The sequence below is a fragment of the Puma concolor genome, chromosome B4 (assembly GCF_028749965.1).
Source record: "Puma concolor isolate L17-30 chromosome B4, mPumCon1.1.hap2, whole genome shotgun sequence".
Classification (NCBI taxonomy): domain Eukaryota; kingdom Metazoa; phylum Chordata; class Mammalia; order Carnivora; family Felidae; genus Puma; species Puma concolor.
Window position 1 is genome coordinate 20,351,634 of NC_141673.1, and position 144,179 is coordinate 20,495,812.

At 39.1% G+C, this 144,179-nt stretch overlaps 2 protein-coding genes and 2 pseudogenes across 3 annotated transcripts in view; 2 read left to right on the forward strand and 2 right to left on the reverse strand.

The window, feature by feature from the left end:
* Positions 1-625, forward strand: part of ARL1 (ARF like GTPase 1) — a 12,474-nt gene extending 11,849 nt beyond the window's left edge. The window contains exon 6 of the mRNA XM_025926961.2: positions 1-625. This exon is cut by the window's left edge and continues 396 nt beyond it. The gene's annotated coding sequence lies outside the window, so the exon portion shown is untranslated.
* Positions 626-3,825: 3,200 nt separating this feature from the next.
* UTP20 (UTP20 small subunit processome component) lies at positions 3,826-114,389 on the reverse strand. 2 transcript variants are annotated; one of them, XM_025926960.2, is made up of 62 exons: positions 114,178-114,389; positions 113,146-113,226; positions 110,013-110,079; positions 109,744-109,876; positions 108,874-109,062; positions 105,281-105,362; positions 104,470-104,607; positions 103,843-103,998; positions 103,099-103,245; positions 102,881-103,015; positions 101,614-101,691; positions 99,616-99,794; positions 94,655-94,810; positions 94,424-94,512; positions 92,590-92,695; positions 88,108-88,258; positions 87,384-87,446; positions 86,424-86,582; positions 85,284-85,360; positions 75,300-75,379; positions 74,817-75,057; positions 70,281-70,466; positions 66,193-66,283; positions 65,495-65,580; positions 64,564-64,689; positions 60,617-60,783; positions 58,334-58,542; positions 51,827-51,970; positions 50,763-50,842; positions 46,075-46,292; positions 45,424-45,568; positions 44,116-44,203; positions 42,867-43,010; positions 42,617-42,667; positions 42,352-42,504; positions 39,868-40,023; positions 39,386-39,526; positions 38,596-38,733; positions 33,862-34,001; positions 33,529-33,611; positions 31,113-31,402; positions 29,426-29,565; positions 28,827-28,983; positions 23,663-23,761; positions 22,654-22,821; positions 21,129-21,295; positions 19,946-20,087; positions 18,741-18,857; positions 17,101-17,271; positions 16,736-16,867; positions 16,162-16,272; positions 14,519-14,598; positions 14,023-14,092; positions 13,713-13,895; positions 12,113-12,244; positions 11,531-11,663; positions 9,782-9,969; positions 8,984-9,055; positions 6,257-6,556; positions 5,918-6,044; positions 4,487-4,632; positions 3,826-4,207 (listed from the first exon to the last, which is right to left on the reverse strand). In XM_025926960.2, exons 1-62 carry the CDS (start codon positions 114,220-114,222, stop codon positions 4,052-4,054), a joined length of 8,379 nt encoding a protein of 2,792 aa, XP_025782745.1. In that variant the 5' UTR covers positions 114,223-114,389; the 3' UTR covers positions 3,826-4,051. The 2 variants fall into 2 exon arrangements, with proteins under 2 accessions (XP_025782745.1, XP_086568673.1); XM_086712547.1 differs by having other exon boundaries at positions 31,113-31,429.
* Positions 100,831-101,041, forward strand: LOC112863987 (U2 spliceosomal RNA; annotated as a pseudogene).
* A 2,250-nt stretch (positions 114,390-116,639) lies between the features above and the next one.
* LOC112863860 (anamorsin pseudogene) lies at positions 116,640-117,735 on the reverse strand (annotated as a pseudogene).
* Between the last annotated feature and the right edge of the window lie 26,444 nt (positions 117,736-144,179).

The window sequence follows — 144,179 nt, forward strand, 5'->3', positions numbered from 1 at the left end:
CTTATATATTTCCCTCTAAAATGAATTAAGTTTTTTCCAGAGATTAGATTCAATAGGCTAGGAACATAGTTTGAGTTAATATGTCTTCATTTGCTTAATGACTACTTTATTTAAGCTGTTTTGTTTAAAAGCTTTTGGTTATAGGCATGAAGCTGAAGTAATTATTTTGGCAGTTAAAACCTCACTCACCTCTGTAATTGTCATGTTATAGTACCATATAGTTGTTGGAAAATTTTTACATATAGGAACCCTGTCATATAGGTAGCACCAGTTGTAATGTCTTCATTTTATGGATGTGGACCCAAGATTTTGATGAGTTGGCTTGCTCAGGATCACCTGCTAGTGAGGTGGGAACAGGACTCAAAGTGAGATTTCAGGGTCAGAAGCTTGTCCCATAAACTGTACCATTAATTCCTGAAAATGTCAACACTGGCAACACAGACAACTGTAACTGCTTAAACAAAATTATGCTAATTGAAGTAGACACAATACATTTAAAATAATTTCTGTAAATTTGTCTATACTAGTAGAGGTAGTAAAAACACTCCTACATGGTTATATTTGATGGAATCCACAACATATTAAAGGAAATTGAAAAAAATCTATTTTAAGAAGCATTGTAAAAGATGTCTTGACTGTCTTTCATTTCTTTTATCTATAATTGGACATGTAAATTTGGTGAAAAGTAAAAAATTAGTGGTTGTACAGGGAGAAATTAAGCATTCTTGGTTTTAAAAAAATTACTACTAGGCTATCAAAAAGTTATGTTCAAAGGAACTTTTCAGACTATCCAGTCTACTACAGGATTGGCTACAGTTGTGACAGAAGTAAACATAGTCCCTTGTATTTACTAAAACTAGGGGGAATTTTAAGTTGGACAACTAGCATTTAAAAAACCTGATGCCCCTTACTAGTGTTCTTGGGAACACCAGTGGCCCATTACCTGTCCCTGCCACAGTCTTTCTAGGTGTTGGCCTCTAGCCTCTTTCCTTCATACTTACGGTTATTCAGATCAAATGAATGTGGCTTTTTCTTTTCACCTGTGAGACTTTCACTTTTTTTTTTTTTTTACTTGTTCCCCAGTACCCACTCTTAATTTGGTCTCTGAAGTATTTTCTGGAGGTCTTTCAGGCCCAGGTGTTCTGAGTGCTACACCTAATATTAACTGAGCATGTAATTAACATTGTTTCGTCGTTTCCAAATCACTCGGGACGTACAGACTGCCCTTTTCATATTTATATACTTAGAATCCAGTGTGGTGCCTGGCACATTACTGCACCTCAGATGTGTGCATGGTTTAAATAGTAGGTATATGTCAACTAGGGAAATAGTGTCTCTCCCACCTATACTTGGGTTCCCTTCTGGTCAGTGGCACATGTGTGGTGCTGGGTTTATATCTAAGTGGCTAAGTACGCCCCCAGCCAGCAGTCTAGGAACACTGTGAGAATGTACGTGTGGGGCAAGAGAGGCCCTGGCAGGCAGATGTTTGTTGCCCAGCACATTGCTCTTGCCATCTTGAATACTGAACGCACATGAAGTAGTAGCAAAAGCAAGCACTTGGATGATCTGGATCTGTTTTATCACAAAGAATAGAATATCACAAAGAGCATACATGTACTTTAATGTGGTATAAATTATGAGGTCCTTGTGTAGCAGGAAACAACTGTACAGGTAAGTTACAGGAGTTCGAGTGCTATTTATAAAAATCTACTGAATATTGTTTTGGAGAAGCTTGAAAATGGGAAAAGCACCAAACTTAGAACACATGAATTCTAGGCACAAATGGTCATTCCTTCAGTTTTTTTCTTATAAGAGACTTGGACAGATCCTATCAAAGGTTTTAGTTCTAATATTCTATTTTATAACTCTGGTAGTTGTGCTATGTCAGGTGTTCACATTAAAAAAAAAATTGAGAGTGGTGGAATTTTGTTATTAGAATACGAGATACACTTTAACTTGTGGAAATGTAACCTCCTTGAAGGTAGGGACTGGATCTTTTTTTTTTTTTTTAATATTTCAATATTTATTTTTGAGAGAGAATGAGCAGGGGAGAGGTAGAGAGAGAGTGAGACAGAGGATCCAAAGAGGGCTCTGCAGTGACAGCAGAGTCTGATACAAGGCTTGAACTCATGAACTGTGAAATCATGACCTGAGCTGAAATCAGGAGCCACCCAGGCACTCCAAGACACGTATCTTACTGTTAGTATCTCTTGCATGTAGTGTGGTGCACTTGGCACATAGTGGGCACTCAGTAATTATTTACTAAATTGTGCTCAGTATCCCTGAGGATGTTTACTTTTCTTCTTCTTCTGAAATTTCCCTAAGTGTTAACTTTTGATTTTTTATTTTAAAAATTTTTATAAAAGCAGTACATATATTTTAAATCACTTAGAATTAATTGAAATCAACTTTCTGTGATGCACCATGTTTATGCTCTTGGCACATTACAAACTCCTTGGAAGTGTGAGAACTCCTGTTTGAGACAAACTACATCAAAACATAGATGCTGAAGTTCAAGAATGTTGAACATTTGATTTCTATGCCTTATGTTACATTCTGACTCCATATTTAGAAATTATAAAGAACATACGCTTTTAATCCTGGGTATGAATCCTGCAACCTGTATTACCCTTAGGTAAATTATTTAACCTGACTCTGTTTCTTCATCTGTAAAATAGGAACCAATTTTTAGGAAACTTTGAGTAACACTATGAAGACTAAAATGTTAACAAAGTGCCTGGCACATAGGATGGATCTTCTTCCTCCGTCTATTGAGCACTAAAGAATATTGCTTCCACATCAACTGTAGAGTGAGACCAAGATACCATTAATACCATATGGGTGAACAAGATAATGCCAGACTGTTTTCCAAAGTGGTTTATAAGAGTTCCCTTTGCTCCACCAAGATTGCCAATATTTGATACTGTCAACTTTATCAAAAGGGTTCAATGGAATTTCATTCTGATGTTAATTTGCATTTCCTAATTATTAACTTGCATATTCCTAATAATTTCCTAATTATAAAAGACTGATTCAAAATATTTAACAACCAGACATAGCTGATATAGGAGGACCCTCTACCAGTCTAGGTATTAATCTTGTAATTTTTGGTGTGGGGAAATAGGGAATCTAGGGACTTGGGTAGCCAGGGTAGCTTGAGTGTCTCAAGGCAGTGAAACATAAGTATATTTATGTACATAAAGTACATAAGTACTTTAAGAACTGTACAGCCACATCAGCTAAGTATTAATGTTTACTTCTTTTCTGTGCAATGACTATTTCTCTCCTGACACTTTTTCTATTGGGTTATCTTTGTTGATTCATAGTTACTCATTATATCCTGGATTCTACCAAATTCATTATCAGTATATGCTACATACCATATCCCAGTTGTGTCTTACAAGCAGAAAATTCTTAATTTTCACGTAGAATTTATCACATGTTCACTACAGGCAGCACTTTTTTGTGATTTAACATTTGATATCTGACAGGGAAAAGTCCTCACCGTATTACCCTTTTTAAGAACATCATGGCTATTCTCGGCTTATCTTCTATATAAATTTTAGAATCCTCTTTTTAGGATAATCTGAAGAAATCTTGGGATTTTACACAGATATGCCTTTAGCCAATGGGGTCTAACTTGGGAAGAACTAGCATGATATTAAATCTTCCTATCCACGAACATGGTTATTCCTCCATTTGTGCATATCCTTCTTTTAGTGCCCTTTGATAAAATTTTGTAATTTTCTCCCTAAAAGTATTGTAAATCATTTGATTTATTCCTTCTATATTCTGTCTTGTTATTTTAAAGTGTGCTTAAAAAAATAATTTGTAAGCTTTTTATTGCTTTTTTAGACAGTGAAGATACAGTAATATTATGAAATGTTTTAATTTAAAAAAATATGAGCAGGATTATATTAAACTGTATAACATATAATCTATGCCATTGTAACTTAAATAATAAAATCTGCTGTGATTTCAGACCAGCAGATATACCAGGAAGTTCAGGCTTTGGGGTAAATGGAGATACTTTATCAGCAGAGGGAGCACATTACTCCAATATTGCTAAATCTTTCAGGCTGTGGCTCTTTTGTCTCTTGGCCTTATAGGCTGGACGCAGGAACTCTATCTTTCTCTTCTTGGCTTCACTTTTATTTTTGTGTTTCTTCAGCTTTTTCTTGGCAGCAATATCAGGATTAGTTACGAACTTGAAAAAAGAATAGAAATTTTATATTACTTTAAAAGTAAATATTAAACCAATAAAAACCAAATGCAGAAATGGGCCATTTTGTTCACCTTTAAATATCACAAATGCAGCACATTCCCATTAAAGAAAATCTGGAGCCCCACCTATAAAGTCCCCACTTCTCAAACACAGCCAATTCCTCTTTCCTCTCTGTGTTAAGTGTGACACATACACATGCACACACCTGTGGTTAAAAATATCTATTAAGGAACACGCTATATTTTCAAACAGCAAACATACCTCTAAAGCCTTCCTCTTTTTCCGGAGTGCCCTTTTCTCATTAGCCTGTTTCTGTACAGAGGCAAAAGCTAAGGAGAAGCTCTCAAGCCCAACCAGCTTTTTGAGTAATTCTATGATTTCCTGCGATAGATTCTTCAGCAGAGGATCTGATCACACACAGAGTAATAATTAGTCACATAGGAAAAGACACATTTAACATCTATAAAATCAAGAACATGCAAAATTTAACCCCTGTGGAATCATCACTTTTATTACCTGAACATTAAACACTGATCTAAAACCAGCCTCTATGTTTCTGAGATGTGAAAAAAGGAAGTGTTGGGTAGGACACTTCCTAGCCACCACCACTCATCTGGGAGGCACTAAGAGTATCACAGACTCCATGAAGCCCACTTACCAGTGGAATCCTGGCTCAGAAGACACTAATTTGAGAAGCTGACAGAAACATTTTGGGTTACTTTATTAACCTGCTCAACTCTGCAGATGGGAAAGGTAAATATTTCTCTATGCCCCTTCTAATTCATGGGTCACAGATGCTTAGTTCTGGCCACAGCTTTTTTTTTTTTTTTTTTTTTTTCTCCGTTGTGGGGGGAGGTTAAGACTTCTGAGAAACTGACAAAAATCTTTGCTTTCCCACCCTTCCCTACCTTCTGTCTCCCAAATACACATAACCCACATATTTCTGTATTCAATTTCAGGGCAGCTGTTCTAGATTACAAAGTTTTCTTTGAATATTTCTTGAAGATAAGGACTAGGTCTTTTCTCCAATGTTGAACCCCCAGTACCTGGCAAATATTACATGCTCAATAAATGCTGAATAATAAGAACCAAAGTGGACCTGGCCTTGACCACTGCTTTTTCCTCTCTGAGAGGAAGGAAATGTATAGTTCCTGCTTTGATACTCACTTGTTTTACTTTAAAACTTAATACCTACTTTACCTCCTCTTTCTAACCCCCATTCCCTCTTTTCCTATCATCAAAAGAGAATTTAGGATCAGTGAGGGAAATGTACAAATAAATGCCCAGGCAAGGAAAATGACATATAGGAACAGTAAACAACATATTTTTAAAGTATTTCATACTTTTGCCTTACAGTTCACAATAAAGAATACCATGACATTTTATTGTTCATTATTGTCCATAGCACTATGGGGTTTAGAACCACCTCAACTTATAGTTTTCTTTGAATATTTCATCTATGCTTAGGAGTAAAACATCTTTTAGGAGAGAAACATCACTCTTAGACATGAGGAAGCACACAGAAGGCAGTCGTAGATAAAACAAAGATGCCTTACTTGTTTGCTATTGTTTTGATACCTAGCAAGTTTTCTTAAAACTCTGGCAGGGAAGGAAGATAGAAAAGAAGGAAGCATTTAGGAGAGAAGTGAGGATATCTAATGTACAAGTATTCAGAAAACAGGCTGCAGTTACCCTGGTCTGAATAGGTGCTGTTCAGTTCTCGGAACAAAGGAGCTATGATCACTGGGAGATACGGCTTCACCTTGTCTATTCCAAGATCCATTGCCACAGCTCCAAGAAACTTAAAGATGCATGTTCTCTGAAAGTACAGATCATTCATTGTTATCTGAAGTGTTTCTTTTATTGCAGCCATATAAACAATTAATTCAGAAAAGGTCTCTTTGGGGGCAGATACTATTGCTGCAGTTTTTGGTTGAAGAGTTTCTAGAGATGTGGGAGCATTACTAATACCACTGAAATACTTTAAAAAAAAAAATGACTACTTTCAGGCATTCTGAACATTCACTGCACCTTTAAGGGGTTTCTAGGTGAGTAGGCAGCTTCCAGTTTTGCAATCCAGGACAACTTCTGGATCAACCACAGCAGTGTGGCTGGCTTGCTGTGCTCTTCCTTTGCCTCCTTGTTTTCTTCTTTGTCAGAGTCCATCTCCTCATCTGCACAGGACTTGCGTTTTCTTATTTTCTCTCTGGCTACACCATCTCCCAAAGCTGCTTGTTCTTCCATGTCTTCTTTTATCTCACCTTGCTCATCCTCAGAATCAGATTCCAATAAATATAAGACTTTGGCTACAAATAACAAATTCTTAACAACCTTTAAAAAAGGAAGGGAGAGAAAGGGAGGAATTGGACTTTGATTTTCAAACAGATATGGCTCAGTAAAAAATAGGTATTCTACAATTAGGAAAAAACTCCCCCAAAACAGGTATTGCACTATTAAACTGATGATCATTCCATTTTTTTGATAATTCAGTTCTACCTTATAATATACCCAAACCCATTTCCATGTAACTTATCTACTTGACCTAGTTCTACCTTTTAAGGTCACAAAGAATAAGTAAATAATTTCATTCTAGACTATCCATTTACATTTTTGAGAGAACTTTCATCCCTCCTCTATTAAATTTCTTCATAGAAATAACAGTTTCCACTTATTGAGCACGGATTCTATATACAGCATTCTAATTCAACTTTAAAATATCACTATTAGGTACTATTATCAGGAGAGAAAATCAAGGCTCAGAGTTACTAAGTGACTCACCCAAAGGCAAAGCAAGTCGTCAGCCAAGACTGAATGGTCTTTAGAATTCAAGCCTAAGTTCTTAAACACTGAGCTCTTCCTCAAATCATGTGATCCAGTTAAATAGCCCAGGGACCAATTTTATTTTTTTTTAAAAATTTTTTTTTTCAACGTTTTTTATTTATTTTCGGGACAGAGAGAGACAGAGCATGAACGGGGGAGGGGCAGAGAGAGAGGGAGACACAGAATCGGAAACAGGCTCCAGGCTCTGAGCCATCAGCCCAGAGCCCGACGCGGGGCTCGAACTCACGGACCGCGAGATCGTGACCTGGCTGAAGTCGGACGCTTAACCGACTGCGCCACCCAGGCGCCCCAAGGGACCAATTTTAGTCTTATAATAATGGACCCATATAGTGAGTCCCTAACTCTGACATCCATGAAATCTCTGACATAGATATTTCACATTGATTATATGATGGAGGAAGTCAAGTTGCTTTTGAGTTCCTTTACCATCCTGGCTGCTCTGTTGGGAGTGCTGTGTGCCAAAAGTTTCCTCCAAATGTAGTGCTCAGAATCCCACATACTGTCCAAGGTTAGCTTGGCCATCAAGAATTCATGCCAAGATTGTAATTTCCTTCTGGAAGCTTGGTCTCCCTAAAGACAGTCCCAGTTTTGGAGGCCTTTTCCCCTTGTGGCAGCCACTTCACAGTTAACTCACCGTAAGATCACAGTGAACTAAATTCCATTAATTTCTTTCATCCCAGGTTAGTACTAGCAAATCCCTTCCTGTCCCTAGTTTCCGTGGTTGTATCTGTCAGCCTCGATTAACATTGGTATTTTGTGAGACACCACCTGCTATCTACCCTGTTAGGATTTCTTTGGCTTCACTTTGCTATCCACTGAATAGCTATCCATTCTTTCTCTGGCCCTGCCATATAATGAAGCATACTATATTTTCATATAAAAAGTGATGGAAATATCAGGGCTTATGGCATCCTACTTGAGATCACTCTTTGGATACAGTGTTCACCTAGCTTCTTGTGTCCCATCATTTAATCTGTATTGCTGCTCCATTGTGTCCATAATGATAAGAGTCATGAATAAGTGTCTTGCTCATACCAAGATACCACATCTGTGTATCTCATCTACCAGCCCGATGGCTTTATCAAAGGAGGAAAAAATAAAGGGAATAGACCTTACTCAAAAGTAATTTACATTTACTGCATATTTATACATGCTTCTCTATATTCACAATTTACTTACAGTTACATTTTATAGTATGAAAACATAAAGTTTTTAGTGATTTATCTGCCTTCAGTTAAGGATAGACAATTCTCACACTACACTGTAACATAACTATTACTTCTTTCTCTTCAACTTCCAGGGGTAAGGGAAAGAAATTCAGTACTGTAGTTCATTATAGGGACAATGAAAATCAACCAACCAACCAAAGCCCTTCAAAGCTGGTCACAACGTTGAGTAGATGGTTAAAACTGAACATGAAAAGATTAACAGTCAGGCTCTCACTGCACCATCTTTATTGGGCATTTTATTTTTTTTTTTTTTCAACGTTTATTTATTTTTGGGACAGAGAGAGACAGAGCATGAACGGGGGAGGGGCAGAGAGAGAGGGAGACACAGAATCGGAAACAGGCTCCAGGCTCTGAGCCATCAGCCCAGAGCCTGACACGGGGCTCGAACTCACGGACCGCGAGATCGTGACCTGGCTGAAGTCGGACGCCTAACCGACTGCGCCACCCAGGCGCCCCTTTATTGGGCATTTTAAATGAAGCCAAGAATAACCCCAACATAGACTCCAGAGTTGATTAGATTTATAACTGAACACGTATTTCAGTGTATGCCTATATTTCATTTAATTCCCCAAGCATTAAAATAGGAAAACAAACCAACAAAACCCCCCACAAATACCAAATGTAAGCCTATTCCTATACTTGGTAGAACAGATCCCTTCTATTAAACCAGCAGGGTGACAATACTGACCTGTTCTCCTAGAGATTGATCTAAGAACTTGGAATGCAACTGATGGCAAGAGGCTAGGGAGATACTTTTCATCTGTGAAAAGAAAATGGACATTGGCAGACACTATGCAGGGTATTTCTGATTGTTTTTAAAAAGTCCAAGTAACCAACCATAATAATATAACTGAAGTGCTAGATTTTGTTCTGAATGACTTGTATAGGTCTGGAGAGGGAAGGTCTCTACTTTCTACCTGCCCCAAACATTTTAGCTCAAATAAAGGGGATATTTTCAAGCTTTGGGGATATTAATAATCCCTCAGATTATTAGCAGGAAACTTTACAACAGTCCAGTATTTTTTTCCTTTTTTTCCCCCTCCATCTTCCAATCATTCACTATTTATGGAGTCTCCACTGAGTCAGGCATTGTGTTGGGCCCTAGGAAATCAGAGATGGATGTAATATGGTCTCTACCTAAAATTTTCATGAACATGATCTCAGTCATCAACAGGTTATGAAGGAGGCGGGATAGACAGTATTGCTCTCATTTTAATAAATCCTATTTTCCAGTGTTGATAAAGAACTTGAACCAATAATAGAAGATGAACAACAGAAGTGGACTAGACTGATAGTCTAAAAATTATCTTTGAAAAACCTTGGCCTTGAGGTTGACCCTTTCTAGTTCCCAGCACACCTACAGAAACCTGCAACAAGTCAGCTGTCAGAGTTTTTCCCAAGGGCCAACTCCCAAATAGTTACATGAACCAGAAGGAACATCTCACATAGATCACAAAGGAAAGAAAAGGTTTTAGAGAAACCTTACCTTTTGTTCAAGGTCATTTGTTAGAAATCTTACTGCTACAGGTTCTGAGAACTTCTTTTTAGTTGTTTTAGACTTCCATTTTCTAGTAAGTTCCTCTGGTTGGCAAGAGGCAAAGAGCAATCCAAAAATCTGGGCTGCAGTGAGCCACACCCAGCTGTGTGGATGTCTCAGGTGACAATGAACATAACCTAAGGGAACCAAAATGCATTTTCAGATGTCTCACAGCTTTCCCAACTCTTTGGTGGTAAATATGATTAGATTAGGCATTCGCTATCTATTACGTGCTTGGATTTAGGAACCAAAGATGAACAACATCTTTTGGCTGTAACATTTACAATTTCTAAATTAGGTAATATAAATTTGTATACAGGCACATGTTTGTTCCTAATAGTTATTGAAATTGGTGGAGAGTTATCATTTATTGAGGCTTTCTGTGTGCCAGGCACAGGGCTCAGTGTGTTACATATGTTTCATTTAGACCTCACAACAGTTCTGTGACCTTACAACTGTCAGTTGCATTTTACAGATGAGGAAATGTTTCAGAGGGGCCAGATGAGGCACCACGCTGTAACAGGCAAAACCAGGCTTGGGCCCCAGCTTGATCTGGCCCCAAACCTTACACTCTTATGTTACATGGCCACTCTCCATATATTACACTTGGAAAATACAGTAGAAAAGCCTTGTGGGTTGTAGGGAACAAGATTAAAATTCTGGATGAACCATATCATATCTGAGTCTTAGTCTATGCTGTTATACATTTCATAAACATGGTTTTACTTTTGTTCTATATGTATTGTATTTTCTAATAATCTGGCCATGTCTCTGTGGAATCATACCAGAGTAGGCCATATAGTAATTTAGTAATTTCCATAGGATCATGAATTCTTTTAAAACAGGTGGGTACTTAAAGCATTCATTCCAATGTCTGTTTCCTATTGGCTAATCAAGTTTAAGTATGTTAAATTAAAAATTCTAGGATCTTATTTGTTATTTAAAGAGCGATATACAGGGGCACCTGGGTAGCTCAATTAAGTGTCCAACTTTGGCTCAGGTCAAGATCTCATGGTTCTTGATTTTGAGCCCCGTGTTGGGCTCTGTGCTGACAGCTCCTGGAGCCTGCTTTGGATTCCATGTCCCCCTCTCTCTCTGCCCCTCCCCTGCTCGTGTGCTCTCTCTCAAAAATAAATATATATATTAAAAAAAAGAGTGATAGACAAAAACTTAAATGTCTCCCAAGGGTTAAATGGTTTACTAAATCATGGCATATTTGCATGGTGGACTATTTACAGCTATTTTAAAAAGCTTTCTACTGAGTGTGTTATAGTATAATAATATTCTTATTTAGGTACAAACAAGATATAAGTTTATATGGAATTATGCAATCTCTAAAAAAAACCTGTGTCTATATATAACAAAAAGACAGACTGGATGGAAATATATACCAAATTAACACCAAGCAGCAAGGAAGACTTTGAAAAACTTTCCTTTCTTTTACTTTCCCATAATTAATATTCCTTCTTTTACAAATGAAATGTATTACTTGTGAAATCATAAACATATTATTTTTCCTAGAAACATTTTCACTATAATCAATTTGAAAGGGTCTTTTAAATCTTTTTCTCATGAACTTTTCCCCTGACATTATAGACTTTCTAAGTATTCATACTCTAATTCCCCAAATTGGTTTTTAGTAATTCTGTCACAACTAATGTGTTTGTTTTTAGATGTAAATAAAAAGGAAATACTTACTCCAGATTTTATTCAGCGTCTCAGAGGGCTTGGTAAACTGAATAATATTACATTCCTTGATGAGTTTACTAATCAGTGTAAGAAAACTAAACAGAAGGCGATCTGCAGCTTTTTCTTCAGTCTCTTCCATGATCTAAAAACAGGATGGATATAAATCCATTGAGACAACTTCAGGGTTTCTATCAGTACTACTGTCACTTTGGGTCAGTTTTTTGTTGTGGGTGCTGCCCTCTGCACTACAGGCTGATCTGCAGCATTCATGGTCTCTGCCCGCTAGATGCTAGTAGCACCCTCCACGCTCCAGTTGTGACAACCAAACATGTCTCCAGGTGTTGCTAAGTGTCTAGAGGGGTTGGCAGTGGGGTGGTGAAATCCCCCTGCTGGAGAAACTTCGATCTTCACATACTATGGAAGATAACTTACTTTAAATCTCATTTTAAAAAAGAAGATCCAGCTACACTGAATTCTTGCTTTCATTAAGAAACATTTTTGAACACACATAATATTTAAGCTGTTAGCTAAACCACCTTAAGTAAAACTACAAAAATTAGCACAAGTTTTATTCTCTGGCAAATTACTTACATCTTTAAAGTTTTCAGGATCAATTTCCTTTTCAATCACAGGAAGAATAGTTCCAAGTCTTCTCTCAAAAGAGACTCCTTCACTTTCCACAAACAAGCCACAGATGAGGGCAGCTAGTTGCCTATTTAAGCTCTACCAAAAATAAACCACAGAAAGACAATGTTTTTTTTTTTTTAATTTTTTTTTTTTCAACGTTTTATTTATTTTTGCGACAGAGAGAGACAGAGCATGAATGGGGGAGGGGCAGAGAGAGAGGGAGACACAGAATCGGAAACAGGCTCCAGGCTCTGAGCCATCAGCCCAGAGCCTGACGCGGGGCTCGAACTCACGGACCGCGAGATCGTGACCTGGCTGAAGTCGGACGCTTAACCAACTGCGCCACCCAGGCGCCCCAGAAAGACAATGTTAATAACACAACTTGGTACGCCATTTCCAAATTCATAAAATAAAATGGGCATGACTCTGTCCTCAATATTTCTTTTTTAAATTTTTTTCTTAATGTTTATTCATTTTTGACAGAGAGAGAGAGAGAGAGACAGAGCATGAGCAGGGGAGGGGCAGAGAGAGAGGGAGACAAAGAATGCGAAGCAGGCTCCAGGCTCCGAGCTGTCAGCACAGAGCCAGACACAGGGCTTGAACTCACGAACTGCGAGACTGTGACCTGAGCCGATGTCAGACACTCAACCGACTGAGCCACCCAGGCACCCCTCAATATTTCTTTATAATGCCAGAAATCAATACAATATGGATCTTTGGTGGCTTAAAATGAAAAATATAGAGAATCTTCACACCCAAGAATAACATTAAAAAAGAAATGGAACTCATCATTACCCACATTCTCCCATTTTAAATTAAAAAAAAAAAAAATCAAGATGAGCACTGAATAATATACAGAATTGTCGAGTATCAATGTCGTACACCTGAAGCTAGTAACACTGTGTCAATTATATTCCAATAAAAAAAATTTAATTAAAAAACTGGAAGTTGCATACAATACCCCCCCATTCTAACTTTAATACGTATTACAGTCAATATTAAGATACAACACGTTTATATTCCACAAACATGGGCCACTGTTGATGGTGGCAAGTCAGCAAGTGGATATAATCACTGACAAACATTACATTTCATTAACTGAATATGCGAAACTGAAAACAAAGATATTCATCATTGGGGACTGGTTAGATACATTCGATACATTCATATAGCAGTGTCATTGGCTGACAATCATGTCGTGGGACTACAGGTGATTTTCATGTTACTCTCTATAACTTACATTTCCTGAAGTTTTACTATAAGAATATATATATATTTTTAAAATTTTATTTCCAATATAGTTAACATACAATTAGTTTCAGGTGTACAATATAGTGATTCAACAATTCTATACATTATTCAGTGCTCATCATAAGGATACTCTTTAATCCCTATCACCTACTTAACCCATCCCCCCCACCCAGCAAGAGTACATTATTAACATAATCTACTAAAAAAAATAAAATTTGGGAAAAATTCAACAATGTTTAAGACGTATTCTTATTTAAAGTGAATACCAAAAGCTAAGACTTTTCATTGAAATTTAACTAAAAGCAACCTTAACCTTTTTTGCTCCAAACCAGGTGGTAACCATATCAAAGAGCCAATCTTTTTTCTCAAGGTTGATTTTACTGAGTAAAGATTTGATTGTCATGGATGCCATCTTCTTGCACATGGCAGAATCATCGTTCACCATCATTAGACAAAGAGGAATAAAGAACATTCCACAGTTCTCATGGAGTAGTCCCTAGAAGAAAACAGGCAGTTAAGAGCACACTCAGACTGGAATTCTTATGGATGCCCAAACAAGGGAGGCTCCCTGTGGGCCCCCAGGGCTCAAGGGGAACATAGCTACAATCTGTGATTCAAGGTACCTGAGGGAATGTGTCAAAGAGATAGGAGATCATTTCCAAGGCAGACTCTCTCCCGGTCTCATGTTCATAACTAAGGCAAGAACATTAGATAGACTTGTTAGTATCTTTTCAATTACCAATAATTGTTTTAAAAATTTTTAAACATTGTTTTAAGGTATCAGTCTGTTTCTTAAAAAGTAGAAAAAAATATCCATGTTCCCAATTTTAATACTTATGTAAATCTATCATGCTACTATTCAGCTTTAAATGTGATTCTGTTAGATTTTTACCATTCTCCTTAAATAGACTCTTAATGAAAATCAGTGGTCAGACCGAATTGGAAAAGCAACTTACACAACTGTCACATGAAGCCATGCACACTGTTTGATAATCAAGTCAATGATTCAAATGATAACACCCTCAGATGTTTAGATTTTGTCATTTTCCAGACAGGTGCCACAATAAAATGAGAGGAAACTACTCTTCTGCCCCTATGTAGTTTATGGCTTAAACTTACTTGAGTTGAGCAAGCATGAATTCCAAGTTTGGTCTCAATTTGTCACCCAGGGGATAGTCAAGAATATATTTCAGAAAAACCTAGGAACAGAAGTCACATAGATGATTATTTGGGTCCTATCTCTCCAGGATTTCTGCTTCCTAACCTGCTGATACACTGTTCAGTTACAAAGACCTTTCAGAAGACTGATCAATCCTCCTGAGTCAACTGCACGCTTTCCTTTCTTCTCCTACTTCACTTACTCAGGTCCTGCCCCAAGTGCCTGATTAAAAGTCCTAGCCTACCACTGGCATGGTTGTTTTGGGCTCCAGATCTAAGCTCACGTGTTGGAAGCTCCTCTCTTCCATAGGTAGTGGGGTATGGTGGACTGGACTGTGGTTCACCCCTGTATTTCCCCTTGAATGACAGTGATGATTGATATTAATACAGATAATACTAATTCATTTATTAATTATATGTCAATTCTATATGCCAAGCCCTGTGCTATGTGTTCCTCAGTTAACTGTCATCACTTTCTTGGAAAGTAGGGGATATTATCCCCATTTTACAGATGAAGAGAATGAAGTTGGCACAGAGAGGTGAGTAACATGCTCAGGTGACAGTGCCAGAATTCCATGCCTGGTCTATCTGCTTTCAAACCATTGTACTAGTTTATTAATAAAAGTAATTAATAAAATAAGTATTTATATATAAGCTATTATATATCAATAGCTTTCTGCTACTGGAATAAAGCCCTAAATAAATCTTTAACAAGTACACGAGGTCTTGCCTGACCTGGCTCCCTTCCCCACCTCACTTAACCTTCATTTATCTCCTCTAATAAATGAGGCCCTTACCTACCTCAAGGCTTACCTTCCTTAGGCATTGGCTGCTCCCTTCACCTGGAAAGCTAAGCCTTTTTCTTCCTTCGCATTTCTGCTCTCAGGAGAGCCCTTCCTGATTCTAACACCAGGGTGGTCCTCAACCTGATCATATGTTCTTATCATCTACTCTTCCATATTTTGTCAATTCTAAGAAGCACAGTTTTTCACATTTTAACAGATCTGAAATTGGGATGTATCTTAAAATTGATAGCATCTTACCACTGTGTCATAGTGTTTTCTTTCTTTGAAGTATATAAATAAAGGTATGTTTTATAAATAATGAAATATGACAGTGCTTTCTCCCTCCTGGCACTTAGGATGCCTGTAATTAAATACCTGTGGAATTTTTGCTTTGTGCCTGTGTACTTTAAAATTTCACTATCTGACAGGGACTATAAAAATTTTGTTGACTGCTTTTCCAGCAGCACCTGGCACATAGTAATATGCATAAGTAGTTGATGACTGGACCAATGGATGGAAATATTTGGTGCAGGCTATCATGCTACAGAAGGAAAATATACATCTTTATCCATTTGAAACATTCCACATATGATGGGTTATTCTCAAAATGCTCTTTGTTAACTGAAATGCCCTTAAGGCAGAGCAGACATGCTTCTCACACTTGGTAAGTAAATGGGTTCCTGAGTCTCAGAATAAAGCAACAATGTGACACAAAATTATCTTCAGAATTCAGTCAATGTTGACATGTCTATCTAAATATGGAACAGAGAAGACAGGACCCAACACTTGCTATGGGAATAAGGCTTCTTCTCTACAAACCTGTCTGCATTGGACTCTGACAGGTTCACTTTGTGCAGAAATTGCCAACTTGGATACTTTCCGCATGACATCATCGATTTCTGGGACTAACAACTTCCTTGATAAAATGGCCTAAAATAAAAAAAGGAAGACATCTCATTTCATGTTCTACTGCAGATGGTTGTAAGCTGATGCACTGTTAAAGCAGTCACACGCAATTTTCAAAAATAATGAAAGTAACCTTCAAGAGAAAAAAAACATACACTTAAAAATGGTTAAAATAGTGACTTTTGTTTTATGTATTTTATAATTAAAAAAAGAAAAAAGCTCCACAAAGTCCAATACAGTAAATACAAGCATTTTTTAAACTTTCCTCTACTTTTATAGAAGGCTCTGGAAGTGTTAATTGAATTCATGTTCAAACATTTTAATAAGTAGGTATGTTAGATTACCATTAATCCATCAAAATCATCACAGTGTTTATAAATTAATTTTGGAAATCCACAGCTAGTCAAAATACTTTGTTCCACATTATTCTAAGTATCTAATCTGAGGCACATAAACTGTAAAATCCAACATTCTGGTGATACCATACCTTCAGAAGACCAAATGCAGTGGCCTGTCTTGAAGTATCATAAATGTCTTCTTCAGCATATGCTAGTAGAACTTGAAGCTGCTTTTCGGTTATCTGGTAAGACTTCACTTTCTTCACAACTATGGTTACACACTGTAAATTAAACTAGTGAGGTTAATAGCCAGGACATCCCACGAATGAAGAATCAGTGAAATGGTAAGGCCTTAATACAACATCAATGCTTTTTCACACAGGATACCAACCCTCTGGCCTTAGCAAATTAATCTGGAAAGAATTCTGAACAGGACCAAAGGACAATGAGGAAACCTAAGTTTGATGTTAAACCTGGTCCTGGCTCTTTCGAAGTATAACTAAAAACACCTCACCTTGAAACAATTTACCACCAGGTGGAAGTTCTGGCCCCTGGCAGCTCCAAGTTTTGCATAGTCCTTCAGCAACAGGAAGAGGTGTTTTGTCAGCTGTTCTGCTTTTGTTTCTATGGAAGGCAGAGGGAACCTCAAGACCCAGATCAGGCACTGTAAAGCACCTGTGATCACCTGAAAAACAAAACCAACCAATTTATGTAGTGATCAAACCCAACAGTCAAGCACCTGAGGCTGTGTAGACTCTATAAGCAATCAAGTTGAAAAAATGAAATACTCTGCTCAGCCCACTCTAGAAGAACCATATACCAAAAGCATAAGAAGAGAAGGAGATTTCCTATTCCCTGTGGTAGAACTTACTGCTTCTCTAAGGCACATAAAGGTGATGCAAGTAAATAAGAAAGAGTGCACCATATTCTTAACCTATATGAGTCAATGACTGGAAGAACTGGCCAATTTATTTATTTTCAATGTTTTTATTTTTTATTTTTGAGAGAGAGAGCAGGGGAGAGGCAGAAAGAGAGGGAGAGAGAGGATCCCAAGCAGGCTCTGCACTGTCAGCACAGAGCCCAATGTGGGGCTCAAACTCATGAACTGTAATATCATGACCTGAGCTGAAATCAAGAGTCAGATGCTTAACCAACTGAGTCAGCCAGGCATCCTGAATTGACCAATTTCAGCAACTTTTTTTTGTGTCTGGAAAGATACATTATAAATGACTTTTCTATTTTCTAGAATGGTACTTTAATCCATTCTAAGCAACCGTATACAAGGCACTCTAAAAATCAGAATTACAAAGATAAAGAGAACACCACCCCTCTATTTAAAGAGCAGACAGCTGGCTAAGAAATTAAGCATGAGAACAATACACTACAATTTAATATAGTTAAGTGCTTTGCAAAGATATGAAAAAAGTGTGCTGGGACCAAGCGATGACATGAGAATCCTTGACCTCCGGCTCAAACCTTAGAGACTATTGAGATCAGTTACTTCACCTAGTTCAGCTGTGCCTAATAGACCCACACTGCTCTGGTTGCTGTAAGGTCTTCTTGGGCTGGATTAGATGAAGCCATAGAGGAAAGGTCTTTGGAGTCACAAAGGCCAGGGCTTAAATCCCAGCTCTGCAGTTTATTACCTATTCAACTACAGAGATGTTACTTAACCTCCTGGCACCTTGACTATAAGACAGGCAGTCAGGAAATGGGAGATGTGTCGGCTCTGGAGTCTGACGGACTGATATCCTAGATCTGTGATCTAGGCCAAGTCAGCTGATAGCCTACTTTTCTCACTGATAAAACAGAAGCATTAATAATATGTGCTTCATAGGTTGTTATGAGGATTCACACCAGTGAGGGCAATAGTGACAAGGATGATGGAGATGATCAGTGCTGACATGGTGACACCATTACTCAGCCTCATGATGTTGCAAGGACCCAATGAAATAAGTATAATGTATCTACCAGAGCCTGTAAAACTGTTGAAGGCTATCCAAATATATGGCTGGAAAGCAACGTAATGTAGGGAACAGAAGTCGTTCACAATATCATAAAGCCACTTAAAAACTCCATCATCTTGTGAAGCACAAGCCTAAAAGTTCTGGGTATTTTGTGCAACATAGTTCTCATGAAGGAACAGAAGCTCACCTTCACATCCATGGAAACCAGGCAGTCTATGAGGAGAGAGACAAAAGGATCCAACATTTCCAGAACAGGTTCACTTGAAGACTTGATCTTGGAAGTCTTTAGACTCAGATGCAGCAGCTAAAAGATTCAAAAAGATATTTCATACCAGTTGCCCATAAGACCAAATGAGTTAGGTAAAGGTAAAATGATTTTAAGAGAGATACATGAAACATTAAGATGCTTCCATTTGAAGCGACAAAATTCTGAAGGAATGGTAAAGGGCCTGGGAGACTCTCAGTAAGTGAAGAAGGTGGGAGTTCACTGTGCAGCTGAGATGCTGAGTTCATTTACCAAATGATTACTCAGGATTTACTTTGATTCGAGGCACTGGGTTGGCACACAGGGCACAGCAATGATCAAGATGAACATGGTTCCTGCCTGATGGATCTTAACCAGGAAGAGAGACTCTAGCAAATAATTAACTGTAAATTCAGTGTGCTTTGGGAGTTCTGTGGGGACCCTGGCAAAGGGAGGAGCCCGTGGTGAAGTCCTGGAGTGACAGAGTGTAGAGACTATGAAACTGAAGGGAAGCCAGTGTGGCTGAGCTGTGTGTTGGGAATGGTACAATACAAAGTTTGGCCCCTGTAGCCCAGATGAAAGACCAGGCTCTCAAGAAAAATGGGAGCCAATGAAGGTAATAAAAAGGAAATAAAACGATCAGATTTGTGTTTTTAGATGCTTACATCTTTAAAAAAAATTCAAAATAATTTAGAGATGCCCATGGGCAAATCAAAGTGAACCCATAATAAATGTTAGGTCAGAATCATTAACCCTGAGACCATTATATCATCAAAGTAAGTACTAGAAGAGAGAAATGGTAAATGGACCAATGCACCTTTAAAAAAATGGCCCAGGGGCACCTGGGCGGCTCAACTGATTACGTGTCCAACTCTCGATCTCGGCTCAGGTCATGTACTCATGGTTCATGGGATTGAGCCCCACATCAGGTTCTACGCTGACAGTGTGGAGCCTGCTTGGGATTCTCTCTCTCCCCCTCTCTCCGCCCCTCCCCTGCTCACGCTGTCTCTCCCTAACTAAATAAACAAACAAACAAACAAATAGCCTGTAATTTATTTCTGATAAGGCATTTACAGTGGGAATGAGCAGAGGACTGAAAGGCACACTCACTGTGGGCAGCAAATCACACTTTAAGGGTTAATTCTTACCCGGAGTCCAGACTCAATAAATATGTGCATGTTGGTTTTCCTGCTCACAACAGCTTTCTGCCCACCTCGAACTGGAGTTGGGGGGAGCAGAAGACAGCTCTGGGGTGGCAGACGTGGATCCAGTGCAGGGGCTGCTGGGTTTCTGTCAATCACAAAGGAAAAAAACAGGGGCAAGAACACTGTATGCTGCACTCTAAGTCACGTGACCCTGTCTGGTGACTGGAGTCCAGCACTAAGTAGTATGCTATTCACTGTGGGCTTTTTTTCTCCTTCAACCATGAGAAAAAGATTATTAGGTTGTTGATCAAAGCTGTAGAACAACCCCAGAAACAGAAATCAGATTGATGAACACACGTTTAAATTAAGATGAACAGTAAAAGGACACTCCCTTGATGTTTGAAAACAAATGCCAAGGAGTTTCTTTTAGAACCCAAAAGCAAAATCCAAAGGAGGTATTTTAAAACCTTTTCAGGTTTGGATATCTATTTAATCAGAAGAAAAGCTACGTATTTAAAATCTATCCTAACTTTGATTCAATAAATAACATAACTGGCTGCTGTCACAGCTAACTTACTCATTTATCAGACAATCATCTCATGCTGAGATTTATCATCTGGAAGGGCTTTAGCCCAAACACCACAAAGGAGAACCATTCATAACTCAAATATGTATAGCATATATTATACAAGTATGTAATTGTATATGTATTAATTATGTATATAATTATATGTACACATAAATAATTGTACATGTATTATAAATTATGTAATTGTATAATATATGTAAACATGCATATGCAGTAAAACCTTGGTTTGTAAGCATAATTCATTCCGGAAAACATGCTTGTAACCCGAAGCACTTGTATATCAAAGTAAATTTCAAGAACCGTTGGCTCAGTTGTGATCATGTGATATATGGCATCAGGTACTACTTATATTGCAAGACGTCACTCTTTTATCAAGTTAAAATTTATTAGAAATGTTTGCTTGTCTTGCAGAACAAGTTACTCGCAATCCAAGGTTTTACTCTATGTGTGTGTGTGTGTGTGTGTGTGTGTGTGTGTGTGTTTTAACTAAGGTAAATTATTAAATTAACTCACTTAAGAGTAAATGAAAACTGAATGGTTTATCAGAAGCAAGCACCCAAGGATAGTTGTTTTTTTTTTTTTTTCTTTCAAACTTACTTTTCTTTCTCTGTTAACAGGGGAAGATTTTCACTGACCAACCCATAACTGAGCAATAGTATGGATTCTGCCGTCATTTCTTGATTTACAATTAACCCTGCTATGATTCGGCGCAAGGTTTCATGAACTTTCCGGGCCAGTTTTAAACTCGTGGTATTTTGTAAGATCTAAAGGCAAACATAAATGTCATGTTGAGATAACACAGAACTGCCTTTTTGTTTGTTGTGATTAAAAAATACATTTCCTTTTTAATATAGGTTTTTTTTTCTAATTAAAAAGAAACATCCTTAATAAAATTTCAAACAGAGCATACAAAGTAACATTTACACATACTGTCAATCCCAGAGACAACCACTATCAGCATCATGTATGTCTCTGGATTTCTCTGTGCTCTCTGTTGGTGAGACCTCAGGGCACAGGACTGGAGACATGATGTGATACATGGAAGACATCAACCCTGTAAGTGCATCATAGGCAAGCACATGCACATATACAACATTACCAAAATGCAGTCAGTACTCATCTGAAACCATGCTAACAGTGCTGTGATGGCCAAGCCTCAGGGTTTGATATTAGTCATTAGGCCGAATCATAGGAACTTAATGGGAATCTAGGACCATCAACATCAACAAAACCCTCAGCACTTTATAAATATTCCTTTGCACAGGACACGGTAATAATAACTTTAACTATCTTGGAGGGACTTAATAATATACATGGAAAATACATGTGCTGTGTTAATTCTTTTTCATCCTCAAAACATACCTAACATTCTCAGGTTTAGATAAGATTAATGCATTGTAGAAAAAATTATGGAGTTATTCTGACACCAAAACATTTGGAATTAAGGTTAATTCATGTCATTAAATAGTGTTTTGCTCTAGTTTTTGTGCATAAAATAAAATGAGTTAATAACATTTGTTGAGTGTTCACCCCTACATTAGGCACAGAGAACATTATGAAGGTAAGTAAACTATAGTCCCTGCCCGACAGGAGCAGAATGAAAACAGTGCAAAGAATGTAAGCTTTGGATCAGAAAAATCTACAAGTAATGTTTTACTTTCCTCCTTAATCATGACCCTTCTACCTTTTGTTGAGCCTACATTTTCTTATCTGTAAGATGAAAGTACCATTGATCTCAGAGTGGTTGTGCAGATTAGAAGAGATCATGAAACACGATGCTGAGAACATAATATATGTTCAACAGATGTCACTTTTCTCCCTCTTGGCAATCTGGGAGCAGCAATCTGTCTTCAAAAGCTATGTTCTTAGCTGCTGACTTGAGCCAACTATAAAACTCACTTGAATTTCAATTTTTTGTTTCTGCATCACATGGTTTACATCCAGGAATCTGGTTCTTAGTTTAGAATGCCACCTAGGGCTGCCAGCTAGTGGCCATGTGGTATCCATGCCCTTCATACCAAATGAAACCCTGGTGGTCAAGTGCAGCATTACTGCATGGGTCGTTTTAAGAACTCATGATGCTGTAATGTGGGGATCTCCTGTACTGCATTCAAGTCCTTACCTCTTTTAATGGAAGGATAAGTTTTGTAACCTGATCTTTCCCTACAAACTTGCCCAGGATTTCATAAGAATCATAACTCTTGCTTCTTCGTGCCTCCATGACTTTGGAGAGGATCTGCTTCACTTCCTTCTCTTCAGCAATGGCACCAAACAACTCATGGTTAAAAATCTTTGAAAGAAAAAAGCCAAATGGCAATTATGTGTAATCAGCAAGATATGTCAACATAAGCAGTCTCTGATACATCCAGATCGGAGGAAAACAAGTTGGACAGGACTGAAATTAGATGGCAGGAATTTCTATTAGATTTCACTTTTTCAAGGCAGTTCAGGGACCAATTACTGAAAGACAAGCAAATACCGCAACACCTGAAGGTTTTTACTAAGGGGAAATAAAAGAGGGCTATGTAGATTTACATATATGATTGTATAATATAAGAGACAGGTACTTCCTCTTGGATATTACCGAAGAGTAGCCTCATTTCCCTTTAAAAAACTGATGATATTTGTAACTTATCAAAACTGATGTGTTTAATTCAAAATGTTTCAATACGTACATTTTTTAACGAATGAACAAAGGCAGTATGGCAAATTTAGTCTCTTCCTAATCTCACCCCCCAAATTATCACATGATCAATTTTAAAAGTTGATGGTTATTAAATTTTTCACTACTGTACGTAAAGCTCTGGTGCACATATTTTTATATAAACCCCAGACTAAATACATCTCAGATTCTTAAAAGTGGTCGATATTTTTGCTTATTTTAAAGCTCCTGATACACAACATCAACTTTCTTCCCAGAAAGGTTATACCAAAACTCATGACCTACTAGCAATGGTAGAGAGTCCACCTCACTTCACCTGAGTCAGCTTTTTAAACTTCTGCTAATCTAAGAGATGAGATAGTACATCATTTTCATTTTTACAGGTTATAAATATTTCGTATTTTGTGAGCCGATTTTCTGTGTCCAATGCCCAGTTAAGAAAATGACACTCCTTTTTTCTAAATCTTACCTCAATCATTATATCTAAACAGGAGTCCAAATCCCCAACTTGTAGCTTGTTGGTGAGGCCTTGCAGCAACATATAAACAGTGTAAGTCAGCACATGGACCTAAAATGAAATGCTCAGTAAGAATACGAATGCTTAAGAATACCATAGTAGAAAAAAAATAAGATCTAAGAAGTACTGCATAGAGCGCTCAGAGTTTCCATAATTACTGTAGGGAGAAGTTTTGACAAATGACACACACTTCTATCACCATCTAAAAGAGTTTAACCTGGCACAAAAACAGACACATAGACCAATGGAATAGAATAGAAACCCCAGAACTAGACCCACAAACGTATGGCCAACTAATCTTTGACAAAGCAGGAAAGAACATCTACTGGAAAAAAGAGTCTCTTTAACAAATGGTGCTAGGAGAACTGGACAGCAACATGCAGAAGATTGAAACTAGACCACTTTCTCACACCATTCACAAAAATAAACTCAAAATGGATAAAGGACCTGAATGTGAGACAGGAAACCATCAAAACCCTAGAGGGGAAAGCAGGAAAAGACCTCTCTGACCTCAGCCGTAGCAATTTCTTACTTGACACATCCCCAAAGGCAAGGGAATTAAAAGCAAAAATGAACTACTAGGACCTTATGAAGATAAAAAGCTTCTGCACAGCAAAGGAAACAACCAACAAAACGGGAAAAGATATTTGCAAATCACATATTGGACAAAGGGCTAGTATCCAAAATCTATAAAGAGCTCACCAAACTCCACACCCAAAAAACAAATAACCCAGTGAAGAAATGGGCAGAAAACATGAATAGACACTTCTCTAAAGAAGACATCCAGATGGCCAACAGGCACATGAAAAGATGCTCAACGTTGCTCCTCATCAGGGAAATACAAATCAAAACCACACTCAGATATCACCTCACGCCAGTCAGAGTGGCCAAAATGAACAAATCAGGAGACTATAGATGCTGGCGAGGATGTGAAGAAACGGGAACCCTCTTGCACTGTTGGTGGGAATGCAAATTGGTGCAGCCGCTCTGGAAAGCAGTGTGGAGGTTCCTCAGAAAATTAAAAATAGACCTACCCTATGACCCAGCAATAGCACTGCTAGGAATTTACCCAAGGGCTACAGGAGTACTGATGCATAGGGGCACTTGTATCCCAATGTTTATAGCAGCACTCTCAACAATAGCCAAATTATGGAAAGAGCCTAAATGTCCATCAACTGATGAATGGATAAAGAAATTGTGGTTTATATACACAATGGAGCACTACATGGCAGTGAGAAAGAACGAAATATGGCCCTTTGTAGCAACGTGGATGGAACTGGAGAGTGTGATGCTAAGTGAAATAAGCCATACAGAGAAAGACAGATACCATATGTTTTCACTCTTATGTGGATCCTGAGAAACTTAACAGAAACCCATGGGGGAGGGGAAGGAAAAAAAAAAGAGGTTAGAGTGGGAAACAGCCAAAAGCATAAGAGACTCTTACAAACTGAGAACAAACTGAGGGTTGATGGGGGGTGGGAGGGAGGGGAGGGTGGGTGATGGGTATTGAGGAGGACACCTTTTGGGATGAGCACTGGGTGTTGTATGGAAACCAATTTGACAATAAACTTCATATATTGAAAAAATAAATAAATAAATAAAATAAAAGACTTTAACCAAATGATCACTTTGTACAAAAGATGCTCAAAAACATATCACCAAGCTTGGCGTGTACTACTGTGACTAAACCAGGCCACTGATTTATTTTATTTTATTTTATTTTTATTTTATTTTATGTTTATTTATTTATTTTGGGGGGGGGAAGGGAGGGAGGGAACAAGCTGGGGGGGGGGGCGGGCAGAGAGAGAGCGAGAAAGAGAAAACCCCAAACAGACTCCACACTGTCAGTACAGAGCTCAATGCAGGGCTCAAACTCATGAAATCATAACCTCAGCTGAATGAAGTTGGCCACTTAATCGACTGAGCCACGTAGGCACCTCCAGACCATTGATTTATAAAGAAAAGGCACAAGAGTCTTGAACTTTAAAAACCAACCTGTGAATTAAAGAGCTTGCCAATGTTGGGTGCAATCAAAGCTGTTATGAAGGAAATAGACAAGTTTTTGCTCTTCACAGTAACCATAGCTAATAACATTCCTAAGAGCTTACTATGGGCTAGTAAAATTATTGTATTAATACCTCACATGTATTAAATCATTTAATCCTTGCTCACTGTATCCATGGTATAAGGTGCTGTATTTATCAGCACTTTTCAGGTGAGAAAGCTGAGGCACAGAGAGATCAAGTAACTTGCCCCAAGTTGCATGGGTAGGCAGTGGTAGAGTTACGATTTGAAACCAGAGCTGGTGCCACAGCCCCAGCTCTGCATCACTACACTATGTTGCCTCTCAAGCTTTCTGCGTTCTTTATACTGCTTCTAGTGTTACAAATTATCACAGGGAACACCGGATAATGATCATAGGCTAAGGAAACAAATTGGTTGTCAATACACAGATTGGATTTTATTTTTTTTAAGTAATCTCTACAGTGAATGTGGGGCTCAAATTCACAACTCCAAGATCAAAAGTCACACACTCTAATGACTGAGCTAGCCTGGCACCCCAGTTGGTTGACCATCCGACTTCAGCTCAGGCCATGATCTTGCAGTTCCTGAGTTCGAGCCCGTGTCGGGCTCTGTGCTGACACCTCAGAGCCTGGAGCCTGCTTCGAATTCTGTGACTCCCTCTCTCTCTGCCCCTCCCTTGCCTGCATTCTGTCTCTCTCTCAAAAATGAATAAATGTTAAAAAAAATAATAATAAAAAAAATAAAAAATAAAAAAAATTTTTAAGTGTTTACCTTATTTTTTTTTTAAGTGTTTATTTTTAAGAGAGAGAGAGCATGAGCAGGGAGGGGCAGAGAGAGAGGGAGACACACAATCTGAGGCAGGCTCTAGGCTCTGAGCTGTCAGCACAGAGCCCGACGTGGGGCTCGAACTCATGAACCTTGAGATCATGACCGGAGCTGAAGTCGGACAGTCAACCAACTGAGCCACCCAGGCGCCCCCCAGAATGAACTTTAAAGGCATAATTTCATATGTATCTACTGGTGATCAGTTGGGTTAAAAACCCAACTTAGACACATTACAGTCAAACTACTAAAAAATAAAGGCCAAGAAAAAGTTCTTAAAGCAGCCAGAGAAAACGATGCATGACTTAGAGGAGAAAACTGTTTTGAATAACTGGATTTTTCATCCAAAAGACCAGAAGGAAGTGATACAACATTTTTAAGAAGCTGAAAGAAAAGTACTGTCAATGTAGAATCAGATATCCAATGACAGTATCCTTCAGGAATAAGGTGAAAAGATATTCAGAGATGACAGAAAACTAACAGCATTGCTGCCACCACATGTGCTCTACAAGACTGCTGATGGAAATTCTTTAGACTGAAGGGAAATGATACCAGAAAGAAACTTGGAAATTCAGAAATGAAAGAAGAGAAGTAGAAATGATAAATATCTGGGCAAACTAATAGACTATTCTTCTCCTCTTGAGTTAAGATATGTTTGACAACTACAAGCAAAAACTCTAACATTGCCCAATAAAGTTTTCAATATATAGAGATGTAATATACAAACAACTATAAAAAAAAAGAAGGGTGAAGGGATCCATATATGGTGGTAAGGTTTCCACATTCCACTTGAAGATGTAAAATATTGTTTCCAAGTAGATTGTTAAAAGTAAGGATGTATATGGTAATTCCTAGAGCAACCATTAAAAAACTACACCAGGAGGGGCATCTGGGTGGCTCAGTCAGTTAAGCGTCCGACTTCGTCTCAGGCCATGATCTCAGGGTTGGTGGGTTCGTCCCCTTGTGTCAGGCTCTTTACTGTCAGCTTAGAGCCTGGAGCTTGCTTCAGATTCCGTGTCTCCCTCTCTCTCTGCCCCTCCCCTGCTTGCGTTCTGTCTCTCAAAAAGGAAACATTAAAAAAAATTAATATAAAAAACTATACCAAGAGAGACAATTAAAATAAATACTGATATTTTTACTGCGTTAGATTTAGAACCCACAGAATAGGAAGTTTACCTTTGAGCAAATTTAGACACAGAAGGTAAAGCTAACTACCCAGAGTCTTGACTGAGTACTTGAAAAGAACAAGCAACAGTGTTTCTTGAAATTCAAATCACTCAGTGATCTTACTGAAATGCAGGCAGTATAGGTCAGGTGTAGGGCCCTAAATTGTGCGTGTCTAACAAGCTCCCAGGTGTTGCTGAACACTTGGAGTAGTAAGGAGCCAGCCAGCCACGTCACCACTCAAAGAGCTTTCTATTCCACCTGGAGATCCTATTATTTTTATTACTTGCATGTTTCAATCCTTAAACAAATGCCTATGCTCTTTATTATTCACATTTGTGGTAATAAATTCAATATGCATTCAATAAGAATATATTTTTTTTTTTTTCAACGTTTATTTATTTTTGGGACAGAGAGAGACAGAGCACGAATGGGGGAGGGGCAGAGAGAGAGGGAGACACAGAATAGGAAACAGGCTCCAGGCTCTGAGCCATCAGCCCAGAGCCTGACGCGGGGCTCGAACTCACAGACCGCGAGATTGTGACCTGGCTGAAGTCGGACGCTTAACCGACTGCGCCACCCAGGCACCCCTCAATAAGAATATTTTTAAGAATTCTCAAAATACAAAACTTGGTATCAAATGATTTGAGAAAAATAGGTTATATAACCCTGGCCTATAAGTATCTTTATAAAAATCAGACATGGGAGTTTTTGTTTGTTTTTTTTAAATAGATTTTTAAAATGCTGATTAGAAACTTGTAAATATTCTTTTTTTAAAAGTTTATTTTTCAGGGAGAGAGAGAGAGAGAGAGAGAGAGAGAGAGAGAGAGAGAGAGAGAGAGAATCCCAAGCAGGATCCGTGATGTCAGTGCAGGGTCTGGCGTGGGGCTTGAACTCAGGAACCCTGAGATCATGACCTGAGACAAAATCAAGTGGGATGCTTAACTGACTGAGCCCTGAAACTTATGAATATTCTTGATTACTACCTCAGTGGATCAACTTTACTGAATACAGACAGAAGGCAACATCACTTGTAGTGTTCAAATTGCAAATATTTGAACTTCAATCCAACCTGAATGAATATAAGGCGCATAATGCAATTTACCTGATATCCACGGACAAGGGTACTTTGTAATTCTTTTAAAATATATTGTAGGTAGTGCACACCCAGATCTTCTATTATTTTTGCTAGAGTGCTGCGTGCAATGTCTCTGATTTCCTGTGCTCTGTTCTTGAGGAGGGCACACACTTTCAGCAAAATACTAGAAAATGAAAAATTGAAAAGGACTAATCAAAAACCAGAAGCAAATAAAAATACAGACATCCTCTGGTCTCTTAATTATTCATTACCCAAGTTTCCCAATTAGGATTCTAAAAAAAAATTATTTTTAAGGCCAATTTATTTTTGAGAGACAGAGACATAGAGTGTGAGCAGGGGAGGGGCAGAGAGAGAGGAGACACAGAATCCAAAGCAGGCTCCAGGCTCCCAGCTGTCAGCAAAGAGCTGGACGTGGGGCCCAAACCCATGAACTGTGAGATCATGACCTGAGCTTAACCAACTGAGCCACCCAGGTGCCCCCCAATTAGGATTCTTTGTGAATTGTGACAATACGTCTCTTCCTCACAAAAAGAGACTCAAGAGTCAGGAAGAAAGAACCAAGTTTTGAGTTTCACTGAACATTTCTAATTTGTCATACAATATACCTCGGCAGGTTAGCTTCCATAACTTCTTGTGGAAGGGACTGCATTAGTTTAACCATGGCAAAAGCTAAAGGAACTCGAACTACTTCCTCATCATTCACAACCTTGGATTTTATGAGCTTGTGTTCTTCTTCCCTTTTAGTCTGTAAGAAAAATTTAGGTTAAACTAAAACAAAAATAAATGGATCGGGGACCTACCAACACTGAAATCTTGCATTTGAACGATAAGCTCTTTGATATGACACTTCTAAGTTTACGGTCTTAAAAAACAAACTAAATTATGCAATTTGAGAATAACTCTCAAAGAATTATAAAAATAATAGGAATAATAATGCTTTTTCCAAAGAAGAGCCCAAATATCCATCAACTGATGAATGGATAAAGAAGACGTGGTTTATATATACAATGGAATACTACTTGGCAATGAGAAAGAATGAAATCTTGCCATTTGCAACAATGTGGATGGAACTGGAGGGTATTATGCAAAGTGAAGTAAGTCAGTCAGAGGACAGATTTCATATGTTTTCACTCATATGTGGAATTTGAGAAACTTAACAGATGACCATGGGGGAAGGGAAGGGGAAAAAATAGTTTCAAGCAGAGAGGAGGCAAACATAAGAGACTCTTAAATAGAACAAACTGATGATTGATGGGGCAGCAGGGGAGAGGGGAAAATGGGTGATGGACATTAAGGAGGGCACCTGTTGGGATGAGCACTGGGTGTTTATGTAAGTGATGAATCACAGGAATCTACTCCCAAAGCCAAGAACATACTATATACACTGTATGTTAGTTAAGTTGACAATAAATTATATAAAAAAAATAAAAAGAGAGAATGTTTTTTCCCAAAGGAACAATCAGAAAAAAATAGTCAAGTTTTCACTGATGTGGATTAAGATTGCTGTGAAATATCTAAAAATCATAAAAAATTTGTATCAATCGGGATTTTCAAGAGTTTGAGTGACAGTGTTTGTACATAAGAAATATAGTGCCTCAAGTAACAAGTTATATTTACAAATATACAAAATGACCAAGTCAATATTTTACACCAGGGGCTGGCAAACTTCTGTAGAGGGCCAGATAGTATTTTTGGCTTAAGATCTCTGTTGAAGCTACTCAACTATGCAGTGGTAACCCAAAAGCAGAATTAGACAATATGCAAACCGATAAATGTAACCGTGTTCCAAAAAAACTTTACTTACAACAGGCTGCAGGATAGATCCAGCCCATGGACTACAGTTTGCCAACCCCTGTTTTACCCTGAGAAAGAAAGGCTCTGACTTCATGAGAATCCACTGCTAAATGTTATTCCTATTACCCAGGAAGAAGATGAATTCTGAACAGCAGAGAAGTGGCCAAGAAGTAGAAAAGGGAAACATATTCTAATTTTTTAAAACTCTTTTTTTTTTTTTTTGAAATGAGAATTATGTAATTATCTGCTTTGGAGATATCTACCAGATGAAAATCATAATGAAGAAAAATTGCTGCTTTGCTGCAGCAGAAGATGAACCTAAAGATGATGAGACAAAACTAGGGAGGTGAATTCTGAAATGTTGAGATGAAAGAAAACCCAAAAGCTGAAGTCAATCAATAATAGTCAGGAGCCTCAGGTTGACAGAGTGCCACAAACACTTGGGTTCACACAGACAGAATGGGCCCCATTCTGTTGGGCCCCAACCAGAATGATTACCGTAGAGGCCAGGCATTTATGTAGCCTGGGTAGGATATCCCCAGTTATGGTTCCTTGGATATTTTTAATTGTTCTCTCCAATTCTTCCTTATTCCGAGGAAGGAAAGAGATGGACCCAGTGACACACTCAGGTTCTTTAGCTGATGCCCCTTGACATTCAGCTGGATCGGGGTTTCCCGGTTCTTTGTTGTTGTCTGACAAATTCTTACATTTGTTTTCCTTCTCTTCCTCATCCATATGCTCTAATTCCATGGTTTCATGCTCTGGCAACTCAATCACTTCTACTGTGTCTATGTTTAGTAAACAACAAAAGTCACCTTAAATCAAATAAGGAAACAACACAGTTGTGTTACAAGTCTTTCCCACCAACATCCAATAAAAACGATCTAGTCTCCAACTACAGATAGGTAAGATAAAGTACTAAAGGAAGCAGCACTATATGAGAGGGTTATGATTTTTTGCTGTCTTACAGTTTGGAGTCTAATGTGGAACAGAGACAAGTAAATGGACAGTTATGAGTGTGGGAGAGCAAGTGCAGGCTATGTTGGGAATACACTTGGAGACTAGGTGGGGAGGAGGGTCTTAACCAAAAGAAAGCTTCCAAAGTATTGTGGTTGGAGGTTTCCAAAAACAAAAACCTATACTCATGAGCATGAAAACTATAATGTAGCCAACAGTTCTCATGCAGAAATGTCCCTTACTATAGGGCTCAGTTCATTAAAGAAAATTAGGCAGTGTTGTACTGGGGCAAGTCCAGGCATGGCTCTGCTAACAAGCCATATGACCAAAGTTAGTTAACCTAAGCCTAGTGGGCTTTGTATTCTTTATCAGTAAGATGGAGATGGCACCACTTGCAAGGCTGTTGTGACGATTCAATGAGATCAAGTCTATAATCACCCAAATAAACATTTCTGATACGTCACAGACTTTCAAAAAAATGGTAGCCATTAGTCTTTATTTTATTTCCTGGCTGTGTAGCTTTGGGAAAGTTACTTTACATTTCTGAACTGTAATTTCTCATATCAAAAAATAATGGTGTAACTAACAACTAGGTTCTTGTAAGGTTTTTATGAGAACAAAGGAGATAATGTCTCGAAAGGCCCAGCTCATAGTACTCAATAAATGTTTTAAACTTTAGTCATATCTAAGAAAATAGACAGTTAAGCAGATTATTTTAATTTTTAATGTTTTTATTGATGCAAAATTGCAAAATGCAGATTCAACTGCCTGAAGATAAACCGTTGAGAGACTTTAGTTTGATCAATGGTTTTAATTAATGGTTTAAAACACAAATGTTCCTACAAATTCAAGCCAGTCTTTGCTATTTATTAGTGTGGCTCTGTAATGATTTTACTGTGAATCAAAGAATTAGAAATTCTTGAGTAGGAAGGAATGCTGAAGTAGTGCAAACTAAGTGCCAAAATATTTCAATGTCTTTTAGCAAAAACAGCCTATTGGCCTATTTAAGTGTTCATCCTCTAACAGGTTAAGGAAATTTCTATTTGTTCCTTATTTGATATCATGAATAAATACTAAATCTAACCAAATGTTTCCCTTGTGCCTCTTTAGAGGACCACATGTTTTTTGCATGCTAATGTTAAATTCCATTAACCAATTATACCAACTTCATGAGTTAGTGGAAGCTTCCATTTTATTAATCAACTGAAATAGCTGATGTAAGGTTGAAATTACCCATTCCTTCAATATTTGTATAACTAGCCTATAAAGCAATGTGAACCTGGTATTTTCATCAGGAGAAGTTTATAACTACAGAGTCAATTTTTTAGTAGAGATATACCCAGATTTTCTATTTCTTTTAAAGCCAGCTTTTGTATTTTATTTTTCTAAGAGTTTGTACATCTCACTCAAGTATTCAAATTTTTAAGTTCAAAGATCATAATATTATTTTACCTTTTTAATTTGATTGGGACCTTTAAAAATTCTTAATGTTTATTATGCCTATGCCTTCTATTTTTACTGATCAATCTTGACAGAGGTTTGCCAATTTATAATCTTTTCATATACCTATTTTTAGCTTTGATGATCCTTTCTTATTGTATCTACTTTGTCTTACTAATTGTTGCTCTAATTTTTAATTCTTTTCTTATACTATCTTTGCATTCATTGCTTACTGTTCTTTCTATACATGCAGGTGGTAAAATTGGATTTCTATATAAATAATTTAAGCTCAGATTTTTTTTTACCCATATAATTTAGACTGGCCTTCTCTATTGTTAAAAAAAAGATTTTATACAAATACTCAAACCATTTGCTTTAACTTCCTCCTGACTCATTCACTGGTCACTGCTCTAAGTAGAAAAAGGTGATAAGTTGAATTTTGCCATCTTTAATTCATTAACATCAATTATCCAAGAATAGAGTGGAAATCTAGTTTAAGAAAGTTTTAAAAACTTACTTTCTTCATTCTGAATTTTTCTCATTTGTTCTTCAAGAGTTTTGTGGTCGAAGTGGAATGCTTCTAACACTATTACTAGCAAACTGTTGAAAAAAGAAGGTACACAGAAATGTCTGATTCATAACATCATTTGATGATTAAAGTGAAGGATTTAAAGACTTATCAACAGTAAAATTATTTTTACCAGTTTTAGGTATATTTGAATTCAACAAATATTAGCATAACCTCATTAATACAAGGTAAAAGCAAACTAAGATTAGAGAGACCACTTCAGGAAATAATCCAAAATTTACATTTTAAAAACAAAGCAAAAACAAGCTTGACCATACATACCTGACACCCAACTTTTGATTGATCTGTCCTGTCTGTAAGACATGAATGAAATGTTTCAAGTAATATATATATGCTGACCAAGAGAGATGTTTGCAAATAGCTCCAATAACTTCTGTGGCAGCAATGGTTATATTTTCATGCTGTAAAACAAATCAAGAGCATCAACACAGAATTAGTATTTGCTAATAAAATAAAGAGTTAACTTCGTACACTAAAAAGCTTAGACGGGGCGCCTGGGTGGCTCAGTCGGTTAAGCATCTGACTTCGGCTCAGGTCATGATCTCACGGTTCGTGAGTTCGAGCCCCACGTTGGGTTCTGTGCTGACAGCTCAGAGCCTGGAGCCTGTTTCAGATTCTGTGTCTCCCTCTCTCTCTCTGACCCTCCCCCATTCATGCTCTGTCTCTCTCTGTCTCAAAAGTAAATAAACGTTAAAAAAAAAATAAAAAAAAATAAATAAATAAAAAGCTTAGACAGTAGGTGATTAGCAATTATAGAAGGGAAAGAATGCCCAAACCATATCCCACTCCCCCTAACAGCTCTAGGAAAAGACACTGTCAATTAAAGAAATGACACCATCTTTAATTAAAGGATATTAATCAGTTCATACTTTGTACTTTTTTCCACTCAGACCTCCCTGATGGGTTAAAGCCTATAGACAGTGAATGAAGTAAATTCAGTGTGTAAAGTTAAACACTAAAGTTAACTTTAATGTACAGCTCAGCATTCAACAGTACAGATGCCTTGGAGACATCTCTTTCAGGCCACCATAAAGAACAGGGACTGGTTTTACCCTGATACCTTAAACTAGAAAAATAGACAAAAATATATGAAATAGCAGTTTTCAGACTTTGGACATTGAACAGTGCAGTACAGTGCTAGCTGAGAGAAAGGCAACAAATGAAATGTGTCTTATAATTATCCTAATTTCACTGTGTGAAGAGAACTGTCAGGTCATAGCAGAGGAGAAACCCAAAAAGGGCCCAGTCGTCTCCCTGAGGTAAGGAGGCAGAGAGAAGGCTGTGGCAGCCAGAGTCCAAAGCATAGAGAGGAGAGAGCTACACAGAGAAGAAAGCTGCAGAAAATACCTCTCATGACAAGAAAAATCAACCAGTAGAAACAGACCCCAAAGTGACACAGACAATAAACTTACAGTAGACAAAGAAAGACAAATGATGAAATTACATTCCATAAGATCAAGAAGGGAAAGGAAAGCAGAAGCATGTTAAGGAGAGGTAAGATATAAAATTATAAGGCCCAAGCCAAAAATCCAGAAATAGAAAAGACAGTTCTGGAAGGAAAGACACACTGGATAGGATTCAAATCAGATTAGACTCTGAAGAAGAAAAGATTAGTGAACTTGAAGACACAGCGATACAAAATTGAAACAAAAATGAAACAAGATGAAACCCTGGGTGGAGGGGGGGAAACTAATGAAAAAAAAAAAAAAAAAAAGAGCTTCAGTGAGTTTGGGGCAATTCTGAGTGGCCTAATACACACTGGAGTCTCCAAAGGCAAGAAGGGGACCCAAAAGTATCTTTGAAGAAATAATGGCAAAAAATTCCAAGTTTGAAGAACACTACAAATCAGTAGATCCAAAAAGCTCAACAAACCCCAAGCACAAGAAATATGAAGGAAACTACACTAAGGTACAGCATAATCAACTAGCTTAAAACCAGTGATATAGAGAAAATTTTCAAGGCAGCCCCTAAAAATAGATATATTACACTCAGAGGAAGAAAGATAAGAATGACTTCCTGTTGGAAATGATATAAATCAGAATACAATAGAGCAATTATCTTTAAAGAATAGAAAGAAAAAAAACCCTGTCAATCTAGAATTCCACAACTTCCAGAAACATCATCTTTCAAAAGCAAAGATGAGAAAAGACATAAAAACTGAAAGAATTCATCACCAGTAGACCTTTACTACAAAAACTTTAAAGGAGGTCTTCCTGTCAGGAATAAAATGATATAGCAGTATATCTGGATCTACCCAAAGGAATAACTGGAAAATTATAAGTAATTGGAAGTAACGAGAAATTATAAATATGTAAGGAAATATAAAAGATCCTTCCTTATTTTGAAAGATCACTTTAAAAGATAATTGACTGTTTAAGGCAAAAATAACAATATATGTTTAAAACTTATGTATAGGTAGGGGCACCTGGGTGGCTCAGTCAGTTGAGTGTCTGACTCTTGGTTTCAGCTCAGGTCATGATCTCATGGTTCATGGGATTGAGCCCTGCCTGAGTCAGGCTCCATGATGACTGCACAGAGCCTGCTTGGGATTCTCTCTCTCCCTCTTTCTCTGCTCCTCCCCTAGTTGTGCATGCTCTTGGACACATGCACTCTATTTCTCTATCAAAATACATAAACTGAAAAAAAAAAAAAAAAAAAAAAGACACCAGAACTAATGTAGAGGTAAAACCTATAAAAAGAGCTCAATGATAACTAATAAGCCAACAGAGATAAAATAAAATCGCTTAAAACATCCAATTAATCCGGGGCGCCTGGGTGGCGCAGTCGGTTAAGCGTCCGACTTCAGCCAGGTCACAATCTCGCGGTCCGTGAGTTCGAGCCCCGCGTCAGGCTCTGGGCTGATGGCTCGGAGCCTGGAGCCTGTTTCCGATTCTGTGTCTCCCTCTCTCTCTGCCCCTCCCCCGTTCATGCTCTGTCTCTCTCTGTCCCAAAAATAAATAAACATTGAAAAAAAAAAAATCCAATTAATCCAATACAAGGGAAAAAAGAGAGGGACAAATGGAATATAAATAACATCAAAGATATAAATCCAACCATATTAATAATCATATTAAATGTAAATGGTCTAAAAAACGATTTTTTTTTTTGAGAGAAAGCATGAACAGGGGAGGGGCAGAGGAAGAAGAGAGAGAGAACCCCAAGCAGGCTTCATACTGTCAGTGTGGAGCCTGATGCAGAGCTTGATCTCACCACTGTGAGATCATAACTGGAGACAAAAATCAAGAGTCGGATGCTTAACTGCACCATCTAGATGCCCCTGTCTAAAACCTATTAAAAGGCAGAGATTGTCAGGTTTGATAAAACTGCCAAGACCCAGTTATATGTTATCTACCAGAAACCAACTGTAAATACAAAATCACAAATATGTTTAAAAAAAAAAAAATAGAACACTAAAAAGATATACCATATTGCGGTGCCTGGGTGGCTCAGCTGGTTAAGCATCTGACTTTTGATTTCAGCTCAGGTCATGAGCTCATGGTTCATGGGACTGAACCCCCCATCCGGCTCTGCAGTAACACTGTGGAAACTGTCTCTCCCTCTCTCTCTGCCCCTCCCCCACTCATGAGCAGTCTCTCCCTTAACATAAACGTTTAAAGAGATATGTTAACATCAACCAAAACTAAATATAATTTATTTTTTTCATCTACACCTCTTTCCTATTTTACTGCCATCAAACTATAAATTGGTTGTGCTTACTGGCTCTTCAAGCCAGAATTTAGGGGGAGTATTCTTTTATTTACGTACGTAATTCTTTTCTTTTCTTTTTTTTTAATGTTTATTCATCTTTGAATGGTCGGGGGGAGGGACAGAGAGAGAGGGGGAGACACAGAATCTGAAGCAGGCTTCAGGCTCTGAGCCATCAGAACGGAGCCTAATGTGGGGCTCAAACCCACAAACCATGAGATCATGACCTGAGCTGAAGTCAGACGCTTAACCAACTGAGCCACCCAGGCGCCCCTATGTAGGTAATTCTTTAAAAAAATTTTGAAACAATAGGGGAAACCTAAACTTGCACAAGACCATGTGATCAACACAGAATAAGTTCGACCAACAGCTCCTGATATCGCCTCAAACTGGACTTAAATTTCACTCTTTCATTAATCTGATCAATAAATATCATTTACCAGGGTCTTACAATGTGCCAGGCACTGTTTTTTTGGCACTGTGTAGTCTAACAGTGAAGACAGGCCTAAGTTCAAATACTGATTCTCATTCTGTATGTCTTTGAGAAAGATAAATACCTCACATATTCCGAGTTTACTTTCCTGTAATATACTGACAACAATCCCCCCCATTGGGCTGAGCTGTGGTGAGGATGAAGTAAGACTATGTAAAGTACTTAAAATAGCTCCTGTAGCTGGTATAGTGTTAAAGAAAAGGTAGCTATTGTGTGACTTCATTTCTTGTAAGACATTTGGGAAAATACTGATTATTAAGGGTATTTATCAGAATTAAATCCTATGATACAAAAATAAAAGTATGCTATGTTAGTAATGTGATCATTTCTAAGAGGGGAAATATTTTGTGGCTGGCCTTTGCGAGCTAATAATAATGAAAATAAAAATAATGCCTACCATTTATAGAACATTTACCGTGTGCCAAGTACCATTCTAAGGGCTTCAGAACTATTCTAAGCCTCTAATTATGGTGACAACATCAACATGGATGCCACCAACCCCATATGCATTTTGGAAAAGTGTGTCATGGTATGGGTAGAGGTTTAATGGTTTCTTTTCTTTTTTTTAATGTTTATTTTGAGAGAGAGAGAGAGCGAGCGAGGAGAGGAGGGGCAGAGACAGGGAGACACAGAATCTGAAGCAGGCTCCAGACTCTGAGCTGTCAGCACAGAGCCCAATGCAGGGCTCAAAGTCACAAACCATGAGACCATGACCTGAACCAAAGTTGGATGATGCCTAACCGACTGAGCCACCCAGGTGCCCTGAGGTTTAATGTTTTCTAAATCTAATGTCCTACCTTGAGCATTTTCTCATCAAAAATTGGAGTCATGGCATAAGGCATGATGTAATTCTGGAGAGATTTAGAAGATAGCATAACTTTGCCTTCCATTAGCTGTTTTGCCAGTTTCTTCAAGGCTCTTGCTCTTCTGTGGATCTATGCGTTAGATAAAATAAGAATTAGTTACTGAATTAACTCACCTATAACCAGCTCCATTTCTGCATCATTTCTTTTTGAAGTTTATTTATTTATTTTGAGAGAGACAGAGACAGTGCGAGTGGGGGCAGGACAGAGAGAGAATCCTAGGCAGGCTTCATGCTGCCAGCACTGAGCCTGACGTGGGGCTCAAACCCACGAAACTGTGAGATCATGACCTGAGCCAAAACCACAAGTTGGATGCTCAACTGACTGAGTCACCCAGGTGCCCCAGTATCATGTTCCTTTTGCATGAAGAGATTAAAGCAGTGAAGGGCAGTCCATGTGTTACATGAGCAACACCTATGCCTTGATTTGCTTCCAGAGATATAATCCGCAGCATTTGTTTAACAATGGATCCTAAAGCAGTTAAACTTCTTAGCAAATGGCAGAGAAAGGTGACACTGTAATTGTGGTTTATGATACCATGAAAGAAAACAGACCCCAGGAAAATGATCATTTCCTGTGCTAATTTCATTGACGATCAAGAAGACCAAGAAATCAGAGGCTCAAAACTTTTTGGAAAATTAAAATATATCTTTTTAAATGAGACAGAACAGTTTGAAATACTTGTAGGCAGGGAAAAAAAGAACTGAACAGAACTGTCTTCTACCTGAATGTGTTTCATATTCTCAAAGAAGTCCATTTCTGGATCATGGCAATCAGTAAGCTGTACCAACTCTTTAAATTCTGGTTGATTTGGAAAAGTTTGAATTAAACAGGAAAGCACTGTGGTATAATCCTGTTGAATATTCTGCAAATGCCAAATTGAGGGGAAAAAAAAATTTTAAAGAGTTTGTTTTCTAGAGGATACAAAGAAACACACAACAAAGCCATTACAATTTTTTTTTCTTTTTTTTAAAGTAAAATATTCCCACTATAAACACAAACTGAAATCAGAAGTGATTGCTCTCCTTTCTATTCTCATTCTCCTGTTAAAAGTTTGGTATTTATGCAATCAAGTATTTTAATTAAATGTACTTATAAGACTGACTGCTTTTCAACAACAGTATAAGTAGGGAAAAACAAAACCAATACCAAAACTCACAGACAGTAGTATGTAAAAGACAAAAATACAATCGCAAACCCCAATACCTCTGTCTGGCTCTTCAATCCTTTCCTCAATTTCTCCAGGAGTGAACGATGAATGATTTCCCTGTATTCTTTCTCTGTGACGTTCAAGGCAGCTACCTTCTTGATGATACTCATCAGGCATATGCTGGCATTATCACTTAAAGACATGTCTCCTAACTGGAAACAGGAAAAAAGAAAAAAACCCAAATTATTCTGTGTAATATCTGTAATATGGAATATTATTTCCCAATGAAAGAGTTTACCCCTCAGTGAAAATGTTGCCACTCGTCTATGTAAAAATCATAAGGAAGAACCAAATGTAGGGTTGTGAGGAACATACAGGCATACCTCAGAGATACTGTGAGTCTGGTTCCAGACAACCACAGCAAAGTGAAAATCACAATAAAGTAGGTGACATGAACATTAATGTTTCCCAGTGCATATAAAAGTTACGGGGGCGCCTGGGTGGCGCAGTCAGTTAAACGTCCGACTTCAGCCAGGTCACAATCTTGCGGTCCATGAGTTCGAGCCCCGCGTCGGGCTCTGGGCTGATGGCTCAGAGCCTGGAGCCTGTTTCCGATTCTGTGTCTCCCTCTCTCTCTGCCCCTCCCCCGTTCATGCTCTGTCTCTCTCTGTCCCCAAAAAATAAATAAACGTTGAAAAAAAAGTTACGTTTACACTATGCTATGGTCTATTAAGTGTGCACTAGCATTATGTCTAAAAAAACAAGGTACATACCTTCATTAAAAAATATTTACCAGGATCTGTATTTCAGAGAGTCAGAATCACTGATCACAGATCACCATGACAAACATAATAATAATGAAAAAGTTTGAAATATTGTGAGAATTAGCAAATGTGACACAAAGACACAAAGTAAGCAAATGCTTATTGGAAAAATCGTGCTGACAGACTTGTTTGAAGCAGAGTTGCCACAAACCTTCAATTTGTAAAAAACAGTATCTGCAAAGCATGATAAAATGGGCGTGCCTGTAGTATATAACTTTAAAAAATCATGCTTACTGAGAAGTGTCACTCCCATTTGGAAAATATGATGAAATAGAGTTTTTGATTTGTTTTAATTCTGAAAACAAGCAAAATAAGCAGTTTTCAATATCCAGTGTCACATGATCACTGAGAATGACAAAGTTGGCTGGTATAATCCTGGTTAGTTGTGCTCCAGTTCCTGCTTCGAGCAATGTAGGCAGTGAATGTGGAGAAACTATTTCCAACTCAGCCAACCAAGCAGTGATTTGGAATCCTTTGTGTTGGAACTTGACATAATATATGAAGAATTATCTCCAGAGAGATTACTTTTTCATATATTACATAATTGTTGATACCTGATGAATAACTATAAAATGCCACAAAGATATTACTGATTACACGGTCAACTATAAATCGAGGGTTCCGTTTTCCCCATTTTGGGGCTTGAATTCAATTCAGCAACATGGCACTTAATTATAGTCCAAACCCTTTATAGTTCTATATCAATAAAGGAGGGCAGACTGTCAAATAATGACAGTAGTTACAAAACTTCAAAAAACTGAGATATAATTGAAATACTATAAAATTCACTTTTTAAAAAAAATGTCTATTTATTTTGAGAGAGAGAGAGAGTGTGAGCAGAGGAGGGACAGAGAGAGACACACACAGAGTCCGAAGCAGGTTCCAGGCTCTGAGCTGTTAGTACAGAGCACGATGCGGGGCTCAAACTCACAAACTGAGAGATCATGACCTAAGCTGAAGTCAGATGCTCAACCAACTGAGCCACCCAGGTACCCCTAAAGTTCACCCTTAAAAAAAAATTATTTTAATGTTTATTTTTGAGAGACAGAATATGAGTGGGGGAGGGGCAGAGAGAGAGGGAGACACAGAATCTGAAGCAGGCTCCAGGCTCCGAGCCGTCAGCACAGAGCCCGACAGTGGGGCTTGAACTCACAGACCGTGAGATCATGACACGAGCCGAAGTCAGATGCTTAAACGACTGAGCCACCCAGGCACCTCTAAAATTCGCCCTTTTGTACACTTTAAAAAAGTGTACAATTTAATGGTTTTCAGTATAAAGTCTTTTTGCAAATATATTCACAAGGTTGTTTCAACCATCACCACTATCTACCTTCAGAACATTTTTATTACTCTCAAAATAAACCCTGTGCCAATCTGAAGTCCTCCCTCTCCGTTCCCATTCCTCCCTCCCTCGGAAGCCCTTCGTAACCTAGCCACTAATTTACTTTCTGTCTTTATGAATTTCCCTATTCTAATACACAGCTTTTGGATTTTTCAAAGTGTTTCCACATATATTATTTTATTCAAAGTACTTATCTTTTAAATCATGAGAATAACAATATGGTCTTCACCATATTGCAAAATATTGTGCAACTAAAAGAAATTTTACACAAAAGTCTTTGTCCTGCTCAAAACACAAATTAAGGAATTTGGTCATGCAGTTGTATTATCAAAACAATGAAAACCAATTCATAAACTTTTGCTATAAAAACCTACCTCCAGATTATAGAAACAATTATGCATGACTAGAATTAAGTAGTTAACATCCACAGTTTGCATCTCTTTAATACAAGAGGCGATTGTCTGGAATGCTGAGAAGCGAACATCAAAGTTGATATCATCAAGATGTCTTTGATCAAAGGCGTTAAGCTACAAGAAATGAAAACATTGAAACGTTGAAAACATAGGTGAAAGTACAAAAACCTTAAATAAACAAAAACGATAATACTTTTGAAGCAAAAGAGAAGACTTTCTCTCTTACCTTGACAACATCAGTAATGTATTTTAATCCACTCTCAAAATCAGAAAGAGTCTAAATGGAATGAAAAAAGTATGTTATTGCTGAATAAAATCTTAATTTTCCTGCCCTCCTCCCTTTAACTCCCTCCTTCCACTCAAATTTATATGAAACATCATACTGGCACCAAGAAAGCTGTTAATATGTGTTACATGTCATAGTTATCTTTTTAAAAAGGGGTGGGTGGTTTGGGGTAAAAATTAGTATTACACACCTGGAAAACTGTACAAAGCAACTGTCTTGACAATTTATTCTTAATAACTGAGAAGAGTTTTGCTAGAGGCTTGAGGAAGCTTGTAGGCTCCAGACAATGTTTTAAAAGGTTTTGTACTGTCACCAAAATATCAACCTCTGTATCCTTAAGAAGAAAGAGAAATCACATTTTGGTAATTTATAAAACTGATCAACTTGGCTTTAATATATTTCAGTCCAGAAAACATACAATTATGAATAAGAAGTGAAAGTAGTAATTGGAAAAGTTATTTCACAGTCTTTTAAAAGTTCTTAGCATTTTAACTTAACATAAAATCCACAACAACGCCCATGAACAGTTTCTTCCTTAATTCTAATAGAAAACACATATGGCTTTGGGACAGAATTTCCTCTACTGAGTCCAAAAAGAGCCAAGAAAAATGAGCTTGCTGAAAAAAAATACACATTTCTGGTTGTCTACAGATCTGTGGTTTTCCACACTGAATTACTATGCGGTAAGAGATGTTCAGTGTAATGGCTTCGGCCTCATACCTGAGTTTGAGCATGGGAAGACTCTTTAACTTAGGATTGAACTAAGGTTTGAAAATCATATCAGAAAATTCTTAGCTATGCCTAATATTATTATAGTCTGACTTTTCATTCAGTCCTGCAACTGTGATCTATATTTAAGATTATACGATGTACTGGGGCGCCTAGGTGGCTCAGTTGGTTGAGTGACCAACTTCGGCTCAGGTCATGATATCACGGGTTGTGAGTTCAAGCCCCACATCGGGCTCTGTGTTGACAGCTCGGAGCCTGGAGCCTGCTTCTGATTCTCTCTCTCCCTCTCTCTCTGCCCCTCCCCCACTCATGCTCTGTCTCTGTCTCAGAAATAAACACTAAAAAAAAAAAAAATTAAAAAAAAAAAGATTATATGATGTACTTTTTGGGTTCCAGATTCATTACTGGTCAAAGTCAGGGGAAAAAAAAAAAAAAAAAAGCCTTGAAATGGATTAGAAGCTAAAAAAAGGAAAATGAAGGGATTAATAACACTTTTTTTGTTATGACTGATGATGGCGTTTTCCACCTTCTTGTGCACCCTCATTCCTACTTCCATTCCAGTTTTTCTCCTCTATTTTTATTTTTGTATTTCTATATAAAGTCTCTTCACAAATACATCACAAAATCTAACCAAGGAAATTACTGCTCACAAATAAATCTAATAATAAAGTGTTGCTTCAGAGACAAAATAAAATCCTATGAATCTGTACCTGAGCAATATTGCCACGGTGGAGGAAAGGGAGGAGAAGTGTAATGAGCAGAGAACTTTGTTCTTTGTCTTTCATGAACTTGCTGATCCTAGAGATGGGGAAAAAAATGGATATATAAGGAAGATCAACAATTTGAGAGTACTTCTCTAAGAAGCTCAACTTTTTGTAGAAAAACGTGACAGACACAGGTGGCTTTTATGTGTTCATCTATAAAAAAGTTCAGGTGACTTATTTAGCAGTGTCTGCTCACTTCTCTCCAACTTCAGGCACCTTGCTACTATTCTATTTCTCTTGTAGCATCTGATTGTGTAGATGATATCATGATCTGACAATCAGTAATTTCTTATTTTACAAAGAAATAACATTCTAAGTGCCAAGACTTGTAGAAGGCTTTCTGTATAATTTTCACTTTAATTCCCAAAATAGCCTTCAATGTAGGAATTATTTTTAGTTCCATTTTGCCCAAAGAAAATGGGAGACTCAGAGAAACTGGTGTCATATCGCTAAGAAATGGTAGAGCAGGGCTTTCAAACCCGGGTCTTTCTGGTGCCTGATCTCTCTTCACCTTTTCACCACCACACAGCCTGTGATAAAATTCAATGAGTGTATTTTGTGTGGATTCCCATTCTGCAAAACTTAGAAGTACAACAGTATAAATAAAACATTTCAAAGAAGTTCCTCAACGATTCTCTAATATATCATTTTTTGCTGTTGCTGAGGTTAACAGAAAAAATAAACTTTTCACAGCTAAGGCCTGGAACAATTTAGAGTTTAAAATAGAAACATTTTTTGTGCTCTGGTTTACTAACCTTGCTATAGAAATCACAATTACATATTATTAGGTCTACTGACAAAAAGAATCTTTAAAAATCCTTGCAAGATCTTCTTGACCCTTAGAAAACAAACAGAGCAACCACAGCCTGCTCTTTTAAGTTAATTATTTTTATCAATGAAACTTAAAAAAAAAAAAGTATGTGATTCATGTAACTCAAAATTTTTTTTCAAAATTCTAGTTGAACAAAATATGCAAAGGCTAAACAAGCAAATCTATTAGTCTACTTTAGAATTTTGAAGACTGTTTTCTTATAATAAAATGAAGGCAGATGCTTTACATAAAAGTTTTTTAATAAATATTCCAGAAAAGAAAAAGAGTTCCACATTAACTTAAAAATGGAGAGCATTTAAAATACTGAAAACCTTTTCAGCTTATTATCACATTTAAATAACTGAAAAACTGGACATAATTTAGCAGAAATTAAAACCACGGAGAGTAATGTTACCTTTTAAGGACGTATATATATCACTTACTTTGACAGAATGCCAAGTTCCTTACTGACTTGTGCTCTGTTCTTTTTCTTTTTCACCTTTTCTGCACTTATTGTGGTTTTGCTGAGATACTGGAGAATTGCAGGTACATGAGGTAGAATTAATCTTGCTCCCATTGTGATAGACTCTGAAAAAAAGTGATGTTTTGATTTTAATAAATTATTCTCTTAAAGGATAATCGTACACTATCCTCATAATGACAGACAAGGAAACCACTCAATTATCATAAACATTTAATAAATTTCAAATTTATAGATGAAATAACTTTCTTCTTAGTCATAATAGCTGTATCATTAGCTAAATTTAAGTTTATATAAGAGACCCCTGAGGCTTTATCTAATTAACCCATTTTGGGAAGTAGTAAAAGAACTGTTCGTACAATATGATAGGAAGAATTCAGAAACAGGACAGTGGAAGTCATCTGATAATTTCCTGGTGGGCAGTTGAGCTTTCTGGAGCATAAATAATCTGAATTGCTATGACTGCAAAGAAAATTCAGTTTATGTAAGTTGGTATTAATTTCTACAGAAAAGAAACTCTTTTAATAATGTAAGTAATTAAAAGAGCCAAATTGTATGGACTTTTTCCTTTGTGAGGGCACAATGCTAGCTTTGCTTTGTACAGCACACGTACCATCTGTCCTTTCGGTGTATTCGCATCCAGTCACTGGCAAGCTCGAAAGTGTTTCTGTGGGTTCAAAATCCGGAAGGTTAAGAAGGTCATCAGCTATATCCATCACAATAGAGGCTGTGGCTTCAGAGAGATTCTTCGCTGACAGAATTGCAAAGACGTTGGTCAGGATATCACACTCAGGGTGCCCAGGTTTCTGTTTAGCCAGTAAAGGGAAATACCTGCAAGGAGAAACCTTGAAATAGTCATCTTATTTCTCAATGTTTATTTATGAAAACATGTTCTATATGAATTTTCATATTGAGTTTAAATACATATGTGAAGGAACATTAGTAAGATTACTCAAAAGGGAAATCATTTTAAAATCTATAATATGATGGGTAATGGGAGGCACCTCACCAACATTACATTAGACAATTTATCTACATCTCTCGTTTGTTTAATCCTCATAACATCTCTAACACGGTCCCCACATTACAGGTAAAAAACAAAAACAAACAAAAAAAACCCCGAGACTTGTCTAAAGCCACTATGCTTAGTGGTGTAGAGCTGAGATCTGAACCACAGTCTAACTCCAAAGTCTAAGCCTTTTCTACAAGAAATGTATTGAAGACAAGCTATTTTTCAATTAAAAGCCTTCTAGAGTGTGAATGTTTATAAAACCTAAAAACTAACATACTACAGCATGGAAATTAAGAGTACAGACCAAACAAGAATTTGCTATATCGGGATATGCAACATTTAGAGATTAGGAACATTTTCGGGTGGAGGTGGATGAATCCATCCCCAATTATGAAACCTCGCACAAAGGATAAGAGCATCCCATCTAGAGGAAACACACCAACAAGGGTAGAGAACACAAAGGCTTTCCAGCCAATGGCAAACCAGAAATTGTTTTACATCAGGGATGTAGTCCTAACAATCAGCAGGAAGGTAAAACCAAAAATATGCAGACAGTTTGGTTTTACCAATTAATCATCATTGGAAGAAGAGCTCAAGCACTTTTAATGTACTTAGTACTAACAAACTGAAGAAAGGCTCTAAGAGGCTGTATCCATACAACTTTGTCTAATAGATACTAGGCATAGTATGTGCAGGAACCAAGCAGAATACTTTACACATTATCACCTCTATTATCCACGAGGTAGGTACTGTTATTATTTCCATTCTATAGATGGTGACACTGTGGCTCAGAGAGGCCAACTCTGTCAAAGAACACACAGTCGTGCTAGGATCTGAAGCTAGGTCTGTGTGGTTTTGGAGACTGTTCTGTTGACCACTACTCTATGATGTCTTAACATTTTTTTTTAAGCACAAAAGGTGAAAAAACTGCTTTCAATTGCTGGCAAGGTCTTCGCAAGAACCCATTCAAATCCAAAACAACTTGTAAATGACCAAACTGTGTTTCTTGAACGGCAATGTAACAGTGTACTGGGCATGCTCCATGCTTAAGTATAGGGCTCTGTCAGAAATTTCAGCCACTCTTTCAGTATGGAATGAGTATCGACGAACCATGGATCATGAGGGGTAGTAACAATAATAATGTGACATGTTCTCTACCGTCAGGGAGCTTTAAGTAGGTCAGCTATTAAGAGAGGAGGGTAAAAAAAGGCAGCATGTGATCACAGGCCCAGGAGAGGAAAGCTCAGAGGAGGAAGAGATGGAGTCACGTGGGGTTCATGGCGGTCAGAACCTGAGCAGCTATTAGCGAGGGTGGCCAGGGACAGTCCCAGTTTATTTTGGTTGTTTTGGCTTAATTATTTATAGCATCTCTCGTCACCCTCAGGAATATGGTTGGGCTTATATGACCTCTCTAGTTAATGAGTAAGTTTCTGTTGTTTCGAGTTCACTTAATTTCTGAGACAATTTAACCTTAATTGTAAGCTTAAAGATACCGGCTATAGTTCAGCTCTACCTGTATCTGTCCAAACACAAAGCAAAATAAAATGCTGGACTTCTCTGCAGATGAAAACCTGCTTAAATGTCTAACTGACACTATGTAAACTGTAACCACACTTTGAAATAATTTTTAACTGAAAAGTAACATTTCTATCAGCTGGTTCTGAAATACTCACTAAAAAAAAATTTTTTTTTTAATGTTTATTTATTTTTGAGACAGACAGAGACAGAATGCGAGTGTGTTGGGGAGAGAGAAAGGGAGGCACAGAATCCGAAGCAGGCTCCAGGCTCCGAGCTGTCAGCACAGAGCCTGACATGGGGCTTGAACTCACAAGCTGTGAGATCATCACCTGAGCTGAAGTCGGATGCTCAACTGACTGAGCCACCCAGGCGCCCCAGAAATACTCATTTTTTAATTCTTCCACACACAGCAACAAATGTGTATCTATTGCCAGGAAGATTTCAAGGGAAGTCAGTCCTTCTAAAGATTTCTTTCAGGTTAAGTGTTACATACAAAAAAAGCCATGTTACTCAGTGACTTCTATTTTTCTCCAACCCACAGTGGGAGAAACTGCAGAACACAGGATGAAGTGGCATCCAGTGATGTGGATCTATACCTTAAGAAAGGACCCAACTAATATAAAAGGTGGTCACCATCACCAAGTCTTAGATGAAAAGTCCTTCACGGTTCATTTGCATAAAAATTACACAACTATAAGACATTTCTCAAGTATGCCTATGAAAGGCTGCTTATACACGCCCAGTTATAAGACAAGACATGAAACTGTTTTCTCAAACTGGGAAATAAATGAAAAGAGCCCTTACTACCAGTAAAATATTTTAAACGGTTTTCCTGAGGAAGACAGTGTCAAGGTTTTTGGTTTGTTTTTGATGACTATTTAATGACATGGGGAAAAGTTCCTGATATCATGGTACATGAAAAAAGATAAAATCAAAGGCTAGTTATACAGTAGGATACCAATTTTGTAAAAACTGATGCCAAGATTCTAATATCACACAATCAATAATGATTTTTTTTTTAATTCTACCTTTCATTTATTCAAAACAGATCAGGGCAAACTCAAGTCTATTTCTATCACTGAGATAAACAACATAGGTTTCTACACTCCTCAGGAAATATGCATTTGGTCTGTGACACAAGCCTCTGTAGATGAAGGTCCTGTAAATGGCTCATGATGTCCTCAAAACAATGTTGACTTATGATCGGGAGTGCTGTATGTATACTTAGATGTAGTTCTAAAAAGAACAGAGGACATCTAGAAAATGTAAAAAGCCTACGAAATTTTTTTGATTTTAAGTAGGAACTGGGAAAAAGACAAAGAATGCAAATTACAAATCAGCTTTTATTTTTAAGCAAACATGCAAAAAGTAGCCAGGTTTATATGCTGGTATAACTACAGATATCCCCGGCTTTTCAAAAGTTCATGTTATGCCACTTGGCTTTTATGAAAAAAGGCGAAACGCGAAAATAGCTTTCACCATTTGTTGTGCAGTAAGTCATTATGGAGGCAGCACGCACCCTGAGCAGTGAGAGTGGCCCTGCCAGGCTTCTTCCCTGGGAACCACACTCAGCATCTCAGCATCAAGGTGCCAGAGCTGTGAACTGCGTCTGTGAACATCTGTGCTTTGTCTTGATTTATTCTGTGCATCCCTTAGCAAGATGTGACCTAAGGTATCAGAGAAGCCTATGAGAGGTTATTTTTTGGATCTAGGAATGCTACAAATGTTTTCCGTGTAAATAAATAGTAATCACTTCTTTGCTTTATGCCATTTTGGCTTAAGAAAGGTTTCATAGAAATGCTCTACTTTCAGATAGCTGGAGAAACCTGTATCTGCCATGTTTCACATTCTGTTTTTCCCTTTCCCAGGCCAAATCAAACTACTGAAACAATTACAACACACCAGAAGAACATTCCTATTGATTCCAATACTTTTAATTTCTAAGTTTTAATGGAACTGTAAAACTAGCAAAAATGCATAACTTTTGCTATAATTATGCTCTACAACTTAAATTGCAAAATGTTATTTTACCTTTGCAAATGTTATTTTACCTTTGTTATTCCCCTTTGTTAAAAATTACAAATGAACACTCCAAAGATATATCATAAAAAGTATCTCTTACCTGCTCCCGGGCACCAAAACCTCCAAATGCTACAATAACATTAACAGTTTCCCATGTATCCTTCTAGACATTTTCTTTTTCTTTCTTTTCTTTTTCTTCCTTCCTTCCTCCCTTCCTTTCTTCCTTCCTCTTTCTTTCTCCCTTCCTTCCTTTCTGTTTCTTTCTTTCCTTTCGTTCTTTCTTTCAAGTTTTTATTTATTTTTGAGAGAGACACACACACAGAGCAGTGAGCAGGGGAGGGGCAGAGAGAGGGAGAGAGAGAGAATCCCAAGCAGGGCCTGAGCAGTAAGCATACAGCTGGACACAGGGCCTAATCCCACAAAGCATGAGATCATAACCTGAGCCAAAATCAAGAGTCTGACGCTTAACTGGTGGAGCCACCCAGGCACCTCTCCTTCTAGACATTTTCTACTTCGTTTTATATATATACACATGCACAGTTATTTTTCTTGGATTATATTGTTCAGCAACTTGTATTTTTCTTTAAACTATGTATTTTGAAATTCAGCCACCTTATTCTCTTTAACCACACCTGTTGTATTTCATTGTATGGAAAGACCATAAATAATAATATTAATTCCCTTGACTCATTTTGACTAGATTGGTCTAAAACACTGTCCTTTTTAAAGGCAGGGAGGAAGGGTCATACCTTGCATTTCTGCTCCAGATACTAATTAGTTTCAGCAGAGGAGTGGGAGAATACTGACTCTCAGATCCAAGCCTTCCGATCTAGGACGCAAAATGAACAGAATACAAAATAAAATCACATACAGAATTGTGGACAAAAATAACTAAAAAGCAGAACAAGTACAGAAACCACACCCAAGGATAAAGAGCCAAGGGACAGAGATTAACATTTAAAGGACAGATGAAGGGGCGCCTGGGTGGCGCAGTCGGTTAAGCGTCCGACTTCAGCCAGGTCACGATCTCGCGGTCCGTGAGTTCGAGCCCCGCGTCAGGCTCTGGGCTGATGGCTCAGAGCCTGGAGCCTGTTTCCGATTCTGTGTCTCCCTCTCTCTCTGCCCCTCCCCCGTTCATGCTCTGTCTCTCTCTGTCCCAAAAATAAATAAACGTTGAAAAAAAAAAAAGTTAAAAAAAAAATTAAAAATAAATAAAAATAAATAAATAAATAAATAAAGGACAGATGAAAGAAAAAAAACAAAGGAATCCAAAATATCTACACAGGGAAGATGGCAAAGGCAGTGCAAGGAAGGGCTAGACACTTGAAAGGAATGACGTCCTTTAGGTTTCATTTGGGTAGAAATAACAGAGCTCAAGCAGCTAGAAATCTTTCCTAAAATCAAGTCTCCTCTATAGTATTTTTAGTTAGTTATACCAGGTATCGTCACAAAGTGGTTACAAACAAGGAAATGTGTAACAAAAATACTTGTGCATTTTCTCTTGTATATTTGTCAAAATTCAAAGGCACATCACTGAGGTGATAGAACGGTTATATTCCATTTGCTTGAGAGACACGTCATATTCAAATTAACCTTAAGTATAAATGTCATGGGATTAAGAAACCAGCTCTTGAGCTTTAGGTGGCAGTGGAGGCAAAGAAAAGTGCTCTGAAGCTCCAGAAACAAAGGAAGACTTAGTGTAAAAGAAAAGACCAGGAAAGGCATTCATGTCTGGGTGTAGACTAAGCTGGTTAAAGTAAAAACAAGGGAAGAAGCAGAAGATATCCAGGCAGAATGTAACACTCATGTTTACCTGGGGCCAAACCGCACCATGAAATACAGCATCAATTTCTTCTGTTCTGAATTGGTAAGACTCCCAATCCAAAAAGATGTCAGTTACCATTTTGATTCCAAGACGTCTTAAATTTTTCAGCGGGTTAATAAACCTGAGCTGTATCTGTAAAAGAAAGATCTTCTCTTAAAAAAAAAAAAAAAACAATAAACAAAAAAAACGTATTTCAGGGCACCTGTGTGGCTCAGTTGATTAAGCGTCCGACTTCGGCTCAGGTCATGATCTCCTGGTTCGTGAGTTCGAGCCCTGCATCAGGCTCTGTGCTGACATCTCAAAATCTGGAGCCCAATTCAGATTCCGTGTCTCCATCTCTCTGTCCCTCTCCCACTCGTAATCTGTCTCTCTCTCAAAAATAAATAAACATTAAAAAAATTAAAAAAAAAAACTATTTCCTTTTTATCCTTGATTCCTCAGGGAAGCACTCTTGCTCAGATGGCTACGAATCAAACTGGAAATCCTGTTAGTAAGTCTATTGACTGTGGCTCTGATTCATATGGAAATGTCAACTGAGTATATCATATTGCTTTTTTCATTGAACAAGATGGGTAAACAGAGACTTAAAGTCAAATGGTGAGGTGTGCTCCATTATCACTGCCTAGTAAAATCATGTTAAAGTGTCCTTAAGGGGAAAAAAAAAATCACAAATGGAACAGCTGTTTTGTGTCCTGCATTGTTTTATTTCTTTATCCCAGTAATTGTCTCAAATAAAATCCTGATTTCTTCCTATGAACAGAACATTCTAAACAAAAGTTTTTTTGCCATCACAATGTCTTAGATTAGGGGGAAAAATAAATCTTTGTTTCAAATGAAAGTCACTTTCTTTTTTTGTTTTCATAACTTATTTTTTTTACTTTTTTTTTTTTTCAACGTTTTTATTTATTTTTGGGACAGAGAGAGACAGAGCATGAACGGGGGAGGGGCAGAGAGAGAGGGAGACACAGAATCGGAAACAGGCTCCAGGCTCCGAGCCACCAGCCCAGAGCCCGACGCGGGGCTCGAACTCACGGACCGCGAGATCGTGACCTGGCTGAAGTCGGACGCTTAACCGACTGCGCCACCCAGGCGCCCCTATTTTTTTTTACTTTTTCTGAAACTAGGAGTTTTCAATTATTCTTGTTAAAAAATTAGTCTAGGGAACTAAAGAATGTATGGTCTATATAGTGGAATACTTCATACAGTATAAGAGAATAAGGTGATTAAATTGAGGATGGGATGATCTGAAAATATACAGTTCAAAGAAAAATATGGGAAAAAAATCAAAATTTGTCTTTAGAGGCACAGAGGCTAGAGTGGGTGGATGTTTGAATTAAGAGCAAACTTCTTTCATAACAGATACTGCTACTCCTAGCGGCATCTCCTTCCTGATGAGTTACAAAATCACAATTATGTGGCCAGTTTGTTCAGGCTCAGAGTAGAATAATTTATTGAGACCCCACCAATGAGTCCAATGGCATGACAGCCATAGTTCTGACCTCAGCTTAAAATCTCACTAAAGGAAAACATATTAAATTATGTGACAGACTGAAAACGCTGAAGACAGCCAATAGGGGAGGAATTACAAATTTGAAAAGGGAAATAAATGCTTCATGCGAGAGGCAGAATTTCTAGTGGATCTTAAAGGATGAAGAGGTTTAGGCCAAGCAGAGAGATAAAAGCCTAGAAAGTTTTCTCCCAAGCACGGAATGTTATTAAAAATCAAACAAATGGGGTAAGGTGCAACCCCTCATTGTTCTTCCATTTCATTAACATACTGTGAGCCCTGGATATATAGTGGCAACTTATTTTTACAAGGGACCTTTATTATCTATGTCGAAATCTAAAAGCCACCCTGAAAAAAATTTTTAATATAATTTACTGTCAAATGGGCTTACATACAACACCCAGTGCTCATCCCAACAAGTGCCCTCCTCAATGCCCATCACTCATTTTCCCCTCTCCCCAACCTTCCATCAACCCTCAGTTTGTTCTCTGTATTTAAGAGTCTCTTATGGTTTGCTTCCCTCCCTCTCTGTAACTATTTTTTTCCCCTTCCCTTCCTCCATGGTCTTCTGTTAACTTTCTCAAGATCTACATATGAGTGAAAACATATGATACCTGTCTTTCTCTGACTTATTTCACTTAGCATAATACGTTCCAGTTCCATCCAGGTTGCTGCAAATGGCATGATTTCATTCTTTCTCATTGCCAAGTAGTATTCCATTGTATGTATAAACCACATCCTCTTTATCCATTCTCAATTGATGGGCATTTAGGCTCTTTCCATGATTTGGCTACTGTTGAAAGTGCTGCTATAAACATTGGGTACAAATGCCCCTATGCATCAGCACTCCTGTATCCCTTGGGTAAATTCCTAGCAGTGCTATTGCTGGGTCACAGGGTAGATCTATTTTTAATTTTTTGAGGAACCTCCACACTGTTTTCCAGAGTGGCTGCACCAGTTTGCATTCCCACCAACAGTGCAAGAGGGTTCCCATTTCTCCACATCCTCGCCAGTGTCTAGTTTCCTGATTTGCTCATTTTAGCCACGCTGACTAGTGTGAGGAAAACCACTCTGAAATTTGTGAAGACAACACAATACCCTAATATAATGAATTTCATCAAGCTTTATGGCCATGATATTATGAAGAAAAGTAATGGGGGGGTTACTTGTGATGAAAATTGGATATTTTGATCAAAAGAAGTATTTGAATCTAAAACAACACATTTTAAATTCAAGTGAATGGGAGCAACAATGTCATTACTTCACCATGCAAATTGGAGGAATCATCATATTTCACATACCCCCCAGGTTTCTACCATCTACTTGTGGCTAATTATCTCTTTATACAAATTACAACGACAGGAAATAACAGGCAAGCACAAGGTGATACAGTTACAGGTCATTCTGCTTTGCTTCAGTTCTGCGGGCAATATTTTCAATATGAGGTCTATCATGTTTGCTAAAAGATAAAAACTATTACCTACATTTGAAACAATATGGTATCATGATCCCCTGGAGAAAATAAGAAACTAACCTTAGCAAATATGATGTCAAATCAGACACCCCCACCTTTTCCCTCTTCCCACCAGGCACCCTCCACATCGGGTAGGATCTACACATTCCACTCACTTGGTTTCTACAGTGTCAGCTTCCCAATTTACTCAATAATTTAGTAAACTTGAGAAAAGCCCTAAAAGCGAGCAATTGTAGACTTTTGCTCCGAGAGGAACAGTCAATATGACTGAGTTCATGTACATTTAAAAGTTACTACATTGTTCAAATATTCCAAAATAAATCAAACCACAACAACCCTCATGATATATACTTCAGTGTCAGTCAATGTTTTAAAGGAGCTAAAAGACACACACACACACACACAAATAAAATTAAAAATAAAAATAAATAAATGTGTAACTTAGTTCAAATACACAAATGTAGAAGTTTAACTCACTTAAGCAGTATTACTGTGTAATAATTCATTACAGCACTTCAAGGAATTCTTTGAACTTGTCCAAGAACCTTAAAAAAAAAGTTCCAATAGCACCTCACTAACTAATGATCTATGAAATTGCATAATTGGTCTTTGGAGTTACTAACTGTTGACTCAAGAGTAAGGCTGCATTACTGAATAACTGCTTCTAAGTTAACCAAGAAGTCAGACAACTTATACAGAGTTTATAAAACCTCTAACCTTTCACGATTTAATATATACATGTGTAGACAAAATCACTATCACTCACTGTAAGGCACAAATGAAAATTCACACAGAAGTCTTCGTATGGCTCTGATGCTCTCAAATAACACAGAGAAAGAATTTTTCCAAGACCTCTTTTCAGCTTTCACTGTTGCCCCCTCCCCCCCCCCCCCCCCCAAGCCTCTTTTCCACAAAGCAATCAAAGTGAGATTTTAAAAACATCAAACAGACCTCATCACTCCCTGGCTTCAAACCTCTTCGAGGTTTCCCAATACAGTTAGGAGTAAATCCAGCTCACAGCCCAAGAGGCCCTACCCAGCTCTCAACGTTACCTTACACGAGTCCTGTCGCTCCTGTGCTTTAGCCATCTTACCCTTGTGTCTCTTAGAATGTGCCAAGGCTGTTCTACCTCAGGGACTACCGGTCATTTTATCTGCCTGAAATGTTCTTCCCACAGCTGGGGAGACACAAGTTCAAATTATCACCTCCTTAGAGAAGACACTGACCACCTTAATAAAAGCAGCACCATCCACTCCCTGTTTGTCACTTCCTATCACATCCCCTCATTTTATTTAAAAATTTTCACATCTTCATGTCCCTCAACATGCTCATGTTTTCCTCTACTTTTGTGAATATACGGAGTGTATTCCTTTCTAACAGCTATTTTAAGTTTTTGGCTATTTCTATCATCTATACCATTGCTCGTGCTGCTTCTATTGACTGTTTTTTTCCTTATTATGAATAAAATTTTCTTACTTCTTGGCATGCCTGGTAAAACTTGACTGGATGTCAGACACTGTGAATTTTATTTTCATTTAAATCATTTGAAAACTTTTGCATTTTATTCTCAGAAGCAGTTAATGTACTTGGGAAGTTGGATCTTTGTGAGCTTTGGTAGGTGTTGCCAGGGCAGCCTTTATTCCAGAGTTAATCTGGTTCCAACACCGAGGCAAGGCCCTGCCTAGGACTCTTCCTGGTGCCTCGGGTATTATGAGCTTTCTGCCCTGGCTATTGGGAACTTGAGCTGCTCCTAACCTTGTGTTAGTCGGAGGTCTGTTCTCTGCCTGCTTGCAGTTTTTCTGCATCTGTTCAAGATGGATCAACAAGGACTAGGTTTGGCCTTCCTTCTCAAGCAACTAAAAAACTGAACATATGAAACATTCATATGAACATACGAAATGATGATTTTTCAGATACTAGACAGCAGGCAGTAAAGGACAGTAAGCCCTGGGAGAGGGGGGCAACAGAGGAAGTGAGTCCTACACATTCCCCGGTTTCCTGCTTGGAGTTCCAGGATTTAGTGTGAGAAGGCAGAGTCCAGGCACGGCAGCAAGAATTTGCAGGCAGAGTACTGGGGAGGAGAGAGCTCCACAGAGAATGACTCACAGATCTGCAGAGGGTCTCATTTATTTCCCTCTGGGGACTCCCCACCAACCGACATTATTCTAATTATTTATTTATTGATTCTCTTTCTCCCCATGACACTGAGTCCTTACCTGTCTCATTCCCCACCTAGAATGATGTCTGATAGATAGCAGGTAGGTGTGAAATAAGTATTGAATAAATGAATGGACAGGAAGTTTTGTTTGCTTTGTTCACTATTCCATCTCCAGTGCTCAGAATGGTGCCTGTCACCCAAAAGGGGCTCAATTAATATTTGTGGAAGGAATGAATGAAAGAGTAAAGAAAACAAAATGATGCCTAACAAAATATAAGGTGTGTTCTAAATCCCTGGAGCTCGGCAATCGAGAATTTCATTACTAAAGCAGATTTGTATCCACACATAGCCCAAAAAACAGCGTCAAATTTTGGTTGTCAATTTTCAGTGATCATGACCATATCTGAGAGACAGTTCACCATGCACATCCATAAATCAAATGAATGAAACAGATTTTTAACCCAGTTAAAACTGTGCCTGTTTAGCATTAATGGAGAATCAACAGAAATGGGAATCTAGATCTGCACTTCAAGTCTCATTTTCTCTAAGAAGCCTTCAGTCCATAAAGACATAGGTTTCTCTCGACTTCCCAGAGAGTATACTTATGCCCGTATACTTGTTTCAACAGAACATAAATATATTGTCTTTAATACAATTCAGAAAATATTTACTGCCTTGTGAAGCCTCTGGCATTGAGCTAGCCGCCTGGTCTGGCTGCTGATCTTTATTCAAAACATTGTACTCCTAGTAGGCAAGCATTTACTTAGAAAAGACCTCTCGGCAATTCTTACCTCAAAATAACAAGGATGATGCTAACAGTATTCTGTTCATTCTCCAACTACTCTGGACAAATGAGAGTTGGAAGATGTCCTATACCTCTAGGCTCTTGAAATTAAAATGTGACAAACATCAGCTCAACTATCCCTGACTTTAGTTTTTCAGATGTATACAGAACTAATTCACACTCTGTTTTTAAACCTCTTTTTAAAATATACAAGTGACATACAGCTGACCCTTGAATAATGCAAGGGTTAGGGGTGTTGATCCCTTGCGCAGTCACAAGTCTATGTGTAACTCCCCCAAAACTTTACTAATAGCTTACTGTTGATTGAAAGCCTTGCCAATACCATAAACAGTCAATTAACATATACTTTGTATATGTATTATACTTTGTAATTCTGTATTATTACTTTATAATAAAGTCAGCTAGAGAAAAGGTTATTAAGAAGATCATTAGGTACGTTTACAGTACTGCACTGTATTTATCAGAAAAAAAAATCCCATTTGCAAGTGGACCCACACAGTTCAAACCCACATAATTCATCCAGGAAGAAAAACATCTACAGTGAATCTCACCTTTTCTCGTTGGTCAAGGATGTGTGAGACTGTTGCTGTCATGCACAACAGTATCTGCAAAATCTTTGGTAAGTAGGCACTGATCAGATGACTAATGTTCTTCAATACTATTTCAAGGCTATTTAAGATACCATGCTGACGACCTAAAGGAAGAACTTGAGACAAATCCAAATCTTCTACTGACTGAATGACTGCAGAATGGCATTCTCCTAGTGCAAGAGATGTCAAGTAAAAGGAAATGTTAGTTACTCTCCAATTACAGCTTCATTTCAATTTCCCTCAATGATACAGTATGATCATGTAGATGATAATGTACTTTCCTAACATATTTTCTCCTGATTCTCTTACCAAATATTCAATGAGCTAGGCATGGCAGATTTTAGTATTATCACTTTATAGATGAGGAAACTCAGAATAAAAGAGAGAGAAACTTGTGCCAAAACTAAGTCTCTAAGCCCACTTCTCATCCTACTTAGACTATTCCTCAAAACCCGAGTTACAATGTCTTCATTCCCCCTCGCAATTTTCCATACACTTTCCTCACTCTCAGCTTTCACTGTCTATGTTGATTTGAGCAGTTTCACAGGAAATGTCCCACTAATTAGAAGTTTCTTAAATGCCGAGAATCAAATGTTTCCTCTTGTAGTTCTTAGTGAATAAATAAAACAAAATTCTTTATAAACAGGCACCAAAATTGATTTCATAATTTACTTAAAAGACTTGAATTGTTACTGCTTGAGCTTTATACTTCAAACCAATTGGCATGAAATCACAGGCTTGCTAATTCATACACCTAAATGGTACACCTGTAAGAGTACCATTTATAGCTACCCTCTTACAATGGAGGCTGTTTCACTGAACAAAAGCCTTTCTATTCTTTTGCAGGGCAATATACGGAATGAAAACATTTTAACAGCTGAATCCATTATCATAGAAAAATACAGAACTTAATGTAACACATTACCCTATAAATAAATATCTATGTTTGCCTAAAGCAAAGCAATTATGGGACTACAGCAGAGGTTCTGCAGTCAGAAACAGCTATCATTTTCTCCCTCCCTCCCCCTTCCTTCCTTCCTCCCTCCCTTTCTTTCTTTCTCTCTCTTTCTCTCTCTCTTTCTCTCTCCTATTTTTGGGGCACCTGAGTGGTTCAGTGGTTGAGCTTCCAACTCTTGATTTCAGCTTAGGTCATGCACCTCAACAGTTGGTGAGATCGAGCCCCAATGCTAGGCTCTGTGCTGTTACCTTGGAGCCTGCTTAGGATTCTCTCTCTCTCCCTCTCTCTGCCCCTACCCAGCTTGGATGCTCGCTCTCTCTCAAAATAAATAAACTTAAAAAAAACAAAAAACAAACAGAAACAAAAGCAAAACTACCATTTTCTACCTGAGTGGCTATAAGCAAAATACTACACTCTCTAAGTCTCAGTTTCCTCATTTGTAAAATGGGACCAGTCAAGTAATGATACTATTTTAAGGATCAACTGAGTTGTATGTAAAGGGATCTGCCATAATGTCTGGCATGGAGTATGCACTCAACAATGTTAGCTATTATTATTATTAATAATAATTACTAACATTGCACACCAAAGAACAGACCACACAGCATTTCAACTCATTTTTATATACTTATTACATTCACTGCACTTAGACGGTGAGGTTGAGAGCAGAGATTATTGAAAAGTGTCCAGGGTACAGGAGGTATTCAATTAATCACTACTCAATAGATGAATGACTTAGTGAGTGACTAAATACCAAGACAACTGAAATTAATTCATCAGCATGCTTTAAGTTTCTAAGGAGAAACATATTCATTGTGTATGCGTAAGTACCATTTTTCAAATGGCCTAAATGCACAACAACAATCAAAATACATTATCTCTCCTTCCTTCCTTCCTCCCTTCCTTCCTTCTTTCCTTCCTTTAATTTAAAGATCTTATTTTTTCTAAGTAATCTCTACACCCAACGTGGGGTTTGAACTTACAACCCTGAGATCAAGAGTCACATGCTCCACCGACCGTGCCAGCCAGGCTCCCCCTGAAAAATACACATTTTCTAATCAGGGGCTTACTGACATATGGATGCTGACGACCCTCAGGATCAGTGTGAGCTTTGCTTAATTCAATCAAAATTTCAAATGAATTCCATTTCAGCCAAAAGTCTACCATCAAGACTGGGAGGAACAGTCCATGAGAAAGATGTCCAAGAGCACAGGAGACTTAGCCTGAGACATCAGAAATCTACAGCAGACAACACACATTCAGAGTAGCAGGGAGTTGAGAGCTACCATTCTTGAAGTGCTTCACAGGTTCAAATAGCAGGTCCAAGAATGTCTCGATCTCCTCCGGTTTGGTCCCAGCAAGGAATCTCAGAACAATGGACATGCGGGTCCCTGAGGCAGATTTCCCCTGAGTTTTACTCCCAGTCTTATTTTTCATTCGGCCATACAAAATCCTAAAAAGTTAATTAAGAGAACATTATTTTCTTTGCACATTAATCCTAAAACATAATTCTAGTCATTTTGTTTTCCTAAAAGCCAAGAACAGCAAGTCAACGGACTTAAAAGGATATATTATAAAATAAGGAAAGATGAAAACAGAAATTAGTTATTTAACATATAAAATTTAGAAGAACAACAACAAAAAACAAGGCTGAAGGAAGCAGGAGGAAGGAAATAATAAAGATAAAAGGCCAAAGGGTAGTTCTTTATACGAAGAAAAAAGCAGTAAAATAGGCAAGCCAAAGGTATATCTAATCAAGGAAAAATGAAAACAATAATATACAGATTAAAAGGAAATAAGTGAATTCAACTCTAAGTAAAATAAGGAAACTGGCAAGATTTCAATTAAATCGGGAATTTCCTGGGCAAGAAAAAGCCAAAACACATAAGTAAGTGAAAGGAACTTAAGAAAACCTGAATAGAACAGTAATCATGAGTAAACATGGAACCTATACAGTTTTTCAGATGAATTTTTTAAACTGTCAAAGAAAACTAATTGCTATGCTATAAAGTTTCATAGCTGAGAGAAAGAAGGAACAGTCCTTTTTCATTTATGAAGGTGGTATAACTAAGATATTGAGTTGGGCTAGGAACAAAAATAAAATTATATACCACTCTTGCTTATAAACATAAAACCCATTTCTTTTTAAAAAAAATTTTAGTGGTTATTTTTGAGAGAGAGAGAGAGAGAGAGAGAGAGAGAGAGAACACATGTACACACGCACAAGTGAGGGAGGGGCAGAGAGAGCAAGAGACACAGAATCCGAAGCAGGCTCCAGGCTCTGAGCTGTTAGCACATAGCCTGATGAGGGGCTCAAACTCACACGCTGTGATATCATGACCTGAGCAGAAGTCGAACATTCAACCAACTGAGCCACCCAGGTGCCTCATAATACTCATTTCTAATTACAGTATCCAGTAATGCATTAAAACAATATTAAAGCTAAATAAGAAGTATCCCAGAAATGCAAGACAGAATCACTAGCAAAACCTATTAGATTGGGGTGTTTTATACTCTTAAACATTTTTGAGGTCCCCAAAGAGCTTTTGTATGAGTTTTATCTATTGATATTTATCATAGTAGAAATTAAAATGGGTTACCATCAGTAATATTTTTGATAAAAAATAATTTTATTTTCCAAATCTCTCCCCACCAAAACTTAGTGAGTCTAGACTTACTTATATTTTTTTACTTATTTTCACATTTCTTTACTATCTTGCTTATTAGAAGATAACTGGATTTTCCTATCCGTTTCTGCATTCAATCAATTGCAACGTATTGTAGTTGAAGAAAATCCAGACTTTAAACAGATATGCAGGTGGGGAAAGGAAACATATTTTGTAAACTTTCAGATAATTCTTTTGTGATAACTGTGGATATTGCACTTTGATACTACACCAAACTTCAACAAGTGGTACTTTCCATTTTTTCTATTTTTTTAATTTTCTTTTTAATGTTTATTTATTCTTTGAGAGAGACAGAGGGAGAGAGAGAGAGAGAGAGAGAGAGAGAATGAGCAGGGGAGGGGCAGAGAGAGGGAGGCACAGAATCCAAAGCAGGCTCCAGGCTCTGAGCTGTCAGCAGAGCCTGATGCGGGGCTCGAACTCACAAACCGTAAGATCATGACCCAAGCTGAAGTCGGACACTTAACCAACTGAGCCACCCAGGCGCCCCAACAAGCGGTAGTTTCTTAAAGGCTAGTTGCATTTGGGGCGCCTGGGTGGCGCAGTCGGTTAAGCGGCCGACTTCAGCCAGATCACGATCTCGCGGTCCGTGAGTTCGAGCCCTGCGTCAGGCTCTGGGCTGATGGCTCGGAGCCTGGAGCCTGTTTCCGATTCTGTGTCTCCCTCTCTCTCTGCCCCTCCCCCGTTCATGCTCTGTCTCTCTCTGTCCCAAAAATAAAAACAAAAACAAAAACAAAAAAAAAACGTTGAAAAAAAAAGGCTAGTTGCAATGTGCAATCTGAAACATATTCATAAACTCTGTGATCTGTTACCTTAATCTCCATCTGTCTATCTTGCACTTTGAATGGATCTTTACCCACCAGTGATTCTGTAACACGCATCGGTAATTTGGAAAATAGGCCATTCAATGAGACAACCAGTATTCAGCAGAAGTGCTTTATGCACATTTCCTACTTTGTCATACAAGACAATAAAAAGATGAGTACTCAAGGTTTAAGATTCACCAAGAACATTAATGAAACCAGGATTTTTTTAACTCCGGGTGTGTGGTAATGAAGAATGGCTGGTACAGTTAGGAGGCACTGTCCTGATTAGTCGTGGGGCACCAGAAGTTGCTTCTGCCTCGTCAGCACAAATATCGGCATGCTGGGAAAAAGTAATGTCTTAGTAGTACTATGAAAAAAGTCTTAACCTCACAGACCGCCTGAGAGCATCTCAGCGACAGCCCCCGCCAAGAAGGGGCAGACTACACTTCAAGAAGGGCTGCTCTAGCAGCATTACTGTTAAATATGGCAGCAAGACAAGGATAACCACAACCACTACCACCACAGTTCATTCTTCTACTCTGTGTAGGTGATATGTAAATTTAAAAAACAGAAAAAATAAGGCTTGTTTGTTTTTACCATAAAAGACAAAATTAATTTGACTAACATTTACTACAGGCCATGGAGTACCTTCTGTCAGGGGAGACAAGTGATAAGAAAGAGGATATGCCGGACAATTATGAGGAAAAATAAAGCGAGGCAGGGGACTAAAGGGTGGTTAGAGGAAGGTGCGATTTTACACAAAGTGGTCAAGGAAGGCATCCTGACAACATGACATCGGAGAGAAGACTGAGTGAAGAAGAAGAGCTAGCCAAGTTGTGTTGTGAGCACAGAGATGAGCAGGTCCACAGACTTGGAAGTGGGCTCTGAGGGGGGCAGTGAATGGAAACCATGTGGCTGGACAGGCAGGCTGCAGGGAGGTCATACCAGGCCCTCGAAGGAGGAGTGAGGACCTCCTACTTTATTTCGAGTAAAATGGAACCTTAAGGAGTTTTTTTTAAACAGCAGACTAATAATTTAATGACTGTTATTAACGATTACTTTTTCAACCAAGAAAATCCAATGAAAACTATTAAAATGAATATAACAAAGGTCTGTACTGTGGGTGGTTACATTATCAACACCAAAAATCAATAGCTTTTATAATCATAATTAGTTACATACCAAATGAATGAATTATTTTTACTATTTTTCAATAAAATTTAGAGGAATACTGGATTTAATTTTAACATTATTATTAAAATAACTCCACGGCAAGATCTTTCTTTATGTTAGGGACAAAGTTTATTTTATATCTTATCTTAAAGTTTATTTATTTATTTTGAGAGAGAGAATGCAAGCAGGGGAAGGACAGAGAGGGGTGGGGGGAATCCCAAGCAGGCTCCACACCACCACTGTGTGAGCCTATCGCGGGGCCTGAACTCACAAACCGTGAGATCACAATCTGAGCCGAGACCAAGAATTGGGACTCTTAAGCAACTGAGCCACCCAGATGCCCCAGGGACAAATTATTTTCAAGTAAGTTTCTATAACAATTTGACTTCTCCAAAAGGTCCAATTAAAAAAAAAATCAAAATAAAATAAAAAGTGAAATATTCCATTATAATTGAAAAAATTATAGCTGAAGGAATAATCATATGATTATAAATGAAAGAATCATAATACTCCATTCACAACTGTTTTTGTGATCAACTTAAAAAAATCAGTTGTAAACAGTACAAATACCTCATCAGAATGGGAAACAGATCTGCTCGGTGGGCTGTTTTCACTACTGCATTATCTTCAGAAATGCTAAAATGCACTATCTCTTCCTTAAAGCTTCGGTCTTCAAGCAATCTTTGTAAGTTTTCCCTTTAAAAATAGAATACAGCACAAATCATCATTTAATAATCAATGGTACCTTTAAAAAATGCAATATAGTACAGTAATCCAAAAAACTGAAACAGGTATTAAGAATACCCATATTGTGGTTGATATCCATAAAGGAAAATTTTCACAAAATGACAGGCTTTCAAATTTTATTTTTTATTTATTTATTTTTTCAACGTTTTTTAATTTATTTTTGGGACAGAGAGAGACAGAGCATGAACGGGGGAGGGGCAGAGAGAGAGGGAGACACAGAATCGGAAACAGGCTCCAGGCTCTGAGCCATCAGCCCAGAGCCTGACGCGGGGCTCGAACTCATGGACCGCGAGATCGCGACCTGGCTGAAGTCGGACGCTTAAGCGACTGCGCCACCCAGGCGCCCCAGGCTTTCAAATTTTAAAAGGTAAAAGTGACTATAAGGAAGTAACAGTCAATAACTCAGCTGTTTCAAAGAGATTCATACAAAAGCTTTCCTTTGTTCTTACAGAGAGAGATCATTATGATTCCCTGCGTAATCACCAAGATTTTGGCGTTACTGAAGCAACATGATATAACCTTCTCAACACATATCAATTAATATTCTCTTTCCTACCTTATTACTGATGAAGAATCACTCTTAACACACAAATATACTTTCAGTTTTCATTTATTACTTGAAAATAGCATTATGATTATGGTAGAAAAGAGGGAAATTTCCTAGGCCTTCAGAAAATTATTTTAGAAAGGCTCTCAGGTAGAAAGATAAAAATCAGCCAAAGAAACAGCATTTCTTTAGCTTCAAGTAACTTACCTGTAAGGGAGGATATGTGGATGCTTATATGTCATTATACAATCCAGGGTTATTTTCTGCACCATTTGATCCTGATGTAGCAACAGCTAAGAATGATATTTTATAGAATAAATTAATGAAGTCACATATACCATGGGAAGTTATATGTGAGTAATGGGCAGAATGAAGATAAATTCTGCTGAAATCATATAAGTCTCCCGTTAAGAAACATCCAAATGAAAAAAGGAAATTTTGTTTCCCCTTATGGCCTAGAATGACAACCAATGCTTACTCAGCTTCTGGCATTAAATTTCGTCTACAATCTCTTCTGTAACTGAAGATCATATATTGTGACTGCAACAGATTCTTATTCCAACTATCAGCTTTCACTCAATCTAACAGATCCTGAAATTCCAGCACTCCGTAAGACCAATTTATGTAAAAGGAAAAGTAGCTAGCTTCTTTTGGCACAAACCCATTGTTAATACAGCTGATCAATGTTACCCAAGATGTCTTTAATACCAACAAAATCAGTACTGTCTAAAACTGTTTCTCAAGATACAGAAAATAATTATTAACTTTTAAAACATTGTACTGGAAAGGTAGACATAGGCCCTATTTATTAACAATTATTAAAAACCTAAAAGTTATTCTGATAAAGTAAATGACAAGAGAAAATTTCACAAAGAATTAGAGTGGCAAGAATTTATTTTACTTACCTGAAGATACAGGTCATATAATTTGGATTCTAGATATAAGGCTCGTGGATTTGAAAACTTTGAGAAAACTTGCAAATGAGCAATTAACTGCCTAAAAACACAAAAAACAAAAACCACAGGCAACACAGAATTAAAGAACAGAGATTTTCTTAAGATGATAGTGCCCACCAATTTTAGTCTCTCTGACAACTATGCCAAACACCTTGACTATGGTTTCACTGTTAACTCACAAACAAGTTTTAATTATTTGCATTTAGGAAATTATTCTACAGAAATTCTCAATCTCACGCAGGCCTTCCTTTGAAATCTAGGCTCTCCCCCAGAAAATCATTCAGGATATGCTTCGAATGGTTTAAATTAACCAAACATGGGAAGTAATCAAACAGCAATACATTGCAAAGTTGAACACAGGTAATTTCTGAAATGATTCCTTGTCTAGTTTCGATGCAGTAGACAAGAAGATGGTGAAATATAATCTTCCTCACTTTCATAAAACATGAACACTGATGTCAGGAAACAGAGGTCCATGTTTGGGTAACCACGACTCTTGGTTACCAAGAAGGAGTAAGAAAGAACAATATTCTGTGGTCAAAAGTTAAATATGGATATGGGACTGCCTCCAAGCCACTTAGATCATCCACTACATCCAATAAAAGAGGCTGAGAAGAGAGCTCAGTGACTCGCTCAACTTCCTAATCCATAGGCTTCATGAGGCTTAAAAAATTTTTTTTTTCTTAATGTTTGTTTGAGAGAGAGACAGAGACAGAGCACGAGAGCAGGAGGGGCAGAGACAGAGAGGGAGACACAGAATCTGAAGCAGGCTCCAGGCTCTGAGCTGTCAGCACAGAGCCCGACGTGAGGCTCCAACTTGGGAACAGTGAGATCATGACCTGAGTCGAAGTTGGACACTTCGACTGAGCCACCCAGGTGCCCCAATGAGGCTTTAAAATAGTACTTGGGAAACAAACTGTTTTCTCTCTGTGTATAATTTATAAGCTGTATAGGGCTTAAAAAAAAAAAACCTGAATGAACAAACGTTCCGATTTGAAGAGGTTTTATCTGCCTATTTCAAGACTAAAAGCAGGGAGAAGTGAAGAGAGATAGAAACCATGCTGCACAGGTGATGCTGACTTTGGGGAAAGCGACTTAATGTTTCAGAGTCTCAGTTTCCTCATTCAGGCAAAGATACCACCTCCTGGATTTCCTGCAAGGATTGAACCAAACTTGTGGGGACTCTGCTCCTAAGAGTTTAGTAAACAGTGCTCCTCCTCTGCTCCCGGGCAAAAGAATGCAAAACTGTAAAAGTCCTACGGGACTCTATTAACAGAGAAAGTAATCTTGAAGTTAGGACCTCTTTACATATTATGGAGAAATGGGGATAAGGGTAGCACTCGTGCTTATTTAGCCTCCATACCTGTGATGGTTAGTCTTATGTGTCCACCTGTCTAAATTACAGCAGTCAGTTATGTAATGAAACACTAATCTAGGTGTTGCAAGTATTTTGTAGATGTTGACAAAATCAGTCGGCTTTAAATAAAGGAGACTACCCTCAATAATGTGGATCGGACTCATTCAATGAGGCCTTAAGAGCAAAAACAGGTATTTCTCAGAGAAGGAATTCTGCCATAAAATTGTGACATAGAAATCCCAGTCTATGAATTTTGTGCTCAAGACTATAGCACCAAATCTTGCCTAAGTTTCTAGCTTGCCATCTTGCCCTACAAATTCTGGACCTACTGGCTCCCATAATCACATGAGCCAATTCGTTAAAATAAATCTTTACACACACACACACACCTTCATTCTGTTGGTCTGCTTCTCTAGAGAAGTCTGATACAATGTCCATATATACTTATCACTGAGCCCTTCCTTACAGTTTTACAAATAAACTTTTAAAATTTTCTTTGAAAATACCTACTCCTTCCCCCCAACATGTATTATTTTTTTATGCTCCATGTGGCCTTAAAGAGCCAAAGAAAACAGGAACCAATTTGTATGTTCTCAATAAATACTTGCTAGCAAGGACCATGTTCCATGAAGGATTACAAACTCGGGACTATGAATTTATTGAGATGACACAGGAATGTGAGTACCAATTTACTCAAATTTTCTTTTCCTTTTTTTTTTTTTTTTAAGTTGGCTCCACAACCAGTGTGGAGCCCAGTGAGGGGCTTGAACTCACAACACTGACATCATTGAACTGAAATCAAGAGTCAGATGCTTAACTGACCTAACCACCCAGGCGTCCCCCTCACATTTTAACTGGTGTATGTTAGCAATATTCTAAGTTTGGCTACAGGGGGCAGAAAAATTAAGACGTGAACCTTATCCTTAAAAGACATTCTGATTTATATGGCAGATCTATAAAAAATTCATTAATATCCAAGGCAAGGAGAAGCACCATGATAGAGGCATGAAATGGCTGCTCTGAGTCTGAAGCTGAGTTAAGAGAACTTTCAGTTTAAAAGACAGGACAAGCTTCTGTAAAGAAGTAGCACAGAACAGTTTCTGGAAGCATGAGTAGAATTTCAGTTGGCAGGTGTGAGGCAAAGGCACAGCAGAAAGAGGGGAGGACACAGCAAAGGTCCAGAGGTAAGAAAGAAAGAGGTATGACTGGATAAGTAGCTTATTCATTTATTCAACAAAGAAATACGAGGACTAATCTTTTGCTAGCTGTGTGCTGAGGATACGAAGAAGAAAACAGCAATCTTGGTCTTGGAGAAAGTAGTAGGGGACAGAACGCTCAGAGTTATGAGAAGGCAGAAACAAAAGGAACTAGTTTCAGGAAGCATGGCCACACTCTTTCTTGCCCCTATGCTTTATACACTATCTCATTCATTCATTCATTCATTTTGAGAGAGAGAGAGAGAGAGAGAGAGAGAGAACACAGGGGAGGAGGGGCAAAAAGAGAGGGGGGGGAGAGGAGAGAGGGAGGGAGGAAGAGAGAGGGAAAGAGAGAAAGAGAGAGAGAGAAAGAGAGAGAGAGAGAATCCCAAGCAGGCTCTGCACTGTCAGCAAAGAGCCAGATGCAGGGCTCGAACTCACCAACTCAGGTGAGATCATGATGTGAGTCGAAATCAAGAGTCAGACACTTAACTGACTGAGCCACTCAGGCGCTCTCACACTATTTCCATTAGCTGCCAAGTCCTTCCCTGCCCTAGCTGCCCAGCAGGCTTTCTTTCATCTTTCAGCTTCAGTGGGGCCTCTCCTTTGTAACAATCTTCTCTTTGTGATAGAATTAAGTCATTTTTCACTATGATCCTAGGACTCAGTTTTTGTCGTTGTTTTTGGATTTGTCCTGCCCTAAAACTCCTTTAAAAATACTTCTTCTATAAAAAAATTTGACCAGGTATTAGACTGTGCTTCCTGTGTAGCTTTGAAGCCCAACACTTAACAAAATGCACTCAGAACAGCTGCTGAATGAACCAATAAAAGGCTCGTGGGAAGACTGAATAGGCAGATCAGTTTGAGATTTATAAAGTGCTAAAATAACACGGTAGCACCAATACACTGGATCCTTGCAGCCTCAATGCAGAGTCTTCAAGGAAGCTGCAGTAACTTCTGAAAGCCTGATCACTTCTACTTTTTCTGAGGTTTCTTAACAATTTACGTAAGTGAACACCCCAGATGACAGGAAAGAGAATGTAATGGGGGCAAGGGGTAGGGACAAGTCAAAAGGCAAAAGCGCTGACAGATTTATAAGAGATGTTCCATTACGTGTTCCACTAGCACACAAAATAACACCCTGGTGCCATGAGAGTGAAGGACAAAGATCAAAGAGCATTCAACCACTCGAGGACCAATGCTCTTGTCGATAAAAAGCACTTATGATTAGATGACCCCCAAAATCCCGACAACTCAAGTCAGGGGCAAAATACGTAATAATAAGCAACCAAAAAACTCGGAAAACTGGCAGGTTTCTTTGGGCTGCAAAAGAAAATCGCAAGGTGACGCAGCACTCCTCTGAGTAATTATCTGAGTGGTTCGTCTTGTCCAAGGCTAGCTATGTCACACTTAGGCCATCAGAGGTCTCTTCCCGTTTCTCCCAGAACCCTGGATCTGTGATCTTCCAGCAATGTTGAACTTACTTTGCTGCAGCTCTTCTGGTCTTTTTCTTCTGTGAGGGCTCACCCATGGGCACCACTTCTTCCTCCAGCTCTTCGTCATCTCCAGCATCGGGTTCCTCTTCAGTCTCCTCCACGGCCACCCCTTTCCCTTTCCTGCGCAGATCCTGGGTGGGAGCGACCTGCAGGTCTGCTGGGTAATACTCGTTGCTACAGGAGAAAGAGATGAAGTGGAGTTGTCCTAATTCTGTTTGTGACAGATGGATGTACGTCCATGGTTCAGAGTCACACAGTGAAGAGTCACCAGGGGCACCTTAGCCAAACCTCCTCACATGATTCTTTCTTATTCAGCCCCTCTTAAGTACCTGGTTTGGCAAACCTACCATTAATTGCAGTTACACTTTTAAAATCCCACTGTTACACTGTTAAAAATATTTGAAAAATCTCTTTTGGCCTGAGCTGAAATCAGTCTCTCTGTCTCTGGAACCGTAACTGGGGGAGGTGGGTATAGGGGTGGATTTTATTAAATAAGGAAAGCATAGCACTAAGACCATGCCAGTCACTTTCACCCAGACCCACTATACTTTGCCAATGTCCTTTTGCAAATATAGTGCCACAGCAAAATTCAGTCCTCTGGACGTGGTCTGGTAAGACAGGTGGACTGTCAACTCCATTGCTTTCAGGGGCAGACACAGCATGACACAGACTCAAACTGAATGTCCAGGTAATGAAAATCACAAAGTATTTGTGTTTTGCCTCTTTAAACTAAGCTTATCCAATTCCTATTCACGTTTGTTTTTATTTAGATTCCATCCCTTTAATTTTGGTCTGATATTTCAAGTAACTAATATTATTTTGAAGGCTGCCACAGAGTGCATTGCTTTTGAGTCATTTTAATTCCATCATCCAACAACTTGTTCATTTGTGGTCTGTTTTGTGCATGGACGGCACTGGGCTACAGACACAAGGAAATCGATCAGACAGGCTTTAAAGTCTGTACTCAAAAATACACTGATAAAATAACATGTTTGAGGGTAGCACCCTCCCAGCACACCTGGAAGACACTCCAGGTCAACACACGTTAAACTCCAGGTGAATACACAAAACTAGCCCTGGAGAGCTGGGACACTTTACTATAGTCAACTCTGTATTTTCAGCCAGCAGGATCTAGCACTTGATACCTACCAGGCAGACGAATAAATAAAATGAACAAGGTTGCTGTGTCGGTTACAAACCATACCATCATCTACTGAACAGCACCCCCACTATAATCCCAACACTCAGTTAACCATATAGAACATAAATTTTAAACTATATCTCCATGCACAGCATGTTCACTAGTGTTTGTTAAGTAAGATAACTCACACGGAGCACTCACAAGAGTGCTTCTAGCACACAGCAGGGACTCTTTAGATGTCACCTGTTATCAAGGTATTGTCATTGTTAGTCACTCCTGCCTCTGGTTTGGTTCTTCTCAAAGAATGTTTGTTTACAAGGGATTCACAAATTAGTTCTAACACTGAATTGTTGGAAACATATTTAGAAATGTAAATTTCTAGTAAAAAAAATAAAATAAAAAGCCCATAATATATTTCAAAGTCAAAATGAAAGGTGACATTTGCATTTTCCATTAGTTTGGATCATCTATAAAAGTATTTGCCACGGGTAATCCTTGCCAACTAATGTTAAATATTTTTTAAATTGTGTATCTTTTAAAAAAATATTGTGTATCTATAGTCTCTAAGTCTTCTTAAACTCAGAAACGACATCTTACAGGCTCCTCTCTCCATCCCCAGGAATCTATTAGTAATCCCTTTCTTTCTTTAGGGAAAAATTTAGAAAATTAACAGAGCAGGAAATTTATTTCCTGTTAACACCATTAGTACTTGCTTCCATATGTATAGCTCTTTGTAGCACACAAAACAACTGATAAACATTATTTTATATGATCTTCAAAACAAGGCAGGGAAGCTAAATATTGTTTTCATGCTATAAATAAATTGAAGCCTGAAGAATTAGGTGAAAAAATCATTACTCTTCCACCATGGAACCTACTGACCTGCCTGAATCTTTGTTTGTAACCTTTGCCAGAATGAATTATTCATATAAACTTTTCTACTTATGCACTGGATCCTATCTTAACTATTCAAAGACATGACTCCAGCAATTTTATTCCCTCTCCTACATTACAAATTTTCCCTCCTTTCTGGATCATTCACAACACCAGCATTACACACAGGTGCGCTGCTTATATCTTAAACAGCAACCTACTTACTAACAGCAGCTCTCTCCACTCCCACATCACCCTCCACCTGTCTGCTTCTTTTTTACAAGAACTATCCACACTTGCTGTTTTCATTTTTAGTTCTGTTTCCTTTTAAGCTCATTTTAATCAGGCTTTCATCCCTACCAGGTTAACCAAAACAACTCTTGTTAAGATGCCTTCTAAAGCCAATGATCAATTCTTATGCTTTATCTGACTGACATCTCAGATATGTATGATCCAACTAATTACTCCCTCTTCAAAATGCTTTCTTTACGTGGCACCTGGGATGCTACATGGTCTTGGTTCTTCTCTCACTCTTTCTGGCTTCCTTTGCTGGCTCCTTATCTCCCAACTTCTAAATCTCAGCTATCAGTCCTTGGAAGTCTTCTCTCTCTACATTTACACCTTAGGTGTAGCTTCATTCCTGGTCTCACGATTTAAAAATCATGTTTATACTGATGATTCTCAATTTATAATCTTTAGGCCAAACCTTTCCCTCCAACTTTAAACTTCAAATTCAACTGCCTATTCAACATCCCTATTTAGATGGCTATTCAGTATCCCAAACATAACACCTAGAAAAATGAATTCCTGATCTCCCCCACAAATCTGCAAACATGTGCTTTCCTCCCAATCTCAGTAAATGGTGACTCTCTTCTTCCAGTTGCTCAGCTCAAAACCTTGGAGACATACCCAATTCCTCCCCTTTCACCTTCCTGTACCAACATTCCCCCTTTTCCCCCAAACACTTACACATCTGATCTGTTGGCTGACCAAATTGCACAGGCTGTTCTAAGTGTAATCCCCCCCAAATATATTTTACTGACTTGAAATCTTTCCAAGAATAAGCAGAATTCAACCACTCCTCATCAGCTGTACTACTACAACCTTGGTCAAGTCACCCACATTTCTTGCCGGACTTTATAATCTCTGAAGCTGGTCTATCTGCTCTGACCGACCCACAGTCTATTCTTGACATGACAGCTAGAAAAATCCTTAAGAAATCTTAAGTCATGTCACCTCTGTTTAAACCTTCTGATGTCTTTCCATTTCACTAACAGAAAAAAAACAAGTCCTTTACCGTCACTTGAAGGCCCTACACAATTTGGTCTCCTGTTAAGTTTTTGGCCTAATCTTTACTATTTTCTCCCAGGGTCACTGCTATAGCCACTCAGACTTTCTTGCTGTTCTTTGAACAAGCCAAGCATGCTGTGGTTTGTAGCCTGCTTAAGTTACACATATGACACTTTCCCATATAATGAAATACTACTATAAAACATACTCTTCGTTGATGATTAGTCCTGTTCTGTACATCACATCCCGTATCTTTAGAGTTTTAAAGTCATCCAACTAACTACTCAAAACAAAACAATGCTCCAGAAAGTTGTTATTCTGTAGTAACATACAAAGTACATTCCCCCTCAGCATCCTAGGAAACATAAGCAGGCTGACAACACAGTGGCTGGGGCTGGGTTTCTGGAAAACACGTTAAAGCCCCAAGAAAGGCAATGAAACAACAAGGCAAAAAATAACAAGGCCTTTGTATGCTAATCTAATTCAACAAGCCTTTCTTATTTTGTAACCTGCAATTAAAAAAAAATTTTTTTTAATGTTTATTTATTTTTGAGACAGAGAGAGACAGAGCATGAACGGGGGAGGGGCACAGAGAGAGGGAGACACAGAATCCAAAGCAGGCTCCGGGCTCCAAGCTGTCAGCACAGAGCCGGATGCGGGGCTCGAAGTCACGGACTGTGAAACCATGACCTGAGCTGAAGTTGGATGTTTAACCGACTGAGCCACCCAGGCGCCCCTGTAACCCGGAATTTCTATTTTTATATTTTTTAATTTAAAATAAAAAAAATTTTAATGTTCATTTTTGAGAGCGAGAGAGACAGAGAGAGAGAGAGGGAGACACAGAATCCAAAGCAGGCTCCAGGCTCTGAGCTATCAGCCCAGAGCCTAATGTGGGGCTCAAACCCATGAACCATGAGATCGTGACCTGAGCCGAAGTCAGACACTTAACCAACTGAGCCACCTAGTTGCCCCTATAATTTTTTTTTAACTTGGAATTTTTATTAACACCATTTGTGGCATGGTTACATTTTAACTGGTGTCAAATTAAGTGGCAAAAAAAAACTAGCTGTTATCTGAGAGAGCCAGTGCTTTACAGATGAGCCAATGGTTTGAAAATGTGATGGACATACTAAAAAAACAGCCTACTTGGGAGTTGAAGACTTCACATCTTCTCTTCCTCATACTCTACCAGGGACATACTCCTGGAAAGGAATACTTACTGGATAAATCTCAGGAAAAGTGGGGAAAGCTCCCTGGACCGTGGCTCTACCCTCTCTGGGAATTTTGCCAGAGCTCGCCAGAGCAAAAATCGGAAGTTGGTGTGGTCCAGTCTTTCCTGACAGTCAGTTTTTGATGTTAACTGCTCATGATAAAGAGCTCCAACATCTCCTTCCTGAGGCTGCTCCCAACTTTCATCTCCAATGGACTTCTCATCTCTTACATCATTTTGCAGCTCTTTCTCTGCAAGAAAAAAAGTCATTGGAACCACTAGAGAAATGTTAACATTTGTCCTCTGGGTCTCCTCATGTGAGGGTGTTTCTAGCTCTAGTAATATGAGGAAACAATAAAATATATCCAAAGGTTATCAGGATAGTACATTACTCATTTCTGTTTCCTGATTTCATGCACAATTAAGCAGTAAAAAATTAAATAGTTAAACCACCTTTTTTTCCCCAGCCTCCCTTTCACTTCCCCTTACATACCAGCATGTAGAGCTGCTTTTTCTAGATGTTCATAGTAGACTTTCCAAAATTGCTTATTGTCCATTTCATGTGCATGAGAACTAAGAGAAAAGATCACAAATACTGGTATAATCCTTTTTAAAAGATCTCTCATAGGAAAAAAAAGGCGAAAGGATATAATTACAATTCAATTAGGTTATCCTTGAATATAGGGCTTCAATAACTTTTGTACTTTTTTGCATTTTTTCAAAATGCCTACACTGAGCAGGAATTTTTATTAATTTCAGTGTAGTTGAAACACAATATTATATTAGTTTCCGGTGTATAACTTAGTGATTTGACAAGTTTATACATTATGCTGTGCTCACAAGTGTAGCTACCATCTGTCCCATTACATCACTGTTATAATACCATTGACCATATTCCTTTTATTCCCATAACTTACTGATTCCATAACTGGAAACCTGTATCTCTCACTCTCCTTCACCCATGCTGCCCATACCCCCCACCCACTCCCCTCGGGCAGCCATCAGGTTTTTTTGTTTTCTTTTTTTTTTTTCCTTGCCATCAGGTTTTTCTTTGTACTTACAGGTCTGATTCTGCTTTTTGTTTATTTATCCATTTTTTTTAAAGATTCCACTTATAAGTAGAATCATATATTTGTCTTTCTCAGTCTGACTTATTTCACTTAGCATAATACCCTCTAGGTCCACCCATGTTATTTCAAATGGCACAATCTCATCCTTTTTTATGGCTGTGTAATATTCCATTGTGTACATATACCACATTTTCCTTACCCACTCATCTACTGATGGACACTTAGGTTGCCTCCATATCTTGGCTCTTGTAAATAATACTGCAGTGAACATCTATATTTTTGAATTAATGTTTTTCTTTTCTTTGGTAAATACCTAGTAGTGGGATTATATTTTTTTTAATGTTTATTTATTTATTTTGAAAGAGAGAGAGGGAAAGGCAGAGAGAGAGGGAGAGAGAATCCCAAGCAGGCTCCATGTTGTTAATGCAAAGCCCAACATGAGGCTCAATCTCACAAACTGTGAGATCATGACCTGAGCTGAAATCAAGAGTCGGACATTTGGGGCACCTGGATAGCCCAGCTGGTTAAGCAGGCAACTTCAGCTCAGGTCATGATCTCACAGTTCATGAGTTCAAGCCCTGTGTTGGGTTCTGTGCTGACAGCTCAGAGCCTGGAGCCTGCTTTGGATTCTGTGTCTCCCTCTCTCTGTCCCTCTCCTGCTCCCACTCTGTCTCTCTCTCTCTCAAAAATAAATAAACAAAAAAAAAAAAAAAAATGAGTTGGACACTGACTGAGCCCCCCAGGTGCTCCCAGTAGTGGAATTACTGAATCACATGGTATTTCTATTTTTAATTTTTTGAGGAGGAATTATTTTTATAGTCATAAAGTACTAAAGGATATTTTTTAAAACCTAAATAGATCCCTCTAAGAAGGTTTTTTTTTTGTTTTTTTTGTTTAAGTATATTTACTTTGAGAGAGACAGAAACAGTAAGAAGGGGCAGAGAGAGGGAAAGAGACAGAATCCTAAGCAGGCTCCACGCTGCCAGTGAAGAGCCCAATGTGGGACTCAAACTCACTCAACTGTGAGATCATGACCTGAGCCAAAATCAAGAGTCAAATGCTTAACTGACTGAGCCATCCAGGCACCCTAAGAAGACTATTTTTAAAGGCACAGTAATGTGAACGGGGCATCAGGTACAAGGTATGGCACAGTAAAGAAAGGAGAGGACTCCGGAGAAAAACTCAGCTAACTTTAAAGTGTTGGCTTTCAGAGGTGCCTGGGTGACTCATTCAGTTAAGCGCCTGACTTTGGCTCAGGTCATGATCTCGCATTTGTGGGTTTGAGCCCCACATCGGGGAATGTGCTGACACCTCAGAGCCTGGAGCCTGCGTTGGATTCTGTGTCTCCCTCTCCCTCTACCCCTCCCCTGCTTCCACTTTGTCTCTCAAAATAAAATAAAACATTAAAAAAATTTTTAAGTGTTGGCTTTCCTCCACCAAATTAAAATATACGTATCATTGACATAAAGGCAAAAAAAATAACTACATGAAACATACCTTTAGAATTTGAAGAGAAATCAGATGAATCACATAAGTGTTTATATAATTTGGTATCTTAGCACCAATAATCTCAAAATGTTTATGCTCTAGATACCACCTCACACCTGTCAGAATGGCTAACATTAACAACTCAGTAAACAACAGATGTTGGCGAGGATGCAGAGAAAGAGGATATCTTTTGCATTGTTGGTGGCAATGCAAGCTGGTGCAGCCACTCTGGAAAACAGTATGGAGGTCCCTCAAGAAACTAAAAATAAAATTACCCTACAACCCAGCAATTGCTGGGATAAATACTGGATAAATTTATCCTTGGATAAGTACTCTAGATAAATCCCTGGATAAACACTACTAGGTATTTATCCAAGGGATACAGGTGTGCTGTTTTGAAGGGACACACGCACCCCCCATGTTTATAGCAGCACTATGAACAATAGCCAAAGTATGGAAAGAGCCCAAATGTCCATCGATGGATGAATGGATAAAGAAGATGTGGTACATATATACAATGGTGGTACATATATACAATGGAGTATTACTCGGCAATCAAAAATAATGAAATCCTGCCATTTGCAACTACGTGGATGGAACAGGAGGGTATTATGCTAAGTGAAATTAGTCAGAGAAAGACAAATACCATACGACTTCACTCATATGAGGACTTTAAGAGACAAAACAAACGAACATAAGGGAAAGGCAATAAAAATAATATAAAAACAGGGAGGGGGACAAAACAGAAGAGACTCATAAATATGGAGAACAAACAGAGGGTTACTGGAGGGGGTGTGGGAGGGGGGATGGGCTAAATGGGTAAGGGGCACTAAGGAATCTACTCCTGAAGTCATTGTTGCACTATATGCTAACTAATTTGGATGTAAATTAAAAAAAAATTAAATTAAAAAAATGTGTATGCTCTTTCTATCATTACGTGTCTAAGAATATGATATTTTTTTCTGCTCCTAATATTTTACTCTCACTTGTGCCTGAGCAGGTGGGCTCCAGACAGGCAGTAAACATCTACTGGCACCCAGCTGGGAGCATGGAAAGGCCTGGCCTAGCTCTCTGGGGTCACAGACTATGGAGTTCGAAGGAGCAGGTCTGGCCCTTCTTGATCAGCATGGGGTGCCTGGCCAGGGACACAGGTGAGTCTTTTTTTTTTTTTTTTAAGAGACTGGATATCATTTTTACTAATGCCACAGCCCAACATCCATTTTGTCACTACAGCAGGTTGATTGAGTGTGTGTGTGTGTGTGTGTGTGTGTGTGTGTGTGTGTGTGTGTTCCTGAACAGACGAGGGGCCAGAAGAGACTCAAGCAGGTCTCAGCCAACAGCTCTACTGAGCAGCAACCGAAAGACAGTGACACAGGTTGGACTTCTGCCTGTCTTTCTCCTGGGCTACCTTTCCGCATTCTGAGGGCAAGTGTGAGGCCCATGCCAGCCAAGATTAAAGGGCTTCTTAGCAAAGTTCAGTCTCCAACTCCCAGTCATCACCGCCCCTCTGACCACAGGGATGCCCCTGGGCAAAGTACAGACTGCTAGGCAAAGGTGGATAATCATCACACAAGACATGAACTGTATATGCTGTTGACTATCCATGAAAAATCAATCAGTTTTCAGATAGATAGATGTACCCAACAGGAAGACAGCCTAGCCAGCCACGGAGAACCATGAAAGGCATTTAGCAATTAAGAAGTCAACATTTTTGATAGCGGGCTACTAGTAACACATGTGTCAGATTCTTCCTTAAGCACAATAAGTGAAATTATGAAGTTGATGTTAGAAGGCTTTGTTTTCAGAATGGTTCAATGGTTCTGAAGGGCAGTAAAAGGCAAACTGGTTCCAAATTGTAAAGAGATTTGTTTATTCTACTTCTGTCAAATAAGAACTAATGGTTACGGTTTTGAGAGGTCACACATGATATATGTCTAATCTGACAAAAAGCAGAGTAGACCATCTGAAGACAAAGGTCTGCAAAAGGAAAGACTACATATGAAGCACCACATATGTAATTTCTATGTGATTACTAAGGTCCTTTTTAGAACTAAGGGACTCTTGGATACTAGACACCTAGGGTTTCAAAAAGTCATGTTTAAAGTTTGGCTCACTGACTCAATATATATAAATAAAATTTTGCAATTACTATACACTATCTTGTCACTGTAAAAAAAATTTAACAGACCATGGTGAGGAAAATGGCAGCATAGGAGGACACTGGGCTCACTGTGTCCTGCTGACCACTTAGATTCCACCCACATCTGCCTAAATACACCAGAAAACCGCCAGAAGACTAGCAGAGGACTCTCTAGAGCCAAGCGTAGACAAGTGGTCCATGGAAGAGGGGCCCCTCCCGAAGCGGACTACCAAAGGCAAAGCGAGCTGAGTCTGCCCCTCCAGCCCCTGTGCACCTTGCGGATCTGCCCTGGCTAATACGCCAGATCCCATCTAAGCAGCACCACAAGCCTGGCAATGTGTAAGTAGCCCAGACAGGGGGCCACACCACCCCTGGGAGAGGGGAAGATAAGGTCCACACCAGTCTGACTGTGGCCCCAGGGGTGGGCTGGGGGCAGACATCAGGTCTCACTGCGGCCCTGCCCACCAGCGCGAGTTACTGCAGAGAGCACAGAGGAAGAGCTCTGCAGTTCTGTGCCACTCCAGGGACTATCCAAAATGACGAAACGGAAGAATTCTCCTCAAAAGAAACTCCAGGGAGTAGCGGCAACTAACGAACTGATCAAAAATGATTTAAGTAATGTAACAGAAAATGAATTTAAAATAATAGTCATAAAATGAATTGCTGGGCTTGAAAAACGTATACAGGACAGCAGAGAATCTATTACTACAGAGATCAAGGGACTAAGAAACAGTCAGGAGGAGCTAAAAAATGCTATAAATGAGCTGCAAAATAAAATGGAGGCGACCACAGCTTGGATTGAAGAGACAGAGGAGAGAATAGGTGAATTAGAAGATAAAATTATGGAAAAAGAGGAAACTGAGAAAAAGAGAGATAAAAAAATCCAGGAGTATGAGGGGAGAATTAGAGAACTAAGTGACACAACTAAACGTACTAACATATGCATAATTGGGATTCCAGAGGACGAAGAGACAGGGAAAGGTGCTGAAGGTGTACTTGAACAAATCATAGCTGAGAACTTCCCTGAACTGGGGAAGGAAAAAAGCACTGAAATCCAAGAGGCACAGAGAACTCCATTCAGATGTAACTTGAATCGATCTTCTGCATGACATATCATAGTCAAACTGGCAAAATACAAGGATAAAGTGAAAATTCTGAAAGCAGCAAGGGATAAACGTGCCCTAACATATAAAGAGAGGCTGATAAGACTAGTGACGGATTTATCTACTGAAAGTTGGCAGGCCAGAAGAAATGGCAGGAAATCTTCAATGTGGTGAACAGAAAAAATATGTAGCCAAGAATCCTTTATCCAGCAAGTCTGCCATTTAGAATAGAAGGAGAGATAAAGGTCTTCCCAAACAAACACTGAAGGAATTCATCACCACTAAACCAGCCCTACAAGAGACCCTAAGGGGGATCCTGTGAGACAAGGTACCAGAGACATCGCTACAAGCATGAAACCTACAGACATCACAATGACTCTAAACCCACATCTTTCTATAATAAAACTGAATGTATATGGACTAAATGTGCCAACCAAAAAACAGGGTATCAGAATGGATAAAAAAACAAGACCCATCTATTTGCTGTCTACAAGAGACTCATTTTAGACCTGAGGACACCTTCAGATTGAAAGTGAGGGGATGGAGAACTATTTATCATGCTACTGGAAGTCAAAAGAAAGCTGGAGTAGCCATACTTATATCAGACACACTAGACTTTAAATTAAAGGCTGTAACAAGAGATGAAGAAGGGAAATATATAATAATTGCAGGGTCTATCCATCAGGAAGAGCTAACAATTATAAATGTCTATGCGCCGAATACAGGAGCCCCCAAATATACGACAATTACTCACAAACATAAGCAACCTTATTGATAAGGATGTGGTAATTGCAGAAATGGATAGATCATCTAGACACATGGTCAATAAAGAAACAAGGGCCCTGAATGATACATTGGATCAGATGGACTTGACAGATATATTTAGAACTCTGCATCCCAAAGCAACAGAATATACTTTCTTCTCGAGTGCACATGGAACATTCTCCAAGATAGATCACATACTGGGTCACAAAACAGCCCTTCATAAGTATACAAGAATTGAGATCATACCATGCATACTTTCACACCACAATGCTATGAAGCTTGAAATCAACCACAGGAAAAAGTCTGGAAAACCTCCAAAAGAATGGTTAAAGAACACCCTACTAAAGAATGAGTGGGTCAACCAGGCAATTAGAGAAGAGATTTAAAAATATATGGAAACAAATGAAAAGGAAAATACGACAATCCAAATGCTTTGGGATGCAGTGAAGGCAGTCCTGAGAGGAAAATACATTGCAATCCAGACCTATCTCAAGAAACAAGAAAAATCCCAAATACAAAATCTAACAGCACACCTAAAGGAAATAGAAGCAGAGCAGCAAAGACACCCCAAACCCAGCAGAAGAAGAGAAATAATAACGATCAGAGCAGAAATAAACAATATAGAATCTAAAAAAACTGTAGAGTAGATCAATTAAACCAAGAGTTGGTTTTTTGAAAAAATAAACAAAATTGATAAACCTCTAGCTAGGCTTCTGAAAAAGAAAAGGGAGGGGACCCAAGTAGATAAAATCATGAATGAAACTGGAATTATTACAACCAATCCCTCAGAAATACAAGCAATTATCAGGGAATACTATGAAAAATTACATGCCAACAAACCGGACAACCTGGAAGAAATGGACAAATTCCTCAACACCCACACACTCCCAAAATTCAAACAAGAATAGAAAGCTTGAACAGACCCATAACCAGTGAAGAAATGGGATCAGTTATCAAAAATCTCCCAACAAATAAGAGTCTAGGACCAGATGGCTTCCCAGGGGAGTTCTACCAGACGTTTAAAGCAGAGATAATACCTATCCTTCTCAAGCTATTCCAAAAAACAGGAAGGGAAGGAAAACTTCCAGACTCATTCTATGAAGCCAGCATTACTTTGATTCCTAAACCAGGCAGAGACCCAGTAAAAAAAAGAGAACTACAGGCCAATATCCCTGATGAATATCGATGCAAACATTCTCAGTAAGATACTAGCAAATCGAATTCAACAGCATATAAAAAGAATTATTCACCATGATCAAGTGAGATTCATTCCTGACCTGCAGGGCTGGTTCAACATTCACAAATCAATCAATGTGATACATCACATTAGTAAAAGAAAAGATAAGAACCATGTGATCCTGTCAATCGATGCAAAAAAGCATTTGACAAAATTCAGCATCCTTTCTTAATAAAAACCCTCGAGAAAGTCAGGATAGAAGGAACATACTTAAACATCATAAAAGCCATTTATGAAAAGCCCACAGCTAACATCATCCTCAATGGGGAAAAACTGAGAGCTTTCTCCCTGAGATCAGGAACACGACAGGGATGTCCACTCTCACCGCTGTTGTTTAACATAGTGTTGGAAGTTCTAGCATCAGCAATCAGACAACAAAAGGAAATCAAAGGCATCAAAATTGGCAAAGATGAAGTTTTCCTTTTTGCAGATGACATGATATTGTACATGGAAAATCCAATAGACTCCACCAAAAGTCTGCTAGAACTGATACATGAGTTCAGCAAAGTCGCAGGATACAAAATTAAGGTACAGAAATCAGTTGCATTCTTATACACTGATAATGAAGCAACAGAAGGACAAATATAGAAACTGATCCTATTCACAATTGCACCAAGAAGCATAAAATACCTAGGAATAAACCTAATCAAAGATGTAAAAGATCTGTATGCTGAAAACTATAGAAAGCTTATGAAGGAAATTGAAGAAGAAATAAAGAAATGGAAAGACATTCCCTGCTCATGTATTGGAAGAATATTGTTAAAATGACAATACTACCCAAAGCTATCTACACATCCAATGCAATCCCAATCAGAATTGCACCAGCATTCTTCTCGAAGCTAGAACAAGTAATCCTAAAATTTGTATCGAACCACAAAAGGCCCCAAATAGCCAAAGTAATTTTGAAGAAGACAACCAAAGCCGGAGGCATCACAATCCCAGACTTTAGCCTCTACTACAAAGCTGTAATCATCAAGATAGCATGGTATTGGCACAAAGACAATAGACCAATGGAATAGAACAGAGAGTCCAGAACTGGACCCACAAAAGTATGGCCAACTAATCTTTGACAAAGCAGGAAAGAATATCCAATGGAAAAAAAGACCATCTCTTTAACAAATGGTGCTGGGAGAACTGGACAGCAACATGCAAAAGGATGAAACTAGACCACTTTCTTACACCATTCACAAAAACAAACTCAAAATGGATAAAGGACCTGGCTGTGAGACAGGAAACCATCAAAACCCTAGAGGAGAAAACAGGAAAAAACCTCTCTGACCTCAGCTGCAGCAATTTCTTACTTGACACATCCCCAAGGGCAAGGGAATTAAAAGCAAAAATGAACTACTGGGACCTCATAAAGATAAAAGCTTCTGCACTGCAAAGGAAACAATCAACAAAACTAAAAAGCAACAATGGAATGGGAAAAGATATTTGCAAATGACATATTGGGCAAAGGGCTAGTATCCAAAATCTATAAAGAGCTCACCAAACTCCACACCCGAAAACCAAATAATCCAGTGAAGAAATGGGCAGAAAACATGAATAGACACTTCTCTAAAGAAGACATCCGGATGGCCAACAGGCACATGAAAAGATGCTCAACGTCGCTCCTCATCAGGGAAATACAAATCAAAACCACACTCAGATATCACCTCACGCCAGTCAGAGTGGCCAAAATGAACAAATCATGAGACTATAGATGCTGGAGAGGATGTGGAGAAACGGGAACCCTCTTGCACTGTTGGTGGGAATGCAAACTGGTGCAGCCACTCTGGAAAACAGTGTGGAGGTTCCTCAAAAAATTAAAAATAGACCTACACTATGACCCAGCAGTAGCACTGCTATGAATTTACCCAAGGGATACAGGAGTGCTGATGCATAGGGGCACTTGCACTCCAATGTTTATAGCAGCATTCTCAATAATAGCCAAATTATGGAAAGAGGCTAAATGTCCATCAACTGGCAAATGGATAAAGAAATTGTGGTTTATATACACAATGGAGTACTACATGGCAATGAGAAAGAACGAAATATGGTCCTTTGTAGCAACGTGGATGGAACTGGAGAGTGTTATGTTAAGTGAAATAAGTCATACAGAGAAAGACAGATACCATATGTTTTCACTCTTATGTGGATCCTGAGAAACTTAACAGAAACCCATGGGGGAGGGGAAGTGAAAAAAAAAAAAGAAAGAGGTTAGAGTGGGAGAGAGCCAAAGCATAAGAGATTCTTAAAAACTGAGAACAAACTCAGGGTTGATGGGGGGTGGGAGGGAGAGGAGGGTGGGTGATGGTATTGAGGAGGACACCTTTTGGGATGAGCACTGGGTGTTGTATGGAAACCAATTTGACAATAAATTTCATATTAAAAAAATTAAAAAATAAATTTAACCATACAGATATATCCTATCAAGTAGACAGAGCAAGTCCTTTGAAGTTATTTCAATGCACAAAGATACATACATATAACATCTGAGATGTTGAAATACTTGACATTAGAGAGAATAACTAATGTTCGTTTTTTCTTCACCTTGTCCCACAAAGGATTTAAGGTAGCTACAAATACTATACACACCCATTCATTTAAATCACACCTAGCAGGAGTATAATCTGGCCCCATCACTCTGCAATAGTTAACACATACGGCTTCATCCATTTTAACCCATGCTTACCTTATGAGTTCAATAACAGGATCCCAGAGGGCACTGAAGTTAACATACAACATGCTTAATAAATAACGAAGTGGCACCTGCGATTATAGCAAACTAGTTTAGTAAATGGGCTATAAACTACAGAACGCATGAAATATAAATATCCCAACTCAGACAATCAGAGGTTAAAAAGAAGCTTGTGCTTTAAGGAACAAGTTGTAGGTACCAATCCAAAATTCGGCATATAATAATTTTCTGACTCTCCCCAAAATGTCACTCGCTATTTAACAAAGAAGAATCACTAAAGCAAAAGTACTCAAACTCACTCCAGATGTTCACAAAGGATATAGCATTTGAATAAACAGATCTGACTCATGATTAAATTCCCACCTAACAAACACTGCTATTACCATCACTGTGTGAGATAAAACCTGAACAGCAAGCAGTAAAATACAGATACCAAAGAGCCCAAGACGGTATACACTGTGAATGGCAGCTGGGGCTCTGTGAGCAGATGGCTGAGTTTTCAAAACTATACATTAAAGGCATTCAGTTCAGAGGGTCTCAAGTTTTCTCAGTCACCTTTGAGAATGACTGCCATCCCTCATATCTCCATGTGCTGGGGAGGCATCATATAGAATGGTAGTTTTAGTATTATTTGGGAATGAGGTGTTTATTACTATTTTAGCAGCAGAGCCCTTTTTCCAAATGAAACGTTAACACAAGACACTAATATATAAAACATGTAAAGAGCAGAAATGCTCTGATCTAAAGGGAACGCTTCCACTGGCCTTACTCCCAAAGGGATCTGTGATCCATCCTCAAGGGTCACGCACAAAAACCCCCAATACAAAAGATAAGATGCCTGACATCCTGCAGCACATGGAGAAGAATGTCAGGTCTTAAACCGGATGTTGAGCCCTTCTGTTGCACCTACCTTCACATATTATGCCCGTATTCAGAGGGAGGACAGTTATTTCCACTGTGGAAAAGGCTGGCAGAGCCATTGAATTCAAAATACCTAAGGAAACTGGAGATTTATCTAGCTAGCTTAAATAAAAAACTTTTTTTTTAACTACTTGCTATGTTTCTCTTTCCAAAAGCCAGCTAAACAGATCAAAAAGGACAAATTGTTTAAAAACCTGAGACACTGTTTTATACCTCCTGTAATGGCCCGTCAGGGACTGCAGCCTGCACCATATCATGTCTTAGTTTTCTCAAATGAAGAAGCTTCTCTCTGTAATCACTCACGGTTGCTGGAACAAGTTCTGCCTGGCGTAATATAGCCAAGGCAGACTGACGCTCTGAGAGCCCATCATCCTGAGTGAATGGAGAAAACCAAGGAGGCAGGTCAGTACTTTGATTTCGCAAAAAGAACATGAAATGTGACCAAAGTTCTAAAAAAAAGAAAAACTGAGGTATGTTAATGTTGTAAATTAAATAAGCAACACTTCTTGTGGTAAATGATCCATTTTTCCTCAAACTATTTACTTTTTGTTAGAATCTAATTTAAGAATAATGTCTAGCACAGAAATGACAAGGAAAAAACAGGAAACTCATTCTCAGAATAACTCAAATCGATTGGCAACATTTGTTCAAATAAAAACGTATACATATACTTCCACTTACACAATTCTACTTCTATAATTTCTACTTCTACAAGTAGTAATATGCATTATGGGAATATTTCCCTATTCAAATATATCAGCATAAGGATGTTCATTACTATTTTATTGGAAATGCTGCAAATCTCCAAAACAATTCACCTCAGCATCCATCAACAAAGAACTGGTTATATAAGATATTTTAAACTCTGGTATTGGGGTGGTATCCTTTTAAACCTCAAAAGAAATGAGGTAAGCCTGAGGTACTGATATGGCAAAACCTCCCTGATGCCATTTAAATTGTACATGTGTACAAAAGGTCTGAAAGAATATTCACCAATTACCTGTGACTTTTCAGTGTGGGCAGGACTAAGAATTACAACAACAATTTCAGTTTTTATGATAGATATTTACACAACAGTATTTGAATTTTCTGTAAAAGTATCACTTTGGAAATTAAAAAAAAAAAAAAGAATGATGTTTTTAAAAAGTTATCCAAATTGAACAGCAAAAATACCTCCATCAGTTCTGGAAGTCGAACCTCAAAATGGTTTAGGATCCTTATTGTCAAAAGCCGAATCTAGAGAAAGTAAAAGGCACATTTAAAACTTCAAAGTTTACACATAAGAAACCAATTAACAGCCAGTGAGATTTAAGTTTTATAGCATTAAGGAAAATACAATGCTTATCAGAAAGATACATGTTATTCTATACCTTATTTCATATTAGACACCAACCAACACCTTATTCAAATAGTACATGGAACAAGTAATGACCAGACTAGGCAGAAAAGATAAGGTTGCCCATAGAACCGTGTTTTTCCTTCAACTGTGACACTATAAGCATCTCTGTAAATAAGGGCAAAGAAACTGATTAAATTTACAATTCTGTTGCAATTAGTGATTGTTATCCCTACATAACAACCCTACGTAACGTATTCAGGTATTTCTACACACCTGACCAAGCGGCAGAATCACCTAGAGAGCTTTAAAAACAATGATGCAGATTTTTCAGTTTCTGAATCAGAACTCCAGCCTGTGAGGACCTGGAATTTGTATTTTTATTAAGCTCCCCAAGTAATCCTGCTGCAAACAGTTTGTAGGTCAATTTAGGAATCACTGCTTCAAACAGAAATCACCCCCTAGCAGCATTTTCTGATTAAGGAGCTCTGACAACCACTGGCGATACATATATAATCAAAGAGGAGAGACTGAGAACATACCACAAAACACCATCATTACCTTGGATATGCCAGTTGAAATGTTAGCTTGTAACCTGGGAAATAATTCCATTAAAGCTTCCTCAGAAAGTGGCCCTTTGCAGCCACATAAGGATAATCTCTGATAATAGAGATCAGCTAACAGCAACACAGATGGCTCCACAGGAAATGTTCTGCAACAAGATTATTTATTAGACCCAGCCTGCACCACACAGCTGGGTATTTAGACTGTAAAAGAAACTACAGAAAATTATCACTGGTGAAGGAATTGTAAAAGAGACCAAGGTAAAATGTAGACATTTTATGCAGACATTGACTCCATTTTAGAGATAAAGAATCTGAGGCCTTGCAACAGTGAGTAATGAGCTGAAGGACACACAGCTAGGTGGAGGCAGGGATGGGATTAGCATATGCTATTTAAAAAAAAAAATTTTTTTTAATGTTTATTTATTTTTGAGACAGAGAGAGACAGAGCATGAACGGGGATGGGTCAGAGAGAGGCAGACACAGAATCGGAAGCAGGCTCCAGGCTCCGAGCTGTCAGCACAGAGCCCGATGCAGGGCTCAAACTCATGGACTGTGAGATCATGACCTGAGCCGAAGTTGAATGCTTAACCAACTGAGCCACCCAGGTGCCCCAGCATATGCTATTTTTTTTTTTTTTTAATTTAAATCCAAGTTAGTTAACATATAGTGTAATGATGGTTTCAGGAGTAGAATTTAGTGACTCATCGCTTACATGTAATACCCAGTGTTCATCCCAACAAGTGTCCTCTTTAAAGCCCATCACCCATTTAGCGATCTTCCATCCGACACCCCACCAGCAATCCTCAGTTTGTTCTCTGAATTTAAGAGTCTCTTATGGTTTGCCTCCCTCTCTGTGTTTACCTTGTTTTCCCTTCCCTTCCCCTATATTCATCTGTTTTCTTAAATTCCACATGAGTGAAATCGGGTATTTGTCTTTTTTGACTTATTTCGCTTAGCCTAATACACTCTAGTTCCATCCACGTTGTCACAAATGGAAAGATTTCATAGAATATGCTATTTTAACTAAAACCCAATGCTAATTTTTCTTTCTTTTAAAAAATCTTTTAATGTTTATTTATGAGAGAAAGTGAGAGAGAGACAGTGTGAGTTGGGGAGGGGCCAAGAGAGGGAAACACAGGCTCTGAACTGTCAGCACAGAGCCCGATGTGGGGCTTGAACTCATGGACCATGAGATCATGACCTGGGCTGAAGTCGGACGCTTAACCAGCTGAGCCACCTAGGTGCCCGTAATGCTGTTTTTTCAATCTACACAGTTATAAATGACAATGACATAAAGGGAGATTACAGAATATTAGTAAGTGTTTTCCACATGCCAGGCACCGAGCTGAGGGAGGGACAGTACAGAGGAGGGTACAGCACAGGCTCTGGGGTAGGGAAGCCCAAGTTTGAAGCCAGCTCTGCAGTCCATCAGCAGTGTCCCTCTGACAAGGCTGCTTAATTTTTGGGTGCCATCCTCCTTCAACAAATATTTAATGAGTATCTACTATATGCCAGTGACCTTTATAGACACTGGATATAGCAGTAAACAAAAAACAAAGTCCCTATCCTTCCGGAGCTTATATTCTAACAAGAGAAGGTAGCCAACATAATAAATAAACTAATTATGTATGACAGTGATGAGTGAAGCAGAGAAAAGCAAACCATGGAAAGTCAAGACTGAGAGACAGGTTGTGCAGGGCGGGAGGAAGGTTGAAAAGGAATATATGTGATATCGGGGTGGTCATGGGAGGTAGGGCCTGAAGGAGGTGAATGAATCAGTCACTGGATATCTGGAAGGCAATTCAGGCAGAGGGAACGGCGATGCCAAGTCACAGATAGGTGTGCTTATCCGGAAGAGGAGCATCAAGAAGACCAGTCCAGCTGGAAGGGAGTTATTAACAAGGAAGAGTGGCTGGGGGTAAGGTCAGAAGTAGCCAGGGGTTGGATCTTACAGAGCCCCAAGGAACAGGATAAGGACCAGACTTCATACTGAGTAAGATGGGTTTCTCATAGCAGCATGACTGACATTTTGGGCCAGATAGCTTTTTGCTGTGGAAGCCATCCTGTAGGGTGCTTAGCAACATCCAGGGCCTCCACCTACTAGATTGCAGTAGCAGCCCCCAGTTGTATAACAACCAAAAGTATCTCTGGCATCACCGTTAATGGAGAATCACTGTCAGCAAAAGAGTGCCATAATCGGTCCTTCATTTAATAGTATCGTACGGTTGGGAGACACCAAACAGAGCAGCGGGACAAGGACAGAAGTAAGGGGGCTTGTTCGGAGGCTAACGCAATAATCCAGGTAAAAGAGATGGTGGTTTAGAGCAGGGTGGCAGTGGATGCTGAGTAGTTGGATTCTGCACTTATTTTGGAACTTTAGTGCTCCCATCTGTAATGATAAGAGTTCCCACACCTCATGGAGCTGCTGTGAGGATTAAATAATGGACATGAAGTACTCAGAACAGAGACTGGCAGGTAAGGACATAATAAAAATGCAATGTGTATGACGCCATGACAGGATGTGGTGTTCAATTTAACGCCCATGAGGGAAGTGCTGTTATTCCCTTGAGAGAGATAATGAAGTTGAGGTTAATAAACCCACCAAAGGCTGCAGGGCTAGTAGATGGTAGAGACAAGATTCTAATCCAAGTTGTCTTGGCTGTGAAACCTACGTGCTTAACCAGTAACTAGCACGGCACCAAGCACAGAAGCTTGCGTCTAAAGCTTTCACAATTCCAAGTTTACGCCTCTACTTTCAAAGCTGTATATACTCCTGTTAGAGGTTTCCAGGCCTCCAAGGCTAAGTGCCACCTGGTTGGGAGGCTGGCTGGTCTTCTGCAGGGGACATACTAATCCCTGTGTTATGTGTGCCTTTTTATTTCAAAACCTCTACAGATGGCTTAAATTGTTTATACCAAAGAATATACCATGAGAAGTTTAAACAGATCAATAAAGTGAACAAGAGAACATAAAATGTGAGATATAGGATGATATCAAAGAAAAACTCCTTAAAGGAATGTAAACCAATTCAAGGAACTATGGAGAATTGCCAGCTTTGTCCAGATTTGGAAATGGAAAGAGACCCTGGATTACTGCAGTAAGTCTTCTAACTGGTCTACCTTGTTCTCAGCACAGTAGCCAGGGTGGTCCTGCTTAGGCCTAAGTCATTCTCCTGCCAAAATTTCTCTTGTAGCTTCCTTCCCTTTCACTCGGAGTAGAAGCCCAGGCCCCACAACGGCCAAATGTCACACACTGTCGGTCATGGCCACCACCTCTGTGTCATCTTCTCCTACTACTCACCCCTCGCTCTGCTCAGTTGCCAACAGCTCCTTGCTGGGCACCCCCTACAGCAGTGGCACTCAAGTCTCCCAGGTCAGGAACGCAGAAAGGCCCCAACCCCAGATACCCTCATGATTTACCCCCTTCTGCTTCTGGGTTTCAGCTCAGATGTCTCCTTCTCGGTGAGGCCTTCCCTATTTAAAACTGTTGTTGTCCCCAACCTCCAGAATGTCCCTATCCCAACTCTCCTTTAATTTTCTTGCCACTGTCTAACATGCTATAAATCTGACTTATTTATCGTGCTTAGTGTTTCTTCTTGCTAGAATAGTAGCTCCATGAAGGCAGGGTATTTTGTGTGTGTTTCATTCACTATGTCTCCCAGTGCCTAGAATAGGGCCTGGTACCTAAGAAAAGCAAATGAATATTTACTGAATGAAGTAAATGAATAAATCTGTTTCAAGCCCCAAGTAGAGCTCTGTGCTGTGTGTGGAGCCTGGTTAAGATTCTCTCTCTTTCTCTCTCTGCCCCTCCCCTCTCCCTGGCTTGCACTCTGTCTCTCTCTCTCTAAAACAACAACAGCAGCAACAACAACAAAAAACAGCATGGATGGAAAATGGATTAGACTCTAGAAAAAGAAGCCAACTACTTTACCAGGTTTTCAAAAGGTGTGACCTTTAGAAAGGGTGCTAAGCTGAGAAGAACACAGCTCCCCGATAACAGACTTCTACTACTACCAAAATCAGGAGCTGGTTGACATAAACTTATAAAAACAAAAACCTGGGTTGTTTTGCTATGTAGTAAAAGGACCATAGGGAAGTTTTCCAAAATGGTGATATCAGGATGAGACAGAATGAGTGTAGTGGAAATGCGTGTGCTGGAATCACTCAGGAAGTCACAAAAGGTCAACACTGTGCAAGTCACGGTTGGGAATAATCAGCATTATATACCCTTATGCTCTACAACATGAGTTTACCCACATGGTAAAATACAGCTCTACAAAGATGAATCTGCATTTAAAGACTGCATAAAAAATGTACTTATTTTCAGGATTTAAATCAATCATAAATTTCTAATATGAATACAACTTGGGTATAAAATAGATCAAAATGAGGACTTTTATTATGCCCAAGATTTCACAAAAACAGAAGCTTTCATATTTTATTCATGATTAATATATATGGGAGATATGTTTACTTACAATACTAAATTCTTCACACGTTCCACAGGAACCAAATGCAGAATTTCAGAAGATTCTTCCAAACTTAACATAGTATTTACAGCTTGACAAAGAACAAACAAGTTTCCTAAGGGCAGAAAAACAGGAGAACCACATAACTTATTCCTTTGACACAATTACTACCAGGCATCTCATTTATCTAACACTTGCTGTTTCTAGGAGTTCCTAAATGAAAGTGAAGCTGTACCGCCTAAAGAATCATCTGTCAAATGTAAGTATGTAACAGGCAGGAACTGAAAAGAGAAGGTTCCCAAGTCTTGTAGCTTTCTTAAGAGAAAAATATATTCAAAAATAGAGAATCAAAATGTATGTTCCATTAAGATGAGGAGATAAGTTCAATGGCTCGATTCACTGGCAATAGCAAAATTAGAATTTTTGAGGAGACACACTTGTACTTTTCAAAAGCTAATAAATTATTTTTTTAAATTAGGCATTCATTTAATCTTAGACTAGAGACTGGGAAACTTTGGCCCATAAGTCAGATTTGTAGGTAGCCTGTTTTTATATGGCCTGTTAGCTAAGAATGTTTTTTACATTTTTTAAAGGGTTGTTTAAAACAACAAACAAGGGGCGCCTGGGTGGCGCAGTCGGTTAAGCGTCCGACTTCAGCCAGGTCACGATCTCGCGGTCCGTGAGTTCGAGCCCCGCGTCAGGCTCTGGGCTGATGGCTCGGAGCCTGGAGCCTGTTTCCGATTCTGTGTCTCCCTCTCTCTCTGCCCCTCCCCCGTTCATGCTCTGTCTCTCTCTGTCCCAAAAATAAATAAACATTGGAAATAAAAAAAAAATTTTAAAAAATTAAAAAATAAAAAAAAAAAAAAAAAAAAAAAAAAAACAACAAACAAGCAAACAATAAAGAATATGCCACAAAGACTGAACAGGATTTATAAAACCTAAAATATCTACTATCTGGTCCTTTACATAAAAATTTTGCCAATCCCTGTTCGAGATACTAGAACGATGCTGTCCGATAAAACCTTCTGCAACGACAGAAATGTTCTGTACTCGTGCTGCAATCCAATATGGAGTCACTAGCCACATGTGGCCATTGAGCACTTCAGCTGTGATGAGTCTGCTTTACCCTCTAACATGTTTGCTTAGTATCAGAGAACCTAACACATTAATATTTAAATGAATGAACAACTACTATATATTACATTAGAAAATACTGTCCTAGGATAAAACAAAACATCTACTTTCAAACTGCTATCTTCATGCTACTGGGAGGAGGTGTTCAAGTGTATAATAGGAAAGGAAGTTCTGGATAGGGAGGCCTAACTCTGCCAGGAAGTCACGTAGGCCTTCCTACAGGTGCTGTGCTTGAAATGAGTTTTGAAAGTAAATTAAGAGTTCACCAAGTGACAAAGGCCTAGAGAAAGGACTCTGGCAGAAGGAACACATGTACAAGGGCAGTGGAAGGCTGTAAAAGATAGTATCTTGCTTGGGGTGAGTAAATGGAGGCAAATGGACTATAAGGTGTATACCAGGGATAGAGTACACATGGGAGACAGAGAACAAGATAAAAGCCAGGGCTTGAAAATGAGGGTCATATACCATGGCATCCTTCTAACACTTCCTCTTCAGATTCAGCTTGTGTTCAAGCTGCCCTGAGCCGGTCACCACATTCTGAGGTACAAGTGCAACACATCCATCTTATCTTTTTTCTTCCTGTATTTATCATATAGGGGGTTATGTCAGAGCACAATGCTAGCACTATTCTCTGGTATTCCGTTGTGTTTATAGTTACTTTGGGTGTGCCAGAAAAGAAAGAAGAGAACAAATGGGGATTGTAACTGACCTTTTGCAAAACTCTCTCTGTCAACATTCATGAAGAGTGACTCTATGAAGCATGTGACGACTGGTATCACCTTCTCTTTCTCAAGAGGTCTGTCCAAGTAGGGAGAAAAAGAGAAAAGTTCAAAGTTGCATTCAATGGCTTTTTTCAGGGAATAGCAAGGAATGGCTAACACATGTTGAACTCAGCATGCTAAGTATTTCTTTCAAAATTACCCACAGTTTATTTTCTCACCTGATGTGAGGTAACACGACAAGGGCTGCCCAAGAATGTGAAAGGTAAGTAGAATCTTTATTTGCAGGTAACTGAATTAGAGATAAGAGGTGGTCCAGCACTGGGATCTGTTCTTTTCCTCCCTTGGATCTAGTCTTCTTCTGCCTTACACACGATCTGAAGGAAGAGAAGAAACACGAATGTTGAAAAGAGGAGGGAATATAATTGCTTTTGCCCTCTGAAGTCTGAAATAAAACTGGCTCCTCTCCATGAGCGGAACACGGAACATTTGTGGAGAGGTGCAAGCTGGGGGTGGTGGTTGAATATAAGTAAGTAAATGAACGGGAGTTGTTTCTGGACTTTCAGTGAGAGGCTTTTTCAACTCCGTTGGTTCTACTTTCTTCTACTCTCTCTTTTTTAAAGTTTATTTTTTTGAGAAAGAGAGAGAGCGGGTGGGCGTACGCATGCCCAGGTGTGGGGAGGAGCAGAGAGAGACAGAGAGAGAGAGGGAATCTCAAGCAGGCTCTACGCTGTCAGCACAGAGACCGACGCAGGGCTCGATATCATAAACTGCAAGAGAATGACCTGAGCCCAAATCAAGAGTCGGACACTTAACCGACTGAGCCACCCAGGCTCCCCTTCTATTCTCTATTTTAATTTACTTCATAACTTAAAGCAAGTCTCTTCTAATTTTAGGTATTATTTATGAATTTTCTAATTCATTCTGATTCATTCTTTTCTGTACATTCTGCTGAACACTTTTTTAAAACGGGAGAGGTAATTAATTGTAATGAATGGACTTCCTCTATTCCCCCCTTCCATTTTGACATGAATTTTGACTTTACAAATGTAGAATGATGTTGCACATAGTGGTGAATTTGACAAATGCCACTGAAGTGATTATGATTTAGAAGTAATGTTCTCTGCTTCTTTAATCTGATAAATTCTTCCTTGATGTTTTCTGACATGACATTTAGGTTTAGGTGTCTGTTACTTTGGCACTATTCTTGTTTGCCTCTTTTCCTTTTTGCCAATGAACTACACCTCACGCCTATTTGAAAGACAGAAATCTAATTGAAAGAAAACTCATAGAAACAGTAAGTAAATTGATTTGTTTTGATAATTTAGCCTCTATGCCCAGTCTGTTACACAACAGAAGCAGAATTATCAGGTTTTTATTTCTGTGCCCTGTTATTATTAAAATTAACTAAAACGTTGTATTCTTTTTTGTTTCATACTTACCAGGATATCGAATGTTCAGAAATTATAATAGTTTAATTTCATTGGTGATTTCTGAAAGTCACTACATCTTGACATAGATTCTAGTAGTAACCGCAAATCAACAATCTGCAAAAACCTTACAAGAAAACACTGAGCTGCTTGAAAAAAAAGTGGGTCATTCCTTGCCAAGTCATTCCCTTGCTTTGTCACACCTGCCGATGAGCTCCTCCAGGAAAATCCACACTCCCTACTTCACCCTACAAGACCCCATGTGATCTGAACCAGGCCTCCCATTCTGCCCTCCTCCTTGCTCGATGCTCTGTACTCATACTAGGCAGAGGGAAGACTTACTGCAGAGGCTGCTGGACAGGAATCAGCCCAGTATGTTGAAAAACCAACAAGATTTTGTTTGCATGTTTTGATAGAGAGAAGCTACTTTTAAAGTCAGCAGGAGAGCAACATGTGAAGAGGAGGAGTTCCTCCAGAATCTCAAACTGATCCCGAATCAACAACTAACTCTGCTGTGTGACCATGGGGACAATGACACCCATCTCAAGGGATTCTGTGACGCTTCAAAGCTGAGTACTCAGCAAAAACTCAAGAATTGTTCATATATTCCTACTGTCCCAAAGCAAAATATAAATGCAGCAAGTCTAACAAATCCCAGAGAAATAAATTTAAGCATGAACACATAGGAATGATAAGGGAACTGGTTTCCTAATCTATAATTTCTAAAAACACACCCACAACTACTTGAAAAATGATCAGCAGAATCCTCTCACATGTTTATATAAACCTCGTTTTCAGCTTCTAAAGGGTATGCATTATTTTTAATGAAATTAAGAAAGTAATCCAAGTAATCCATGGCTCTTTTAACAATTCAAATGATGCAAAGTTATATAATCTAAAAGTTAACAGTCACTTCCTTCTTTCCCTTCCTGTCCTCCTGACATAAACAGAGTTAACAGTTTTGCGTATCTTTTTTTTTTTTTTTTTTAATTTTTTTTTTTCAACGTTTATTTATTTTTGGGACAGAGAGAGACAGAGCATGAACAGGGGAGGGGCAGAGAGAGAGGGAGACACAGAATCGGAAACAGGCTCCAGGCTCTGGGCCATCAATCAGCCCAGAGCCCGACGCGGGGCTCGAACTCACAGACCGCGAGATCGTGACCTGGCTGAAGTCGGACGCTTAACCGACTGCGCCACCCAGGCGCCCCAGTTTTGCGTATCTTTAGGGAAACGTCAATTGTCCCCAAACTCATCTTTGATTTAAAGCAATTCCAAACAATATCCCAGCAAAGTTTTTTTTGTAGACATAGACGAGATTCTGCTAAAATTTATATAGAACGACGAAGGACAAGGAATAGCTGAAAAAATCTACAAAAGAATAGAATGGGAGGAATTTTTTTCAAGATTTCAAGACTTATTTTAGAGCTAGTGTAATAAGATAGTGTGGTATTAGAGGAGGAGAGATACATGATCGATGGAAGAGAACATAAAAGAATAGCCTTTTCAACAAATGTTGCCAGAACAGTGGGCATCCACAAGCAAAAAGAAGACACCTGACCTAAACCTCACACCTTATATAAAAATTAACTCAAAATGGATCATGGACTTACATGTAAAACAAAACAATGAAACTTTTAGAAAAGTAGGAGAAAACATCGAGGACTTACAGCCAGGCAAAGAGTTCTTGGACTTGACATCAAAAGCATTACCCATAAAAGGAATGTTGGTCAACTGAACCTCATCGAAATCTAAAACTGTGCTCTGTGAAAAATCTTAAGGGAACAAGACAGGCTATAGACTAGAATATATGTGCAAACCATTCATTTGACAACAAAACCTTTAACTAGAATATATAACATGTTCTCAAAACTCAACAGTAAGGAAACACACGGTCCAGTTAGAAAAAGGGTCAAGGTGGGGAGTGCCTGGGTGGCTCAGGTCATGATCTCAAGGTTTGAGATGGAGCCCAGCATTGGGCTCTGCACTGTCAGTGCATAGCCTGCTTGGGATTCTCTCTCACCCTCTCTCTCTGCCCCACCCCTGCTCGTGCACTTGCTCTCTCTCAAAATAAACTTAAAAAAAAAAAAAAAAAAAGAAAGAAAGAAAATGAGCCAAGGAAATTAATAGATATTTCACTGAAGAGGATATATAGATAGAAAATAAACCCACGAAAAGATGGTTAACATCATTAGCCATTAAGGAAATGCAATTTAAAATCACAATGAGATTTCACCATATCCTATTAGACTGGCAAAAAATAAAAAACAGTGATGATACCAACTGCTGGAGAGGATGCAGAGAAACCGGATCACTCAGACTGTTGGTGGGAATGTACCATGGCACAACCACACTGGACAACTACTGACAGTTTCTCATCAAATGAGACATGTACTTATGATATAACTCAACAATTCCACTTTTGGGCATTTATCTCAGAGCAACAAAAAGTTACGTACATGAATGTTCATAACAGCTTTATTCATAATGGCCAAAAACTAGAAGTCTTTCAACAAGTGAATCACTGAATGGAGTACGCTACATCCATCCACACCATGGGCTGCTACTTAGCAATAAGCACATGAAAAGATTTTTAACATGGATGGGTTGCAAGGGAACTGCATAACTGGAAGACAACCTCAAAAGTTGTACTCTTTAATTCCGTTTATATAATATTCTTGAAATGACACAATCCTAAAAATGGAGGACGGATTGCCAGGGGTTAGGAATGGAGAGTGGAGTGTCAGGGTGAGCATGGCTATTAAAAGGTAGTGCAAGAGATCCTTGTGGTGAGGAACAGCTCTGTATCTGGACTCTGGTTGTGGTTATGAATCTACAAGTGTGATAAAACTACATAGAACTGGGGCGCCTGAGTGGCGCAGTCGGTTAAGTGTCCGACTTCAGCCAGGTCACGATCTCGCGGTCCGTGAGTTCGAGCCCCGCATCAGGCTCAGGGCTGATGGCTCAGAGCCTGGAGCCTGTTTCCGATTCTGTGTCTCCCTCTCTCTCTGCCCCTCCCCCGTTCATGCTCTGTCTCTCTCTGTCCCAAAAATAAATAAACGTTGAAAAAAAAAAAAAATTTTTAAAAACTACACAGAACCATACAGCCAGATACACACATACCCAGAGATGAGTGTGTGTAAAACTGAGGTAATCTGAAAAATGTCAATTTTATGGTTGTGACATCCCATTAACTTATGCAAGATGTTACTACTGTGGGAAGCTGGGGGAAGAATACACAGAACATCTCTGTATTATTTCTTTTCTTTTTTTAAAGTAGGCTCCATGCCCAGCATGGAGGCTAACGTGGGGCTTGAACTCACAATCCTGAGATGAAGACTTGAGCTGAGATAAAGAGTTGGACACTTAACTGACTGGGCCACCCAGGCACCCCATGCTATTTCTTTCAACTGCATGTGAATGTACAATTATTTTAAAATAAAAGGCTAAAACAAATCAACAGTCACCTCTTTCTTTCACATTCCATCCTCCTGACGTTAACCAAGTTAACCTATTTGTGTATCCTTCCATGTTTTTTCCAATGCTTATATACACTTTCTGTTTTAACTTTACAAAATGGGACCATCTTCTTTTTTCACAGAACAACTGTTTTACATCTTGTTTTTTCACAGAACAATGTATCAGGGACATCTTTCCAGTTAAAATACAGAGATCTTCATTTTTACAGCATTCTTGTTACGTTATAAAACAGGTAATCCTATCAACATTACAGGGAATAAAGACTTAGAACTTACCCCACCGTCTGTTGTGAGAAAAGCAGAGGGTACTTCTCAACTGCCATCGAGCCAGCAGTAGGAGGTGCTGCTTTGTTCAGAATGAGCTTGGCCAAAATGGCCAGAGCTTCATCTTTGACAGCAGCCTCACCAATCAAGAAGCAATTTTCAATGTATAAGAGAAAGCTGGGTAGAAAAAGCTAAAAATAAGAAAGGAAATCACGTTTATTAATAGACATTTCAGAACACCTAAGGAAGAGAGGATTCTCATACTTCCACAGAGAGAAAAAAAAAAACCAGATCATAAACACAGGATCAGAAATCGTAATGGCATCAGACTTCTTCACAGAAACAATGAAAGCTATAAGACCTTGAAGAAAAGCCTGAAAAAATGAGGGAAAATGACAAACTCTAGAATTCTATAGCCAGCCTATGAACAATATGAATAAAGACATTCTCCAGTGTACTAAATCTCAAAATTTTACTTCCATTCGCCCTTTCTTAAGAACTTCTGGAAAATGTGTACCATCAAAATAAGGAAGTAAAGCATAACAAGGTAAAGACATGAGACCCAGGAAATAGGAGAAAAGCAAAAGGAAGTCCTAGTATGACATCTGTTCAGTGTGTTGAGAAAGCAACCCATTCAGACTTGCACTGCTTCAGGAGGAGTGTGTCCAAGAAAGGAAAATAAACAAAAACAAAAACTCAAGCTGCTAAATTTTCTGACAGTTTGCCATGTGAAAGGCATTTTAGAATGCTGTGGGAAAACAGACTCACTGTCCAGCTATTCAAGGAAAATAATTTCCAGTTATTCCAGAATGAGGCAATCTGTAACTTCAGGAAAAATGGAAAAGTATACAAAAAAAAAGGAAACATAATTATAAAATACTCCCTGTTTGGAAGGATTAATTATATGGTGAATAGGAATCCAACCAAAATTTGTGCTGTAACTCTACTGAGAAGATGAGAGTATAAAAGAATCAGAATCCATCCACCATAAGAAGAAGTCTATAGCTAACGACTAAAACTAATGCATCAAGGAAAAGCAGTATATTCAAATGATTAGAAAGTATGAAGTAACAGAAAAAGATAGATGAAACCTAAGAGATGTGGCTGCTCCTGGTGAGGGAGATGTGAGTGGAAATCAAGTGATTGTCTTTTAGCCCTGCTTGACTGTTTGAATACACATAAGGAGTCCTCTGATAAAAATAAGGTGTTTATAAAAAAACCAAAGATATGGATTCTCGGCCTTTTGGGTAAGATCAAGTGTAGTCTCTGTTCTTACCAGTTTAAGAAGATAAGAAGAGAACAGGGGAGAAGGAAACAATGGGGTTGCTACAAAAACCAGAGCAAGGTAAAGGGCTCTCACTGGACAGGAAGGAACAGGGCTAGGACACACAAAGGTTTGTTTGTTTGTTTATTTATTTATTTAATTTATTTATTATTTACTTATGGAGGCAAATGATAATATATTAATGACTAAAGAGGAAATCAGAACAAACACAGACAGGCTTCCATGAGGTATGCTATGCATGACCAGTTATAAGGAATGGCAAATGTTTGACGGAAGGGACGGGAAAGGGATAAAATAAAGTCAGGATTTAATGGGAAAGATTTCTATCTCATTAAATCAGGTACTGTATTTACTTTGTAGCAATAAAGTGCATTCGTAACCTTCCTGCATCCCAAAATGTTTCAGAAACTATTTTTTCTATACTCCAAAGTCACATAAAAGTTCCTTAAACTCTTTTTTCAATTTTACCACACGGTTCTATAACTTCCTCAAGGATTATTAGAAAACAAGTTGGTTATCTAATGGCATTTTAAATGCCTTGGCATATGAAACAAAGTTTTACTTATAAACTACAATTGGAATATAATTGCATCAAAAAATATGGACTAAAACATCAAATACTTATTCTATTCCTCTCAAACAAACAAAAATCATAGGATTTTAAGTTTGATTATTTCATCGTGGCAGATCCATAACAAAACAAACCCAAAACATTAGTTGCTCACCCGCTCAAACTGCTTCATAACAAACATGACTTCAGAAAAATCCAAAATTAGACGTCTTTCAAATCCACTCTCAAAAATCTGTGGACCACAGGTTAAAAAAAAAAACACACACACATTAAATATACAGAGAGTACTTTCCCCATTCCTGAAAACAAAAAACACCCAAAACCTTCAAGGTCCTCTAATTTGCAAGCAAGAAGTGGTAGGATGCCTGATACAAGTCAACAGAGTCTCGGGAGAACTCACTCTCAAAAAAGAACTTGGTGGCAAGGACACCCCCAGCTGTGAGACACAGGCACTAAGCCCTTCTCCTTGGGAAGGCAGCTGGAATAAGGTAGCGGCAGGCACACTTCAACCAATCTTCTGTCCAAATGCTTGCCCTTCGCCAAAGAAACTTACTTACAGACGTGAGGGGCACTAGGTTTCCAGTGATTATGCAGGCCTCTGCCTAAGAGCTGCTTAGTTCTTTCCCAGCTACAGAGAATTATGAAACGGCAGGCAGCACTATTTTACACCTTTCTCCATACTTTTTACTGCTGCACAGCATGAACCTAATTGGTCTATTTTCAATCCCGCTTCCCTATAAAACCTCTTCTAAACTCATTAAAATGCAAATCTCAAATCATCAGATCATTATCCTGCTTAAAAATTTTCCAGGGCCTTCCACTATTTGCAGGATAAAACCCAACCAAACTTTTCAAAGCCAAACAGAGCCTCACTGATATACATCACACTTCCTGTGTCCACGGAAGCCCAATCAGCATACATTTTTGTACTTTCTGAACACACCTTGTGCTGTTCCCTGGCATTTTTAAACCTTCTCTGACTGGCAGATGCGAGTCACCCTTCAAGGACTATCCCAAATATAAATTCGTTGAAAAACATTCTCTGTCCCTCAACCCCAAGCAGAATTAATCATTATGTTTCAATGACATCAATAAATTCAAAGGATTATAATAACTCGTTCCCTGGGCCCCACTTCCCTAACAAGCAAAAACTGCAGGCACCATACTGTCCACCCTGGCATACCTAGTCCATACCTAGCACATGGTAAGCTATACGTGTTGCTGAATACATGCCAAACATTTACTTTATCGCATTTTGTTTTGTCTCTCTCTATTACAGCATACAACTCACGTCTCCTTAACAAGATTATAAATTCCCTGAAGGCAGAGCCTTTGCACACTTCATTTGTATTCCCCAGGAGGCCTACTCAATGCTAAACATCTTATTAACTACTCAATTAATATTTGTTGAAGTAAATTACTTTCTGTATGGTTTCTTTGATAAAGGTCTCTGGCAAGGAAACATTTTCACCCAGGATCAAAGCAGAAATTACAGCCAAGAGTGTCTCCCGGCAAGTTGTGGAAAGATTGGCTATGTGTATTGTTTGACATAATACCTGTAAAATAAAAGAAAAAACAATGTACACTTAGCAATAGATTTTAATGAACAGACTCTAAACAAATGCAGTTGGGAACTCACCTCACAAACATCAACAGGTTTGGTTATCTTTGATCCATTTCCATGTTTCACAAGTATTAGATATGTTTCTAACAACCTTCTTATCTGTTCAGAACTTTCCCCACAGTTCGTTGTGGTTATTTTTCTATGTAGATCCAAGAGTGATTCCTGCCAATAAAGAATTTAACAGAAAAGAATAACTATAACATATGAAACTCACCTGTTAACCCAATAATGAAAATATTGGGTGAAGCAGTTCAAATTTTCACATTCCTTTGTTTTGAAAGAAAGACATACCTACCAGGAGTCACTAAGAATATCTAACATTTTTGAATGCACAGTCATAAAGTGCTTTGTAAGTGTTTATTCACAATCCTGATAACAACCATGAGGTAGATAATATTACTGTCCCATAATCCCACCGGATGAAAACACTGGGGAACAGATATTTAAGTAACTTTCCCAAGTCACACTACCAGTAAGTGACAAAGCCAAGATTTGAACAGGGGCGGTCTGGCTCTCAGGGCGTTTAGGCACTATGTTCTATTGCATCTCAAAATATCCAAAACAAAATCCAAAAACCAAACACCAAGCAACCAAAGACCAGGAGATAGAGGGGGAAAAAATATCCTAGTATGTATGCAAAAGTATAAAGATAACAATTATAAAAATACAATCTCCAGGAGTGTTTTGCTAAACTAAGAGCAAGAACAATCAACTCTTGGGCTTCTTATTACAAACAAATCCTTAAAAATTAGAACTCACTTGCAAACATTCAAAAAGTGGACCAAAATGTTCCCTGTAGATGTAGGACACAATGGATTTGACCATGTTTTTGAGTGTTTCTCCAACTAAAATCCATGGTAGCTGAGTTTCTGTTTCAGTAACTGGTCCTAGTTTTTGCAAAATTAGCTTCACTGCCTGTGGGAAGCCAATAATCATTAAAATAAACATGTACAATCTTATTTTTAAGTATTAACACTGTTATTTCCCAGTCTGATTATTCCCCACTCTGATTAACCTATCTTAAAATCTGATCTGGAATAATCAAAGACAGGGTAGCTTTGATGGTTAACTACATGTCCCAAAAGGAATTTCCAAACTAGGATGGAGAATTTTATCATCCAACTGTCTACTCCTCACTCATTAATCAATTTATGTTACCTTCTAGGATCCAGATGGAGAAGACAGCAATGATTTTTTAAGTAAATACTATACCTAATCACCTAGAACCTACATTAGGTAAGTATTGTTATCAACAACCTAATGCTCCCCATTTAGTGTTTTTTATTTATTCTAGGCTATCCTCTCTCCACACCATTTACATAAATATTATGGGTTTCCTTTTTAATAGCTTTCACACAGACACAAAGTATCCTTCCGGTTATTTACCTTCCCTGTACAGGAATGAAACATATTTCTAACTCCTTTGCACATTTCAAAGAGCAACTGTCCAACTCCTTCTACTTTTTCCGGATGTTCATCAAGATCAAGAAACATTAAATTGAAAAGCGCATTTTTATCAGAAACCTAAAATACAAAATGCAAATGGAAAACTGTATTTACAAAACAAACAAATCCAAATGAATACATATTATTTACTGGTCCACAGGTTCAGTTAAATGTAATTAGGATAAAATTCTAAAAGGAAGAGAAACCTGTAATGATTTCAAACTATTATAATAGTATACCACTTCTTATTTCATATACAACAGTGATTCGATGAAATAATATGAAGGTCTGTGCCAAGAAAAACTACATAAGGCAATATTTTATTTTTGAAAGCAAATCATATACTTATAAGAGAAATTAATACCAGTGTGACCCTCCAAAATTTACTATGGAAACAAACACAAGTGACACTATGGCATCAGTTCTTTCCAGGAAATTATTATAAAAGTTTCTACTACTCTCACCATTCACATATTTACTGACTTGAATTCGAGGGCACTTCTGATATGCACACACTAAAAGCTACCAAAAACCTAAATAACAATAAACGAGTGACTCAAATTATTTTACATTAGTGAGCAATTTTATGATAAGATAAATTCAAAATGGTAAAAGGTTTATTCATGTATATATGTACACATACATATACATACATACATATTTAGTTCATAAAACCATATTATAAAAGATATCTGCTTCTGTTCATCAGATTCTTGAGGATTAATGAGCAATAAACATATATCAGACTAACCTTTCTCATCAAAAAAGTAAAACTTTCAGCAGCAAAGTTTCTTATATGTAGTTTTTTATGAGCCAGAAGTGTACTATACATGCTATAAATGAGAAAATAAGACATGTTTAATCACATTTTAATAAACATACATTCCATGTCAACTGTATGTCCAACACTGTGCTAGGTATGCAAGGAATACATTTCAAGTATAAAGCAAGTGCTTTAAAACCTCATTCAACTACCAAGACAGATAAAGGTCACAGACAAGAAAAATCCTAGGACCGGTGGTACAGGTCTTACAGAGAAGACTCCATGAAGAGCTGATTCCTGAACAATATGAAGAATTCAGGTGGGTACAGTAGTGCGTATGACTAGAGATAAAAGCGAGAGCAAAGATGGGGCGAGCAGAAACAATCTAAAGGAGGCTAGTCTGTCTGAAAGAAAAAGGGTGATGTGGCTGGGTGGGCTGCTGCAGATAAAGCTGCTCAGGTAAACCAGTCACTGTGAACACCAAACAGAGGAGACTAGGCTTTAGCTTTCATCTTCGTAAGCACTTTCTCTGTTACTTCCTGTAAACAACACAACTCCATGGGGTGGGAACTGTTATCCTGGTTCCACAGATAATGAAACTGAGACAGAAAGGTCAAGCAACCTGCTTAAGGTCACACCGCCATGTAGCTATAACTAAATAATTACCTGAATAATCACATTGTTTAAACTGGTCTCCCCAATGACAGGAGAGTATGGAATGTATCTCTCTTACACTGTACCCTCAGTACCTAGCACTTCGTTGCCCATAACAGGTGCTAATAAATATTGGCTAAGTAAGAAGTTAATATTTCATAAAGTTTAATTTAGCAGCAGGATATAGGATAAAATAAATGAAGAAAGAAGAGGCTGGCAGTCCAGCTAGAAATCTGTTCAAGTCACGCAAGCTTGGGCGAACAAGGGCATGAAAGAAGCTGATGGTAGAGTGAAATGGCAAAAGATGGACCCAAGAGACATTTCAAGAGTCCTTGTGGTGGAAGCAAAGACCTTACAGTGCCCACAAGGCCTGGACCCTTATTAATATGATGTGGCACTGTCTAATTAGTCTCTACTTATACACGCTGCCCCACCACCCAGGATTCTTTGCTGTGCCTCACACATGCCAGGCATGCACCCAAGATGTTCCACTGATAAACTGTAAACTTTGCATGAAGAGGGATTTTTTACCTGTTCTATTTGCAATTGCATCTCAAGTGCTGTACAGTGTTTAATAAATACTTAATCAAGTGAGTACATGAATAATGGAATCAAGAGGATTTGGGGTCCTTGAAGACAACTGGGTCAAAAATGCCTCTAAGACACCAAGCCTCAGTTGACGAGAAGAAAGATGGTATCACTGTTGGAAAATGGGCAACCAAAAAGGGCCTAACACAATACATACTTACTGAACACATGAACGAATGAAGAGATAGTTTGAGCAGGAATGTGCTGACTTTGATTTTAGTAATACTTATGTGAAAATATCCAGGCTGTTGAAGATGTCACACCAACAGCAAATAAATTTAGAAGTGGAAAGCGTGGCTTAGAAGATAAAAAAGTAACAAGAGAAGTCATGAAACCAAATAAGCCATGCAGTGGTCCCTCCTTATCTGTGTTCCATTCAGTGGTCTCAGCTACCCAGAGTCAACTGTAGTCTGGAATCAGGTGCTCCTCCTACTGACCACTGTCAGCTCAACAGGAGCATAGCACTAATGCCACAATGTCTACCTTGTTGTTCATCTCACTTCATCTCATCACATTAGCCTTTTATCATCTCACATCATCACAAATGTGAGTACAGTACAATAAGGTATTTTCAAAGAGAGACCACATACACACAACTTCTGTTACAGTATGTTGTTATAATTGCTCTATTTATTATTAGTTATTGCTATTAATCTGTGCATTTATAAATTACACTTTGTCATAGGTGTGTATACATAGAAAAAAACATAGCACATACAGAGTTCAGTACTATCTGTGCTTTCGGGTGTCCACCGTGGGGCTTGGAACATAAACCCCACACATAAGGGGGGGACTACTGAATACTGCCCCAAGATCTTGCTGGTTTTGACAAAGTAATCTGGTTTCTAATACATTTTACCAAAAGCTTCACAAAGAACCAGCAAAGGCTGGAAAAATATTTCTTTCTCATTCTTTAATCAAGGCAGGGTAGAGGGAAGGGTGGTTCAACCAAGGGTAGGGTAAAGGGGGTTGGTATAAAAACAAAAACGAAATCTATAGTCCTATCCCAAACCCACACCTATACTTGGGAGGAGGGTGGTAATCTTACATATTCCTGTGGCAATTAAAGTATGCAGAAATAATCAGTACACCAAGTGGAAAGCTCCATCAGTCTCAGACTGAAACTGATTATAAACAATCTTTTCCTTAAACAAAATGCAACTGAATTCATCCTCTTTCCCTGTCCACATTTGCTCACAATGTTCCCTGAATGTCTCTTCGGGCTTACTTAATATGTTAGGGACTGGGTAAATGCAGATATTTAAGACTGGACTCTTGAACAGTTCACAGGTTTGTAAAGAACATCATTACTATGAACAAACAATTATAACAGAAGTTGTGTAACGTAAGTGTATAGAACACCAGAGGAGTTCAGAGTACAAAGCTTTCACTTTTGGCTAAGGTGCCCGGAAATATTTGTGGAGATTATGGAAACCAAGCCTGACTTTGATGGCAAGAGGCAGGATTTCAATGGCTGCAGATAAGAAAAGACCAGGCCAATGCAGACCGGCCAATGTGGACCACTTTGGCTGGAGAACCAACTTTGTATAGAGACTGAGCTGGAAAGGCAGTCTGGAGTCAAACAGAACTCCAGAGAAAAACAATCAAAAAAATATGTCAGAGTCAGGCAGCCATGTCAGCAGGTACGCATGATGGGTAGTGCACATTTTTTAACTAAACACAGGGCAAGAGTGAGCAATCCTGGTTGCTGGTATTGATAAAGACTGCACTTGAACAAAAAATAAAAACTTACAAAACTCAGATGTTAAACTGTTTTGTTACTGAGGAGGACTGTTCTATTGAGGAGCCTAAAGCACACAGTTGTTTTCACAGAGACAATCATGACTATTTAATACATATATATATATATATAGTGCTTTTGCTCTCAAAACTGATGCAGATGGGGAGCAGGACTGACTTGTAGACAGACATGAGAAATCTTTTGGCGATGATGGAAATGTTTAAAAAAAATTTTTTTTAATGTTTATTTATTTTTGACAGAGAGAGACAGAGAGAGACAGAGCATGAGCAGGGGAGGGGCAGAGAGAGAGGGAGACAAAGAATCCAAAGCAGGCCCCAGGCTCCGAGCTGTCAGCACAGAACCCGACACGGGGCTGGAACTCACAGACCGCGAGACTATGACCTAAGCCGAAGTCAGACGCTCAACCGACACAGCCACCCAGGTGCCCCATGATGGAAATGTTTTTAAACTGGATTATGGTGGTATTTGCACAACCCCATAAATTTACTAAACAGTGCTGAATTGTACGTAAGATAAAATAAAATTGAAAAGGGACAAAAATCAAACCAAACCCGAATTAGAGAGAGAAAAGGGTCACCTGTATATATTGGACATGTCCTTCACCATCAGTCTCCACAGGTACTTGTAAAGATAGGACAGTGAGGTGAAAGCCCATTCTAGTAACTCTGTGTCCTGAGTCTCCAGGATTGAGGTGATGGTCAGGAAAAAATCCTGAAAATGTGGATAAAAGTCCGTCTGCAGATCTCGTGCCAACTGTACAACCAAACTGCATTAAAGATAAGTAGAGGTAACTGATTCTGAGACATGCAGATCAAAAGACAGACTATTTCACAAATGATAACAGATTGCCTGTGATAACAGGATTAATTAAAACTTCCAAACCAAGTCTTGAGAAAGGCATAAAATTTTTCACATTTTAAGAGTTCAGCAAAGAAATTCAGCTGGAGCAAGAAAGTGTATTTTTGGTTTTTTTTTTTTTTCCCAACGTTTCTTTATTTTTGGGACAGAGAGAGACAGAGCATGAACGGGGGAGGGGCAGAGAGAGAGGGAGACACAGAATCGGAAACAGGCTCCAGGCTCCGAGCCATCAGCCCAGGGCCCGACGCGGGGCTCGAACTCATGGACTGCGAGATCGTGACCTGGCTGAAGTCGGACGCTTAACCGACTGCGCCACCCAGGCACCCCGTATTTTTGTTTTTAATCACAAATTATGCTCATTCCTGTAGCATGAAAGAAATATGAATTTTCTTAAATGTATAAAAGAAAAAAGGAGGATAACTCTAAAGATTCTGCTTTTTGGCAATTCACTAATGTTCTGATCTAACAGAAAAGGTACATTCTTGTTTCCAAATTACAGACACCAGATCTAAGGCAAATGTAGTATAAAACACAACCTTTCTATAATTCAGATAAATGTCATTGAGCTTTCTCTCAACACGTTACTTACTCCAAAAGGGGCTGATAAGCAAAACTGTTCTTGGTTTGCAGGTGAGTCTTCAAACTCTGAACTATCTCATTTTGATGATAGACCAACTGATTGAAGGACTGGCACTTGTCAATAACTTCTTTGTAAAATTTTCCTGGGTGAAAAAAAAAAAAGAGAGAGAAAGAGAGAGAGAATAGGTTCTGCTTTTCTACCATACCACTAATTTAGTCGTTTTAAACACATAAAGTACAAATGATGGGAGAATAAAATAGAAGCAAAATAGAAAATACCAAAGTGTTCTGTAAGGTTCAATTCTCTCCATTTCAGCAGACCCTCAAAAAAGTAGGTTTCGACTTCCTGCCAAGATTAAAGCAGTCCATTAATCAGGCAACTCAAAGAAAATCTATGATCAAAGTAAATAGGAATAATGATACCTTGAGACAATGATAATAGGAGTTTAAACACATTTTTTTTAAAGGGTGATAACTAACATACTCAAAAAGCAATCAGATGTATAATATGGGCAAAGGATTTATAAACACAGTATTTTGTTGATTTGGTTGCAGCAAATGATTCTTTAAAACCTATGTGATAGTCACACTAAAGAAAAAATTTTTTTTCCTGTTTTCTACAATTTTAGGCCCAGAAAAATGTGCTCTTATAATTCTTTCATTCTGCTTTTGGAAATATGAATTACAACCTTATGGGAAAATACTCCAGCAATCATTAAAATGAAAAAAAAACAAAAACAAAAACAAAACAGGTATGCCCTCTGACCCATTAATTCCCATTCTGGAGATGCTTTTTATAAAATTTACAAACATACTAGTATAAGGATGCTTATTGAACTTTATTGTAGTGGGTGGAAAACATAAAAAGTGTAAATATCCAACAACAGGAAAGTGCTTGTTGTAACTCATGGTCCATAAATTCTAAGGTATATTACATAGCTACTAAGAATAGTTGTATCTATATTGAATTAGAAGGATGTTGAGGATAAACTCCCAAAACGTAAAAGCAAGTTACGTAGTAAAGTATATGGTAGGAGCCAATATTTTTTTGAAAAGACCTCTATAAATATACACATTTGCAAATATTTGTATGACAGAAAAGTACAGAATATATATATACCAAATTGTTCATATTAGTTTCCTTGACAATAAGGGGTAGGAGAGGTGAGATAACAAGTTTTTCTAAGTTCACCAATATGTTGTCATACTGTTTAGCTTATTATCCCAGTGTACATTACTTTGTACTTTGAAAGGTAAAATCAATAAAATTATTACTGTATGTGTGTGTGTGAGTGGAATGTGACAGTACAAATTAGTACACAAACTGCATGCCAAATCTACAATCTCAAAAAAAGAGCAAACCTTTAAAGAGTGCTTTGGAAATCTTTAAAAAATAAAAATGAAGATAAATCAATAGGCAGAATAGAGGGAAAGAAAGAGGATCTCATTAAATTTTGTTCGGTGTCTCTTAAGAGAGAGAAATACACCTAGCAGTTTAAACCTAAATGAAGAAGGCATTCCCGGTATAGCATAGCAGCAGGCACATGTCAGCCATTTTGTGGTAGACTATGTCCCTGTCCCTTTGCCATGTGACTCACAGCCCCTACCACAGAGGGATGGAGTCTATTTTCTCACTCCTTGAATCTGGCCAGGTTTTCTGACTTGCTTTGACCTATAATGTGCAACAGAAGTGATCTTGCAACTGCCAAAGTTAGGCTTTAAGAGGCTTTATGACTTCTGCTTTCTCTCTCTTGAAAAGATTCTGCCATCATGAAAAGAGGCCTAGTCTAGCTTATCAGAGAGTAAACAGCCATGAGGATAACTAGGACTAACAAGCCCCAGTTAAAATGTGATTGAGACCATTCTGGACCATCCAGCCCAAGATCAGATCCTAGGCTCTCTTCTCTAACCTGACATTCTACCTCTTAAACCATCTATCTCTCCTGTGGCTTAAATTATAAACCATATACTGAATTCTAAATCTATAATTCCACCTCCAAAATCACCTGTACTCCTCCAGATCCATATATCCAAATAGCTTTTGGACACCATCATTTGGATGGCCACAGGTACATCAAATTCAGTAAGCCCCAAAAAGAATCAACCCCCTGCATCTCTTCCTACAAATCTACCTTAATAAGTGATGTCCTCAACCACCCAGTTGTTAGAACCAAACTTTAACCTCCTTCCCTCCATAACCAGCAGGTCACAAGTCCTCTCCATTCTACTTCTTTAATATCTCTGGAATCCTTCTCTCCATCTTGACTGCTGCTACCATAATAATTTTCTCACTTAGATGACTACCAAATCCTCACAACAGGTTGTCCTGACTCCAATCCTGCTCTTCCTTTCACATTAAAGCTAGAGAGATCTAAAACTGAGACCTGATCATGTCACACACTCCTCTACCTTACTCCAAGAATGACATCCCATAGCTTCAGGATAGAATCCAAACTTAGCTTGACATGTGAAGTTCTTTATGCTCCTTGACTATTTCTTCAGCTTTATCTCTCACCAGCTATCTCCTTCCCCTATCCCAGTCACCATCAACACAAACACTATACATATAATTAAAAACCACATTGAAATGTTTTGCAGTTTCTTAAATGTCACATGAATTTTCTAGTCTCTGTTCCTTTATATAGGTTTCTCTCTCAACATTAAACAGTATTTCCTGTCCTTTTTGCCATGCTAAAACCTATACAAATGAAGCATTATGTGCTTACCCAGATCACATCATTTAACACATTGAATTCACACGTTGGAATAAGGCATCCAAAGGGACAGTGAGCAAAGTCTGACTAGAGTTATAAGTGAAGAACTGTAAGAACTGAAGTTGAACCCCTAAGTTAAAGGCATGTTATAGAGGACCTTAATAGGGTAACACGGACATAATGAAGATGCAGCAAAAGATTTTTAAGTACAGGTGTGACTGAGAGCATGGTTAGAACTGGAAATCTAGCTCCTTTCATTTTGTAAAGGAAGAAACTAAGCCCTGGAAAAGTGATGTTCTTAAAACCTCTTAAAAACTGTAGCTTCAGGAAAATGAATCTGCACCAGCAATCAGAATGCACATGGAAAAGGGAGAGGCTGGAATCACAGAAACCTAAGTATCTAGGTATCAAGCCAATTGTCTAACACAGTATCACCTGATAGAACTTTCCACAATGATGGAAATGTTCCATATCTACACTTGTCTAATATTGTAGCACATATGGCTATTGAGCCCATAAATTTCTAATTTGCTTTAATTGAGATCTAATTTGCCATATGTAGCAACTTATAAAATCACACAGGTATAATGCATTTCATATTCATTAAGGAATGGCTTGAAAAACAATTCACTTCTAAGAGGAGAGACTAAAAAACCAACTGTGAATACTTGAAGATCGGCTAGTAAACATTCTCTTACCTCATCATAGCTTGCAGTTCTATCAATCCGGTGAATAATATCAATATTCACATTCGCCAATCGTTCAGCAAATGTAAGAAACTGCGAACGGGAAGGATATTTAATATACAATCATCATTTAACACTTATCACATCTTGAATATCTGTTTTAAGCGCTGTATAATATAATAATTACATGTCCACAATTGCCTTGTGAAAATATAAAGTTTAAAGTTTCAATAAGCCTCCTCACGTACTATCATTACGAATAACAGTATGCTTCTCTTGCAATTTCAGATTTGTATTTTCAATCAATCATAAAATATATAATTGTGTTTTGAAACTAGACGTAGACATCACTGATGAGTCACAAAAGAGAAGTGTAAAAACAAGCGCAAAGACATAGCGTTAAACGCCCTGTACTACTACTATATGAAGAAAATTAAATACTTCCACGAATGTATTTGCAAAAGTTCAGTTATGTCATTTCAAATAAAATTTCCACACTAAATTGTGGTGGATCCAGGTGAAAGTCGGTGATGTGGCTTCCCTGGATCTACTGTTAGGTTTCATAACCCGCTACAAGCACAGGGATCTGGCTAAGTCGTTGCAACAATAGTGTTTTTAAACACATACAGATATACGATTGGTACAATAGCAAAGAAACTCTCAGAAGAAAAACTGAAAGTGGTGTCATAGCCATTAGCCACAAATTACTTACCTCCTTCCGCCGGCTCGCCCCTCAATTCGGTCTTTAAGGAGAAAAGAGTAGTGGAAAACATCTCCTAAGCAATTAGTCTGTGATAATGAATTTAACTCTGGACCAAAAGGAATTCCCAGGCAGGCCAGACCCCACAAACCGCGGGCGAAACGTGCTATTCAGACGTCTTTCCCCATCCCATGTTTTCTACACCAGCCAAGTCCCTCTCTTTTGTCAGGTAAGTGACTCACGCTCCGCCCAGAACACCTCAGCCCCCAGTGTCCCGCTCAGACCCAGTTCCAAAGCTGAGGCAGCAGGTACCCACGGTTCCTGGCCCAAGTGCCTTTGCTTACCCTGTACGTGTTCTCCGTCTTGTGGGACATAGGCTTTGTCTTCATGGCGGCAGAGACACAGGGGCCCGCGAGGACCTAGGTAAGGGTCGAAAGGATGGAACCGATGGTACGGAGGTAAACTTGCTCACACACTTGCACGCTCCAATTTCCAGGTGCTCGGACTCCATCACGTGCGGCTTGTGCCCCTGGGCGCGGCCATGTTGGAGATGGGGAGGAGCCTGGGAGGATCACGTGGGCGGAAAAGCCGACCGAGCAGTCGCAGCCTTCTGGGAAGCGGGCGGGGCCGCGGTGAGTTGATGTTGGAGTAGGCGTGGAATTCTTTTTCTCCTTTCAGGGAAGACTTATAAAAAAAATATATGTATTTTTATTATAAAAGAAAATCTCCCTGTCAGTATTATCGACTAACAATCACTACCCTTCACTATGAGGCTTATACCACGCAAAGCTCTTTACATCCAGAATTTTACAGAAAAGCGCAGTGTGAACGCTACATGGACATAATTGAGGTGCATTTTTTAATTTTTTTTTACATTTTATTTATTTATTTTTTTTTGAGAGAGGGAGAGAGACAGAGTGCAAGTGGGGGAGAGGCAGAGAGAGAGGGAGAAACAATCCGAAGCAGGCTCTAGGCTCTGAGCTGTCAACACAGAGCCCAACGCGGGCTCGAACTCACAAACTTTGAGGTCATGACCTGAGCCAAAGTCTATGGCTTAACTGACTGAGCCTCCCAGGGGCCTCTGAGGTGCATATTTTTGAGCCCCTTTGGCATACGAAGGAAGCAAGGATGTGCAGCTGGTAAGTAAGTGGCAGTCTGGCAGAAGTCTCTGAGCGCCAAAGTCATATTAACCATTACTGTCTGAATAAAATTGAAAAATAGAAAAAGAGTTTTATTTTTTAAATTTATTTTTTAATGTTTTACTTATTTTTTAGACAGAGAGAGACAGAGCATGAACAGGGGAGGGACAGAGGGAGAGGGACACACAGAATCCGGAGCAGGCTCCAGGCTCTGAGCTGTCAGCACAGCGCCGGACACAGGGCTCGAACTCAGGAACCGCGAGAGCATGTGACCTGAGCCAAAGTCGGACGCTTAACCCACTGAGCCACCCAGGCACCCAGAAAAGGAGTTTTAAAGAAAAATCTTAATTTCATAAGCAACCAGTTAAAATTTGGGTATTTTTCCTACCACTCTTATGTTGTTAAATGTAATTGTACAAGCAGCTGTATGTGTATTTTTTTTTCCACGTATTTATTCAGCAAGTATTTCTTGGGCCATGCACTGTTGTGTGAATTGAACAAGACACAATAATAATAGTAATAGTAATAATAATAATAATAATAATAATAATAATAATAATAATTCTGTTTGGAAGTATTTTAGTCTGAGGTGCTTACATCTTAGACAAGGAAAGATATTAAGTAGACAATTGAATACATTCCTGCCCAGAGCTTGGTGTAGAGGTCAGGACTGGAGGTGTGACTTAAATACCTTAAACACTCTTTAACTACTGAATCATGTGGAGTATTTATAAAGCTGTGGAACTGGATGAGATATTTTAGGGAGAGAGCTATGGAAAGGAGGGTGAAGAAGAGAAGAGGATCGAGTTGATCCTTGGAGTGCTCTAACATTTAGCAGTGGCCTGGAAGGGAGATGGGATAGAGAGCCAGTGAGGTAGACACAGACTAGTCTTGGCATGGATGAAGAACCACTGGTCAACTATGCTGAAAGCTAAGTCTGGGGAAGTAGCTGCTGGATCCAACAAGGTGAAGGTCACTGGTGACCTTGACAAGTACGGTCCGGTATTGAAGAAAGGAAGCAAAATATGCATAGACTGTGGAGGAATCGGATGAAGAAGTGAAGTAGATCTAAACACTTTCATATTATTATTGGCATTACAACATCAATATTTTGTATGTCATCATGGGGTTGTAAATATTTTTAACAGCTCCGTAGCATTTATGGACTTTTTTTGCAGACGTACAGAACTTTAATAACTATAGATTAGCAAAACAATAAGACAGATACAATACAGTAAAGTGGGTGAGGTAGAGATAGAAAGGGCAGAAGGACACTGAATATGATCACAGCAACCAATGGTGATTCCTTTGGTGATTCCTTTGGTGCCCTAAGGAGGTCATGAGACTTTTCACTCATGTCGCCAACAAATAAATGCAAGTTCACCACCAAGTCTGGAAGATAAGTAGTGGCAGTAATGCTGAGTTTAGGATAGGGGCAGGGGCCCTCTTTGTCCCAAAGTGTTAATACTCAAGGATGCCCGGGCTCTGAGTGTTAGGTCAGCATTGTGTCATCAGGAGAGGGCCCTCTTCAGGACACTCTCCTATTCCCTAACACTAGGTGGAGAAACAGGTCTCCCCACTCAGAGTAACGAGGCTCCGTTATGCCGTGGCCTTTTGATGCGTAGCAGCACTGCACACCGCTGTACCTCTTGCCAGCTTCACTGTGTTTACCAAGCGCCCTTCCTGCAGATGGATTCATGTGAAGCAGAGAGTGAGCAAATCCGGAGGAGATGGGAGGAACCACAATGGTGGGATTTGAGGGACAGGAGTTGGCTGGAGGAGCAGGTTTGCACCTCGTTGGGTCCTTCCCAGGCATCAGTGAGATTGCTATTGCTCAGGAGTGCCTGCTCCCTAGGTTTGAAGGCTGGCATCCCAAGGTAAGGGCAGCTGGCACAGCAGAAAGCATTACCCAGGTAGAAATTTCTACAAGCCCACTTGGGCTGGAGCTCACCTGTTCCCTTGACTTCTCTTTCTCCAGTGCAGAGTGAGGCCACAGGTGCAATTCTTCCTCTTTTTTTCCCCCTTCCTCACACAAAGGAGCCCACAGGGAAGCTGAATCTGGCTTCTTAAAATTTTCCGGATCCAGCTACTCATCGGAGTCAATGAGATCCATGCTCTCATCCTCCATGTCATTGGCTGAGAGGGTCCAAAGCTTGGCTGCTGCAGGGTCCATAGCAGGCTTCATCAGAGGAGAAGACTTCTTGGCAATGGAAAGCTTCAGTTGACCAGAAGAACACACTTCAAAGTTGGGTTTTTGCCAGCAATCTGTAAACAAAGCAAACTGTCACTTTGGTAACAGGTGTTCTTGGACAGACTGTATCTCTTCAGGGTTTAAGGGCTCCTGCTGCAGCTCTTTCACTTCCACAAGACCAGAAAGAGTCAGGGCCAAACACAGCTTAGATGTCCTCCCTTTGCTATTGTTGACTACAGCTGTCTCTACCAGCTCTTTCAGAAAAAGACATCCACCAGGGCATCTCAGCCCAAATCTCAGCACTGTGCAGAGTAGTGCTTCTAGGAATTACACCCAACAAAATAATGTCAAGGCTAGATTCTTTGTGGGCAGATTGCAACAGCTGGTTGATGTTTTCCACAGACACTTGGCCCTCATTGCTGATTAATGTTTGAAGCTTATCTATCAGATATTTCAGAGCTTCCACCAAAGATGACTTACCCCAGACCACTGCCACAGACTGGCCAGCCAAGATCCCATAAGTTGCCATTCCTGCAGTGCTGATGGACCTAGAAACTTCTGTTCAGGGCTGGCTCCTGGCTTCTGGATTTTTTAATAATAAAGTATAGAAGTGCCCAATATTTGGCTTGCCTCCAGTAAGCTAACTGGCTTTTTTTCTTTAGGTGGTCCTTCCCCTTAATGCATCACAAGTCTCTTAAGGAATTCTGTGAAAGCTGCAGACTTTCTCCTTAGAAAAAAGCAGATAAGCTCATTCACACTGAAGTGTGTAGATGATTGCAGAAAATTAGAAGTCTTCAGTCCCCTGAAGGTAAGAGCCCTCACTCTAAGCAATATTCCCAGCCTATTGCTAAAATCACCCCAGATAATTGTGTCCTTTTCTTTCTCTGTTGTTTATTTTTGATGGTGGAGTTAATGGGACAATAAGGAATGGAGAGAAAAATGAAAATCAAGGACACTAAAAGAACTGACACTTGCAAGTTCTATATTGCATTGTTACTCATTATATGATTCTCCTGTACAGGCATACCTTATTTTCTCATGCTTCATTTTTATTGTGTTTCACAGATATTGCATTGTTTTGTTTTGCTTTATTTTTTGCCAATTGAAGGTTTGTGGCAACCTTGCATAGGGCAAATCTATCAGTACCATTTTCTCAACAGCATTTACTCACTTTATGTCTCTGTGTCATATTTTGGTAATTCTGGCAATTTTTCAAACTGTTTCATTACTATTATATTTCTTATAGTTATCTGTGATCAGAGATTATGACTTGCTGAAACCTCAAATGATGGTTAGCAGTTTTTTGTCAATAAAGTATTTTTTAAAGTTTTTATTTAAATTCCAATGAATTAACATACAGTGTTATATTAGGTTCACGTGTACAATATGGTGATTCAACACTGGCATACATCACCCGGTGCTCATCACAGGTGCACTCCTTAATCCCCATCACCTATTCAACCCATCCCACCCCCACCTCCTCTCTGGTAATCATCAGTTTGTTCTGTATAGTTAAGAGTCTGTTTTTTGGTTTGCCTCTCTATTTTTTTTCCCTTAGCTCATTTGTTTTATATCTTCCACATATGAGTGACATCATATGGTATTTGTCTTTGACTTATTTCGCTTAGCATAATACTCTCTAGCTCCATCCATGTTGTTGCAAACGACAAGATTTTCTTCCCATTCATTTGACTCACTTTATTGCAATATTTGTATTATTGGGATAATCTGGAACTGAACTTGCAATAGCTCTGAGGTATGCTTGTATTGACAACTCTGGTTGAATAACTTCTGTATATAATATGATGGTTAAAGAGCACGGATGCTGGAACCAGATTGCCTGAGTTTGAGTCCTAGCTCTGCCATTTATTGGGGGTGTGACTTTGGGGAAGCTCTCTGAGCATAATTTTCTTAAATGGAAAATGAAGGTAACAAAAGCACTTATTTCCTAGGGGGCTGTTGTGCAGAATAAATAAGCTAATGGGTGAGAGGCACTTAGGATGGTACCAGATACCATAACTGTGCAACCTTTGATAAATTACTTAACCTATCTGAGGCCCAACTTTCTGATTTATTACATGGAGATGATGATAATCCCAATCTTCCAAGTTATCATATTGGCATATAGAAAATGGAACAAATATTTGCTGAATGGATAAATAAGTGACCATTAATTCTCTAGTATGTAGCTACCTAACGAGTTTTTTCAGGGCAGAAACCATGCACTTTTTCAACTTTACATTGCCAGTGTATCTCTTGAACTTACGAGTTGTTTAATGAATGTCTGTTGAATTAACAAAACATACAATACTTTATTTAACCCTGACAAACTCCAGAGTAATAGAACTTCTGCATTGGATATGGGTTATACCACATGATTTTTAAGGTCTCTCTCAAAGCCAGGTTTCTGAGTTTCTGTGGAATATCTGAAGTAGCCACAAAAAACACCTCTTTTTTTTTTTTTTTAATGTTTATTTGTTTTTGAGAGAAAGAGAGAGAGAGAGCAGGGGAGGGGCAGAGAGAGAGAGAGAGACACAGAATCTGAAGCAGGCTCCAGTCTCTGAACTGTCAGCACAGAGCCTGTTACAGGGCTCAAACTCACAAACCATGAGATCATGACCTGAGCTGAAGTTGGTCGCTTAGCCAACTGAGCCACCCAGGCGCCCCAAAACACCTCTGTTTTTATGAGTACCTCCATGCCCCCAGCCTTTTCCCTCTGTGCAGAGACATTGAATACCCCATGTAATCCTCCTTTTTTCCCCTCTAATATTGTTCTGTCTGATCCATTTATCCCAGTCAGGAAACAGAATTCCTTCCTTCTTAAGCTTGATCAGGAGCTCTTGGAAGTTTCACCTTTTAATCTTTGTTTCCTTATTGCCTAGCACACTGCAGTTTCAAGCCCAGGGGACTATATAATCACATGAGGAGTTTACCCGGCCATACATGGAAGTGGAGCCCAGAGAAGGCCTTTAAGTAGAGGTGACATCTAAGCTGAGACCCAGAAGGTGAATAGAAGTTAGCCAGGCAAAGGAGGAGCATGGACATGAATGGTGTTATCTGGGTAAAGGAAACAGTATAAAACGGAGGGAATAGTATATGAAATGATTTAAAATGGTTGAGTATAAATTTGCTTATTTTTAATTCCTCATCCTAAGCCACACCCTGTCAAGTTAGCACTGGGCATTGACATCATCCCTATCATCCTTGGGCTAATAAAAGGAAAACATAAGGGAGAGTGTAAAACTCAGAGGTCATGAGAGCTTCAGCTTCCTGATCTATAAAGTGGGGACAATAGTCACACAGGCTGCTGAAAAATTAGCTCAGGTATTGTATGTGATGGTCTGGAAGGGGGTAGGTCTGCCTGGTGACATGGTCTTGTCTAGAAAGGGGCCCAATAGGTGAAATATATCAAACCAGAGATGATCCTCACTCAACAAGGGACAAAGGAAGTGAGATCTCGAATGAACAAAGGGGAGTGAAGTGAAAGAGAAGGAGTGGACCAAGGAGGGTCTTTTAGTGACTTGTAAGCAGTAGGGTAAGCTAATCCAAAGATCATTCCACTCTTGGGGTGCTTGGGTGGCTCCGTTGGTTGAGCACCAGACTCTTGATTTCAGCTCAGGTCATGATCCCAGGGTTCTGGTATTGAGCCCCACCTTGGGCTATGCAGTGAGTGTAGAGCATGCTTGAGATTCATTCTCTCTCTCTCTCTCTCTGCTCCTCTCCCCCTAAATCCCCCTCAAAAGAAAGTCAAAGATTATTCCGTTCTTGAGAGAATTATTTACTCTTCACAGTTGTGTGGCAATCAGGATGCATCCAGAGCATGGAAGCTAGATCCAGAAGAACAGCTAGGTCCCAGGTATGGGATTTTCCATGTATTAGCTGATAATTGGACTAGTGATTTAATCACTCAGCCTTAGTTTCCTCATCTTTAAAATAAACACCTGGGTGCATCTTTAATAGGGGCACCTAGGTGGCTCTGTCAGTTAAGCATCTGACTGCAGCCCAGGTCATGATCTCATGGTTCATGAGTTCAAACCTCCCATTGGGTGAGCACAAGTCCTACATCTGCTGAGCTCAAGAGTCCTGCTTTAGGCTCCGAGGAATTCTCTCTCTCTCTCTCTCTCTCTCTCTCTCTCCCTCTCTCTCTCTGCCCCTTGCTCACTTGTGGCCCTCTCTCTCTCAAAAAATAAAAATAAAAAAAATAAATTAAGCATAATAACCCAATCTGCTTTTTTAATGCTTGGTTGGTAAGGAGATCCTTGATGTAAAGCTGGTCAAAGTCTCCTGTAGCCTATACAGAGCTACACAAACATTAATAATAATAATTATTATTATCATTATTATTTCTTTTTCAATTATGTGACCACTTTTTGGCACTGGGACCACTGAGCTTCTTTTCCTCTTTCCTTTGTTTAAAGCTCAGGCATCAGAGACATCAGACCTGAAATTGCAGATTAGTGGGTTTCACAAGCCCAGTGTAGCCCACTATATTTTTTGTTTACAATATTCTTAAAATATTTTAATTTGTCAAAAATCTGGAGATTTTAGGTGAAAATCCAGATTTCCATCTTCTCTTTAAAAAATCCACAAACTCACCCACATTCAGAAAAGCAACAGTCAACTGGAACTGAATAGTGGCAGCCCCTTTGCCTCTGTCCCAGCTACTCCTCCCCTGGCCCATAACTGGTTTAAGTTGTTCACCTGACCCCATGGGCATTTCAGTTTGCAGCCTCTGCATTAGACTCTTCTGGGTAAGTCTATTATCTTCGATTTTAAACATACCTCTTGCAGATAGGTTGTTGTTGCTGCTGCTGGTTTTTCTTGTTGAATACAGTGAGTTACTCAGCTTTTTACAGGGGAGTTGGTGTAGTTCTCAGTTGGTGTTAGAATATTTGTAACACACTTCACCATCCTCAGAAACACACACACGCACATACACATATGCACACACGCACTTGTGTATACACACCATTGCTGTCTATTTTCAGCTTGTTTTCCTTCCTCATTTCCACTCACCATTTGCATTCCTGTCATGAACATTAAATTCCTTATTTTCTTGTTAAAGATACCAGAGGATAACCTAAGTTAACCTGCCTTTTGAACAATTTAAACATCTGCATATTTTTACATACTTATTTTCATGATTTCCACTCTTTGTTTCTAAATGTTTACTTATTTATTTTGAGAAAGAGTGTGAGCAGGGTGGGGGCCGGGAAAGAAAGAGAGAGAGAGAGAGAAAGAGAAAATGAATGAATACCAAGCAGTCTCTGCACTGTCATCACAGAGCTGACATGGGGCTCGAATTCACGAACTGTGAGATCATGACCTGAGCCTAAATCAAGAGCCAGACACTTAGCCGACTGAGCCACCCAGGCACCCCCATGATTTCTACTCTATATTTCTATCCTTAACTAGATCACTGATGTCTTCTTTAGGAAGGATCAGGAGTCTCATAATTTGGATGTATTTCTCCTTTTCCTTTGCCCACTCTCCCCTTGGGTTATATCTTTGCATCAAAATGGTTTTTGTCTTGGTTGTTTTATATCGCAGTTGCTTCTTTGAATGAGAGGTGGGATGAGCTTGGACTCTGCTGTCAGGACTTCAGGCTCTCTTGCTCTGCCACTACTGTGTGGGCCTTACTTTACTGACCCAATTCAGGTGCCCCTCATGGGGTTGTTATGAAGAATCAATGACTTCGTAATCTGGTTTTCAAAGTGTGATCCCCCTACCAGTGGCATCAGCACCCAATGGAAACTTGTTAGAAATGCAAATTCTCAGGCCCCACCACAAAACTACTGAATCAGAAGCTCTGGAGGTGGGGTTCCTGTGATCACAAGCCTGCCAGATGATTCTGATGCAGGCTCTAATTTGGGAATCACATGACCGAATGTATGCTAAAGCGCCTAGAACCTTAGCACATACCTCACTCTTGGTGTCTGAGGTTCAGGTTAGGTAACAGGAAAGGCCTGTGTCCTAGGCTGTATTTCTTTGGCCAAGTAACTGGTTCAGAGTTGAGCATGTGTCCCAAGCTGGGCTAAGAGCCCTATCTGGAATTTTGGCTAGAGCTATAAGGAAAGAGGAGCTTCTTTTTCTTGAATGAGTCAAGATAATAGGAGCCTGAAGCTGTTGGTGGCCTTTGTCATTGCCAGGAGAAGTTGGCTTGACAATGAAGTTTATGCAAAGGAAAACAGAGCTGAGAGAAAAATAGGGAGGGGGAGGGGAAGGAGGAGGGGAGATGGAGAAAGAGATCAAGAGATTAATTACTGCCAGCCACTGGATCCATCCAGTCCTCAGATTTTTCAGTTACCTTACTTGATTATTTTGCCCTTCTATGCCTAAGGCCATTTCAGTCGGGCTCTGACACTGGAAATCAAAATAATACTTGTATAGCTAATGTAAAATTTTTGTGTTGCTGATAAACAAGGCTGGAAACTTAAGCTTTCCTCTCAAAACAAATATTTATATGAGGAATAAGAATCAAAAAAGTGTGGATGAGAGGAGTCAGTGTGATGGATAAGAAAGAATATCAGGCCAGGGGTCAGAAAACCTGGGTTCTAATTTTGGGAAGTTCCCTCCACTGTGTGACTTTGTAAAATTAACCCTATGTCAAAAGAAGTAATGTACATATTCATGATTTAAGTGTTGTATCATGTGAAGTCAAAGAATTAATAGAGTTGCTTCCAGAATTCCTTACATATATAAAATGGTAAGTTTTCAATATTAGTAAGGGGAGGCAGAGGAAGGGACACTTCTTAGTTTTTCATATGCCACTCTTTCATCTAGATGATAGAATAATTTTTTTTTTAATTTTTTTTTTTAACATTTATTTATTTTTGAGACAGAGAGAGACAGAGCATGAATGGGGGAGGGTCAGAGAGAGGGAGACACAGAATCTGAAACAGGCTCCAGGCTCTGGGCTGTCAGCACAGAGCCCGACGCGGGGCTCGAACTCACGGACTGTGAGATCATGACCTGAGCCGAAGTCGGCCACTTAACCCACTGAGCCACCCAGGCGCCCCGATAGAATAATTTTTAAAATAATTTTTAATGTTCTTGAGAGAGAGAGAGAGACAGAGTATGAGTGGGGGAGGGGCAGAGAGAGAGGGAGACACAGAATCTGATGCAGCCTCCAGGATCTGAGTTGTCAGCACAGAGCTTGATGCGGGGCTTGAACCCACAAACCTGAGCCAAAGTCAGGCGCTTAGCCGACTGAGCCACCCATGCGCCCCAAATACTTAATTTTCTTTGAGTTTATTTATTTATTTCTTGACAGAGACAGTGTGCATGCAAGCAGGGGAGGGGCAGAGGGAGAGAGAATCCCACGCAGGCTCTGTGCTGTCAGCACAGAGCACAATGTGGGGCTCGATCCCATTAACTGTGAGATCGTGACCTGAACCGAAATCAAGAGTTGGACGTTCAACTGAGCTACCCAGGCATCCTTATGATAGAATACTTTAAAAGATACACTTAGGGGCGCCTGGGTGGCGCAGTCGGTTAAGCATCCGACTTCAGCCAGGTCACGATCTCGCGGTCCGTGAGTTCGAGCCCCGCGTCAGGCTCTGGGCTGATGGCTCGGAGCCTGGAGCCTGTTTCCGATTCTGTGTCTCCCTCTCTCTCTGCCCCTCCCCCGTTCATGCTCTGTCTCTCTCTGTCCCAAAAATAAATAAAAACGTTTAAAAAAAAAAAAAAAAAAGATACACTTAAAAATGTATCTGAAGAGGATGAAAAGACAAGCCAAAGAATTGGAAAAAATATTTGCAAAACATATATCTGAATAAAGACTTGTATCAAAAATATGCAAAGAACTTTTAAAACTCAACAATTAGAAAACACAATTAAAAAATAAGCAAAAGCTTTGAGTAGACACCTCACCAAAGAAGATACACAGATGGCAAATAAACATATGAAAAGATGCTCAACATTGTATGTCGTTAAAGAATTGCAAATCAAATAGTGACATACCACTACACACCTATAGAATGGCTAAGTTCCAAAATAGTGACAACATCAAATGCTGGAGAGGGTCTGGAGCAACAAGAACTCTCATTCATTGATAGTGGGAATGCAACATGGGACAACCATTTTGGAGATAGGTTATTTATTTATTTATTTGTTTGTTTGTTTATTTTAAAGTAATCTCTACACCCAACATGGGGCTTGAACCTACAGCCCTGACAACAATAGCCAAATTATGGAAAGAGCCTAAATGTCCGTCAACTGATGAACGGATAAAGAAATTGTGGTTTATATACACAATGGAGTACTACGTGGCAATGAAAAAGAATGAAATATGGCCCTTTTGTAGCAACATGGATGGAACTGGAGAGTGTGATGCTAAGTGAAATAAGCCATACAGAGAAAGACAGATACCATATGTTTTCACTCTTATGTGGATCCTGAGAAACTTAACAGAAACCCATGGGGGAGGAGAAGGAAAAAAAAAAAAAGAGGTTAGAGTGGGAGAGAGCCAAAGCATAAGTATAGACTCTTAAAAACTGAGAACAAACTGAGGGTTGATGGGGGGTGGGAGGGAGGGGTGGGTGGGTGATGGGTATTGAGGAGGACAGCTTTTGAGATGAGCACTGGGTGTTGTATGGAAACCAATTGGACAATGCATTTCATATATTGAAAAAAATAAATAAATAAATAAAAACTGTGGTCCCAGGAGCCCTGGGTTCCTCAGAGGCAAAAAAAAAAAAAAAAAAAAAAGAACCTACAGCCCTGAGATCAAGAGGCCCATGCTGTATGGACTCAGCCAGCTAGGTGCCCTGGACAGCCATTTTGGAAGACAGTTACCTATTTCTTACAAAGCTAAACTAAGGCTTATCATATGGCCCAGCAGTCACTCTTAGTTAAGTTAATGAATTGAAAACTTATGTCCACACAAAAATCAACACATGGATGCTTATAGCAGCTTTATTCATAATTGCCAAAACTTGGAAGAATTAAGATGTCCTTTAATAAGTGAACGATACAGAAACCATAGTACATCCATACAATAGAATATTATTTATCAATAAAAAGAAATGAGCTATCAGGTTATGAAAAAACATGGAAGAAGCATAAATGCATATTGCTAAGTGAAAGAAGCCAATTTGAAAAGACAACAGACTATATGACTCCAACTATGTGTTCTGGAAAAAAGCAAAACTAGAAAGGTAGTACACAGATCAGTGCTTGCCAAGAACTTGGAGAAAGATAGGGAGAGAAGAAATAGATGGAGTGCAAGGGATTTTTAGGGCAATGAAATTATACTGTATGATGCTGTAATGCTGAGTACATGGCATTATACCCATAGAACTATGCAACCAAGGAGTGAACCTTAAAGTAAACTCAGAGTTTAGTTAATAATGATATATCACCATTGGGACATTCATCATAACAAATACACCACACTAAGGCAAGACACTCATGATGGGAGAAATCGTATGAGGACAGAAAGTAGGTATGTGGGAATTCTCTGTACTTTCTGTCCAATTTTTCTGTAAACTTATAACTGCCTCAAGAATAAAGCCAGGGGCACCTGGGTGGCTCATTCGGTTAAGCATCCAACTTCAGCTCAGGTCATGATCTCGCGGTTTGTGAGTTCGAGCCCCGCGTTGGGGTCTGTGCTGACAGCTCAGAGCCTGGAGCCTGCTTTGGATTCTGTGTCTCCCCCTCTCTCTGCCCCTCCCATGCTCATGCTCTGTCTCACTCTGTCTCCCAATAATAAATAAACATTAAAAAGTTAAAAAATAAAGAATAAAGCCAATTAATTTTTAAAAATAGCACTTCCTCTTAACTCCTCCTTCTAAACCAAAAGTCCTCTGCTAAGCATTATGGCTACCTAATATGGGATCTAGAAGGATGACACCCTGTTCTTAAATACTGGGAGTGCCAAGAGGAAGTAGGACCAGAATGTCAATACTAGAAACCAGGAAAATTAGGATCTGTGAGATCCAAAGTAAATCACAGAGAAATGAGTGCCTAAGAACAGAAGAGGAAAAAATAATTTACTCACTAGGTAAGTCTTTATTGAGTGCCTACTGTTAGGCACTTATCTAAGGGTTGGAGATACAGCAGTAAAAAAAAGTTCCCTAACTTTATGGGGCTCATATTCTAGTGTGGGGAGACAAAAACAAACATGTAAATCTATAGGCCATTAGATTGCAGTAAGTGGTATAGAGATAAATATTGTAAGTGGATAGAGTGTGGCAGAAACTTTTCACTTGTTTCACAGAAGTTTTTCTTTTTCATCTTTCAGAAGAAGAACCCCTACCTCAAGTTTTAGCTAGTGATGTGGCCATACATTTCCTCCCCATTTTGCACGTGGGTAAAACTTGTTAACCAAGATCAGGCCAGTGGATTATGAGTGGAAGTGTTTCATGTAACTTGCAGGTCATTTGCTGAAGGATAAAGCTACTTGCCTTGGAACCTCTCTTTCTCTTTCCTACTGGCTGGGAAATAGCATTGACTGAACCATCCTTGGAAGCCAAGTGCGGAAGATAGCAGAGTCCCAGCTTTAGACTGTTCAATTCTTGACTTTACATGAGAAGGAAATAAACCTCTATCTAATATGAGCCACATCATTTTTGGATTTTTTGGTTATCACATCTTAGCTGGTACCTAATTTAAGGACATCAGAGCAAAGTGGGGAAGGTTTGCTATGTTACATGAGGGAAGCAGAAACCTGAAGGAAGGAAGTGAGGGAAGGAGCCATGGGGCTATTTAGGTGAAGATAATTTCAGGCAGAAGGACAGTCAGTGCAAAGGCACTGAGGCAGGATTAAACTCTGATCTGGTCCAGGACTAGCCAGAAGCCCCACTTGTCTGGTACACAGTGAATAAGGAGGAAAAGAAGTCAGGGTTGGTGTTGGGGAGCAGATTGCATAGGGCCTTTTTGTTTTGGGAGAGACAGGATGCAAGTGAACGAGAGGGAGGGAGAGAGAAGCAGGCTTACCTGAAGTGGGGCTCATGCTCACAAACTGTGAGATCATGACCTGGGCTGAAGTCAGATGCTTAACTGAATGAGCCACCCAGGTGCCTCTGCATAGGGCCTTGTAGACTATAGTAGGAAATTCCTGAAAGAGCCTCTTAGAAGACCTGACAGAGTCCCAAGGCAAGCACAATGGGAGAGGGTCCATGGAAGAGGACATTTCCAGATGCCTTGTAGGACTGAAGAAAGGAAGACTGCTGTTGTCTTCTGGAGCATTTATAAGTTGGTCTGTGCTTATATTCGTGGGGAATTCCAGAGACAAAGACATTGTGGTTTCAACATATGCTCTTAGGTATATTCTCTTAACCAAATGTTGTATTTATAATACAATGTCATCTGGGAAGATGTATTTTCCAGAGATTCAGAGATTTCCAGAGATTCAGATTCATTTAACACTAATGATGAGTAATCCTCTACCTAGAAGCAATCAGAACCCTAACGCCCAGGAACTTCTCTGTCACAAGAACCATGCAGTCATAGTATAGCAAACATGCCTCATTTTACAGACTAGGGAACCTCAGAGAAATAAAATGACTCACCCAAGATGATACAGTAAGTTAACAGCAGAACCAGGAACTAAAATCCAGATGTCCTGGCCCCCAATTTTTTAATACCCTTTCCATTACAATCAACTTTACTTCATGTTAAGCATCAAGGTGGCAGTGGATGTTTCAAATCACATAATAGTCCTTTTGACTTTTGAACTGGGTTTGGTTGAGGGGTCCATTATTTTATTTCAGCAAAAGATTTTCTTTCCTAATGATTCCTTACTCAGAGCAGCATCAGATGAAAAACTTCTCTGCTAACACACAAATCAGATGATCTGGATGGCAATGATTAATATTAATAAGGGACTTGGAGTTTTCAAAGTAGTTAGAACTCATCATCTCCTCTGATCCTGTGGCAGCCCTGTGAGGTAAGCAAGGTAGATATAATTTCCATCATATTGTAAATGAAGAAGTAAAATAATCCCAGAGACGATAAGTGACTCAGCCAAGGTCATACATCTTTGATTTATGGTACCACACTTTCTTACCCCAGGTTCAAAGGACTTGTTTCCACATGCATCCTCCCAGATGATTAATAGCTGACACTTTACAGCTCTTACCACATACCAGATACTGTTCCAAGTTCTTTGTACATTATGACTCATTTACTCTTCCTACAAGGTAAATTCTATAATCTCTACATACTGATGAGAAAACAGGCACAGAAAGACTAGGGAACTTCCCCGAAGTCACATAGTGCCATAAAGCAATAAGAACAGGGACCCAAACATATGCAGACTGTATTCAGAATCTGTGCTCTTAGCCACTGCACTATGGTATCTCTCTAATTAGGACTTGGAACCAATTTTATGATTCAGGAAGATTATGGGTACACTTCAAGAATCTTTGAGATCAAGTTCAGATACCTCATAGCTCCTAGGACTGTCACAAAACCTTCCTTTCATGTGTATGGGCATTTGATCTTATTATCTACTTACGTGGTAGATGTGATCAAAATTTGATTTTGACAAAAATTTGAATGGGGTGGAGGAAGAACTGCATATAGTAATAGCTACTTTGACATTAATGTTGAAATGTTTTTCTGGGTAGGAATGAACCACTTGCTGTTCTGCGGAAGAATCAATGCTAAGAAGTCATCACTCTCTTTTCTCTCTAATTCATTAGTAATATTGAAGAGTATAGAAATCATATATTGTTTTCATTTACTGCCCATTCTTTTGATAGCACTACTTTAATTTTCCTTTAGGGAACCTCCTCTGTTTGTTCTTAGTCTGTGTGGTTTCCATACCAGCCATCCCCTTTCTCTGGGGTTGGCTGCATGACCCAAGCCTAGGCCCAGGATATCTCCTTGAAAAAACAGGGGTAGGTGTGTGATTCTAGCCAGTCCAGTGAAAGTTGTCCCTAAGACTTTTACATGAATTATTGGGGAACAGAGATCCTCTTTCTACTTAACAATGAATACAACAGAGTTAAGCTGGAAGCTGCTGGTGGCCATCTTGCCCCATGAGGGAGTATTTGCATGAACACGAAGCTAAGACAGACAAGAGTAGAACCAAGAGATGGAAGGAATCAAGTTCCCAATGACAAATTTGGTGCATCTAGATATAGCTGTGTCCATCTTTGGACTTTTCAGTAACATAATCCAATAAATCCCTTGTGTGTTTAAGCAAGTCTAGGTCAGATTTCTGTCACTTGCAACCTAGATTAATTTTCCTGATGGATTATTCTGATTAATACAGGCATAATTCATTTACCATATTTTCTGCTTTGCTTGAAAGCTAACCATGTTAATTATCTATTGCCACAATAAAGCTTCGGGGGGGGGAGGGGAAACCCAGCCATAGTGGCATCCAACAAGTCTATAGTTGGCTAGGTGTTCTGCTGTTCTGAGTTGGTCTTGGCTGATCTTGGCTGGGCTTGTTCAGGCATCTGTGGTCTGCTGACAGCCTGGTCAGGGGCTGGCTAATCTAGCATGGCTTTGACTCGGATGGCTTGGTTCTGCTTCACCGTGGTCTTTCATCATCCAGCAGGCTAACCTGAGACCAGGTAGAGTCCTGAGAGAGCCTGGAAGAGTGCAAAGCCCAGGCTCAGATCTGTTACACCACTACTTCCTCTACTCTGCTAAGCAGAGCAAGTCACAGAACCAGACCACCTTCAAAGGGTGGGGAAATGGTTTCCATTTCTTAATGGGAAGAACTGCAAATTTCCGTTGCAAAGTGCATAGCTACAGAGAGGAGTGAAGAATTAGGCCGTTTTTGTAATCAGTCTACCATACTCATCTTTGTTCCCTTTATAAAACCATGGTGGTAAGGAGATAACATAAGCAGATGGATACCGCAACTTAACCAGATGTTCACCAAGGGAAACAGATTCCTTCAGCACATCAAGCAGAGTATGCTGCTACCCTGTCCTTATTTCACTCAGCATGTGTGATTTTTCTTTAACTTGGAAATGCATACAGAAACCCTGTTCTAAAGGAGACTTTAAAGGTCATCTGGCCCAACCTCCATATTTTTCAGAAGAAGAAACCAGACCCCGAATTAAGACCATCACTCCGACCTTTATTTCAATCATCACCTCACCTTCTCACCCAGGGTCACACAGGGGCAAGTCTAGACCCTAATCTGGAGACTCCTGGTGCATTAGGCTTTCCATCATCTTGTGCTATTCTTTTCCCACACCACGGCAATGTACTATAAAGTCTGCATACTTGAACTTTGGAGTCAGTCAGCCTGGTTCTAATTCTTGCCTTATCACTTGTGAGCTAGGAGACCTTTGACAAATTATTTAATGCCTCTGTGGATGATTTAGTAGTACATACCTCGTAGGGTTCTTGTGAGGATTAAGTGAAAGGCAGTAAATAAAGCACATAGTAAGTGTTCAGTAAATTTTCTTAAAACACAATACTTTCTATTTGACTCATTCCTGCCTACATTTAGTCTGGGTTTAGGAGTTTAGGGGAACTGAAAATATCATACCTCCTAATATTTAGATATCAGACAATAAATTATTCTTTTAAAATTATGTGGGAGTACAATTCCATGTGTTTATGAGAAGAGATGCTTATAGCCTTATTCATCTGTTTATTTACTAAGAAATATTTACTGAGAGTGTCTTTACCGTCAGGCATTGTATTAGTTTGTTATTGATGCAACATATTACCTTAAACATAATACCTTAAAGCAATGTATGTTCTGGGGGCCAGAGGTCTAAAATGGGTCAGCCAGACTGTGTTCTTTCTGGAGGCTCCAGGGGACAACCTACTTCTTTGTCTTTTTCCAGCTTTTTGAGGCTGCCAGCATTCCTTGGCTTATGGCCCATATCACTCCAACCTCTACTTTTATCATTACATCTTCTGTCCCTCTGCTGCCATGGCCTCGCTGCCTTCTCTGACCTTCCTGCCTCCTCTTGTAAACCTCTCTATGTGGCTTGTGCTTCCAGACAGTAGAGTGGCCTGGAGTAGTCAGACTTCTTACATGGCAGCTCAGGGCTCCTAGCATGACTCTTCTCAGAGAGCAAAACAGGAATCTTCAAGGCCTTTTATAAAATAATCTTAGAAGTCACATAGCTTCATTTCCATCCTATTCTGCTGGCTTAAGCAGTCATAAGTCTACCCTATTTCTAGGGGAAGGGACATATATCACATGTCTTGATGGAGTAAGTTTTAAAGAATTTGCAGTTACATTTATAAAACACAAAAATGGACCTCCCAAATGTGAGGTTTTTTTTCAGTTGCCACATTTCTCTGCCATTTCACCAGCCTGGCTCTGTAGAGGTATATGAAGTTGTCAGTGGTTTCCTGCAGGCTTCTGGGTTGGGTGGTCGTAGCTCTCTGACTCTGAGGCAAGGAAGCTGAAGCTAGTGGGGAGCTCCCTGAATTTAGCTTGTCAAGACTTCCTGCCCATCCTGCGAGCCCCTAATTTCCTGTATTAAGTACCTCTCTACTTGAAGTGATGTCTGTTTTCCTTACAGGATCATGATGGATATAAGCTCCGAAGTCTGCTCTTTTAACTGCTGCATCTCACCTTATTAACCTTCACCACTTTTCTCAAGCTCCCAGCCTCTTCCCTCACAACCCACCTCCACGTGGGCACAGCTAGTACACCCTCAGGAAGATGACTGTTCTTATTGCTCAGAAAAAAAGAGCACTTTAGACATGACCTCTGTCAACTATCCTCTCTTCCCAACTGGAACTATATCTACCCTTTTATTTTCTTCTGCTCTGTCTTAAAAGAATTATTCCATACTTCTGAGAGTAAAAAAAGGGTGAGACTTTTTTATATGTTACATGACACCCTTCATTTATCTTTTCAATCTAATTTTCTGCTACTTTCTCATATGTACTTATATTAACTACAGTAGACTAATGGCATTAATAGAGAGACTTATAAAATAGGTGGAGTTATTGCTGTTAACAAAAAGACCCAAAGATCTATAATGGCTCAAACACAATAGAATTTATTTCTTGTTCAAGTAACAGGGCTGAGCAGGTGAATAATCAGTGGGACAAGCCCAGCTCTATTTAGGGACCCAGACTGATAGAGACTCAACCACTTTCAACATGTGCTTTCCAAGGTCATCCTTTCTAGATATCCAGAAGGGGAAAAGCATATGGAGGATATACATGGAAGTTTTTTATGGGTCAGGCCTGGAAATAGTACATGTCTTTTAGTTGGAATTCAGTCACATGGCTACACCTCACTGCAACGGGGGCTGAGCAGTGTGATCTAGCTGAGCGCCCTAGAAGGAAAGAAAATGGGTTTTGATGACCAGCTATAGTGTGTGCCATTGTGCCTTAAACCTTGGAAAACTTTCAATAGTCCATTTTTCTCATTTCTAAATCAGGGTAATGATTGCACCTCCTTCCTAGGGCTGTTGTAAGGATGAAATGTGTTGGTACTAGAAAGACTTCAGAACATTGTCTGGCACACAGTCAGCACCCCATCAAAATTATCTGTTATTATTATAAACCATAGATGTTCCTTCCTGTGTCAAACTTTTTTCTCCCATTTTTCTCTTGCCCATTTCTCTACCAGAGTTGCATTGTATTCTAACTACCTGTTTTATGATTGGTGGTTCTTCCTCTACGTGCTTCTTGAGGGCAAGGGTTGTGTTTAGTTAATTTTTATATCTCAAGTACCTAATAGTCCCTGGGATATTATAGGTACTCACTAAATATTTATTGGAGAAGAAAAGAAGTGATGACAGAAGGGTGGCAGGAGGAAGGGACAAAGGAGGGAAGAGAGGAAGGGAGAGATGAAGGGAGGAAAACCATGTAAAGATCAACATCTTGTCATGGGTAGATTCATGAAGGGTCAGCCTGGTAAGCTGCAGAGCAACTTTAGTAGTCACTATATCCCGGGTCCCAGAGGGTCACTTGATACTTCTGCCAGCTCAGGACCAAGGCTGTCTGCATCACCTTCATGCCTTGCATCGGACACCCCTTGCACACTGCCTGGCATCCTCTCAGCCTAGCTTGACTCCAGCCATTGTTGCAGCACCAAGCCACCGGAGGTGTGAGCCTCCAGTCCCTCACCTCAGATGTACTGCGTCTCGTTCTGCCCTGGGGCTGCTCTTACTCCTCTTCTTTGGACACCTGCAGAAATGTGTTTTGACTTCCATGTATGCAACATGGCAAGTGCAAGGAAGTTGGCATCTGTTTCACAGGGCAACTTAACCAATAGAGGACTGTAGCTGGTGAATAAATGTTCCCCTCTTCTGGCTTTGGGTAGATGATTTCTGAGGGTGGCCAACTCATCCTAATTTTCCCAGGACTTTCCTGTTTTTTTGCACTGAAAGTCCCATGTTGTAGAAACCCCCTAATTCTGGAAGGTATTGTTTAAAACTCCTCCTGGGGTTGCAGGAGCTTAATAAGACACCTTTCTTGATTCTCCCTTCTTCCCCAGATTATATCCCCAAATAAACTGCCTCCACACAAGCCCCATCTCAGGCTCTGCTTTCTCTTGGCCTTTGAATTAGGTAGCCCTGAGCTTACCTGTGCAGTGATGAGTGTTTTCAGCTCTAGAAAACTAAAAAAAAGGCAGAGACAAAGGAAATGAGTCAGTGCCCAAAACAGCCAAATTATCACTTTCCTGATGTTGCTACAAAATTAATCTGGAAGATATGGTGCGGTTCGAAGATATCATCATGAAATGTTTATCATAAGGTTTAATTGCTTCAACAGCAAGGTGTTAGAAAGAACGACAGACAGGCAGAAGACTTAACTTTTAGTCCCACTTGGAGTATTTAAAATTCTATATGACTCGTCACTTTTCTTCTGTTGGGCCTCAGTTTCCTATCTGTAAAATGAGGAGGTTGGACTAGTCCTTTTTGCTTTTACCAGTTGTCCTATCCTTGGCTGTTGCTCATGAGGTGGAGGGAGGGCAGAGGATTGAGGGGCGTCAACAGGGCTAGTGGTAGGGAGGGACAGGGGCTGAGGGTTCATACCCATATCAGTAGCTGAGTACATGATGCAGAAAGATTTTATAAACAGGTCCCTGTAGACTGAAGAACGCCTAACTCATTTCTCTAACATTCTTGAGATTTAACAATCTCAAGTCCTTTGCCCATAGTGCCAACTAGACAAGATTCCAAGGCCAAGAATATTTGCCTCTGAATTTTAAGAAAAATCTTTATATAAACCAAAGGACTTGAGGCCATGACCGTCATAGCCGAGTCAAACATCTCCGGCCAATGATGTGCTGGAATGGCTAATACCTATTTCCAGGAGCTGATTGCTGAATATTCAGGAATTTTTCGAGCCAAACAAACTATCCATAGTTACCCAAACAATGGATAAATTGAAACCAGTCATAATAGAAGTGTTGACACCGTAGACATTGGAAAACACTACAAACTGGGACTCCCTCTGCCCCGCAAGCTGTTAACTAGCCCATCTGTTAACTAGCTACCCTGGTAGCTTCTTCTCTGGGACAGCTTCTTATCTGGCTGAATTAAGTATGTGTGGCTTAAAAATAATTTTTTTTCTCCCTTGCTTTTTGGTTTGTAGACACAATAAGCAGAACCATTAAAACCTGTCTTTCTGTCTCCTCAATAGTGGCTTTCTTTACAGATTCTATGGATCTGAAAGATGCAAATTCCTGCAGAATTGAGGCAAGTTTCTGCAACTCCAAGCCCTGCAGGCTCTAACAGGGGCTGGCCCTGCCAGGAAGCTCTTAGATCCACATGTGCTGTTGTTTCAAGGGTGTTTGTCCTCATGAATTGCCTATTTGGTGGTTTTGGATAATTTTTTAAGGATTTCGGAAGCCTGGTTAGAATACTCACTTTGCCACTTGGGAGCTCTGTGACAGGGTTATGTTTAACTGTACTGAGCTTCCTTGTATGTAGAATGGGTAGTACATGCTTGAGAGGGTTTATGGGTTTACCAGGAAGCTAAGAAAGTTTAAGCATTGAGGTACCTCGCTTGTATGGGCCCCTCACAGGGAGTCTTGGGCATGTTGTATTTTGAATTTTATAATCTAAAAGACCCCCACCCTCCCCCCCTTCCCCCGCAGTGTGTGTAATCTTCAGAACTTCACACAACCTGGATCAGCTCCTGCTTGTGGGAGTGAATCACATAACATATGCAAAGCACTTAGCCCAGGGGCTGGCCCATTATGAGAGCTTCATAACTAGATAAATAGTCCTTGTTGTAAGACAGGAACTTTCCCTCCATTACCACATATCCCACATGATTTTCCTCCACTCCCTAAGTGTCATCACTCAACTGCATTCTGTTCATACTTAGCCTTTCTTCCACCTATAATATTGGTTTTTACCAATCATTTGCCACTTTGCCAAACTTATTCCATGAAGTGCAACGTTCAGTGTGCTACTGTTCATTTTAATGGTGGGAAAACAATATTTAGCAATTATGCTCTTCCCAGAAGTGATGTGATGGCAAAGAGAAATGATAAATAAATTGCCCAAAGCTCATTGGTGTGATGAGGAATCAGTCATATTAATGCTTAACAAAACATCCAACAGGACAAGGATACAAAGGGCAATTGAGGCAACGCTGTGATGTTTTGTCAGTTGTTAAACTAAGAGGCCAATTGTCAGTCAAGCATGATGTAGAGACGCTTCCCTTAAGAACACGTGTATCTCAGAATTATCAAAGGGCTGTAAGTCACCCTAATAATGGGCTTTTACCACAAGCAGAGAGAATGAAAGCCACGTTTATTCTTAAAAGACGCAGGACTTTGCACAGCAGCTGTAACAAGATTCTTATAGCTATTTGTCTTTACTGAGGGTGAGTAAAGGGGTGAGTGGATGCCTTTGAGCCTCACATGGCACTCTTGCCCTGAGCTGTAAAAAGGAGCTTGACTCAGATGCAACTTAGGTACAACCATTATTTACAGCCTATTGTATACAAGGTGCCTGAGTGGTGATGAGTAAAATTAGGTGTCTGGTGCTTTCCATCATGCAGTGCTGGAAGCTGTCTGGTCAAGGGGAGAGAGTGTGGCCTTGGGATTAGATGAATCTGGTTTAATTCTGGTTTTGCTTTGTACCAGTATGTGCTTTAAACTATTTATGTAACCCTCTTGAACCTCGTTTTCTCATCTGTAAAATGGGACTAATACCACCACTAGCAGAATTGCTGACACAAAGCAAGTACCCAATACATGTTAATTTTCTTACCTCTTTCTGAAAGCCATAGAATCTAAGTGTAATTTTGGTACTCTCCAAAGCTACTTATGTAGCTTTTCAGAATCTTGTATTATTTTAGTAGTTGAAACATTTTTTTTCTTTTTACAAAAGCGATATATCAAAGCGAGAATTATAATAGGTAAGCAAAAATATAAAAAATAAAAATTATACACAATTCCAATATGTTGTTATAACTTCAATTAACACCCTCATGTATATCCATCCAGAACATTTTTTATGCCTATAAATATGTATGTTATTAAAAATATAATTATATAATTTCATAAGCTGCTTTTCTCAGTACAAAATATCATTATTATGAGAAATCCTTGGGAAAATCTTTTTTGTGACAAGGCCAGGTAACAGTTTTTCCTTGTCAAGGGAAGAAGTTGAGATTAACACACTATGACAATTGTCTATTGCTATTAAGTAAGTTATACCAAAATTTTGGTACCCCTTTCCCAGGGAAAGGCTGTGTAGCTACTACAAGGAAAGAAAACAAGTAAAATCTACAAATCCTATCTTGAAGCCCCTTTATCTAGAAATCATGCTTGTTTTCTTTCAACACTTTTATAAAAACTAGAAAGAAGCCTATCCCTTTGTATTTAAAACAAGGCAAAAGAAATTTATGATTGGATATTGTCTTAGCTTGGGCTGCTATAACAAAATCCCATAGACTGACTGGGTACCTTAAACAACAGACACTTATTTTTCTCACACATCTGAAGAGTTGAAGTCTGAGATTGGGATGCCAGCTAGTTTGGTTCCTGGTAAGAACTCTGTTTCTGTTTGCACATGGCCACCTTCTAGATGTGTCCTTATGTGGTGGCAAGAGAGAGCTCTGGTTTCTTCTTCTTATAAGTACATGAATCCTACGGTGGGGCTTTATCCTCATGACCTCAGCTCAACTTAATTACCTCCAAAGGCCCACTTTCTAATGCCATTATATTGGGGGTTAGGGCTTCAACATATAAATTGGGGGGGGGGGATACAAATACTCAGATCACAACAGACGTTATAGACCCATAAATTCTGCCCTAAAGAAGATAATAAAAGGGGGAAAAATACCTCTATGATCCATCTTGTTAGAAAAAATTACTGGATTGACACAAACAGGCAGCCAGTCTACTGTTTGGATGGTTGAGAAATCTTGTCCCTGACTGAGGGATGGAAGCAGTACAGGTAACCATTGGTATATTACTTACTGAGGCATTTCGTTTGGAACCAAGGTAGAGTGGGATCTATTGGTCCCTCTGCTATCTCTTGTGCTCTCAATATCCCTCTCATTGAAAAAAAAAGAATCAAAATAAAATCTTGTTATAAGAGGAGCTATTTCCCTAATTTAGGCAAGTTGTACACTAATCCTATCTTCCTATACAATACATATAATATTTGCACAGTATGCAGTTGTCAAGATTGTTCCTCAGTTCCTAATGAAGATGAGGATTAAGAGAATGATCCTTCTACTGATAAAAAGCCTACATTCCAGTGATTGCCTCCTACTGTCATTCTAACAAGTACTGTTTGAACCCCTACTATGTTCCAGGTACTGCTTTTTGTGCTGGGGATACTGTGGTAAACAAGACAGGCAATGTTTCTCTTCCCATACAACTTACATCCTGCTCTTTCCTGACACAAACCATGGTAAGACAAACATAATGCTGATGACTTTAAGATTTCCACTTATTAGAAGCAAGGTGAAGGAAACCACAACATAAACAGGGAAATGTTTATGGAATGTCAATTACACTTGAGAATTTAAGGGGCAAGGATATCACTTTTTAAAATTAAACATTTTATGGAGTGGAAGCCTTCATTTTTAATGAAATTGTATAGGAAACAAGGGCACACAAATATTTCCTATTTGCAGCATCTGCTCACAATACATCTCTGGGTCACACAAGGATGAGAGCTGGCTCTCCTCTGCATGTTGAGGGCATTTTGGTGGAATTGTTTGAAAAGCATTGCCCATGAGTTTATATCTCCTTCATAGTGTTCTTGGGAGAATTAAATGAGATGACCAGTGTAAAACAGCTCACATTGGACTGGCATGTAGAAAATGCTCATTCCGCGAACAGTGTGAACATCCATGGGCTTTGGACAGATCAGGGTTTGAACCTTTGCTTCTCCCTTATTTGTTGGGGTATCTCTGAGTGTCATTTTATGTATCAAGATCTCTGTTCTTGGAATCGGGTGCCTGTCTATTCCTCTTTGAGGGCTCTTTCCAAACTAGGATTTTGAAGAGGGAAGAGAGAGAGAGTCTTTGTTACAAAGAGGAGGAAAAATTCAGACCATTTGCATACCAGAGCATTTGATTTATATTATAGGAAATGGCCAACATAAGCAGGTGATTGGATTAGATTGTAAATGTTTCACTCAGAGGCTGAGAATGAGAGGGCTGTTTCCTTCTTCTCCTTCACCTAAGCACAACACTTGAAGCCTCTTCTCTCAACGTATTTAAAAACTGCCACTGGCTCCACCAAGGATAATATTGATGACTCCAGTTTAGTAGTCACATAAATCATAGGCTAGAAAGAATCAGCAAAGCCTTAGGGTAGGACAGAGGGGCAAGAAGAATGATGAGGCCTTGGAAGAAAAGAGAGAAGGCATCTAGAGGGAAGGGATTGCCCAGTTGCTGAGGATGTGTACAGATTAATAGGTGGCTCAAGGGAAAATCTCGTGCATGCTTGATAGAGGGACATCCTTCCCTACAGTGTCCAAAGAGAGAACCCAGTGGAGAGGTCACATTTTGGATGCTAATACTACTATTCTTTATCTCCACTCTCTTCTTTAAACTCTAAAATTTAAGACCTCCGCACTGAGAATAGTATGGTGCTACTCCACCACCTCTGTTTATAATCGTGACTGGTTTGCTGAATGAGTTGAATTTGGTGGTGTAAAACTTCTTCTGGCCAACTCCATGTTCCGATGAATTTAGTAGTAATTGTGACCACCCTGACCACAGATGCTTCCCTCTATCTAGATAGAATGTTTTCTTATCTTCCTTCCCTTGGCAAACTCTTAACTTATCCCTCCAGAGTCAGATGGGGCATCATCTCCAGGAAACCTTCCTTGATTCTACCCGGAACTTCCTACCCTGTGGCTAAGTAAGACATCTCTACCCTGTGGCTAAGTAAGTATGTTAGAGTATCTACTGGTAACCTCATTCATCTTTTTATCCCAAGGAGCTAGTCTAGGTCCTGCCGAATAAATAGCTGCTGTATGACTATTGTATTTGTTGCCCTTCTTATCTTTGGTAAAAAAAATGATACTATAGGCATCTCTAGTTATGCATATTTGCAGATCAGGTTCCCTGGGAAGCAGACTCTGAAATGGAGTTTTATGTGCAGGAAATTAACTGGGGAGAGCTGTCAGGCAATACATATGGAGTAATGAATGAAGCAACAATGTGCCAGAGGAAGAGGTTGGGAAATAAGGCTGCCACAACAAAGGCCTAAGCTAATCCCTTTGGAGCAGAATTGGCTTTACAAAGTTGTCCTCGGTTGTCATGAATTGGAGCAAGAGACCAAGCCTTTTCACCAAGGCTTTTCGGTCAAAATGTGCAGGCTGCCTTGAGAAGGGGCATGATCTCGAATGCAGAGGCTGTCTTCAGCTGAGGCTGGTGTGGATATTAGCCATCATAGCGTCTGCAGCTGAGGGAATGCAACGGGAGGGGAGATAGGATGATACACTCCTATGTCCATCATAGTCCATGCCTGGTGCTGCTTGAATCCACCTGCTTGAATCCAATAAAGGGGCTTTCTTGAATAGTAAACATGAATACACTCTTCCCTAAAATGTCTATGCCCCAACATGGGTAAGTACCATGACATCCTGGTTTATACACATCAATCTTTTATCAACTGGTGAGTGTGAGTTTTTTCTAGGTAGGGTTATGAACGAAAATTTGAGAACCAGATTTTGAATCTTAGAGAGCCTGCCAAGATATTTGGAAGCCCTTTGAAGGCATTTATAAGGCTTTTCATTATTTTTCTGTGAATATTTCTTGAGTAATAGAAATTTCTTAGAAATGTAGCAATCTATGAGAACATTTAAAATGAATACGCACAAAAAAACCTTGGGACTGTAAGTTTTGTTGTTTCAACCCATGCAAAATAGATCCTGGACTAGGGACCCCCTTGTATCCTTGGTCCTGAAAGTAATTTGCAAAGTCCTCCATGAACATCAAACTGGATTTTCCTTTATTGATACCTTTATTTGAATGTTAAAGTTTAAAAATTAAAGATGGTGACCAAAGCAAAGTGAAACTATGAATTTGGAAATGCAGCCTCTTAGGTCTGAGGGGTTAGTTTGAGAGCACTGAAGTTTCAGTGGATGGTGAGAGAAGCAAAGAGGATTAAACCAAGTTTCTGTGCTCAAGTCTTTAGTGAAATTAGAGTTGGTACAGTTTTCTTTGACTCTGAATCTAAGCCATATTCTGAAAACAAGGTGGGGCCACTGCCAAGAATAACCTGTTCTTTGGCCACTGGGTATAAAGTAACTTAGTAAGTTTTTGCATATATCTTAGGGCTTCTAGTCTCAGATGGGTTTCCTGCTGCATTGCTGGTCAAATTGAGGTGATCAAGCTAAAATGAGATCATTAGGGGAGACTCTAATCCAATATGGCTGATGTCCTTATAAAAAGCTTGGAAATTTGGAGATAGACACATGGAGAGAATGCCAAATGAACATGAAAATGGCCATCTACAAGCCAAGGAGAGAAGCCTGGAATAGATCCTTCCCTCAAGGCTCTCAGAAGGAATCATCCTTGCCAACACCTTGATTTTGGACCTCTAGCCTCACCCAGTTTGTGGCATTTTGTTACATTTTGCAACAAACTAGAAAACTAGTACCTGAATGGACTTTTTCCCATTCCTCACAGAGAATCATAAACTGTACGGGATGGGTCTTTGGTAGCAGGTAACAAAGAGAACTTCAGTGAAGCTAGCTCAAGCTAGTTTAAGTGAGAAGTAGGAATTTTTTTTATAAGTGCAGATGGTCTTCTTAGAAACCCAAGTGCAAAGGTGTGCGATGGGCCACAAGGACAAACTGGAACCAGTGTCTCACTTATTATCAGGGCTGGTTCTATCTCTGCAGAGTGACTGATTATGAGTCTGTAGACTTTAGCAAGACCAACAGATAGGTTCCTAAGTTTACATAATTGAGGTCCAGTTACCAGAGAATGACCAAAATCTCACAGTACCAGACCAGGGGGAGGGACACTAGCTCAGCTGTAGTCACTGGTTTTACTCCTGTTGTCCCTGCTTCAGACCAGTCCCATACCAACATTGCTGCCAAAAGTGTCCTCTGTAATCATGTGGGTTATGAAGGGAAAGGAGTAGGCTGGTTCATTACTTAGGGCAACTGTAACAAATCACCACAAACTACATGGCTTAACACAACAAATTTACTCTCTCACAGTCTGGAGGCTAGAAGTCCAAGATCAAGGTGTCAACAGGGCCATGCTCTCTCTGAAGGCCCTAGAGAAGAATCCTTCCTTACCTCTTCCTGGTGGTGACCAGCAATATTTAGCATTGTTCAGTTTGTAGTAGTATCACTCCAGTCTCTGCCTATGTTTTTACATGGGGTTCTCCCCTCTGTCTCTGTGTTCAAATTTCCCTCTTATAAGGATACCAGTCATTGCATTAGGGCCCACCCTAATCCATTATGACTTCATTTTAACTTAATTATATTTGCAAAGACCCTAGTTGCAGATACGGTCACATTCACAAGTACTGTGGCTTAGGACTTGAACATGTTTTTTGGGGAAACACAGTTCATCCCACAACAGATGAGTGATCTAATCGTTATCCACTCCACAGACTTCTAACACTTTTATTAGCTCCTGCCTTCTTTGACTTTTCTGTCTCCTGGGACTAACTAGATCTTCTTGAACCCAAAACCTAAACTTCCAACCCCACTGTATGTTAGCTACCTCATCAGTCATCTCTTTTGTCCTCCCTCTTACTCTGAAGAAAAGTCTAGATAGGGTTATTGGATAAAAGACAAGACACACAATTAAATTTGAATTTCAGCTAAATAATGGCTAAGTTTTTAGTATAAGTACATCCCAAATATTGCATGGGAGTCTTGAATTTTATTTGCTAAATCTAGCAACTCAAGTACTGCACTTAAAGAACTGGAAGTGTTCTAGATAAAGCATGTGTTCTTCAGGATGCCACCACACCAAAATATCTATACCTGACCTGTTATATTCACTTAAGTTATCTGTTGCCTGTTGGTATTTCAGTTTGCAATACCTAGTCACCCTAAGTAAGATTGGAGTTAGAAGGTGAAAGTCAGGTGGAAGATAACCAGAGATGGAACTAAGGCAAAAATATAGAGATGAAGAGGAGAGGGATGGATTTGAGAACCGTTAGGATGCAGAAGAAAGTATTTGATGTCTTTTTGAATGACTCTGGTTTCATCAAGTGGGCTACCAAATAAAGTTAGTCATGTTGGGTGTGGGGTGTCCTTTAGGTGGTTGGGTGTGGAATGCTCAGGGAGGAGGCAGGGGCTGAAGATTTAAATTTAGAGCCATAAGCATATATTGAGATGTGAAAATTGAGATACGAAAGTATTGGGATTTCCTAAAGGGAAATTATAGTGTTAGAAGGAAAGAAAATCCTGTGAACGACCAATATTTAAAATGCCAATGCCCTATTTGTTTAAATTTTTAAAATATTTATTTATTTTTGAGAGAGAGAGACAGAGCATGAGCAGAGAGACACAAGAAGACACAGAATCTGAAGCAGGCTCCAGGCTCTGAGCCATTAGCACAGAGCCCAATGTGGGGCTTGAACTCACGAGCCGTGAGATCATGACCTGAACCAAAGTCGGACACTTAACAGTCTGAGCCACCCAGGCGCCCCAGGCCAGTGCCC

Coding starts and splice junctions, on each gene's coding strand:
- UTP20 (XM_086712547.1), bottom strand. CDS start 114,222: ATGAAGACAAAGCCTATGTCCCACAAGACGGAGAACACGTACAGG. Junction 104,608..105,280: donor TTACTTTTTTGATGAGAAAG/GTTAGTCTGATA, acceptor TTTGTATTTTAG/GTTTCTGATAAAAATGCGCT. Junction 38,734..39,385: donor AGAATATGAAACACATTCAG/GTAGAAGACAGT, acceptor TCTAACGCATAG/ATCCACAGAAGAGCAAGAGC.